Here is a 119,966-nt window from a genome sequence, read left to right as displayed (position 1 = left end):
CCAAAGAAAATACAATCGTTGGTCAGCAGTTCTGCAAGGAAAGTGTGTAAAAGGCTCTCGCCGAATCTCCCCTTATGTCACAGGTGCATGGGAAACCCCCGGTTTCTGAGGTCAAAGAGACTTTGGGGGGGGGATCACCAAATAAAAATGACGTTTTTGAGCTTTTAAGGAAAATCGGAGAATCAGAGAATCGGCAAAAACGGCACTGCCAACATGGGTTGCAATACTGTACATCCGGATTTTCCCGGACATCTGGCCGATTTCCACCCGGACACTGCTTCCCACTACAATATTCCGTGTATGTCGGGAAAATTCCTGACGTATGGCAACGCCGCCTAAACAAAGCCCTGCTGCGCTTCCGGTCACTTTGGGGCTTCCTCTCCTTTCACTGAAGTCCTCTTCAGGCTACGGGGATAGTATCCTTACGAGCCACAATGACTCTCCAGCTCCCTCCCACCATTTCTTGGTTTGAATCTATTTATTAATTTCCTGGCAGCCTATGTGTATGCAATCGTGCGAAGTGCCTGTCTTTCTTGTTCCTCTCTTTCTTCCTTTGACCAGCCATGGAGGCAGGCGTGCCTCCGCTTGCTCCAGCTTTAAATACATAGATGTCTGAAGCTGGCTATACAGTGGTACCTCGGGTTACATACGCTTCAGGTTACATACGCTTCAGGTTACATACTCTGCTAACCCAGAAATAGTACCTCGGGTTAAGAACTTTGCTTCAGGATGAGAACAGAAATCGTGCTCCGGCGGCGCAGCGGCAGCAGGAGGCCCCATTAGCTAAAGTGGCGCTTCAGATTAAGAGCAGTTTCAGGTTAAGAACGGACCTCCAGAACGAATTGAGTACTTAACCCGAGGTACCACTGTACTGAAAATCTAAGTATTTTGCCTTCTTAGATTTTACTGCGCCTTTGCTGGAAACCAATGCAAGGCCATAAGTAAGAAAATTATATTTTAAGCTTACTTTCCAGTCTGTTGCCTGATTCTTTGTTAAGCTGTTCAAGGGCCTTCTCAGCAGCCCGAGGCAACACATTATCTCTCTCTCACACACACCCGGTATATATTTGTTGTTGCAACATTCCTGTGAGGTACGGAGCTACAGTACTATTGTGCTCCTTGCACAAGGAGAAAATGGACACACATTCTGTTTGCTTCTCAAAGAGTCTCTCCATTACTTCTAGAAACAGAACTCAGTTTTTGCAATCACTTACTGATTTAAATTTATTTATTAAAAGACTTCTCACTTAAAATGTATCAAAGCAGTGTACAATGACAAAATTACAGTAGAATTACATCAAACTGCATAAATACACAATAAAACAATGAGCAGAGGACAATTAAGCCAGCGTTAATGGCTGGTAGATATTTGCATCAATAAAAAATGTTTTAAACTGTCGGTGGAAACGTAACGCTGAATGTGCCTGCTGTATTTCTGAGGAGAGGCTACTCCATAGCACTGGTACAACTGTAGAGAATGGCCTCTTCCTGGTTGTCACCAGATGGACCAATGCAGGTCATGGCACCACTAGGAGGGGTTCCCCTGAATATCTTAATGAACAGACAGGATCATATGGAAGGAGGCGCTCTGTCAGATAACTGGGTCCCAAGTTGTTTAGGGTCATATAAGTCCATAAGAAAACCTTGAACTGGGCTCAGTAGTCCATTGCCATCCCTTGCAGCATCTTCAAGAGAGGTGGTTAGAAGCCACATTCGGCACCAGTTACAACTTCCTAAGAACAGACCCACAAAGAGCACATAACATTAATCCAAACTTGTGGTTACCAGTGCATGGGTCACTGCAACCAACTTATTTCAATCTAGTTGTAGTTACGGTGTACCACTGGAAGCAGAAAAGGTGGCCTCCAGTGACATTGATGTTTCCAGGAGCACCTTCAAACTTCACACACGTTCTTTCAGGGAGAATGCAATGCATTCAGAATAGGCAGCCCATCTAATTCCTGGAACTACTCACCCACAGGGTCTGCCTTGTTGGAATTCAGCTTCTGTTCTGTTGTTACCCTGCACTGTGAAGGGACTGCAGGTGGCAGCCCCCCACTTCCTCCACTCCAAACCTTCCTGTGTCAAATGGGAAGTTCTGAAGGGGGGTTGTTAAAAGTGTTTCACTGAGTGCAGCTAGAATCCTCCCCACATTCAAGAATCTTGATAGCACAGGATTTCTGAACGAATGCCTGAATCTGAAGACCTGTCAGTATGGGGTATCCTCCGAACACCAGAAGAATGATGGCTTCATTCCATCATTGCTCGGAATTGCTGTGTATACTTCGACAGCCCATCAGCTTGATTCTGAAGTTCCTTCATTGCCTCGGGGCTTGGATATTGCATTGCAGCATTTTTCGTTGCAACTGCCAAGTTCTTTAGCAAACCACAAAAGTTGCTGCTGCCATGCAATATCTCGTTTCGATCGGCCTTCTGAAGGGCTTCCTGACATAAGGCATCCACCAACTTTTGGCCCACCATAATTATCATTTTGCTGTTGGCTATGAAAACTTCAGGAGCCAGATCGTTGCTAAGACTTTTGTGGAAGACACCAATAGCCTTCTGGACAGCACCAAAATACAGTCTGCAGAGATCAGAGAGGACCATCTTTTTGGTTGAATCCTCCTTGCCCACAACATTATGCCTCATCATAGGTGGAGAATCCTAGAGAGGGAAAAACAAGAACAAGAACTATTACTGAGAGCTATCAACATTCATCTTCTTGGTTGAATCCTCCTTGCCCACAACATTATGCCTCATCATAGGTGGAGGAGACTGACAGGAGATATGATAAACCATCTTCCAATATCTTAAGGGCTGTCACATGGAGGAGGGAACATGCTTGTTTTCTCCTGCTCTGGAGGGTAGGACTCGAACCAATGGCTTCAAGTTGCAAGAAAGGAGATTCCGACTAAACATATGGAAAAGCTATCTGACAGTAAGAGCTGTTCAGCAGTGGAACAGACTGCCATGAGAAGTGGTCGTCTCCTTCCTTGGAGGCTTTTAAACAGAGGTTGGGTGGACATCTGTAATGGATGATTTAGCTGAGATTCCTGCATTGCAGGGGTTGGACTAGATGACCCTTGGGTTCACTTCCAACTCTATGATTCCCCAGCCTGGTACCTTCCAGATGTTGTTGGTCTCCAACTCCCATCAGTCCCAATGAGCATGGCAAATGGTCAGGGATGGTGGGAGTTGTAGTCAAAGACAAATTGGAGCACATCAACCTGGGGAAGACTGAGTGTAGTTTTTTTGTAAGGCATTCCATCACATCAGAAGTAAAGGTTATTTACTAATACCAGAATACTCAGAAATACTACAGTTAGGGACACAGAAACCTGCCTTATGCTGTATCAGACATTTAGCCCAGCTAGGTCTACTATGACTGGTTGGACTCGATGGCCCTTGTGGTCTCTTCCAACTCTATGATTCTATGAAAAGCTCTCCAAGGAATCAGGCGGAAGTCACCTGTTACCAAATTCTTTCCTCTAGCGAAGTCGGGGATTGAACTAGGGCGGTAACTCAATTTATGGAATGTTATTCAATTAATTGCATATGTTACCTGTCAATTAATTAATTAGAGAATAAAATCTGCATAAATCTGCACATGAGAAAACGGTGTTTTAAGATTATGTGTGCATGTGTCAGTCATCATCTTTAAAGAGACATTCCACTTTCTTTCACACAGGAGGGAATGTTTCTTGGTACATCGGGTTTTTAATAACAATACATTTGGGAGCAGGGAATATGCTGCATGATTAACTGTGGAAAACTGTTTTAGTTGGTCAAAACGTTTTTTACTAAACTAATCTGTTAACAGATCTATCACCTAAATGTTCCAGTCATAATTTCAATGGAACAAAGGTGTGATTAGAAGGATTATATACCACAGTGGGGAACCTCCAGTAAAAGGAGACATTTTTAAAAGCCTAACTGTGGCGTGGGAGTGCTGAAAAAAAATCTGAACCAGATTAATAATTTTAGATCTTTACTGCAAATAATAATTTTACCTTTATTTTTAACTTGACATTCTTCCTCTCCACCTTGCTAGATGAAAGAGATGGTTGTGTCTGTCCCGGTCCTGGTGATTTCTGCAAAGGGTGGGGGTGGGGGGAGAAAGATGTATGTATTATATTTAACGTAGATGGCCATAATCCTTAAAAAGGATTTTGGGGGAAAGACTACACGCTGTATGATCATGCATCATTGGAAATCCTGTCCAAATGCCCTCTGAGGTCTAAGCTTTATAAAAAAAATGTTTAAATTTTTTTTATCAGAAGCTGACTTATAATGAGACAGAACATTGTTCCATCTTGTTCAGTATTGTCTACACTGATTGGCAGCAGCTCTCCAGGGTTTTAGGCAGGAGTCCCTCCTCGCCCTACCGGGAGATGCTAGGGATCAAACTTGGTACCTTCTGCATGCAGGTAAGATGATCAACCTCTTAGCTACGGGTAAAGACACATAGACATTTATTATTCCACCTAGCTTCCATTGTCACTACATTTCTTCTAGTATTTTACCCTTTCTGTTTATTCTATTTTTGTGATTTTCAATATGGTCTTTTGTTGTATGTTAGCTGCCTCAATAATCTTGGACTGAAAGGCATATTAATTTATTAATTAAAGTTCGTACGTTCAAAATTGGAGTGGTAGGTATTCTAGTTTAATTAATCTAGAATGAAAGGCATGATATTGTGCATGTATATCAAAGCCCTACTGACCTGTTGCTGAATATAATCACAAACTTCAGTGATGGCAACTTTTGCTTTCTCCAGACATGGGCTATTTTCTTTTGGCTTATCTAAAATATGTCTTAAAAGAGAATCTACCCGCTGTTCAGCTCCGGGCTTAATTATTTCATGCTCTGCACCAACTCTCCATTCCTTGCCTTCTTTCTCTTTGCAGTTCTTTCTGAAAAGTAGCTTCCCGTTAGCTATGATGATAGATGCAAATCTCTTGATGTCATCTGGAATGGTGCGAGCAATCATAACAAACCGATCCAGATCGTCCGGGTTGTTCTGAGGCTTCTCAATGACTAGAACATCAAGCGACCATTTGCAGTTATTCAAGGCCTCTCTCGTTTCCACCAGCATCTGAAATGAGTCCGTGAGGATATTCAGCTGCTTTTTAATTCTCGCATGAAGTTTACTGTCTGAGGACCGAGCAGAGTTTCCTTCAATGGCTCTAGCAAAGTCCAAGAATTCTCCCAACGAGACCCTTATGTGGTCAACCGCCCGGTGGATTTCCTCAAGGTTTCCCTCCAGGTGTTCTTGGTACCTCCATCTGCTGCTCACAAAGATCATGAGACTTGCAATTGAACTGGACACGCTATGCTGGAGCTTAGTCAGTGTTTCTATGGCAAACTCAAGTTCCATTGTTGCTTCTTTAGCGGGTTCTTCTGATGAAGAAGAAGGGGCAGATGAGGATGTTGCAGATGAACAGGACTCAGTAGAAGAGCTTGACCATGTTGATATGGTGCTGGTTCTGCTGTCCACACTGGAAACAGACAAACGGTCTTGGTCTCGTTTGCTATCTGTGTAATGTGGTAGAGGGAAAACATATGTGTGGTCTCCAGAATTAGGACTCTGTGTGTTTTCTTTCTTTTGAGACAAAACGACAGGCTTTCCTCTTGGTATATCATAGACAGTCTGTTGATGGCTCTCCTTTTCATTCATGGAGGACAGAGCACCCAAAGGAACATCATAGTTACCATTCTGACGCTGCACTAAGGCTTCATGTGTGGATGGTATGTCATACAGAGGAATTTCTGGAAGAGTTAGTTTCCTTTGTACAGGTGGAACATCATATACTTCTGAAGTTACCAGTTTGACTTCATTATTTGTTGGCAGGATTTTCTGCGTACCAGAATCGAGCCTCGTTGGTGGTATATCATAAAACGCATGTATATTTGGCGAACGGTTCTGAAGAGCTGAGTTTAACCCTGCTTTTTCGGGTGACACAGGTATATCATAGATCCATTCTGATTTCCGAAGGTTTGGCAAAGTATTGTAAGGACCCGGATGCTTTCCTTGAGGCCCTCTTTCTATAATGTCACGTTCTCTTGAAAGTGGTGTGGGAATGACATACACCTGGAAACAGCAAAATGCATGCTATTACAATTGCAATTCTATTCCACTTCTGCAAACTCAAAGCAGTGTACAAAAGATAAAAAACAGAATCCCATGCTAGCAATTTTTAAACCAAATGAAACAATACAAACATAACAAAAACTCAAAAAATGCACTAGGCTCAGACACACACACCCCGATGCTGCTTGTAGCGTTGTTCAGCCAAGTGTCAGGGATTGGGCAGGGGAGGAATGATGGAGACCACCTCCCCAGCCTGACCCTTCCAGGGAGGGTCAGCAAGAGGAAGACAGTTTAGATTTACAACAGAGGTCACAGCTCAGAGGCAGATGAGGGGGAAAGTGGGAGAGGAGGAAGAAGGACCAGTGGGGCGGCAGCTGACAGACACAATGCCTTTAGAAGGCGTTGCAGACATCCCCCTCCCAGAACCTGGCGAGCCTTGAAAGGAGGAGAGCAAAGAGCTCAAATACATAGGGCACGTAACAGCACCAGTAGGAGAGATGATGAGATTGACAAATGAGGAAGTGGGGGAGCGGAGGGTGGAGATTCACATAGGCGCCGACTCCATGGGGCTTGAGGGGGCTCAGCCCCCCCAATAATCTCGGGCGCCGCCGCCGTCCCCCGCCTCCTCCCCACCTGCTCCCTCGCCAGCCAGCCAGCCGCGCGCCCTAGCCGGAGAGCCCCGGCCGTCCCCCGCGAGATTAGGGAATCCCCGGGGGCGGGGGCTCCTGCCTCTAGCCCCAGGTTTCCCGCATATCAGCTGTTCCGGAGCTGATAAATAGGCAGCAGCACGCTCTCCCCTATTCGCTCACGAGGGGGCGGCGCCACTTTATTTGCATATTCATGAGCTTATTTGCATATTCATGAGCTTATTTACATTTCACGAGCTTTCCCGGGCCCCCCCCAATATTTTTTATAAGTCCGCGTCCCTGGAGATTCACTCGGGACAACGCCATGATCCAAGAAACTGGGTTCTATAGCCTGTCTCTGTAAATACTGAATAAAAAGCAGATGGTAAGAACCGTTCCTTGTCTTTGTACATTCCTGGGCTAGGAGTCGCTGGCAGCAGCTTGACACCAAGGAAGCCCAAGATGGCCACCAACAGGGGAGAGGCTCCATCCAGTGCCTCCTCAGATCTGCAAGCCAACATTGGAGGTAGTAGCCAACCTCTTGTTCTCCCTTCAACCTCCAGCAACTGACCTGAAGGACCTGGGTTTTGTAGAAGTCACACGCCAGTTCAGCCCATCCACAACCAGGTCCCCATGATAAGAGCAGCATGACTGACAGAGAATGACAAAGCTTCATGATCCACACAACAAAGTACGCTGCACTTACATTTTCTAAGGAAGATTCTTGCAGTGTGTGAGTTCGTGGCTTTTCTGGGCTCAGCGGGATATCGTAAAGCTGCTGTGCTGTTCCCAGGTAGCATTCTTTGGAGGGGAATAGTTTGGAACCCTTTCTGGAAGAGGGTGGTGTGGCAAGACCCTAGTTAAATGGTTAAAAAGAAATTAATCTGTATGCTTTACCAACAGCGCTGGAGGAATCATTGTATACATTTATTTCAATGCATGCACAGAAGTTCTTTGGATTTGGTTGTTACGAGTCTCCCTAAGTCTCCCCAAATTGAAAGACGTAGAGAGAGAAAAGAACAGGAGTAGTCCTTATGCCATTTTCTGTAACTCTGTGAATGCAACTGTGTAATAGTTAGAAGAGGTTTTAATGTCAGGGATCAGGCCTGGTATTACCATACTGAAGCATCAGTCTTCTGCGGAGGGCCCAGAACTGATGCCTGTCCTGGCATCACTTTAACATTGCCATACACTGCACCGGAATGTTGTGGGATGTTAAAATGGTACCTAGGGATGCGGGTGGCGCTGTGGGTTAAACCACAGAGCCTAGGACTTGCCGATCAGAAGCTCGGCGGTTCGAATCCCCGTGACGGGGTGAGCTCCCGTTGCTCGGTCCCTGCTCCGGCCAACCTAGCAGTTCGAAAGCACATCAAAGTGCAAGTAGATAAATAGGTACCGCTCTGGCGGGAAGGTAAACGGCGTTTCCGTGCGCTGCTCTCACTCGCCAGAAGTGGCTTAGTCATGCTGGCCACATGACCCGGAAGCTGTACGCCGGCTCCCTCGGCCAATAAAGCGAGATGAGCGCCACAACCTCAGAGTCGGCCACGACTGGACCTAATGGTCAGGGGTCCCTTTACCTTTTACCTTTAAAATGGTACCTGCCTCATGAGGAGTGCTGCTGTTGGGTAAGACAGTGGGACAAGGGCTATGGCGTAGAAAAAGGCATATCAGGGAAAACCATGCTAAGCATGTTGTCAGTCCTGGTGCCAACCTATCAGGGACTCCCAGGAAGTAGGGGCTGGGATCTAGCCAAGTGTTTTGTTTATGTCTCACAGTCAGAAAAGAATAGGCCCCCACTATTGGAAAGTAGTAGGGAGACTCTCAATTGGCCAAGCCTGGTATGAACAGCAGGGGTTTGGCCTTCTGTTTGGTATACCTTAGGCGCCATTGGCTGTTCCTGCTTCCCAGTCACTGACCTCCACAATCTAGATTGTGCATAGCCCAGACTAACACTAACGTCTCAGTGTTTAATTTTTTTTTAAATTAGTGTCTGCAAATGTGACATGAAGGCTGTCAACATCAACCCTTCCATGTGGGAATCCCTTGCAGACCACTGCAGTGCCTGGAGACAGGCAGTCAGGTCACGTATCCATAGCAGTGACAGGAGGAGGAATGACTACTGGGAGTTGCACAGAGAAGAAAGGCCAGGGTGCATCTGCAGCAGCACAGCTGGATGCCTTCATCTGCCCCAGCTGCAACAAAACATGTCTATCCCATATCGGTTTCTACAGCCACAGCAGGCGCCACAACCTTCCAACAGTTTGACTTCACCCGCAGCGGCTTACTCCTCCATTGTCCCCAGAAACAGAAGGCTGCCAACAACAACACTAGCACTTTTGACTGCAAAGACAAATGTGCAAACATATAAAACCCCAGCGAGCGGCTTGGCAGGAATTTCACTGGTGGAGTTAGAGGGATCTGCATGGCTCCTGGTCATTTCTGTACTGTCAAAAAAAATCTGATTGCATTATAATGGCACAATGAAAAAGAACGAGCACTAGATGGCAGAGTGGCTTAATAAACGTATTTCCGGAGATCTGAATTAAAATATGGATCTACTCAATGCTGTGGCATAGCAAGGAATGCTCAGCCTCTACAAAGAGAAGTCGACTTTAAAAGAAAAGCTTGTCTGAAAATAAGGCAGGGAAAGGAGAGCATGTTATCTGACCCCTGTGTTGTCACAGGCACTAACTAGCTGCTTGGTCTTCAGCTGGTAGATCTCCACACACTACTGGGCCGTGAAACATTTCCCCCCAGTTGTGTTTTTTTTAGAAGGATAGCTGGCAATGATGTTTAACTGACTGACTGTTGTTACCTGATAGCCATATCAATGAAGGCAGAGGGCCTCACCTGTGTGAATACATGATGCTGCGGCGATGGGACGTCATATATATCACTTTTTTTCTCCATTGATGATGCCCAGGTTGCTCTGGGAAGAGTGTAGAGGTGCTGGGAAGAAAACAATGAAGAAATTGAAAAGAGGTTACAGGATCTGTGAACATTTTATAAAGATCAGTAGCTATTGTCAGTCTATTTTTGAGCTGGCCCAGGAGCATGTGAGCAGCCAGTGCATATGTTTTAGCAGAAGCGTCGCATGCTGCCAGCCACCTGCTCCACCAGCAATCTAGCTGCTGCATTCTGCACTTGCTGGAGGTTCCAGACCACGTCCAAGGCCAGCCCTGACTAAAGCTCAATGCAGTACTCTAGTCCTGAGATTACTAATGCATGGACTATGAAGCTGGTAAAAAGGCACTCCTGGCCACAGAGGTGTCCACGGAATGAGATTGTTCTTTGAACAATGATTTCCCATTTTGGTCATTTTTGTCTGGTGGGTTTCTATAAGACAAGACAAGACAAGACAGACAGTACTACACTACACTACACTACACTACACTGCACTGCACTGCACTGCACTGCACTGTACTATAATCACTGATTAGTAAACAATGATCTGTGCCACCAAGCTGCTTATTGGAGGGGGTAGTACATAAGGCATCCAAGATTAAAATCTAGTGAAGAGAAGCCAGGAGAAGTCCTGCTATTTTCTCCAAACATGTCAGGGAACTGCCATTGGAACAGGGGCGGGAAACAGAGGGGCAGTTGTGTTATAGGGAGCCTCCGGAAATCTTGCGAAGCAGTTCCTCTTCCAGTGATGAGGAATGCCCCACCTCCAGTGGGGAAGAGGTAAAAGGACCAGAGGATGCTGCAGGGAGCCTCAGCACCGCTTCTGGCCAAGCCGGCTAGGAGAGAAGCACGCTCCTTACGTCGCCCACCCTGTGCAGAAGTCTAAAGCGCAAAGAGGGAAGGAAAAGGCTGTGAGTAACGAGACTGTTATGTTGGGAGAGGTCCAGGGAACAACCACTCCCAGATTCTGCTAGCGATTGAGGCAGACATGAACTTGTGGCTCTGCACTGTAAATAGTTTGCACCAAAATTAATCCTGTAAAAGAAAGGTCTGAGTCCTGCCTGGTTACTCACGAGCAACCACCACTGCCAGATGGCTGTAAAGACAGGAGAAACTGTAAAGACAGGAGTGCTATAAACCCTAGAGGGGAGGACAGGCGAGGTAAGCCCAGTCCCTCTAAGATCCCCACTCAGCCGCCATGTTTACTCCTATAGAAAAATCTGGTCAGTTGGAATAGAACAGTAATAATGTATGTCTTTTGGGAAAGCTATTCTCTCACCCAGAGTTTTACATCAGAAACATATTGAGATGGCCTGGGAATCCGATTCAGAGGCTGAACCTGAGGAATCCCAGCCTGCACAGGAGTCTCCGCGTCCAGGGCCGGCTGAGCTGGGGCAGGGGCTTGAACCTGAAGGGCGCTCACCTGTGCCGGATCCTCAGGAGCAGACACCAGCTGAATCCGCTCTGGCTCTGGAGGTGATCAAGGACCCATTGCCTGCAGGTGCTCCTCTCCCAGCCCTGTCAGGGGAAGGTGAGGTTGCCTCTGGGTCCAGTAACCCTCCAGTCTCTCCGGAGCTGCAGAGGCTCAGGGCAGAGAGGCGAAGGGAACTAAGTTCTCGCAGGAGGAGTGCTTGCCTTAAGGCCAGGGGAGGCGAGTCACCTGTGGGCCTGGGCCTCCCTATGCCTTGGGGCAGATAAAGGCCAGTCAGCCCAGTCCCAGGTTGCGGGAGCAACGTCGTTGGTAACCTGTTCTTGCCAGGACCCTGTCCTGCTCTTCCAGAATAAAAAAATTCCTTCCAGTAGCACCTTAAAGACCAACTAAGTTAGTTCTTGGTATGAGCTTTCGTGTGCATGCACACTTCTTCAGATACACACTATCTGAAGAAGTGTGCATGCACACAAAAGCTCATACCAAGAACTAACTTAGTTGGTCTTTAACGTGCTACTGGAAGGAATTTTTTTATTTTGACTATGGCAGACCAACACGGCTACCTATCTGTAACTGCTCTTCCAGAGTTCCTGACCATGCCCTGCTCCTTGGACCCCACTTCGCCCTTGACGGACAGCCTCCATACCTTTGACCTAGGACCAGACTCAGACCATGCCACACGCCCCCCCCCCCCGGGACCAGCACACATATCAATGTTAGCGACCACACTGCCGAGATGTTGCGACCGTGAACCACTATAATTCTATTAAAACACTTCACACTAAAGTGCTATTAAAATGAGAACCAAATAAAAGAGACTGCCCCATTTCCTTTATGCTCTAGTTTAAAAGAGTCTGATCAGAGCATTGCTGCATCTGCTGCCACCAGGTAAGCTCACCAGGTGAGCCCACCAATGCAGGTGAAGGCCCAGAGAGCACTTCGCCCCCTCAAACCTGGAGCCAGCTTTGACAAGAATAGACACAGATAGGAACATAGGCAGCTGCCTTACATTGAGTCAGAACATGAATCCATCTAGCTCAGTATTGATGGAGTCTGGCGGCAATTTTCCAGGGTTTCAGAAAGTGGATATTCCTAGCCTTACCTGAAGGTGCCAGGGACTGAATCTGGAACCTTCTGCATGGAAAGCAGATGTTGCGTCACTCCCTTGAAGGTGCTTACAAGCAAAACCCTGGCATGTGTTTCATCAGAGAGATGTTGGAAAGTATGACCATTCCAGAGAAAAACCACTCAAACTTCTGAGTTGCTAGCGGCAAGGAAACCTGCCTTGTAAACGCAGTGCGTCTACCTATTCTGAAGCAGTTCATACCCTCCCCACACCACCCAATTTTGTCAACAGATTGCAACACTGGAACACCAAGTGTGTCACCCCAGGAAGTTTCCAGGCGAGGTTAGAAGTATTACAACACGAAAAAGATCAGAAAGGCTGTGAAACGGAAGGGAGGTCCCTTCCCAGGGCCACTGGCAACACTCCATGGGCAGGTCGCCTCTAAAAGGCATGTTTTCAGCTGCCCCAGAAGCCTACCAAAGACTTCCTAGGAAAGTATTGATTCAGGGGCAAAGCAAGCTCCATCCCCTGAGATGGAAATGTTGTGATAGACAGCCAAAGGGTGCAAGAGGTTGACGGAGGAGAACCATAAGTTACAGGGAACCGGCGAAAAACTAAATGTGAGCAATCGACCACATTTCAAACCGCATTTTTAAAAGGAAAGGCCAGCACCCAGCTATCAGGATCCAGTTTACAATATCCTGAGCAACTGGTTGGAATAGCGGGCTGTATCCAATGGTGCTGGGCACCGGATTTTCATTGATTCTTCCCACCATGTGCAGCCCCCTGTGCCCCCCCCCCCAATCCAAGGATTATGGCACAGAGAGCTGCAATTGTCAGGGAGGACTGGTGAGAATGGGATGCCTTGTCCTGTACTGATAGAATCATTTCCACTAGTTCAGAGCTACCACTGGGTACAACCCACAGTCAGTATATTTTCCTCTATAGCTGCATCCGGGGGTGCGGGGAGAGAATCCAATGGTTAGAGTCATGATTTAAAAACCAACCCAATAACTTTGAATCTTCTGGACCTGAAAAATTATCAGCAATCCTGCCTAATCTAGCATTCTTGGACATGGATATCAAGGGTGTTGTGGCAGTGTGTGTGCTTCTACGTACAAACTTAAGCATGTGGAAGGGGTGGGACTGCACCCCACTGGCTATGCCCCATTGCACCAGCCCCACCTCTCAATGTCCTTTGAATGGGACATGTGGGAAAGGAGCATCTGTTCAACTGGGGGGTGGGTCATGATCACACCGAGTGCCTACCTACATGCTCCTTTCAACTCAAGGTGCTATGTAGTGAAGTTCTCACCCTGGGCCAGCAGGGGGATACTGTAGATAATTTTCACTCAGGTCCACATATGCAAATAAGGGATTGAAAGTGACGCTCAGTGATTGGATAGTTACAGAAAGTGGTTACTGTTGCGTTGTAGTGGAGTGCTATATAAGCAGGCTGGCTGAACCCTTCAGTTCAGTTCAGTTCTGTTCTGGCCTGTGAATAACCAAGAGCTGTTTGAAGAATCGCTGTGTCGTCTGATATGTTCACCCACAACATAACACAACCTATGGATGGCAGCATCACTGTGATTATACTGAATGTTGAGGCTCCTTCTTCAGTCATTTAGTACACTCATGCAGAAGGCTATACCCTCACTGTCGTGTGTGAATTGACTCCTGTTTTTAGGGAAAGTGTTGCTGGAATAGTGGAGATTTCCACTATAGAAGCTTAAAGATTAGGGCGTACGCAAGTGAGTCTTCCTCAGACAGATTCTGTATTAAGAGTCTCAAGCAGAATGGCAAAGGTTTTGGCCGGCTGCTTGGGGAACAGCTGATCACCCGCCAGCTGTCTCCCTGCAATTTGGACTACCCTGTTTCTATTCCTGCACCCAGCTGGGGCCATTCACCCTCCACGTTCTTTAAGTGTGTGTGTGCTGGTGTGTGTTGTGTTGAATTGCTGCGGCACATTTGTCCTTTGTAGCGACAACTGTGATGCAGGGTACGACGTAATCCCAGAGAACTTCCAGTGCTCAAGATTGTGGGTTTTTTTAGCTACCTGTTTCAAAGAACTCATAAAGGGTTAGGTGAGACAGTTTCAGTTACTTGCTCTTTTTCAGCATTTAAAGACGTTTAGGAAGATGAAGCATGGATGCGGGTGGCGCTGTGGGTTAATCCACAGAGCCTAGGACTTGCCGATCAGAAGGTCGGCAGTTCGAAACCCCGCGACAGGGTGAGCTCCCGTTGCTCGGTCCCTGCTCCTGCCAACCTAGCAGTTCGAAAGCACATCAAAGTGCAAGTAGATAAATAGGTACCGCTCCGGCGGGAAGGTAAACGGCGTTTCCGTGCGCTGCTCTGGCTCGCCAGAAGCGGCTTAATCATGCTGGCCACATGACCCGGAAGCTGTACGCTGGCTCCCTCGGCCAATAAAGCGAGATGAGTGCCACAACCCCAGAGTCGGTCACGACTGGACCTAACGGTCAGGGGTCCCTTTACCTTTACCTAGGAAGATGAAGAACTGCTAAACTCAATCAGGCTAAGTTGCATCTACTTTGCCAGTGTGTCTCCAGTTGGGGTCAGCCAAATGCCTCTGGGAAAGTTGAGGTATCAGTGGGCCAAAGAAGGCATATGCTTATGAAGTGGCAAGCAGCAATCCATCTTGTTTTTACTTAACTACCAATTAGCTTGCAGGTGCAATTCAAAGTGCTGGGTTTTGACCATGAAAGCCTTATACAACTCAAGGCCGCAATGCCTCAAGGACCTCTCCCTATATGAACCAGTCTGGACCCTGCAGTCTTCATGAGAGACCCTTTTCTGTGTGCCCTACCTGAGGGGGATGCAGAGAACCTGCCTTTTCTCTGTAACGCTCCTCTGTAATGCTCTTTCCAGGGAGATGTGCCTGGAAAGGTTGGACTTGTCTTTAACAATACATTGCTAGATGAGTGTTTTATGCATTTTGTTCATGGTTTTATTTTTTGGTTTTAAATTGCTTTTATGTGTTGCATTTCACTTTATAAAGCAACTAATAAATGTTATTATAATAACAATGATGATTCATATTTATATTTTTTTTTGGGGGGGTTGTAGCTCTCTGGGAGGAATAGGGGGTCTCCTAACAACTCTAGCAGTTTCCAGAATTCTTTGGGGGGAGGAAGCCATGACTTCTTAAGGTGGTACAATACTGCTTTCAATGTACAGTGGTACCTCAGGTTAAGAACTTAATTCGTTCCGGAGGTCCGTTCTTAATGGCCGCTGAAGCACAATTTCTGTTCTCATCCTGAAGCAAAGTTCTTAACCTAAAGCACTATTTCTGGGTTAGCGGAGTCTGTAACCTGAAGTGTATGTAACCTGAAGCGTATGTAACCTGAGGTACCACTGTATAGTGTAGTGGGGGCTTGTACCTAAGGGCTTCCAGCTATTCTTCCAGAATTTCTGAGATACTCAGGAGGCCTGGGGCAAAGTCTCCTCCTTTCAGGGTGGGAGAGAAGCCTTGACATGTCATCAAAAGTCATCTTCAGGTTAATGAAGGAGTTGCTTCTGTAGCCTGGTAATCTCACCACCAACCATCCCCTGAGTCCTTCTGCTTTTCCCTTCAGAAGAAAATGACCGAAACCTGGACTTATGATAACAACTACATAGGAAACTGTTTCATGCAGATTCAGAGACTATCGGTCCATCTGTCTTAGTACCGTCTACACCAGGATTGGGGAACTCTTCTAGGAAACCTTCCAGGGGCCACATGTCGGAGGTGGGCAGGGCCACCCATAGCAGTGGGTGGAGCAATGTATGTAAATTTAACCACACATCCCTCTGTGTTCTCCAACCAGGAAGGCAAGAAGCATTACCAGAGTTCAAAGATACATTCTAGTCAGGCAAAAGCCAAAGGAGTGTTGCCTGTGGAGAAGGGGTTTAGCTGAGGAGGAGGTATGGTCTGGGGAGAGCCCAAGGGCCAGACAGATGACTGAATTCAGCCCTTTGTTCACCATTGCTGTTCTACCTTGGGCTTTAGGTGGGGATTTCTCTTTGTCCTATCTGGAGATGCCAGGGGTTGAACTTGGAAACTTCGGCATACAAAGCAGATGCTGTGCCACCGAGCTACGGCCCGTCCCTTGCCAGAACAGAGTCCCATTAACACCTCCATATATCCCTGCCCTAGTTAAATTGTACCTATGTCCACCTAGGCCAGGAGAAGGGCCGTAGCCCAGCAGTAGAATCTGTTTTGCATGCACATAATCCAAGCTGGTGTTGTGGGTTAAACCACAGAGCCTAGGACTTGTCGATCAGAAGGTCGGTGGTTCGAATCCCCACGACGGGGTGAGCTCCCGTTGCTCGGTCCCTGCTCCTGCCAACCTAGCAGTTCGAAAGCACGTCAAAGTGCAAGTAGATAAATAGGTACCACTCTGGCGGGAAGATAAACGGCGTTTCCGTGCACTGCTCTGGTTCGCCAGAAGCGGCTTAGTCATGCTGGCCACATGACCCGGAAGCTGTACGCCGGCTCCCTTGGCCAATAAAGCGAGATGAGCGCCGCAATCCCAGAGTTGGTCACGACTTTGCAAGAGCTCCTCTACCAGCAGCAGGCAGGAGATGGTCTACTGAAAATCAGGATTAAAGATTACAGTAGTTTTGCTGAGCTTTAAGAGATAGAAGACAGGATGCAACAGAGGGAGAGAAACAGAAACACTATGGAAAAGGGGGTGGGAAGTCAGGGGGGGGAAGCTTTTATTATGTATTGAAATGTATGTGTGGAATTTTGGAAAACTTAATAAAAAACTTCAGAATGTGTGTGTTTAAGGGGAGGGGGAGGCAGAGAGAAGCTGGGTGAGACAAAACAAAACACCACATTATATTGTGGGTCACCATCAGTGCCTGTTTGCTCCCCACTTTCCTCTTTTAGGGTTTGCTTGCCTTTTTACCTGGTCCGATGAACTTTGGGTCTTTTCACTGAGCAGTATAGCCGCCATCGCTGGCACTTGGTAAACTTCTGGTGTCAGCGGGTAAGGAGCAGAGGAAGGAGGAGGAGGCATAATCCAGCCGTCCATTTTTTCATAGATGGGTAGTGGCACAGGAGGCCTACGCCCGGAAGGAACCTGGTAGACAGTCCGTGGCATGGTTGGCGGTCCTGGGGAGCCAGGCTGGATGGAGAGAGGAGCCTGTAAAGTGGTCAGGAGCTGGAGGCGATTTGCAGGCGCCATGCCTTGCTTTCCATGAAGCGAACATTTCCACCAACCCTCGCTCCCGAGGAGATTCTGATCAAGAACCGTCAGGATGTCTCCCCGGCGGAAGGCGAGCTCATCTGGACACTCTGCTTTGTTGTCGTACAACGCTTTTGCCAAGGTGTTCTGGAAATAATAACAATATAATAATAATTTATTATTTATACCCCGCACATCTGTCTGGGCTTCCCCAGCCACCCTGGGCGGCTTCCAACAACATATTATAATAGCGTAACACATCAAACAGGGACGCGGGTGGTGCTGTGGGTAAAACCTCAGTGCCTAGGACTTGTCGATCGTATGGTCGGCGGTTTGAATCCCCGCGGCGGGGTGAGCTCCCGTCTTTCGGTCCCAGCTCCTGCCCACCTAGCAGTTCGAAAGCACCCCTAAGTGCAAGTAGATAAATAGGTACCGCTTTATAGCAGGAAGGTAAACGGCGTTTCCGTGTGCTGCGCTGGTGCTGGCTCACCAGAGCAGCTTCGTCACGCTGGCCACGTGACCCGGAAGTGTCTCCGGACAGCGCTGGCTCCCAGCCTCTTAAGTGAGATGAACGCACAACCCTAGAGTCGGAAACGACTGGCCCATACGGGCAGGGGTACCTTTAATACATCAAACATTAAAAGCTTCCCCAAACAGGGCTGCCTTCAGATGTCTTCTAAAAGTCTGGTAGTTGTTGTTCTCTTTCACATCTGGTGGGAGGGTGGGCAGGTGCCACCACCGAGAAGGCCCTCTGCCTGGTTCCCTGTAACTTGGCTTCTCGCAGTGAGGGTACCACCAGAAGGCCCTCAGCACTGGACCTCAGCATCTGGGTAGAACGATGGGGGTGGAGACGCTCCTTCAGATATACTGGACCGAGGCTGTTTAGGGCTTTAAAGGTCAGCACCAACACTTTGAATTGTGCTCGGAAACTTACTGGGAGCCAATGTAGGTCTTTCAAGACCGGTGTTATGTGGTCTCGGTGGCCGCTCCCAGTCACCAGTCTAGCTGCCGCATTCTGAATTAGTTGTAGTTTCCGGGTCACCTTCAAAGGTAGCCCCACGTAGAGAACATTGCAGTAGTCCAGGCGGGAGATAACCAGAGCATGCACCACCCTCATGAGGCAGTCAGTGGGCAGGTAGGGTCTCAGTCAGCCTACCAGATGGAGCTGGTAAACAGCTGCCCTGGACACAGAATTGACCTCCATGGACAGCTGTGAGTCCAAAATGACTCCCAGGCTGCGCACCTGGTCCTTCAGGGGCACAGCTACCCAATTCAGGACCAGGGAGTCCTCCACACCCACCCGCCTCCTGTCCCCCAAAATCAGTACTTCTGTCTTATCAAGATTCACCCTCAATCTGTTAGCCACCATCCATCCTCCAACTGCCTCCAGACACTCACACAGGATCTTCACCGCCTTCACTGGTTCTGATTTGAAAGAGAGGTAGAGCTGGGTATCATCCGCATATTGATGAATACCCAGCCCCAGAAAGAGGCTAGGCATAAGGCAATGATCAAGACTACGGGCAAGGGCTCAGATGATGAATCCATATGAAAGCATATGTCATTTTATTTATCTTATTTGCAGTCCGCCCTTCACTGTATGGTCCAAATGTGGGAAGACATGGCATGGAAACATTATACAGGCAACAACCGTTTTACACTTGTCCAAAATGTGTGCCACCGTGCATCGATGCCACCCTGAAATTGGCAGGATGGCGGTGTAACAGGATGGGGCAAGGTGGGTTTATGCATGCTCTGCCGATGTGCATGGGGGTCAGGAATACAACCCCACACAAAACAGCCGTTGCCTATACAACAAAAATAACAGTGCTAGAAAATATCACGTTAATAAAATACATTGAATCAGCAACATATAGAAGCAGGCGATAAATAATCATCTAAGAATGGCTTAAAAATCACAGCCCACACCCTCAAGGTCTGGTTAAAGAAGAGCATCTCCAGTTGCTTAGGAGAGGTTAATAATGTTTGTGCTCAACATTCCTTGGTAGGGGCTCCTGACTAGGCATTTAGCTATGCAAAATTGAATGTTATCTGTTCTGTTCTGTTTCCCCTTTGTTTTTGTTTAAACCAATTCATGAACCAGGAACTTACACATCAACTACTAATAACAGGCCACATGTTTTAGATATTATTGCAAATTTATTGTTCTATTTTTGACATGAGAAGACTTGGTCTATTTATTTGTATCATTTATACTTCCTATGATCCTTATTTATGAAAACCCAAGAAAAAACAACAAGACCATGCCTTAGTGGGGATGTCATTCCAGAGGCAGGGAGCCACCACAAAGAAGACCCACCTACATATTCCCTGCACACAGAAAATTAGGTGTCAGGGATATGAACTCTAGCTAAATGTTTTATCTTTCATGCCAGTTTTATCTGTCATGCCATTTGTAGTTCTCAGCCATGTGAAAATGTGCAGGCAAAATCTGGAAAGACCCTCCAATTCCCCATTCTGGACCTAACGTTTCAATCTAGCTTTGCAACAAGTGCTCTTAAAGCATATCACGTTTTCACAATTGAACCTACATTGTGCCCAAGAAGAGGACGAGCAACTGGGACTTCCTGAATCTCACCACACCTACTATCTGCAAACAAGACTGTAGTAAGAGCTCTTTTGCCACAGAACCCTTTGGCCGCTTGTGCAAGCGATAAACCATGGGATGCAGTGTGATGTGATGCCTCAGTCGGTTCCTCCACCTCTGTGTTTCTTCATTCTCCCTCACCCCTGGGAACCTCTGTGCAAACAGTATCAACTCAAAACCACTGATGACATGACAGCAGGAGAAGCACTGGATATTGGTAGGATGCCTTTCCTAGCTACTGCCAACTACAGCACTGATATTATAGGGTTTTTTGTGTGGGTCAGGCTCCCAGGAAAGAGGAACAAGCTGTTGGAAACAAGATAAAGTGAATGCACGACATGCAGGATGCAAGAGTTGAGTAACACCATGCATAGTTGGGCAACTGCTATCGAGGAGTGCTAACTTCCAGGTGTAGCCTTCTGTGCAATGCAGAAAGTGCTGAAATAAGCCAAAGTACAAACAGTTCCACACTATCTGAACAAAACAGGTATGTCTTACCAGGAGACAGGAATTCTCACTCCACTGGGCAGGGGATGGAAGACCCTTTTCAGCCTGAAGGCCCTTGTATGGGGCTTCCATACATTCCCTTTTATGGAACTTTCTGGGAGCTACATATCAGCTGTTGCTTGGGCCAGACACTGGAGCAATAGACACGACTCTTACCTTTGGACAATAGGCTACATCAAACCCTCCAAGTGTCCCTGTTTTCCCTATTTTCCAGGGACATCCCTGATTTAGAGAAGTCTAATTTGATCCCAGAACATCCCACTTTTCCTTAGGACATCCCTATTTTCACTGGAGAAAGATTGGAGGGTATGGAATTATCTGACTCCCGAGCTGTCTGAAGGCAATCCTGTATGTATAGAAAAGGTTTTTTTAAAAAATGTTTAATGTTTTATTATGTTTTTATATATGTTGGAAGCTGCCAAAAGTGGCTGGGGCAACCCAGTAAGATGTGTGGGGTATAAATAGTGAAATTATCATTATGGAATGGGACGTCCCTGTTTTTGTTGGAGAAATGTTGGAGGGTATGCAAAGCAGAGACATCACCTTGCCAACAAAGATCCGTATAAAGTTATGATTTTCCCAGTAGTGATGTATGGAAGTGAGAGCTGGACTATAAAGAAGGCTGATTGCCAAAGAATTGATGCTTTTGAATTATGGTGCTGGAGGAGACTCTTGAGAGTCCCATGGGCTGCAAGAAAATCAAACTGATCCATTCTTAAGGAAATCAGCCCTGAGTGCTCACTGGAAAGACAGATCGTGAAGCTGAGGCTCCAGTACTTTGGCCACCTCAGGAGAAGAGAAGACTCCCTGGAAAAGACCCTGATGTTGGGAAAGATGGAGGGCACAAGGAGAAGGGGACGACAGAGGACGAGATGGTTAGACAGTGTTCTCGAAGCTACCAGCGTGAGTTTGACCGAACTGCGGGAGGCAGTGGAAGACAGGAGTGCCTGGCGTGCTCTGATCCATGGGGTCACGAAGAGTCGGACACAACTAAACGACTAAACAACAACAACATGCTACATTCAAGCCATGCAAAAGCCAGAGGTTTAATCACACTCTCTCATCCTTCCTCCGCCCATGCAAGCAACAGGCATGCTCACATTCCAGCCAGGCCAAAGCCCTTATGGCGAGGGTGTGGAGCAGGGATGGTGGCGAATATAGCCTGCAGAGAGGGGGTTGGGGAGAGGGCCGAGGGCCGGACAGAAGACCTGGAGGGGTCATCTGAGGTTCTCTCCCGCTGACATAGTGCTACAGACACTTATTTGGGACGGAAGGCAGTGTAAGGCAGTGAGTGCTAACAATTTCCTGCACTGTCTGTTTCTAAGCAAAATGTTTGCCCCACAATGTCATTTCTCTACTCCTCCTGTGTTTCAAAGAGGAAGGATGCACCTGCCAAGCCCCACCTGCAGGTGAAATCTAGCATTTCACAAGACCACAATGTCCTTCATGTTTGACAGATAAATCTTCTGCAAAATCATTCACCCCTTAGCCATTATCTCACTCCTCTTATTCATCTATCAGCTTTAAAGGTAAAAGGACCCCTGACCATTAGGTCCAGTCGTGACCGACTCTGGGGTTGCGGCGCTCATCTTGTTCGATTGGCCGAGGGAGCCAGCGTACAGCTTCCGGGTCATGTGGCCAGCATGACTAATCTGCTTCTGGCGAACCAGAGCAGCGCACGGAAACGCCGTTTACCTTCCCGCTGGAGCGCTACCTATTTATCTACTTGCACTTTGACGTCCTTTCGAACTGCTAGGTTGGTAGGAGCTATCAGCTTTATTTCCCCTCTAAACAGATCTGGTTGTGCATATGGCAGGCCATACAGTGGTACCTCAGGTTAAGTACTTAATTCGTTCCGGAGGTCCGTTCTTAACCTGAAACTGTTCTTAACCTGAAGCACCCCTTTAGCTAATGAGGCGTCCTGCTGCTGCCGCGCCGCCGGAGCACGATTTCTGTTCTCATCCTGAAGCAAAGTTCTTAACCCGAGGTACTATTTCTGGGTTAGCGGAGTCTGTAACCTGAAGCATATGTAACCTGAAGCGTATGTAACCTGAGGTACCACTGTATCACCAAATTTGATTGCCCCGCTGTAAATCCTGCTTCACTCTGACCTGGGAATGATGAAGTTGCCAGGGTCAGATTTTCTTTCTTTCTGATTTCCCCCTGGTCTTAAGTTCATGAACATTTACCAGCATTTAACTGCAAGTTTATCCTAATTAATGTGTTTGCCATTTTCCTTAATATAATGAATTTCACTAACACATGCACAATGTGCACATTTTTTTAAAAAAAGATTTTATTAAAATGTTCCTCTTGGGTAGCAATAGAACATGCAGAGTCTCTGTTTTCAAGTCACAAAAACATTTGAACAAATTGTTGGTTTTGGTTGGAAAACTTCAAAATTTCAAAGGAAAGCTGTGTTTCAGTCTGTGAATTGTTTTGGGAAGTGGGAATTAGGTAGGTTTGCAGTAATGGATGCAGATCCAAATCTCTCCCCTATCCCTACTCACATCTGGACACCCTAGTCGTGGCTGCTCTAATCCATAAACAGCATGGCCGCAGTGAAACCAGAACAGAACGTAAGAGCAGGAATACGATCTCCATGTGCAGAAAGTAAGAATCCCACTGTGGGAAGAGGGAAACGAAAAGGTGAAAAGGACAGCCCAAGGTGAAGCAGTTACAGGCCTGAACATCTTCCCTGTGTCCACCACCAAAACAAAGAATGTTTAGTGGCCCAAAATCTCAGCTGAGCCAAGTGATCTGAGGAACCAATAGCAGCCTGGCTGGCTCTAGGTAGCTGTTGTTCTAGACTTGGCTCTTTGCTCAAGACAATTTTTCTGATTGAGTAGCCACACACAGGTTCCTCTGCGTCCATCAGCCTATCTTGTGTCTTGGCTCCATTCAGTCCCAACCTGCCTCTTCCAGAACCTCGTCCCCACCCCATCCTCAAGCAACATCCGTCAAGAACTTCCAGAGTTGGGAGCCCTGCTCTGCCTGGGCTAGAACTAGATCCCAGCAATGAAACATGTCTGTTTTCGGCCAAGGTCTGACACTTATTTACCAGAATAGACATTACAGAGTAGTCATCCACACCCACAGTACCTTGACACGCTCTGCTGCTTTAAGCCTGTCTCATGATGCTACGATAGAGTGGGGCTGGGAGGAAGTTGCTTAATGCAACAGGGGACAGCAAAGTCCCGGGGGAGGCAGGTTTCACTTCACTCCCCCATATGATCCTATTCATGTAAACAGCAGAACTGGCCACCCCTATTTTATGTGCTTACAGGACAGGTGCATATATAAAATACATGTGACTGCGCCATCACGTCTCGTTTATTCCTGAGGTCTTTGGAGAGCTTGATGCTTTCCTCTCAGATTACGAAGTTACCTGTGAGTCATACAAAGTGGGGAGAACCGCTGAAGACCTCGTCCCTTTTGTTCACCCCCTGTGACTGCTGTGTTGAGCATCAGTAGTTAATGTGATGCCGTCTGGATGTTTTAAGACTACAACTCCCGTGTTATGTACTGAGTTGAATAGGATCCAAAATGCAGCAGTGTGATTGGTCCTAGAATAATAGGATCCAGAATGCAGCAGTCTGATTGCTGCACCCAATCCAACCCCAGGTGGAAGTAAATCCGCAACCTGATTGGCCTACAGGAGAATCCTGGAATTAGCCAATCATGTGGGGCCCAGTGTGTAAATAATGTATATAAAGCAGACATTCTGGGGGAGCTGCCATTCCTCCTCACCACTATGAGCTGAATAAAGAGCATGAAATCCACTCTCGACTCTGAGTATATTTCACCCCATCATCCATGGCTGGCTGGGTTGATGGGCCCAAGAACATATGCAGGTACAACATTGGCTATCCCTGGTGTGGAAGATACTGGAGGTGCATAGGTGCCAGCTTTCTGGGGCCTTGGGTGCCCGAGCACCCACCAAATTATGCAACAAAGATGCCCCAGGCACCCACAAATTTCTGTGCCAGGGCCATGCACGCTGCATGGCACCCACGGCCCCAGGCATCCACAATCACAGGGCCAAGCTGGCACTCCTGAGTGCTACTGGCATCTCTTGGACATTGCTTGTGATGCAATTGGTGACAAGCAACACAAATCCTCTCCCCGGATGGGATTCACCTAACAAGCCCCATCAGCATGAGCCCTGTGCAAGGACTTCCACTTCTGCAAAGGGGCTCCCCCCCCACACTTCTTCATGTCCCCTGAAACTGGTTTGGTGGGTGATCAGGAGAACCCCCGAAACAGTATGCAGCAGGAGGAGAGGGGGATTTTTCCACATGGAAAACTGCAATACTTGCACAGACAGAACATTCTTCGCCATCATCATCACCTGTTAAATTTGTTAGTTGCTTTATCTAGCCCAGGCAACCCAAAGCAATTTACAACCAACCATAGTGTGATGCTGAATATCACCTGCCATTTCTCTTTGTACTCAGTAGGATAGCAGGATTAGCCCTGCTGCAACCTGGACAGGAATGCAGTATATTGTGCCTGTTAAACTGGGCAACATTTTCTTTTTGGCATAGAACAAATTAATCAGGTTCCCAAGGCTCAGAGAAGTCAACAGGCCAGGCAAGGTGAGATAATGTTGTAGCTCCTCAGCGTTCCTGTGATAGTAAAGCACATCAAGCAATCAATGCTACTGGGGAAGGCAAACACTGGACACATGTAAACACAAGGCACCAGCAAAGTGCAGGTTTATTGCACAGCAACTGCTGGGCAAGAGCAGTCTATCTGAGCAATCATGACTTACAGTTGTCCACAACTACTCTTAACCCCTCCCCAGCACTGTTTCCTGGAGAGGTGGGAACTGGGAACACACTCTGGATGTCAAAAAGATCAGATGTAGCCCTGTTTTGAGGGCCAGCGTTGATCCTGGAGCCAGGGCATGGTACGGCTGGGGTGGGAGCGTGGCGAATTCCAGAGCTTCCACAGCAAAACAGGAGGTAAACCGCAGGCACTCCTCACTGTGCCAATTTCACCCAGGGCTGCGAAGAATTTCTCACCCAAATTGCAAGTCCCAGGCACAGTGCACGAGGAACACAAGGCTCATATTTTTATCCACAACATTTGCTGAAAAGAAACAGCTGCTCTGGGGCATCAGGGGGAAGGCATGCGCTTGCCAGCTCAGAGGATGAAAGCAACCTGTTGTTGATAACATCGGTTTCTTTCGCAGTGATGGCCTGGGAACAATGGATGTCTTTTAATGCCTGACTTGGCAGCGCTGTGCTTTGCCGACTGCCCAGACAGCTGTCATAGACAGGCGGGAGCAGTCCTGCTTACCTTGTGTAGCAAAGGGCTTCAAACCAACCCGTTTCTTCTTTCAGTTATTACACCCCAACATTCTGTTCTATTTTGGCAATTAAAAAGGAATTCTTGATCTAGCCAAGTGCCACATCGCGCGTCTCTCCAGACAAAGCCTATGTACGTTCGTATCCCACCCATGGGGATTTAACTTTAACGCAGCATCAAAAAATGTGTGATGCAACAGGGGAAGTTGTGCACTAGGCTGGATGGCTTCATAAAATGATTAGACAAGTTCATGGAGAGCATAAACTCCCCACTCTCATCATACTAGAACCCAGGGCGATTCAGTGAATCTGCAGCATGCTAGACCAGCGGCTGGCAGATGAGGAGAAGCACCAGCGAGAAGGAAGGAAGGAAGGGAGGGAGGGAGGAAGGGAGGGAGGGACAAGGTTAGGGAGAGGAGGTCACTCCTTCCCCCTTCTCCCTGTTGTCGTTCGCGCTCCTCATCAACTGCACCAACAGTGACTCAGCCTCCATTTTGGGCTGGCCATCCACCTCCCTCTCATGCCCAATGGTGTCAAGGAAGGGAGGAGATACTCCTGCACTTGGGAAGGATAATACAGCAGTGGCAAGGACAGTGACAGTGCCAACCAACCAACTGGACCCATCCTCTGCCCTGCCCATGCAAACTCACTCTCTCACTTTCCACTGCACCCACTCTCTGCCTGTGCAGCTTTGAGGATGAGCTCTAATATGGGGGGAAAGGAGTCCAAATGGGACACTTTAGTCCAAAAAACGGGACAATCCCATTTTTCTAGGGATGGGTGGCAACCCTACCTCTGCCTACAGCCTGCTTCTAGCTTCTAGCTCTCTCACAGAAAACTCTCGCCTTTGTCCTTCTAACTACCAAGAGCCAGGGAGCTTCCCTCTGGCACAGAGCAGCTTCCTTTGCTTCCATAACGACAACATACTTAGGAGGCCATTACCAAGAAGCTGGTCTGGGACTTCCAACAATTGAATCCTTACTGGGTCTAGTAATTAGGAGGCACTCAGGTATTACCCCCCCCCCCAACACACAACTCACAACTATTGGGATTGGGATAGGGCAAAGCCTGGTGTTTTGCTATTTTCTTTTCACCTGTACAGTGGTACTTCTAGTTATGAACTTAATTCGTTCCGGAGGTCTGTTCTTAACCTGAAACTATTCTTAACTAGAGGCGTGCTTTCGCTAATGGGGCCTCTTGCTGCTGCGCCGCCGGCACACGATTTCCATTCTCATCCTGGGGCAAAGTTCTCAACTTGAGGTAACCCTTCTAGGCTAGTGGAGTTTGTAACCTGAAGCATTTGTAACCCGAGGTGTTTGTAACTCAAGGTGCCACTGTATTACTATAGAACAGGGGTGGGCAGCCAGTGACTCTCCATATGGTCCATACATCCCCATCTTTGGCCATGTTGGCTGGGCCTGAGGATAGGCAAAGAGGCAGCAGAATATCAGTGTCATTTCAAGGCTTGGAGGGAGGGCTGCAGCAGCTTTTCTTGCAGCTCCTGAGCGCATTTAGAAGAAGCAAGCAAAAATAAGGCTAGCAAAAGCAGTTTTCTTCTGCTCAACAATGCATTGAGCCACAGCTTCAAGTGACCCGTCCAATTCCAAAGAGGAAGTCTGTGATGAAATTATTTAAAAACAAATAAATTGCCCTAAATCAGCATAGTTCCAAGGCAGCATGCAGATAGCTCAAGAAAGAGAGAAAGAATAAATAACAGAATTTAGCCCACTATTCAGACTCAAAGCCTGCAATGCAAGATTTTTAGATTATTTCAAATCAATAAAGCATAGGCTGACCTGACCACTTAGCCATCACCCAAAAAAGAGGAAGTGCATCACCAAAAGAGAAAAGAGGGGAAATAATTTGCTTTAATTCTGGGTTCCAAGTTCAGCATCAATGAATCTTGTTCCTCTCCTTTTTTATAATATTTTTATTCATTTTCAAATACAAGTTTATATAGCCAATACCAAAATTTATCACATAACCTTCTTCTTTTTTTACTTCTCCCAGCTTCTCTGCCAATCTTCCGTATTGTTTATTTATTCACACATTTTCTAACTTTAATATTGCCTTTAAAATATAACCTCCCCAATCTTATTCCCTTTTTTACAATATTCCTCATATTTTCACAGAAAACCTACAAGTGTTGTCTGTTCATCACGTATACTTTTCAGATAATCTGTAAATTTCCCCCAGTCCTTGGTGAACTTCTAGTCTCGCAAATATTGAATCCTCCCCGTTAATTTATCCAGTTCTGCAAAGTCAATTTCAATCTCAATTAATCTTAGTGAGAAACCACATTTTGAATACCTCTAAGAGGCTCATCCTAAGAGAACACAAATGACCCAAAGGTCTTAAAACGAGGGTTTTGAGAGTGACAAATTCAAATCTGCTATTATTTTTGTGATTGGATAACATTTAGCTTGGTAAGTCTATGTGTGGTGAAGAAGCACACATACTGCTTTTGGAAAACCAAAGAATTTTAATTTTACCATCTGAAAATGTCAGGTGATGATGATGATGATGATGATGATGATAGATGTTTTAATGTGCTGTAAACTGCGGGTGGCGCTGTGGGTTAAACCACAAAGCCTAGGACTTGCCGATCAGAAGGTCAGCGGTTCGAATCCCCGCGACGGAGTGAGCTCCCGTTGCTCGGTTCCTGCTCCTGCCCACCTAGCAGTTCAAAAGTACGTCAAAGTGCAAGTAGATAAATAGGTACCTCTCTGGCGGGAAGGTAAATGGCATTTCCGTGCACTGCTCTGGTTCACCAGAAGTGGCTTAGTCATGCTGGCTACATGACCCGGAAGCTGTACACCGGCTCCCTTGGCCAATATAGCGAGATGAGTGCCACAACCCAAGAGTCGGCCACGACTGGACCTAATGGTCAGGGGTCCCTTTACCTTTACTAATCTGAACTGAGATGTTTTTCTTAAAAATATAAAGTGGTATAGAAATGAAATGAACAATCAATCAATCAAGGGTCCAGAAGCCCATCATAAAAGCTAGGAGGAGGATCATGGTACGCTTAGCAAATGCCTTAATATGAGGCAAGCTGAAAGTCAAACATATACAATCAATAGGCATTAACTTTCTGCTTCAGGGATACTCCCTCCAAAAAATGCTGCCGCAAGATAAGTGGACAAGATAACATCACCCAAACCCCCTGCATTTCCAAATACAGAAGCCAACCAGAATGGCAGCTGAATCTTACATTGACCCTGATGATGAAAAAAACATTCTCCCCATATCTAAGGGCAGCAAAATACTTTAGCTTGAGAAGATACAGGGCAGCCTTTCTGGAACACAAAGCTCTGTCCTCCAACCTGATGCCATGCCTATCCATTCTGCAGCACCTGACTCTTGAAGCAACAGCCTCACTCTACCCAATGGCAGGACCAGGCCTGCATAATAAACTACTGATGCAATGACTATATAACATTGATTCAACGCTTGCATGGGATCAGTCTTTCTGTGTAGCAGCACCTAGGTGCTGGAACTCACCGCACATTGATAATCGGCAGGCACCTTTGCTATATTGTTTTTGGCACATCCTAAAAAATTTTAAAATGCTTACAAAAGCCTACCCAGAAATGTAATTTACACATGTAATATTATCTGCTGATTATATTTTAAAAATCAACTTATTTTTATTGTTTGGATTCATAGGTGTTTTTAGTAAATATTTTATAAAGTTCTATGCAAACTGCTTAGAGGTTTTTGGTGATTTGGCGGTATCTAAATCCTGTTGACTCTTGAGAGTCCCATGGACTGCAAGAAGAACAAACCTATCCATTCTTAAGGAAATCAGCCCTGAGTGCTCACTGGAAGGACACATCCTGAAGCTGAGGCTCCAAAACTTTGGCCACCTCATGAGAAGAGAAGACTCCCTGGAAAAGACCCTGATGTTGGGAAAGTTTGAGGGCACAAGGAGAAGGGGGCGACAGAGGATGAGATGGTTGGACAGTGTTATCCAAGCTACCAACAAGGAACTTGATGGCCCTTGTGGTCTATTCCAACTCTATGATTCTAACATGAGTTTGACCAAACTGTGGGAGGCAGTGGAAGACAGGAGTGTCTGGCGTGCTCTGGTCCATGGGGTCACAAAGAGTCAGACACGACTAAACACAAATCCTGTTGAATTAAGAAAATGGTCGTGTATAGACACTCTTGAAGAAGACTTACTTCAGTGTCCCTTCCAAGTCTATTTGAGTCTATCTGAGCATTCTGCATTTCCCCTTAGAGTCACACTTCCCATCTGCTTTGAGAAGGTACTATCTTGTGAAAACACAACTTCCTTCTCGTTGCTTGAGGGTTCTGTATATTTTTAGTACCCGCTACTAGCTAGGCAAAATTTTTACCCGTTTTGTCAACTCGTCAACTTTGCTTGCAGGGCAAAGGAGAAGAGGATTTGAAAACGAAATGCAATGCAATGCAGCAATGAAGCCCCACTTCAGGGGGCCCTTTGGGGGCCCAGGAGCACATTTGGAAATCATTAAGAAACTATTGTAGGCAACGCAGAATGACCCTTTCACAGAAGGAAAACTGGCAGCACTCAGGACCTTGAAAAATAGGCAGAGCACCTTAACATGCACTTAAAGCAGTACCATGCCACTTCAAACAGAATCCTGGGAACTGTAGTTTGTTAAGGGTGCTGAAAGCTGTTAGGAGATCCCTTACAGAGCTACGATTCCCAGCTCGGGCCCATATCTCCTTTTTGTCTTAATTCAACTTCGTCTAAGGATATTACTCAGTGAGTCAAATCCTGCTTTTTAAGTTCTCCTTAATGTTTGTCTTTTCCTTCTCTTAGTTTAGAACTCAGTGCCATTATTATTTAAAAGTATTCTTTCATTTTCCTTTCTTTTTTCAGTACCTGCACATTTAACCTCATATCCAAAAGTTTTAACAGGTAAGAGCAGTGGCGTAGCGTTGGTTGTCAGCACCCGGGGCAAGGCAAGTAATTTGCGCCCCCTAACCCGTGGATTTGCGCCCCCTAACCCGTTGATTTGCGCCCCCTAACCCTAACCCCCAGATGTTGCGCCCAGTGCGGCCGGCCCCCCCTGCACCCCCCACGCTACGCCACTGGGTAAGAGTCTTCCTCCCCTTTCTTTAGAGCTCTTGCCTGCAAGGGCATCCTTACAGGATCATTTTCCTGTGAGTAAGAAGTTGCTGAAGTCCTGTGGCGTTTTTTGTAATTCTCATTTATTACCAAATATACAAGTCAAGCGGGTGAAAAACAAGCAGGCAAAACACAGGTAAACCTGGTGGCCACTTACACATTGCCAAATAAGAGAAGATGGGAGGACACATACTTGCATATTTGCTCCCTGTCCCCCCTGGGCGGACTTTGATAATCTTTCATAATATAGTGCCCTGTGTGAGGCCAAAATTTGGCACCCCCAAGTGGATCTTCTCAACTATGGATTTTCTCGGTTTCACACCTGCTTGGCTTGGTGTCCTGTGTAGGGGAACCGCCCACACTGCCCTAAATCCGGCACTGTCCCCCCTCTTCAGATCAAACCTGAATTTCAGCTCTAGACACAGAGGTCTGACCCCTTGAGCTAGCCTTTCCACCTCAAAGGCTGCTGGAAAGATGGCCCCAGAGCCAAGCCAGCCACAGCACCAAGCATTGCTTGGCATATTCAGAGAGCGCCCCTTGGCCGCGGTTATCCACGGGACTTCTTTGAGGTCTTGTTGTGCCGACCATGGCAACCGCACTTGCAGGAAAAGGAAATGAATGCATTTCACACCAGCCAGAGGAAGGCCTGCCCTTTCAGCTCTGCCTCTGCTCTGGAGCATCTTCCACTTTGTCATGTTATTTCCCCCCCCCCCCCGCCTCTCATTTCCCTTTTCGACCTGGTTCAGCGGCAGTGACTCATGTAGCATGATGCCAGCTCAGGAGGACTGAAAGAATGAGAAATTGGGCTCTTGTTCTGCAAACCCAGCCACACCAACATTTATAGCATGTTCACAGTCATGGGATCCTGGGAACTGCAGTTTGTTAAAGGTGCCAAAAGCTGTTCAGAGACCCTTCAGATTAAAGCTGCAGCACCCAGATTCTTTTGGGGGAAGCCACGGCTCTTCAAGTGATATAGGTAAAGGTAAAGGGACCCCTGACTATTAGGTCCAGTCGTGGCCAACTCTGGGGTTGCGGCACTCATCTCGCTTTATTGGCTGAGAGAGCCGGCATACAGCTTCTGGGTCATGTGGCCAGCATGACTAAGCCGCTTCTGGCGAACGGCAGTGCACTTCTGGCAGTGCACGGAAACACCATTTACCTTCCCGCCAGAGCAGTACCTATTTATCTACTTGCACTTTAACGTGCTTTCGAACTGCTAGGTTGGCAGGAGCAGGGACCAAGCAACAGGAGCTCACCCCGTCACGGGGATTCGAACCGCCGACCTTCTGATCGGCAAGTCCTAGGCTCTGTGGTTTAACCCACAGTGCCACCCACGTCCCTCAAGTGTTATAAGAGTACTTTAAAAGTGTTGGTGCTGACCTTTAAAGCCCTAAACGGCCTCGGTCCAGTATACCTGAAGGAGCGTCTCCACCCCCATCATTCTGCCCGGACGCTGAGGTCCAGCGCCGAGGGCCTTCTGGCGGTTCCCTCATTGCGAGAAGCAAAGCTACAGGGAACCAGGCAGAGGGCCTTCTCGGTAGTGGCGCCCGCCCTGTGGAACACCCTTCCAGCAGATGTCAAGGCGATAAACAACTACCTGACATTCAGGAGACATCTTAAGGCAGCCCTGTTCAGGGAAGTTTTTAACGTGTGATATTTTATTGTATTTTTGGTTTTTATGGAAGCCGCCCAGAGTGGCTGGGGAGGCCCAGCCAGATGGGCGGGGTATAAATAATAAATTATTATTATTATTATTATTATTATGATGTGGATGTGACCTATATTACCGTTTTGGCTGCAGTATGGCAAGTGCTATTAAAATACTTGCTTGGTTTTAAAAACCTTAGACCAGGGGTGGGGAAGCCATACCTCTTTGGATATTCTTGGACTGCAGCTCCCATCAGCCGCAATCAGCATGATCAGTGGTGAGGGATGATGGGAGTTGAAGTCCTGCAGCACCTAGAAGGCAATGAGTCCCTCTAACCCTGCCATGGACAATACTATCTGCTGCTCTGGAGTCAGGACTACAGTATAGTGGTCCTTTACATATCCACAGAAAGACAGTGCTGGAGAGTAATTGGTGGGTGTTGAACTTCTTTCAGCCTTTTAAAAGCTTTAGCAGTTCCTGTGCCAACCAGCAAAATGAGCCTCAAATATATTCCTACTACGGGGTGGATATCATAACCACATATTCAAGATCTGGCCCCTCCTGTCCTCTGAACCTCCTAACAGATTTTGTTTTTCATGTAAGAGCCCAACCATCCCTATGACCACTGAGATATATCCCTGGGACAATGGGAGAAGTGACAGTTCCATGTTGAAATCAGCAAGAACTTTATTCCGAACCAGAAACTGACTTTGAAAGGAGGTTATCTGCTAGAATATCAACTTGACCAGTGGTGTGTTTTTAAAGAGTTATTTAAATTTCTAATGTGCCTTAACAAGAGCTATTTTGTTGTTGTTGTTGTTGTTGTTGTTGTTGTAATCCATCTGCCTCAAGAGACAATGGAATGCACCTCCTGAGGTGAAGTCAAATTGCTGGAGTATCACAACGCCTGCTGTGGCTGCAGAGGCTGGTAACTCATAACTAATTTAGGGCTCAATATTCAAGAAGGCAGGTGTGATTCAATGATGAAAAAGGATCTCGGGTGCCACTGTTGTCTGTAGTTGCTGATGAACACTGGTGACAGCTTCAAGAATGGAGCTGCACCAAAATTCCACATGTATTTTGCCATTTGGCGGATTTATTACATTTAAAACCAGCGTTTTTAAATGTATTTATCAAATTTTGTTGGGGATCTCTGATACTTAGCAACACTTGGCCCAAAGACTCTTGACATCCTTTAAATCAGGCATAGGCAAACTCCGCCCCTCCAGATGTTTGGGACTACAATTCCCATCATCCCTAGCTAACAGGACCAGTGGTCAGGGATGATGGGAATTGTAGTCCCAAACATCTGGAGGGCCAGAGTTTGCCTATGCCTGCTTTAAATGAATGATTCTAACTTCCCAGATTCAAGCAATCTCATTCCTTCTAACATAAACAATGAATTTTTTGCCTCTGTGGAACATTTCCAGGTTCTGCCTTATATTTGCTATGGATTGATGGGAGCTCTTTCTACCTGCTGATAAAGCCTGGAGAATTGTTGTTTTCCTGGAATCCAATAACTGGCTCCTCCAACTCAATCAATTGTTGCAAGCTGAGTAGTTTATTTTATTCCTTCCCGGCGTTAATTCCTACTAAACTGTTGCTTTGCCTGCCTGCCTGCCTTCAGGCCATGCAAGAATTTGCCTTGCACCATGTCAGACCATTACCTCATCTAATCTTCAAGGCTTCAGGTCCGTCCCTGTGTCATTTCCTAATCCAAACCTACCTGGAGCTTCCCACATTTCAAACATATACATAGATCACCTGTATGACCAGTTAAATTTATCAGAGCAAGCCTGGAGCCATGGAGAGAGGCTGCCAATCAAAATAGACACCATTGGAGTGGATGGATCAATGATTCAAAAAAAATTCAGCACCATACAGGTAGAGGAAGGCAAGCTGAGAAAGGCAGCATAAGGCTGATTTACATGTACATATATGCATGTGTATCAATTGAAATCTTATCATTAAATGAGTTATCACTTGATGTTGCACATGAGCAATCTGTGGGAAAGCATTGTACTTGAAGCAGTTGGGAAAGGGCTGTAGCTCAGTGGTAGAGCATCTCCCCAACCCATGACATCCCCAGGTAGGGCTGGGAGAGAGCCCTGTCTCAAATTCTGGAGTCTCACTGCCAATCAGCATAGATGGACCAATCAGTGAGCTAGATGGACCAATAGCTTGACTCGGTATATTGTCCCATGTTCCAGTCTCACACCTTCAGAGCATATTCAGGCTCTATTCAGGCATTCCACTTAAGGGTTAAATCAACACATGATGGGGTAGAGCATGGGTAGGCAAACTAAGGCCGGGGTGTGTGTGGATCTGGCCCAATCGCCTTCTAAATCCGGCCTGCGGACAGTCCAGGAATCAGCGTGTTTTTACATGAGTAGAACGTGTGTTTTTATTTAAAATGCACCTCTGGGTTATTTGTGGGGTATAGGAATCTGTTCATCCCCCCCCAAAAAAAATATAGTCCGGCCCCCCAAAAAGTCTGAGGGACAGTGGACCGGCCCCCTGCTGAAAAAGTTTGCTGACCCCTGCGGTAGAGGGACTGTTCCCAGCAGACCCAGGCCCATGTTCCACCCCAGAGTGACCCCTCCCTCTGGCCCAAAAGCTTTTTATACCAACAACTCCCATAAAAATGGTCTACAAGCAACCAGGTTTGTCATCCACCAAGTCCTGCCAATTTGTGCTCAACCACAATCATCCTCAGAACAATGGCACTGTGATGATTACCTACACACCTGTACAGCTAGGGTGGCAAATTTTCCCATCCTTGGCGGGCCAGATCCAGCACCCCCAACAAGGCACTCTGATGGGTAGATGGGTTCGGCCACCTGTCAACACTGGTTGACCCATATTTCCTTTGCAGTGTGACCTGAATTCAAGCAAGATCCCTGCCAATTAATTCTCCAATACAACTCCAATCAGCTACACTCCATAGTGTGACAACATACTCACAACTGACTTGGAGCAGTTAGCTCCTGCTCCCAAAGACCTTTCCTCTACCGAAGATAACATGAATTGCACTGCCACCCGGAATCCTTGGGAAGAAGCATTTGGGGATTCCACCAGGACTGTGACAAGAAGATTGTCTCACCTCTTATATATCCCATTGATCACTTGTGCTCTAGAGATGAGGGTCTCCTGCAGACACCATGTTATCAAGAGTTTCATTCTGCACAGTGTAGGAATTGTCCTTTAGTGTTATGACATCTGCCCTCTGGAATTCCTTCCTGTTAAATATTAGACATTTCTGTTGCCTTTTCTGCACCTACCGAAGACCGTCCCACTTTCAACAAGCCTTTTAAACTGAGATCTTTCCCAGTCTGCATCTGTATTGGAATTGTATTGGAGTATGGATGTTTTCACTGTTGTTGTTTGCCACCCTGGGTTCCACCCTGGGAGGATGGGCAGGATATAGATTTTACAAATAACAGTAAGGATAAAGATGACTGAGATCATCTTCAAAGGCCCTTCCCTGAATACCTCTGCCTTATACGTGATCAAAGATAAGGTCTTTTTATTCATCTCCCATCTTTTGGAACAATCATCCCTGAGAAGCTTGCCTTGAACTAGGTGAAGACATTGCATTCTAACATGCCTTTTAATGTGTTATTTAAATTTATTTTGCTACTCATATGTTTTCCTCAGAGCTATGTTTTATCTATTATTTGAATACTACATGCTTGTTTGCTGTTAAAAATATGTACTGATATCTCTCAGGTGTCCTGGAAGTAGAATTGCTGAAGGACATGGTATAATCTTTTAAAACAACTGCGTAATTTCTACTCCACTATCAACCTGAATTAGACAAATCTATGTAGCAGGTTCACTTTCTGGACACCCCATTAGAATTATGCAATGGCTTGTAGAACTGCTACCTTATGCCTGATTTAAAAATGCTGCTCACCAGCAATAGGCCACCTAGCAGAAACCCAGAAGTCAGTGAGAGAACATTTCAGTCTTCTAGGCTAGTCTCCCCTCAAATTCACCACACTATTTGTTTGTTTGCTTTTGGTCATTTATGTCCCACCTAATCGCTGAAGTTTCTAACTACTAATACAACAAAAGACTTTGAAGGAAAGCTCAGTATTCAACTGCCATGTCGATTAAGGTCAATTTGGCCTTAATCTAGATTGCGGGCCTCTTTCCCACAACATGTCCTTATTAAATTACCACAGCATAGCTAGAAAGATGGCATTATCTTGAGCGATTATCACATCACCAGCATCATATTGCATTACTGTATTATCACCATGCCTCCTGTGGTGAATGGGTTGACCCATTCTTGTCTTGTATACATTTGGGCATTCCATAAAAATGCCACAGATCTAATGCTTCTCTTTGTAATTCATGACTCTAGTATTTACAACCCCCTGACACCATTTTTCTGCATCAAAGTATGGATATTAGTTTAGCAAGGATAACCCTTCAGCATCTGACACACTGGGTTTTGTAGTCCACAAAAGCTTATTCTACAATAAATATGTTAGGTTCACATCCATACCATAACACATGGTTTTCTCCAAAGAATCTTGGGAACTGTAATTTACTCCTCACAGAACTACAATTTCCAGCACCCTTCAGTTCCCAGGATTCCTTGGGGGAAGATATGCGTGTTAAACTTGTTTTAAATGATGGTATAGTTGTGACCTGAGACTTTTAGGTGCCACAAATTATTCATTGATTTGCTGCAACATAGCTACTCCTCTGGAGTGGACAGAAGTTGCTGTTTAAGCTGCTCAGCTATGAGCAAATAAACACAAAGTCCTTGCTGAGATTCCCAGACAAGTCAAACTGAAACAGCACTCTGAACTGCCATCACTTTATGTTTGACAAGACCCATTTAAAGGCAGACTGGCACGTCACAGTTTTAAAAGTTTGCAATTAAAAAGCTGTGTTGGAATACTGTAGACCTGTAAATATTTGCTCCACCCCCTCCCCCCTTTCCACTTTATGGCAGCAAACTTATGCATTCTTCCTTGCCAGTAAATCCCGTAGAATAAAATTATAAAGAAGACTTGCAGCATCTTAAATTTATTATGGTATATGTTTTCATGGACTAAAGTCCACTTCATCAAATATATGAAGCACTGCCCTAAGTTGGCAAGTACAGTGGTACCTCAGGTTACAGATGCTTCAGGTTACAGACTCCGCTAACCCAGAAATAGTACCTCGGGTTAAGAACTTTGCTTCAGGATGAGGAGGCCCCATTAGCTAAAGTTCAGGTTAAGAACAGTTTCAGGTTTAAAATGGACCTCCAGAACGAATGAAGTTCTTAACTGAGGTACCACTGTACGTATACAGATGGGTGCCAAGAGAGAAAATATGTAGACCATGAAGTCAGAGGGAAATGAAATGCAAAAAAGAAAAAAGAAAAAAGACAATAGATTGTCATTCTAATAAATTCACTATCTAAAGCAGTGGTTCCTAAACTTTTTTGGGGTCACAGTCCCCTTTGAGAATCTGATGCAAGCCTAGATCCTCTCTCCAGAACAATGGAGACAACATTTTGCACACAACATTTTGCATACAATTTATCTTGTTGCATGGAGGTGGGGTCAGAAAGTTTTTGTGCATCAGTGAAGACAATACTAAGCTAGGGGGACCAGTGGTCTGGCTCAATACAAGGCATCTTCCTGTACTCATTCTTTGCAACAACTAATCAATACGCTGCAAGCAGTAGCCGGTCCACCCAGCAAATGGTCTATGTGAAAGAAAGACCATATTGGGGCCACTTTGGACAGATTCAGGACCGCAGTTCACTGGTAGAGCACCTGCCTTGAATTCAGAAGTTCTAGCCTCAGTGTCTCCAGGTAAAGTTGGGAAAAGCTGTTCCCAGAAATCGCGGAGAGCTGCTAGAAGTCAGAGGAGACGGTGGTGAGCTAGATGGACCAGTATTCTGATGATGCTGTACAAAGCAGTTTCCTATCTTCCTCCCAAGCAGTTACAAGTAGCCTTTCTCAAAATAAAGGGTGGGTGGGTTAGGCATTTCTGATGTTCAGAAATGCATTTCAACTCATCTAAAAGATTATCAAAGTAAAATGGAGAAACTGAACACCCACAATCAGTACAGCGTATCTTTTCTACAAGAGGGCAAGGGCATTCAAAGAGCGGTTGTCTCCCCCAAACAATCACACACAAACCTCCTCTCCGTTCTCGCATATATCAGCTTCTCTTTTCAGAAATCAAAGCTGCAACCCTCAGAACCTTTACTAGAGAGGAAGCCTCACTGAGGTCTGTGGAATTTACACCTGAGTAAGCATGTTCGTTTATGGACTGAATCGTAGGGGAAGGGTGAGGGCAGAGATGCATGATTTTAAAGTACCGGCATTCACCAATGACATGAAAAACAATGACAGCATCTACAGAGGAGATGCCCCCAAAGTGTAGATACACCATATGAAATAATTTCATTTTAAAAATAAACCAAATCTTCAAATAAATGCCGCTTAGAAACAACAATGCCCCATCCCCATGAAAACAGAACAGAGCTCAAGGAAACGTCCGCTACACTCACGTTGACTTTCATTTTGCTGTTTTCAGCTGGGAGCCTCTACTCGTCCATCATCCAAATCGCACCCTCCGGATAGACTCTCTTATTCCTGTCTCTCTTTTTTTCTCTTGTCAAAAGGGGGCAAACAATCAAGCTGGTCTGCAGCACGGCAAGGTTTCCTTGCAGACCTTTTGTGCAGCCTCCTTGCATGGGGAAGTAGCTTTCGAGTGAAGCGAGCAGCCCTCGGGGATGAAAGGCGAGGAGCTAATCGCGCAGCAAATTCCCTTCCAGCGCAGCAATTGGCTTGTAGTTATCTCCATGCAAATGAGGACATCCCATCTCCCACCCCTGAGGATTTTGGTGCCTCTAGTGTCAAGGGGGTAAAGGAAGGAGGTGAAATAAAAGCCCAAACAGGGAGTGTTCTTGTTCTTAGATCTCCAACACTTTAGAAACAGCACATCACTGACTATAATGCAAAAAATAAAAAAATGTCTGGGCAGGGCAGATTTTGAGGATGTTTTCCCAGCAGGCTTGCAAGAACCCAGCTGATGTTTCAAGGTTCGGTCTTGGGCGATGGTGGCGGCTTTGAATTATCCCTGCTCACTCCACCGAGGCTGTCCTGCCTCAGTGAACCCCCTTCAAACTACAAAAACAAAGGCTTCGTAATGGCATCGCTTTAGAGGCACACACAGAGAAGGAGAATCGCGAAGAACAAAGCACATTAGCCCCACGAAAATGAAATACTTTCACTGGGGCCCGGCTATTCAAATTGACCATCTGGTCTTCTTGGCTAGAATCTGCTGCTTAATCACTTTTTAACATGCACCGGTTCTGTGCAATGATCCCCCCGCCCACCGCCCCCGGTTCCTTTTACTCATCATCACCCCTTTCCCTTTGTCTTTTGAATTAGACCTTCCTCTTTTCAGAGAAACAATATTTCTGAGAATAAAATGCACACACACACTAGCAAATATTCGATTTACGGTGTCAATATGGCACTACCTTTAACTCAAGACAGGCTTAGGGGAACCTCCAGGTTTACAGAAGTACAGTGGTACCTCGGGTTACAGGCGCTTCAGGTTACAGACTCCGCTAACCCAGAAATAGTACCTTGGGTTAAGAACTTTGCTTCAGGATGAGAACAGAAATCGGGGGGGCGGCGGCGGCGCAGCGGCAGCAGGAGGCCCCATTAGCCAAAGTGGTACCTCAGGTCAAAAACAGTTTCAGGTTAAGAACAGACCTCCAGAGCGAATTAAGTTCTTAACCCGAGGTACCACTGTATGCAAAATCTTTTGGGGAGGGGGCAGAACCCTCAAAGAGGGAAATTCCCTGAAACAGTCCAATGGGGACTCAGCGGCCACAGAAGACTGACCGATTCTTGAGACCCCTGCCCCACAGAAAACCCATGTTAGAAGAGAGCATAGTTCACTGGCTGGAACTGTGACCATGAGCAACCACTACAAAGAGAATTTCTTCAACAGTTTTTCTTAGGCCAGTGTACAAGGACAAATGCAGTTGTGTTTATTTCTGCCCTGTTCGTTTCTGAACATATTGACAATAAAATAATAATTTAGATTTCCTCATTGCATCCTACCAGACTTACAGTGCAATCGTATATATGTCTACTCAGAGGTAAACCACTTTCATATGTGTGCGTATTGGAAGGATACAAATTAATTTTATACATGCTTAGTCAAAAGTTCCATTGAGTCCAATATAGTTTATTCCCAGGAAAGTGTGCATTGGGTTTCAACCTCACACTTACATGGGAGTAAGTTGCAGTGTAGAACTTACTTCTGAGTAGTCATCAATAGGCTTGACTCTCTTAAATTCCATCACATTGTTCTCTGCTGACCTACCTTTGCAAATCTGCTATGTCCAATATTTCTATCCATAGTTGTTACCAATAACTGTTGCCCCTTCCTATATCATCATCAGCCATCAAAGCTTTCGTTTTGCAAACTTCTGTGTATGTCACAAAATATATATTTCAAGAAAAAGGATCCAAAATAATATTCTTCACAAGGCACTGGTGGGGAACAATGAACAAATGTTCCTGGAAAAAGGGAATTTCTAAGGCCACAGACAATCAGTACAAAGCATGAGAGAAGGGATTCAAGTTACAAAGTGAAGTTCGTTCTCATGACAGTCTTTCTGCAAATAACCCACACACAGGAAAAAGACACACAATATTTTCGCTTTGCTTCATCTTCCTGTGGTTCCTATTTTAGACAGATGACAGGAGGAACAGCCTGACTTGTTAGCTGCAGGCGTCTTTTAAAAAACTTCGCCCATCAGGTGCTTGACTTCCAGAATGGGACAACATAACAGTCACATATTTTAAAAGAGCATTTTTCTTGATAGACGACACTGGAAATGCCACCAGGAGCTGGGGGACATACTGGTTCCAGCCCAAACAATTTATATACAGCACAGTTGCAATCTACACAAGTCTCTTGGTGGAGGCTAGGGGATGGGCAGGAGAAAAATTCTACTAACAAAATTACAAGTTTGTGTGCTCTGAGGGAAGTCCCAGAGAGTTCCAATAAAGCAAGGATCACTTAGCGGGTAACTAGAGGGATCAATGGGATGCGGGTGGCGCTGTGGGTTAAACCACAAAGCCTAGGACTTGCCGATCAGAAGGTTGGCGGTTCGAATCCCCGCGATCGGGTGAGCTGCCATTGCTCGGTCTCTGCTCTTGCCAACCTAGCAGTTCGAAAGCACATCCAAGTGCACGTAGATAAATAGGTACCGCTCTTGCGGGAGGGTAAACGGCTTATCCGTGTGCTGCTCTGGTTCGCCAGAAGCGGCTTAGTCATGCTGGCCTCATGACCCGGAAGCTGTACGCTGGCTCCCTCGGCCAATAAAGCGAGATGAGCACCGCAACCCCAGAGTCCGCCACGACTGGACCTAATGGTCAGGGGTCCCTTTACCTTTTAGAGGGATCAATGTCTCTCCACAACTATTCCACTGGGCCCAAATGAGGACTTGGTAAGACCTCTCTGAATCCAGCTGTGTCAGGAAATTTCTAGGCAACCTCCAATATTCCATTCTCGGCCAAAATGCTTGAGCATGTGACAGCATCTCCACTCTAGGTCTTTCTGTGTGGTTCATCTAGAGCCATTTCAACAGGGCCAGCCCACCCTTGAGGCAGTCACCTCAGGCAGCAGATTGGGGAACAGTTGGGAGAGGTGGCAGATATGGGTCCATGCTACTCACCACGCCCTTGGCTTGTCACCCACCTCCTTCTCTGCCTGCTGCAGGTGGTGGTGCCTTCAGTGTGGCAGCTTTGATGGGCTTTGGGAAAGGTAGCTTCAGGGGGCAGTGCCATTTTCTGTTTCGCCTCAAGTAGCAAAACGTCCTGGGCCAGCTGTGCATTTCAATTTGGTTTCAGGCCCACTGATATGACTGAGGCAGCTTTGGTCCGCTTAGTAGGTAGTTTATGCTGGGAGCAAGATGGGGGGGGGTGTTGCCATGTTGGTCCTCTTACCAGCTTTTAATACCATCAGCCGTGGTATACTTCTGGTTCTCATGGCTGGGATGGGACTAAGTGGCACTGGTTTGTGGTGGTTCCAGTCCTTCCTGGAAGACTAGTTTCAGAAGGTCATGCTGGGAGACTCATGTTTGGTGCTTCAGCTATTTGCCCACGGTGTGGGTGGCCAATCGCATACTGTCAGTTGCTGATTTTACAGTTACCACATATCAAATGCAGGAATGAACAGGGATGCTTAAAAAATTCCCTGGAAGTACCGTATTTTTCGCTCTATAAGACGCACCAGACCACAAGACGCACCTAGTTTTTGGAGGAGGAAAACAAGAAAAAAAATATTCTGAATCTCAGAAGCCAGAACAGCAAGAGAGATTGCTGTGCAGTGAAAGCAGCAATCCCTCTTGCTGTTCTGGCTTCTGGGATAGCTGCACAGCCTGCATTCGCTCCATAAGACGCACACACATTTCCCCTTACTTTTTAGGAGGGAAAAAGTGAGTCTTATAGAGCAAAAAATACGGTAAATAACAAGGGTAGTAGAAGCACCTCAATGACCTAGCTCCTTTATTTATGAGTTGTAAAAATTACTGAAATAACAAATTACAAGGATTTTGAATACTGTACCAAAAAGCCCTATTTAAGTGCTTAACAACCCAATTCAAATACTCACAAGTAATTCCCATTAAATTCCCTGGGTCTCACTCTGATGTATGAGTGCAAAAGACAGTACCCAATTATTATTTTCTCGCAGCAGGCCTCAGACTACTGCAAAGCAACCTCATTCATATCTGTAGACAAGACAAAGAATGGGTGATCAATCAAGAAAGGCACCCAGCCAATTCCCACATGCGCAATAAAATCCCCACCCCTTCTGGCCAATTCACCTCCAATAGGTTGATGTTTCAAGGTCTGAATCCCATTCAAGATTTCTCTCTTAGTGCAGAAGCCACAGCACCCAAATTAGTAAATTGGTACCAAGTGTGCTGAATTTGTTATTTTTTTTTGGCAAGATCTATACCTCAAGCAATTGGAAAACAAGTGGTGACCTTGGAATTCTCACTGTCTTATGTGGGATTTATTTTACATTATTGGTTTCCTGGTCCTAGTTCCTTTTTTGACAGAGAGCTGTGGGAATACCCTAAATAGTTTATAAAATTATAAAATATGACTTATAATACCCCATATCATATATTCTCCACTACTGGAAAGCTCTCCCCTTCAAGATTCTTTGGGACAAAATGTATTCCCCCCCCCCCCACGAAGCACTTTAATGAGCAATGACCCCAGTCCTTAGGCAGCCCAAAATAAACATTGGGTCACCTCAAATGACACCACCAGGGGAAAGCCCCCCCCCCATGACATGTCATCAGAGTTGAGTCCGGCCCACTGCTTTCGGCTTGTGCAAGTCACTGTCAACTAGAGCAACTTTGCAAGAAACGTCACTATTTCACAGGTCAAATGAAATGTTTTGTTTACCTTGGACATACAAGAGATGCGGGTGGCGCTATGGGTTAAACCACAGAGCCTAGGATTTGCCGATCAGAAGGTCGGTGGTTCGAATCCCCGTGACGGGGTGAGCTCCCGTTGCTTGGTCCCTGCTCCTGCCAATCTAGCAGTTCGAAAGCACATCAAAGTGCAAGTAGATAAATACTGCGGGAAGGTAAACGGTGTTTCCGTGCGCTGCTCTGGTTCAGCAGAAGTGGCTTAGTCATGCTGGCCACATGACATGGAAGCTGTACACCGGCTCCCTCGGCCAATAAAGCGAGATGAGCGCCACAACCCCAGAGTTGGTCACGACTGGACCTAATGGTCAGGGGTCCCTTTACCTATATGGTCTAGCTTGTTTGTTTTCAAATGAGTCATCATAATGATCATCTTCAAATAGATATTCACCATCCTCTGAACTGAAGTCTTGGCTTACCACAGTTGGGGTGTTTGCACATATCAGTGCACTTGAGGCCTTGTTTCATACACCCACATCATGGTCCTTCACACTTTGTAGGCTAGTAGACTGAGACTGGCCTCAGATGCTGGCAGATTCTTCTCCCCATGGGGAACCAACTGCTCACTTCCATCTCTGCCTTCCAACTTCCAGCTCCTGCAAGTGGACTTGCTGTTCTTGGGTCCTGCTCTGAACACCTTCTCCATATCACGGCCGAATACTTTGCACGTTGAGCAGGTTTCACAAAAGTATTTTCTTCTTCTTTGGCAATCACTTGTAGCCGAGTAAGATTGTCTTCCATATACACGGTTTTAACAATGAGTCCGTGACTGTGAAGGCCAATTCTGGATCCACACGTTCCACAGTGGGGACAGGTTTTGGGGCAGGAGTTGATCACAGTGAGGGTTTGCCAAGCGTGCCTTCCTCTTAGCTCACTACTCACTTTCGTCCTGAGTTCGAGCATCTTCAAAGTCCATGACACATTTAGTAGAGGCTGCTCTCCAAATGGAGCACGTGCAGGCCAGTGTTTCCCGGTTGTTGGTGTTCATACTACATTTTTAAAGATTTGCCTTGAGAGTGTCTTTGAACTTCTTTTGTTACAGGGAACCATGCAGAGGGCCTTCTTGGTAGTGGCGCCCTCCCTGTGGAATGCCCTCCCACCAGATGTCACAAGAGAACAACAACTACCAGACTTTTAGAAGACATCTGAAGGCAGTCCTCTTTAGGGAAGCTTTTAATGTTTGATGTATCACAGTATTTTAATATTTTTTTGGAAGCCGCCCAGAGTGGCTGGGGAAGCCCAGCCAGATGGGCGGGGTATAAATTTTTTATTATTATTATTATTATTATTATTATTATTATTATTATTATTATTATTATTATTATTATTATTATTATTATTTGCTGACCACCAGCATTACGCTTACCATTTTTAAGTTCGAAATAGAGTAGTTGCTTTGGAAGACGATAATCAGGCATCCGAACATGACCAGTCCAACCAAGTTGATGTTGAAGAATCATTGCTTTGACACTGGCGATCTTTGCTTCTTCCAGTACAAAACAGTATCCGTATGGCAGCAGTTGGTACCTCTCCTTACTTGCTCCAGGCACAGAGCAGAGCACCCATGCCTGCTGGCACCTCCCACTAGTGCATGGATGGTATCATTGGACTTACATATGAAACACCACTCATGCCTGAACGTTTTTATTATTTTTACCCTATTCCATTTATATTCCACCTTCTTCTCCAAGCTCAAGGCAGCATACATGGTTCTTGCCTCCTTATTTAATTTGCACAAGCCTGTGCGGGTAGGTTAGGCTGAGAGGCAGTGAGTGGCCCAAGGTCACCCAGTGAGCTTCATGGCTGAGTGGGATTTGAACCCTGGTCTCCCAGGGCCTAGTCCAACCCTAATCACTACACCACACTGGCTCTATGTTGGAAATAAAGGGAATGACAACATAAGAAAGCCAAGGTGTTCTGTCTTGAACGGGTGGGTTTTATTTTAAAGCTTCAACTCCCCCTTAATCTCATTCTTGGATTTACTTCTCCCCAGGACTCATCCTTGCTTTGTCCCCTTGCTACTGGGCACATCTGGTTAAGCCAGGCTGATAGGAGAGCAAGCAGGAGGAGAGAAAGAGGGACCAGCTGCTGACTTTTCTAATTTATATGCAGGAGATACAGCAAGGATCACACGGGGAGCTGTCACCTAGGGCAGCCTCCTTTCCGCATAAAATACCTAGAATTTAGCAACCATTTCAGACCCCTGTATACTCCTTTTCTCTTCACTCACTTTCTTACCACCATCTATTGTGTACTGTAGGCTATGCCAGTTTGTCCAAGCTTCTCAATACATTGGGTCCTGCTGACACTTGAGAAAAGCTTTTAACATAATTAAGATTTCAACGGATGCCATCTGCTTATTTGAATGGCAGGCACCATCATATCCCAGTAAAAATACATTGTGTATCTGAGGAAACAGCTGTATAGGAGACTTAGTTCATTATTTATTGTGCTTCCCTTTATATGCCTATCCTAGAAAGAAATTACCTTATTTTGTGTCGCAATGTAGTGGGTGGGCAATTCAGGACATAATGATCTGTCTGCTGTCTGATGAACACAAGTATATGTCCTATTAAGTTGCTTTATTTGCAATTGCAACGAAGAAAATCCAAGTGAGAATTCTGAACCCAAGTGGCCTACAAAGGTGACTTGTTATCTGGAGAAAGCTAAAATGAACAGCAACCCTAAGAAGTCTTGAGGTTGATTTTGCCAAGTCGAGGCAATGCAACTGAAAGTTATCTAAAATGAATCTCCGGATGAAAACAATATTACAATAAAAAACCCTTTTATACACTGCTAGGCGTATAATCAGTAGCTTAATGAAAATGCTGCTCTCCTTTTAAACTGGACATGCTGGCTGACATTTTCCTAGAGAAAATGAATCTTAGTAATCTAAAAGTTGGGATCCAAGACTGCTTTGAAATTGAGAACTATCAAGGAAGACATCTAAAACAGAGCACAAGCTAAATGAGATGTGTAAAAAGCAACATGGGTTTTGGTTTTTTGTATCATTTCTGCAGTGCAACAAAGGTTTCACTTCTTCTTAGGAGTAAAACTATTTTGGTGCTTTAAAGTAGTTAGCCAAAAGAGCCTAAAAAGCAAAACTTGAGAAGGCTAAGAAGCTGAACGCTAGAGCAGCATATGCAGTACTTCACTGTCTATTTAAACGGTTATAATGTAACACACAGCATTATACAGTGGTGCCTCGCAAGACGAAAAGAATCCGTTCCGCGATTCTCGTTGTCTAGCGGTTTTTTCGTCTTGCGAAGCAAGCCCATTGATTAGCGCTACAGCGGTCTAGCGGCTTTCCCTGATCAGCTGTTAAGCGGGTTTTTCAGCGGAACAGCTGATAGGCGGCTTAGGAAAAGGGGGGGAGCGAAAAAAACCCGCGGGGACGCGCAAGATTTTTTCGTCTTGCGAAGCAACCCCATAGGGAAATTCGTTTTGCGAAGCGCCTGCAAAACGGAAAACCCTTTCGTCTAGCGGGTTTTCCGTCTTGCGAGGCGTTCGTCTTGCGGGGCACCACTATAAATGAGAAAATGAGCCAATGTCACTTACCATGTGTTCCTTAGACATGTATTACAAAAAATATATATTTAATTCAATCTGTGGTTAAGCAGGAATGTCTCTGGCCAATCTCTGATAGGCATTAATAACAACTAAGTAACATCTCATCTCCCATGCTATTCTCATAAAGCTTTCATGTGGAAATTAGCTCTACACTTCACAAGTGTGTACGGAGAAGAGATTGTCATAACGAAGGAACTAATAATGGAGAAAATATTACCATCAGGGACTTCTTAGGGATCACTCCCAGATTGTTTGATATGTCCTTTAGAGACCCAACAAAAACTGGACTATGACACTACAAAACTTTACCTAACAAATGTATCTGGATCCAAGAACATCATACGAACCTGCTGGACAGACCAATGGTCCCAGGTAAACCAGATCCTTTTCTCACAGTGGCCAAACAGATGCCACACTTCCCTCTCCTGCAGTCTTCCACAACTGGTACTCAGATGAGTATTGTGCCCAAAACCATGGAGGCAAAGCACAGCCATCATTGTCACTGATAGCCTCTACCTCCATGAGTTCGTCTAATCCTCTTTTAAAGCCAGTACACTGCTTCCAGTACACACGAATTCCATATTCTGACTATGCACTGTGTGAAAGTTTTGATGTAACTTTAAACAGATTGGCTAAATGAATGTTCCAGTGATTTCTAGGTACATAGAGCTCTATGCTTTAGAAGAACTGATCACAGAGGTGACCAAAAGAGGGATTACAATTCTACAGTAAATAGCTCTCAGGACATAGTGGCTTTATGGTAATATATGGTGTGATACTTGGAAGACAAGTGTCTAGTTCTGGGTGTCGCACCTCAAAAATGACACTTCCAAGGGGCTGGAGCATCATATCTATGAGGAAAAGTTAGTTTGAAGCTTTTCAGTTAGAAAAATGTTAAAGGCCGGACACCACATAATAGAGGTCTGTTCAAATTATGCATGGTGTGGACAAAGTTAATATAGAGGTTTCCTCCCTCTTATTTGAAGCTAAGGCTATCTAATTAAGCTTAATGGTGAGAAATTGAGGACAACAAAATAAACATTTGTTTTCACAGTACATAGTTAAAACACAGAATTCATTACAAGATTCAGTGATTTCCACCAAACTAGGTGGCTTCAAAAGTAGGGTAATAGCTAATTATGAGAAAAATTAGATACACCTTTCTAAGAATGAGTTTAATAAGAGAACTTTTAAGTATCTACATCATCTACAAATAAGAAAAAAAGGCCACCAGATAACTGGAAAAAAAGCACACACAACATACAGCAATACATGTACATCAAATGAAATAGAGCGAAGAGAGTTAAGGGGTTTAAAAAAACAGGAGGCCAAGCTTTGCTACCGAATATGGGCAACCTGTCCTGCCAAACATGTACAATTAGGTGAGGAAAAATATTTTCAGCTATCTTGGCTGTTTTCAACTATGGACCCAACTTTAAAAACTGTTCTTTCACAGTAGGGATTGATGTTATTTCTAGAGCAGAGAACTCAATCCAAATACATAAATTCAGAAATGGTAAAAGCAAAATTTTTAAAAAGAAAAAAGGCATAAAATTCAGACAACTTTTTTGCAGTTGCAGCTTCAGTCCGTGGTTGACCTTCGGTACCAAAATCGAGCTCTATAGTCATCACTGCAAGTCATGAAGCCAGGGTTGGTAGGAGAGTGGACAATGCAACGAACTATACTGTTATGCCCCAAGGAAAGAAGATTCCTTCGTTCAGCTGTTCGTGAATCCCAGCAGCAGAGGCTAATGGTCCTTTCATCAGGAAGCAGCACATAGTCTTCTGTGTGGTTGAAGACAGCTTGTGTCCTATGAACTTGGCGTCCACTCAAACCAGCTCCTGCAGGTATTGAAACATAAATATTCAGTATCAAAATAAATATTAAAGGAAACCGGCAGATCCTGCTATCCAAATGCTCATCATACCAAAATTCACTTATTCAAACACGAGAAATTAGTATCCAGACCTCCCTATGTACACCACAGATTCAGATGTGTGTGTAAAACTGTAAACATATAGCAGCCTTAAACAAGCCTTATTCTTTTGTGTTTTGCTGGTCTGTGGCAGCCATTTCGCTAGAAACCATGGGAGGGAGAGGTGAAAGGAGGCCGTATCAGACAAATAATGGAGCATTTATCCTTCCTTGATTGCCTTTTGCAAGGTTTCAGAGGGTTTTCCTGGGGTTTTTTCATAATTTTGAGGTTTAAATTCCTTGATTAGGCATGCATTAGAAACTTTCCCATAGGAAATCAATGGAAAGTGTTGACTTTATATGCAAACACTTGCCTAACAAATGATTTCCTGAGAATGCCTTGTGTTCGGATAGCAGGACCTGTGTATAATGTATATTTGACTGGCAATGGGTGAAATGAACATCAGCAAATATCAGAAAAAAGACAATAAAATATTCAAATATTCCTCTAAGAATCAACAGAATATTTATTAGTAAATTCAGCAAGAGGTTTCATAAAATAAACATCCTTTGCTTGCCTTTAGAAAAGCCTGCACAAAGTGACACAGATCTTTTGAGTCTTCCACAGCTCTAGTTCTACGTAGAAAAGTACTCTATTCCCAATTAATGGGAGTAGGATAATCAGGGCTGACTCAAAAGTAGGGGAATACACCTAAAAGTATTAGGCCATTTAGGAGTTTAAAACTTTGAATTGCAGCTGGAAGCTATAAGGCAGCACAGTTGATTAGTGCCCATGTTTCCCCTATTCTATTTGTAACAGAAAACAATTTGCAACATTTTGCAGAACTGAAGCTTCTGAATGCTCTTAAAAGAGCAACCCATGTAGAGCGCATTGCAGTAATCAAACATGGAGGCTGAAGAAAAAAGGATTGCTGGTTGCTAAGGAAACAGTTGACAGAGCAGATGATGCCAAGTGGCAGCATACTCTCTGGACCTCAACTGATACCTGATTATCTCTTTCCAGAAGGGTTACTGAGTTAATCTGTTGCAGCAGAAGTGAAGTCTTGTGGCATATTAAAGACTAACAAATCAATATGGAATATTCTTATTCTTATTTTGCCTACCAAAATTTATGCCACAAGATTTGTTTGTTTTATGTATAACTCTTCTCAGACTTTCCACTGATTATTAAAGAGGGATAGATCACATCCATCGGTAGACACATCCCTCCTTTCCAAAACTCAGGGAATATTAGCCACTACCCCTCAAGCTTGTCTGGATTCAGTTTTCAGACTATGTGTTCTCTTCCAATTAACCAAAGGAACAATAACCATTACTGAGGCCACTCAATTAAATGAATAAGAAAAAATAGAAGGGTACCACCATCCTGATCACGCCTCATTCCAAGAGTTATGTATGAGCTTGTTAATGGCCTCTTTTGTTGGCATTTGTCTGTCTTGGAAGACAATGGAGTGCACATCCTGGGATGAAGTCAAACCGCTGTATTAGCAGCGCTGAAGTGACCTCCCTGGGGCAAAAGCCTGGGCATTGTGTATGGAGGTTTTGAGCTGGCCATATGACAAGACCCCTCTCTTGGTCTTGCTGATAGGCCAAAGGTAAACAGAGCAATACATTTGGTACCAGCTTGGTTGCAGGAGTTGCCGGGAGGCACACAAGGCACCATCCAACTGTCTTACAGACTCCACTCTGATTTGTGTAGGGCTTACACATTAGACTTATTTTATCCCAATGATATTCCACAAGGGTGAAGAGGGTCAGGATCACAGTTTTCTTTCTCCTATAGGAACTATCTTCCTAGGTTGATGAGTCCCAACAGCCTCTTACAAGTACAGTATTAAACAATTGCAGAGATAGAATGGAATCGTGGCACTCTACAAGCCAGCTTCTACAGTGTTAACACAAACTTCCCTATCTGCAATCTCAAAATTTACATCCACAAACAAGTCGAGGCCGGACCACTACATTTACAAAGCCCCAAAGGGAACAAGATTTTATTATCTGTAATCTCAAAGGTAAATGAGATATCTAATAGGAACAACTCTAGTGTTACTTCCTTGCCCATGTTAAGAAATGATTGGCTACCAGGGCTATTATGGGAGTCTTTGTCCTGAGCCCATGCTGAAAGCCAGACAGAACAGAGTTTAAGAAAACTGTTTCTTATTCATCCCAGAAAGCAGACAGTAATGGTGCAAGTGTCAATTCAATCACCTTCCCAGTTTAAAGGCAAAAATGTAGGAATAACCAGTTCCTATTAGGATTCGGATAGCAAGAAAGATTTTTTAAGAGAACCTATGGTCATCTCGTTGTAAGAGGTAATTTTCCTCAAGTGCAATGAGCTTTAAAAATAACATTTTTTAAAAAACTGATCCAGCTCATCCACCTTTAACAGAAGAATCACATCAGCCTTTTCCATGCGGTTTTCAGCAAGTATGCTGAGCAAGGACTTAGATTACCGTATTTTTCGCACCATAGGGCGCACCGGACCATAGGGCACGCCTAGTTTTTAGACGGGGAAATCAATAAAAAAAAATCTCCCCCCCAGCCCCAAACAGCAGCGTACAGGCTGCGCACAACCTCCCCCAGCCGGGAGAGGCTGCGTGGAGCTAAGGAAGCCATAGCCCCATGCAGCCTCTCCCTGCCGGAGGGGTTGCGCGCGGCTATGGCACAAGCCTGCATTCGCTCCATAGGACACACACACATTTCCCCTCAATTTTTGGAGGGGAAAAACTGTGTCCAATGGAGCGAAAAATATGGTATATGAAGTTCACAGAATATCATGGAAGAGGAATAAACTGGCCGAAAGTAATCCGAGCATTTGTGGCAAGAGGTTGCCAACGATGATTCCAGTTGAGCTTCTGCTCTGTGGCACCATTACAGGTTCAATTTTATATTTAGCATGCCACAGCAGTCTGTGCATGTTTCCTTCTCTGGGCAGGATAATCCATGTCAGGACCTCTTATACCAACTTGAACAGCTGTATAACAAGTTGTCGTACAGCAATAGCTGAGGAAAGTATTCTTTGGCACCACTACTGCATAAAACTTCACTCTGATTATGGCTGCACATCTTTTGCCAACTGTGCTTCTCAGTGCCTTATACCAGAGAGAGCAATAGGTCAACCTGTCATTCCAGAAAGGAATAAGGTAACTAACTGCAGCTATAGATGACCACCAATAAATCCTCCTAGAAAGAATTCTAAAAACCAACAAGATGCAACAGTATCTGATAGGCACATCTTAATGGTTTTTCACCTGTGTCATTACTAGGTAATGATTTATCCATAACCAAACCCAATAAATCTGAGAAGTTTAGACTAGAACAGCAGCTACTGCATTGACTTCACTATGATCACTGAAAGGATATGAGGCGAAATTAGGGCGAAATTACTGGTTAGATTAAATTACTTTATAAGGAAGTTTTAGCCTTCGACATTACTTTATAAGGAACCAATTCTTGCCCAATTAAACATCTGAATAGTTTACATTAAACAATACTTTCATGGTGTAATCCTATGGCCCCTGTAATACAGACCTCTCTCGTCATGTGGCTAGAGGTAATCTCTGGACAGAGTTGGAGTTTCCAAGCATCATGGCTGCTCCACTGGCTGACTAGGAGCATGCTGGGGCAGTTGAGGGCACACAGGATCCCAAGCTTCCCTCATTTCCCCAAAATATCTCAAAAAGGAGCCAGAAACTACACCAGCCTGAGACCTTGCATAGCTTCTTCCCTTTGGAGGAAATGGAAGGGAATCAAGAACAGTCACAATTTCCTCCCACTGCAAGCAGTCACAGCTTGGAAATTGCATTAAGTATGGTGCAGATTTCTCCTTCACCTTTTCTAGTAAAATTTCTGTTAGTATAATGACACATTATATATAAATTTCTTTAAAAAATAATAATAGTATACTAGTCCCCCCATCTAACCCCCCCCCCAATGGCCGAAGTAAAGAACTTTGTTAGTCAAATCTCAGCTATAGAATGTAGGGCAAGGAGAACAAGATTACACTTTTAATTCTCAAAATTCAATGTGAAACTGAAAAACTAAAAGGAAGCTAGAAGATAATTGTTACACCCTTGGAAAGAAAGCTAAAACCAACACTAACGGCATATACAGACACATCTAAAGAAAATATATATTTTACTTTCGGGGGTTCAGGCTGAGTCCAGCTTCTATCACCCCCATCTTTCCACTACAAACAATATACTTTGCTTTCAAGCTGATTGCTAATTAAGCTTCACTTTTGGTCCTCATCCTGCATTTTCAGATAAATTTGTTGTTTTTTTGACTATTGAAAATACTGCTTGAAGGTTTATACATACATAAGCTACTTTGGCATCTTATCTAACCTCCCCCCCCCCCCCAAGTTGAAAAACTGCTCTTGAGAGAAGAGGTGGATTTGCAAAGTCACAGGTTCTAGCCAATCAGCACTGTATAAACCACCTTTCCCTACAAATTGACAGACCTGGATTTCCCTGAACTCAATACTGGAAAGATTGTATACCTGACCAAAATGTGCCAAGTGACATTCATAGCAGCCCAACCACAGTGAAGAGACCAAGGTGCAGGTTTGTAAGAGTAAATGTTAGAAGGAGGAGATTTCAGCAGGGAACAGAAAAAAATGCCAAAAGATTGATCCCTTAGCTAGTTAAATGCGCCAAAAGATTCTGTTAGCAAAAGAAAATATGGTGCTTGAATGTTCAAAGCACAGGAGAAGTTTAATTACAATAAAAATATTTTGTTTTTACAAAGGCTTTTCCATCTAAGAGAATTGCATTAATGTAGATCAGGGATGTCCAACAGGTCGATCGCAATCTACTGGTAGATCCCCATGAGGTTTTGGTAGATTGCGGTCGATCTCTGGCTCTCTTTCCTTAGCGTTGCTAAAACTGACTCCTGCCACGCCCCCACGCCCCGCCCTCCATTGTTGTATGATCTCTGGAAGGGAAGACGAAGCCTTCTCTGTGCTGCTGTTTTGATCCACAGCGATCTTTTTGTGAGTGACTTTACCCCTTTGTCCCTTGCCTTCAACACCCCCCAAATGGAACTCCCCCCAAATCTTTTCTTCTCCCTAAAAAAAGTTCAACAACTTTCAGCTGAACCCCCCCCTCAAACAGGGTTCCCTTCCTCAGAAAAGCTCAACAGCTTTGAACTGAACCCCACAAAAACAGAGGTAGATCACTGCCAGTTTTTAATTATGAAAGTAGATTGCAGTCTCTTGAGACTTGGCCACTCCTGATGTAGATGATATTTGAGTGTCTTATGCCTCCTATGATTATTGCATTTCACAATGGTCACCATCAAAATTGGGCAGGGAAAAAGGTACCACAGTTTGGTAATCCCTGCTCTAGGTAAATGTACATCTGGGTTGGATCCAATCAAGTCACCCTTAGGGCAGATTCAATGAAATCAATAGACATGATTACCTGATGTCCACCAATTTCAATGGGTCTACCTTTGAGCATGACTTGAAATAAACACATTGAAATTATTCAGACATCAGTTACTCAAGTCCATTGATTTCACTGGGTGTGCTTTGAGTTCAAGTTAGTTGGCCACTACCCTCTGGATCCCATCTAAGGAATATTCCACTTTTTTCTTTACAACTTTTCAAAGAGGGTTAGACTAAGAAAGTGATTCTCTCAGAAATCTTCATTGTTGAGTGGCAATTTGAAATCAAGTCTTGCCAACCAAGAACCATTTATATCACACTATTCTGGAATTTAGATTAAGTTATTAGATTCGATTAGAAACCTTTTATAGTTCAAGGACGACATTCCCTTAAGGGCAAAAGGCTGGGAACCACAAGTTAGTGGTAGATGGAACCAGAGGCAAAAGTGGGCAGGTTGAAGGATGTGACACTTATCTTTGTATAGCAAAATATATCCCAGACACACAGCTGTCAGAGGTTTCTACACACCCACCCACCACCCCTACCTCTCCATCCAGACCATGGAGATGCAATATCACAGTTCAAAGACTCTTTGCAGTCAGACAAAAGCCAAGAAGGGGGCAGTTGAAGGTTATGGCCTAAGAAGAGTCCCCTAGAGCAGCCAGGAGGACAACATTCAGCCCCCAAGTCTGAGGTTCCATACTCCTGTTTTAAATTAAGCCTTCAGGCATTTCAATAATATTTTATCGTTTAAAGTTTAACATTATGTAAGAAAAACAGATTTTCAGGTGAATACAAACATGTTGTGTTTTCTACTGTTTATAAAGAGGTTGCAACCCAGCACTATCCAATCACTGCTGTAAGCTACATACGGAATTGTGACAGACTTCCACACTATCAGAAGTACTACACTTTCTCTACATGTACATCTTGCTATGTTCTGCCAACACAAGTGGACATGAGATACCTATGGTGCACAGCATTCAGCCATTATTACTTGTCCATTCATATATATTTTTTTAAAAAAACCTCATTAAAAAAAACCTTACCATTATGGTGTCATGCTTTTTTCATTTAAAAGAGCTAGCTGGAAAGGAGTTTTGTACTAATTAACAAGATAAAATTACCACCCCCTCAAGAAAAACAAATGAGATCATACAATGGTACCCATCATTAAAGCCGATGTGTGCTGAATTGCAATTGGTTCGCTTTCCCAGTAAGTCACAGCCCACATAAACCCCTAGCTTTAAAATAAAAAGATGGAAGAATGGCATGAAAGGAAACCTCTTTGCAGAGATTGTGCTGCTCTTCTGGTCTTTGTGGTCTGAGAAAAGGTGCAAAAACCGCAGGGAAAATAACTGGTTTGGATGACTGAGTGAATGCCCACTACAGGAAAGTAAATGAAGCATGTAAGCTTCACACTCAAGGCCTCGTGTAGCAGCACCCTAGAGGTTAAGGGAAGCACTACTCACTACTTCCACAGCAACAAGCCAAGCTAGACAGGAATTTGAAGGCTGGCATCAGCAGAAAATTGTGGTTTTGAATATTCATTTCTGAAGACCGTAATGTGAAAATTAGTTAGAATGGGTATGTTTCTCAAGACAACTCTAAGCAAAATTGCTAATGGAGCAATGAGCCAGTCTGGCCTGGCTCTGTAGTTTCAGAGTTGACTGGATTCCAGAATACTCTGCTCTGTTGATGACCTTGCTAACTAATGGAACAGGAGGTGGATGTCAACCTCTTAAACAGTTGCTTCCAAGGGTCATCTTCACTACTTCGTTGGCACAAGTCACAACTTTACATTGGGCTCAAAGGAGATGAAGTGAAGTGCAAGATGATTAAGAGTGTTAGGTGGTATTTTACTTGCAACAAAGCTGACAGATCTTGGTACAGAAGATCTGCTAAAGCCTGTGGCAAGTAATTCCTCCCCGCTGGCCATAATACCTACAGAATATCATCCAAAGCTATTTCTGGTGATGAGGGAACATGGGCTGCCTCTACTTTGAGAAAGATACATCTAGTGCCTGTTTTGAAGACTGAGTATCTAATACACAAACTTAAGAGTCTTCAGGGATGTAAGGGCCTTATGACTTGTCCAACAAAACTGGGAGAAGCTGGGTTTCCTTGCTGGGCAGTATTTTTCTCCCATCTAGACAGGGCAGTGCCTGCCATTGTTTCGTTCCTATTTAAACGGTGGGCGGGAGTATGTTGGACATAGCTTTGATAAACTTTTGGAAAGGTTACTGAGAGTCTTTGCTCTACAGCTCCTGGCATACCTGGATATCAAGCGTTTTGAGGCTGGCCTTGTGAGCCTGAAGATTTTTACCTGAAAACTGGGAAAGGTAGGTTGAGTTTTGAGGTGTTTCTGTTTTTATCAGATCAAGACCTAGCAACTGTCACGTATTCATAACCTTGAGGCTAGACTACTGTGATGCGCTCTATGTGGGACTGCTCTTAATGAATGCCTGGAAGAGTCAAATATTTCACAGTAAATTTGTTTAGATGAGCTCTCATTGCCAGGGATAAGCATGAGCAGGGCACTTTTATATTATTTTTAGTTTCAAATTTATTTTGTTGTACTGGGGCAGGGTAGAAATGGAAATTAATCTAATTATGGCAGAACTGGTTAAATACTATTCATAGTTACACAGGTCTGACTCACCCCAAGAAAAAGAGTTCTTTCTTTCTAACGTCCAGATTCCTAAAATTTCAGATGAGGAAAAGAATAAGTTGAACCAACTAGTTGCAGTAAAGAAAGTAAGAGAGACCATTAGTCAATTTATGAGTAGCAAGACTGTTATCAGGATATTACAAAAGGTTTGCTGGGATCTTAGCAGACACTGATGTATCTTTAATCCAAACAGCTGTCTCTGTCTTGAAAAGTGCCACTAAAGAAACTTTACCTCCAAGAGGGCAAGGACTTGTTTGCGATCTATTATCACATATATTTAAAGAGATCTCAATTCTCCAAGTGCTGGTATTTATGTAGCCAAAATAGTATCACATACACAAGCAGGAGATTATCAGCAGGCTCAAAAAACTTCGAAGTTTGCAGAGTACAAAAACCTTAAATACTAGGCGGGGAAGTACAAAAACCTTAAATCCTAGGCGAGGACCACCCCCTCAAAAACACCCAGTCCAATGCTAAAATATTTTATTGCAGATCCCACCTGTACCACATTTTCTCTGTCTTCTAAATCTCAGCTATCCACCTTTATTTCCACGTTGGCAGAAAAGGAATCTGTTCAAACCTAAAATACATTATTTATGATATAAAAAAAATTATTCCCAGTTGTAAATGAAAAAAAAAATGTTATATCTGAAAGAGTATTCATCTTGTCTTTTAGGGAAGGAGTAAAAGTTTTCAAATGAATGAGTAGAACCCCCCCCCTTCCTTGGGATTTAGGTTGAGCTCTATCTTTGACATCACTACAAATATTTAATGATAAATCTGTCTCTACAATTTTGGTGGATGGAAGTTAATGGAAGCCATATATTAGATAGTTCTACGTGAAAAGGATACTTCAGTTTTACTGTCACAGATGTTTTTGTAGGGATATCGCGGAGTGGGGAGTGTGCTCCCTCCGGACCCCACTCCCCAATATCCCTACAGTTTTAACTGTATTTATGGAAACACGAGGATTGCAGGAACAGACCAGAATTTGCAATGTCCGAGATGCCATATCAGAGATGACTTGCAGTTTCAAAATACTGCATTTTTATAAAATGAACCCTCTATTTTATCAAGTCCTTCATGATCATACTGTTATCGACGTAGTACCCATTTCCAAAAATGGTCAGAGGCCTCCAAGAAGCTTTCCAACATGGCGCAGAAGCATTTCCCTATCTCTTTTCCATGACCGGTATTCTAATGTTTACTAGTTCTGGACTTCCAAATTTCTATTTAGCTATTGCAGCAAATAATAATTGATAAACCTAAGCTTCATGTATTTGTCCTTTTGAAACTATCTTAGTACCACCATGTCTTGTGGTAGCCGATTCCTGAAGCTAATACCACTTTGGTGATACTGCCAGCATGAATTAGGTGTGGTAATCCACACACTTTTGTTGCTGGTGCTGGTGGTGTTCATGAAAGGTGGAAGTGATATCCCTTTAAAATAATTATCACAGGCAACGAGAAGAATATAATAAACTAAACATCGGAGATATAATTTACAAGTTTCCTTTTAAGTTGACAGTCCTCCTTTTTGTGGAGTACTCTTTAAAATAATATAATTGGGAGCAGAATTAAACTACGTCTGTTGTAGTACATGGGCTATTGCTAACATATAGTTAAAAAAACTCCCCACCAAAAATGGTTATCACCTACTACTGGGCAGGGCAAAACAAATTGGGGTAGTTTAAAAGGTTAGAAACTGGACATGAGTCACTGTTATTAAGAAAGAAAAATACTGAAGAAAACCCGTTTTCTCCTAGAAGTATAGGAGGCCGTGAAGTATATTAATATTTATCATACAACATGTTGGGTAGGAGAAGAGATTTCATGCCCGAACTTAATGGCAGAACTGAGAGAATAACAGACCAGCAACCCAGCTCTAGACAATGACTTAAACAATGACTTAGACATAGCAGTGAAACAGTCAACTAAATTGGTTGCAATCTCCAAAACAGAAAACAGAGAATTAGTATTACAAGGCTTTGGTACATCCTTCTTTTTCTTTCTCTCTCTTACAAAAACTACACTGACACACAACACACTTGATGTAATCTTAAAGAAGGGGTGGCTAACGTATGGCCTTCCAGATGATGCTGGGCTGCAACTCTAGGTCATGCTGCCTCAGGTTGATGGGAGTTGGAGTTCAACATTGGGAAGCCACAGGTTAGTACCCTTGTCTTAAATGCCAAACTCTTACTCCAGTGTAATGTAGCAAGGCTTTAGTTCTCAGTATCTATACAAACTATTTATGTTCATTAGCCAGTACACCAATTTTGAGACAAGTATTCTCAAGAGCCTTTAAACTTACTGACACTTATCTACTTCCTGGATTGCCTATAAGGAAATTAATTTCAATGCTTCTAATAGGGATAGACATGTGAAAATACACCACCCAGAATTCAACGTGGAATTATCTATGGTAAAAGTTATTGCAAAGCCTGACATTTTGATATATAGAGACATATTTAAAGTCCCATGAATTAGATTCTAATAAATGATGCCTATGTAGAAAAAATATTTACAGTGGTGCCTTGCAAGACGAAATTAATTCATTCCGCGAGTTTTTTCGTCTAGCGAATTTTTCGTCTTGCGAAGCACGGTGTCGGAAAAGTTTTGGAAAAGCTTCAAAAATACCAAAAACCTCAAAAAAGGCTACCACACCGTGTTCTATGAGTTGCTCCTCGAAGTCAAGTCGCAACTGTATTAACGGTGTTAAGAAAAAGGAAACAAACTTGCAAGACGTTTTCGTCTTGCGAAGCAAGCCCATAGGGAAATTTGTCTTGCGAAGCAGCTCAAAAACCGCAAAACCCTTTCGTCTAGCGAGTTTTTCGTCTTGTGAGGCACCACTGTATTCCAAAAATCTCAAAGACACTAATAACATAAAATGTCTGAAAGCATTATTAAAGCATGCGCCATTCACATGAACCAAAACAGCTGTTGCTCACAGCATACAAGAGCAACAGAAAATCATCTCTCAGAAAGAAACCCAGTAGTGCACTAGTTGTATTGGTAGAGTCCATCTAGTGAGAAAATAACCAACCACAAATGTTAAATCAAGGTAATGTACTGCTTTCCAACTACAGCTGAGGATGCATACTATGCCCCCCCCCCCACAGTGCCCTTATTTCTTTGTAAAGACTGTATTTAAGACTGGAGAAAGAGCCCTGCTAGATCAGGCCATCTAGTACAGTATTCTGTACAGTATTCTGTTCTCACTGTGGCCAACCAGATGCCCATGGGAAGTCTGCAAGCAAGAGCCTAGTGCAACAGCTCTCTCCTCACTTGCGATTCCAGCAATTGACATTCAGAGGCAGAGTGTCTTTGACAGCGGATGTATGCCAAGACTTGACTGCACCCTGCTGGTTTAGCATGTTAGAAACTTGAAAATGTGTATTACAAAATATGCCTCTACAGAAAAGGAGCTCTTCCAGAGAAGTTAATTCATACAATTTCCTGATTTCTGAGGGAGCTGTTACTGCAGTAGCATCTCAAACTGGAAGTATTAGAGAAAGCATTGAGCAGAAAATTGCAAGCTTACATGTTGATGTAGTTTGTTTCCAGCTCAGCAAGATAGAAAAAAGAAGCAACATCATTTGTATATCAAGCAGTATTAGTAGGAAACGAATCAATGTGTGAAACCCAAGGATTTCTCTTAAATAAACCCCCGTGATTTAAAGTAAGAATTGTGCAAACACACAAGTATGATTTTGGACATGACTGCAGAATTTACCTGATTTTCTCCTAGGTCATGAGGATATCATGAAGTTATTTCCTTATGAGCAATAATCAACTATTTGTTCAAAATTTCAAGGGAAAAAGTCTGGATTTATATGCCACTGTTGCAGACTTTGTACAGAACTTTCAATTTACATTTTCCCTCATGATACACCCAGGAAGGCCATTACATTTAACTAGATGTAATGGAGGATGGGATCATGGCTAAGAGTACATGAGAGAAATATATACTTATTTATGATATTGGTCAACATCTACTCACCTGTATATTTGACTAGTGTTCTCCCTGTAGAGATCTCCCACAGTTTAGCTACAGAGTCTTTTCCACTAGACAGAATATACTTTGAATTCTTGGAGAAAATGGCAGAACAGACTTCAGCCCCATCGTGCGCTTTTTCAAAAGTAGTGATACAACGATTTGAAACGCCATCCCACAATTTGATGCATCCGTCTTTGCTGCCCGTTACATACATGTTAGCACTTGCATTGTAATTAACTGAGCATATGGCATCAGTGTGCTGATCTTGAGGATTGCAAGATACAAAGCACTGGAAAGTATTGACATCATACAGTCGCAGGGTAGGATGCTGGGTACCGACAAGAATGAAGTCTCCAGAAGGATGGAAAGAGATAGAACGCAGCATTTCTGCTTCCTGTTTAGTTGGAAAATAGGCAGTTAACATTAAAAGGCATCTTCCCAGTGCACTGATCCACCTAAACACCAAACTTGTGTTGGCTACTGTATAAAATATACATCAACATTGCTATTTAAAGAAGCCAGGCAGGACTCATGGCACAGCAGAACAGATTTTTCTAAACAAAGTGTGGGAAAGCAGGTCCTCATAAAAGAGGTGAGATTATTATTTATCAGGAAAAAGGTTCTGAAGGGAGTTGTGTCCGAGTCACACCATTTCAAGATCAGTATCACCTACTTTGTAGATCCCCAGAGACCACTCTCATTTTCCTTTAAGTTGGATTCATGCTCTGTCTGAATCAATTGGTAAAACTAAGCTACTGTTAGGGAAGAGAAGTATTTAGTTATGCTTAAAGAAGTCACAAACTACTTCAGATCTACTGTAATCTACCCTATGCATTTCGCCCCTTCTCTAGCAGATTGGATGATCATGGTGTTCCATGTTAATTTCTTCTCGAGAGATTGAACAGAGGAGCCACTTAAACCTTCCCCTAGGAATTTTCTAGCTATATCGCCCTTCCCAAGGGGGGAAATATAGGGGAAAGAACCCTAAAAACAACTTGGGGTGTTGGTGGTAATTTTATTTATTTGCTACAATTATTTACATCCTACCTTGCAGAATACAAATCCTTCCCAGGCATTCGACATTTAAAATCACACACATTATCCCCATATAAAATGTTTTTGAAAGGGGGGGGGGAATTAAGCAGTCCTGTATTCTACTTCTCTGTTCTTCCACTCAACTGCAGCAGCTGATACTGATTTTCAGTTTTTAAAAAGCCAGGGGAAGAATGAATGAAAACCATTTCATAGATAGTTTGGCCCCTCAATTAAAGTTAGGAGGAGTCTGAATGGCAATGTCCAAAGTATGTTTTACCAGGATGGTCTTAATCCTAAGAACACTTGTACACACCATTTAATAACATCAACAAGGCTTCAAAAGTCATGCTTTTCTAGTTATTTTTGTTATTCCTTATAAAGTTTTGATTTAAGTGTCTAACCTGGATATATTTGAAGGCTCTTTTGGCAGATGGTTTTGAGTAGTCAAACAATTTAAGTGTGTAATCCCTTGAACCAGAGGCAAGGATTTGTTCTGTTGGATGGAAAGCTAAGCATGTCACCTCATCCACGTGATCATAGAGAGTTCTAATAACAGGGTGGTTCTCCATGTTCTGCTGAGCTGTTTCATTCATCATGACCTGAAGAATACATTGCAAAACACAGCACAGTAAGCACAGAATTTTCGCTGCAGGCATAAAGACACAAATGCTGTCTATTGCACATCTGATGGTGTTCCCTTCATAGCGGACACAGTGGATCTGCATCTTCCCACAACTGTTTATGCAGGATGTTTAAAGTGTGAAACAATCTCTCGTATATGTCCAAATAACTCTCTTTACTGGGTCATTAACAGCCCATCTTACAAATTAAAAAAGGAACTCGAGAGATCAGGACTATTCCAAACTTTGCAAGTCCATGGCTATGCTAGCACTAAATTCAGTCACCAATACCCTTTCCCCTGCAGCTTCCTGTACCCCACAAAACTCTACAAAATGTGTGTGTGTGTGTGAGAGAGAGAGAGAGAGAGAGAGAGATGTGTGGGTGCTGTAGGGAGAGGGGGGAAATAATAAAAATTGCCTCCTTTTCTTCTGATGCAGTTCTTTAAACACAGGTACTCTGCTCAGAATCCTAGCTGCTGCATTCTGCACTAGCTGAAGCTTCTGAACAAAGTCCAAAGGCAGACCCATATAAACCACATTAATCTAATTATGAGGTTAACAATGTGTGGATCATGGTGGCCAGGCTATCATTGTCTCGGAAAAGGTGAAGTTGACATACCAACTGAAGTTGGTAGTAGGCTCTCTATGCCTACCTAGGCCTCTAATGCCAGTATCTGTATACCTGTGCCTTAAAGTGAATTCAAGCAACCCAGTTCCTGGACTCAGGAACCTTCCACCCACAGGCTTTTTGTGTTATCAGAGGAGGCTCAGTTTACTGATCCTCATCCAGCCCATGATGGCGTCCAGGCTTCTCCCAACTGAGACTGCTCCCAACAGCTTCATATGACTAGTAAATAGCACTGGCACCCCACAGCTTAACTGGCAGAGTGATGAGATGCTGTCATTCAAAGCTACTCTCTGAAAACAGCCCCACAAATAGAAGCATGACCAGTTTCTTTTGGCAGATAATTCCCAGAGGACCCTAAAGCTGCAAAAGGAAAATGCAAACATTTATTGATTCATTACTATTTGAGCATTTACCTCAATTGGCATAGCACTCTTTGCTAACATTCTCTCTGTATCAAGTATTTTGATTGAAGCATCAGCTGATCCTGTAGCTATTAACTGTCCATCTCTGCTGTATGTAGCTACACGACATGGTCCTTTGTGCGATGTGACATAACAGGTCTCATATTCAGAAGCTTCTGGGGACATGGTCTGCACATCTGCATCAAATTCCAAGTCAATCCCTGTGCCAGGAGCTACTGTATCAGAGCGCCCAATTGCATACTGAACTGCACTATCATCATTTTCCATTCCTGGAAGAAAAGAAATTACAAAAGCTCATTTTCCAAAAGTAAGAAGCCCCAAACTTTATAAACAGGAAAAAACCTGTTATGACAATAGTTCTTAAACCTAATCCATTGGTATTTTGAATGCTTATCAAGCTGTGAGTCCTAGAAGACCTGTTCCCTGCCTTATAGGCCTTTCGCACCTGGTCTAGAAGGGTGGGGACCTGTCTGACCCCAGCTACAAAAGCTGAGGCTGCTAAATACGATTCTTGGACTGGGGTGTTGTTTAAGGTTTTTATAACTTAACTGGAAGCATAAGAAAACATCAGAAAATTTGTGGAAAGTAAACTGGCACAATAATTCATATCGCAAACAACCATTTTTACTCTATATGAGATGTTCACCTGTTTAAAAGAAAGTCTTCCTAAAAAACCCACAAGGTGAAATGCAATTATTCACAACTGTGCCTCTCTAGTTTAGTGTACCTGGCACCCACACAAGTAGATGAGCAGCAACTGATCTTTGCTCCAAAGCGTAAAATGGAGAGATAGCAGATTGGTGGGAAGCTAAGGTGTAGCTTGGTTGCAAATTCACTGGAAAGATAGGGAAGCTGACCAAGTTTATACACAAATAGCTGCAACAGAGCCATCATGTACATGTCTTTGCTGCTTTACATCCTATTCCAAGCAGGATCACAGAATATAATGGCTCATTCTACATATTTCTCTAGTAAGTACTGATCTGGGACAACTATCAGTGCTATTTGCTAACTATCGTTTTAGAAGACTTAAGTGACTGCAGATAACATTAATGGCTTAAATATCCAGAGACAAAAGAAGTATTTTGATTACTGATGTTTTGACATGCCATCTAAAACAACAGTCTTAACAGAACTCATAGTGCATACCTGACCTTAAACACAGCATATTAAATTTGTTTCAACATCACAACTTACCCAGTTTAATAAGATGCAATAGTTGTTCAGAGGGTGCACATACAGACTGTGGTTTTACCTCATTTATCAGACCGTTAGCAATGTTGATATATCCATCATAAAGCAACTGACTAATAATGAGTCTGTAAAGTTGTTGCCTGTCTTTCAGGCTTACTTTTGGTCTATACATTGTGAGTAAGGGCTGTCTTCCAGAAGTCTGAAACGAAGAAGGAAAAAATAACTACATACATGTACAGGAAGAAGGCATTTATGATTAATTTTATTTTTGAAAGCATTTGTAACCTTCTTTCTTCTTTTTTTAGTAAAATGCCCAAGGTTGCTTTCACAGCAGAAATAAATAAAGCAACCAAGGACAAAAATATATTAAGTAATATAACCTAATAGTTCCCACAATTTTTCTCCCACGGGCCACCTGAAAATTGCCGAGGGTTTGGGTAGATCCCTCCTGCAGCCTTTTCCCCGCGCCGAAATCCGTATTTCCCACCTCCCACAACACCGAGCCTATCGTGACAAAGGCTGCGGGGCTGGGCGGCTCTTCCATTAAAGGGAAAGCGGCGGGTAACCTGGCGTTCTCCACGTGCAAGAAACGGCCACGGCGAAGAGCTGGCGAAACCGCCGGGCCCGGAAAGCGACACTTGATTCTTACCAGCCCGTCTTTCGGCCTGGGTCGATCTGCGCTCAAAATGGCTGCCGGGGGCCCGACGACGTCGGCGGACGACTGCGGCGGCAAAGGCAGCGGGAGCGGAGCCTGCGGAGGGGCTGGCAGCAACCTGGACCGAGGGCCGCTGCGTCGAACAGGCTGCTGCATCGAACCTCCGCACATCGATTGAAGCCGCAGCTGGGAGGAGAAAAGGAGCGCAAGCAAGGGTCACGTGTGCGCATGCGCCAACAGTAAAACCACGTCTTTTCGAAATGCGACGTGAAGATGGCTAGTGGGAAGGAATTTGGCATGCCAAGTTATCTCTAAATAAAGAAATTCCTTCCAGTAGCACCTTAAAGACCAACTAAGTTAGTTCTTGGTATGAGCTTTCGTGTGCATGCACACTTCTTCAGATTTCTTTATTTTGACTATGGCAGACCAACACTGCTACCTATCTGTAACAAGTTTTCTCTATCACTGTAGTTCCCTCTTGGGGGCAAATGTTTTACAGTACAGTACAGTATTCTTAAATTTTTGGCTACTGTAAAACGATCAAGGCACAGGAGCCTTGCCACACACAAAAAAGGATACTTAGTTGAAAATCCAAGTTACATGGATCAGCATCATGGGTGTAGCCTAGAGAGGGGCAGGTGCCCCCCCATCAATAAACATCAATACAAACCTGAGGTTCTGCCCCTCCTAACAAAAGCCTGCCCCCCCCCAACAAAATCCCTGGCCATGCCCATAATCACTATATTAAAAAATGTGCAGTGTGGTAGATATTTCATTCACAAACAAGGAGCTAGGATTTTATTCTAGGGACAGTAAATTCTGCTAAGCCTGATTCATAATTTTGTCACTTCCAGTACACTGCTGTGCATTTACTCAGATCTAAGCCCTACCCACAATGCGGCTTACTCCTAGGTAAGCACGTACTGTACAGGATTGCAGCCTTAAGCACCGATATCCTGAAAATGTGTGTACACAACTTCTTATTAATATAAGGTCTTTAGGAATTTCCAAAAGTTTTAACAAAAATGTTGAGAATGGGCCTGATTATTTGACCTCTTGGGTTCTTTTTTTCTGGCTAAAAATTGGATAATATACAGTATACTGACTTTAAAAGTCCCAAACTCTTCCCTGACCAGTTCTTCATATCTAGAGGTGCACAACCATTCTAAAAGGCAGGAATCAGATGATTGAGCTTCCTATTGAATGCCATGCAGCTCAGATGGTGAAATATGGGGTCTCCTCTTAAATCAGGCACCCCCAAACTTGGCCCTCCAGATGTTTAGGGACTACAACTCCCATAATCCCTAGCAGGACCAGTGGTTAGGGTTGATGGGAATTGTAGTCCCAAAACATCTGGAGGGCCGAGTTTGGGAATGCCTGTCTTAAATAAAGCATTTACCTCGTAATCTCACAACCAGTTCCTAGGCAGTTACCCAGAGGTAAACCCCACTTGAGTTTAATAGGACTTATTTTAAAAATGAGTAGAGTTGCAATTGTGCAGCCTGATCCGTTGCATGTTTACTCAGGGTGTCCCACTGAGTTCAAGGGAGTTTATTCCCAAATAAGTGTACAGTGGATTGCAATCTTAGACAAGTGGTGCATAAGTAAATGGGCACTGTTCAGTGACAAAAGATAGGAAGAATGACCTTGGGCATGTTTGCTTTGACAGTCTACATCGCAACAGGCCCAAATACCTCATGCCCCCAATCTTATCAAACAATTCTACTCACATCAGCTTCAAGAAATGACAGTCGCATTGGTCGTGGTTCATTGGTAGGCAAGCCCATGTTACTCATGCCCCATGGAAACTGCCGCCTATCACATGGTGGCGTGATACGACGACTTGTCATTTTTTCTCACAACTGTATATCCTTCACACTACCTCTTCAATCCTCTCACTTGTCCTCAAGAATTAAGTTATATGCAGATGACCTTCAACCTGAGAAGCACACATTAATCTGATGTCTGCCCTGGTCCTCAAAGGTCAGTCTCATAATCCTGTCATGGTAGCTTTTCAAAAGACATGGACAGAGGAGTGGGCTTCTCCTCAAATCCACACTCACATCTGTCAACAGCTGCCTGCTTGAGAGGCAAAATGTCCATCATACAGAACTGAGCATTATGGGAAATCTAGTCTGGTGCAATGCTGTTTCACATTTGTCAACAGAAAGTCCATCCCGTGGCAAGTTGCTTTTTTTTTTACTTAGTAGCCTGATACCTGAACTGATAGACCACCATGGCTCTGATAAAATGTGGTCAAAGTTGTCTTCAGACAAACACTTTTTTGATGCTACAGACTGAAAAACTAAGAATACCAGAATCATTGGTCTTCACCCACCCAGTGCCACCTATTCCTGTTGGGCCCATAGGTTTAAAAAACAATCTGATGCCCTCCACCTGAAAGAAAACCGCTCAGCATCTCTTCAAAAACAAAACAAAACACTGGTGTGAATCTGACCTTTGCATTCTTTGTGGGCAAACACTACCACTTACTGGAGGTCACCAATGGACCAGAGGGCTGTGGCCCTCTTTGGCTGGGCAGCCCTGCTGCTCCTGAGAGTTTGCAGCAAGCTAGCTCATTTCAGAATGGCCATTCACACGGTCTTTCAAATTCGGCGTGGTGAACTCTTGGTTTTAGGGAGAGTCACCCCTCATGCAAAATGGCATGCCCCACTGTGTTTTCCCCCTTTGCAGCCAAGGTGCAGAGCCGCACTTCTGCTGGCCTGTCACGTTTTCCCCTTAAAATATGTCACAGTTTCTCTGTGGACACTCAAGCGAGTTTCATTGTCACAAAAAACCAGCCCTGCAGTGTTGGCAGCTGCCCTCACAGGAGCCGCCTCACTCAAGTCTTTCAAAGTGGGGGGGGGGGGGTTCGGCCCCAAAGTGTAGAGACTGGGGGCAGGAATAGACCCAACTCTCAGTCTTAGTCTGAGTCCGTCACACTATAATGAGGCGGTGGATACGAGACACTGTAGGGGCTGCGCCACTTGCGCAAGGGAAAAGAGCAATGGGCCCTGTGCGACGGGTTTACGCAACCAGCGTACCGCGAGCCTACTAAAAGAGTGCTCGCGCGCTACGCTGAGAGCGTATCCTGCTTAGCCAAGCGCTCTCTCTCTCTCTCACACAACAACAGACACCAGCAGGAGAAGAGCAGCCTTGCGAAACCCCGCCCCGCTCAGTGTCGCTTCCTCTGCACACGGGCAAATGATCGCAAGCCGCGAGGGCAGCGGCTCCCCCTCAAAGGCGACAGTTAGAAGCCCGCGAATGGGCGGAGCGGTGGTTGCGAAGACCAGCGAATCAGCGAGCGGTAGCCTCGTCGACAACAGGGTGAGCTCGGCCAATAGGAGCGCGGCGGCGGTTTAAAGAGCGTTGCTGAGTAGGCGGGCGAAGGTTTGAATTCAAATAGCTCCGGAGGCTGTTGGAGGAACGCGGAGGGTAGGCGGCCGAGGCCTCTGGAGTGCCCAGGAGTCGTGAGGTATTCGGCCTGCCTGCGTCTGGTTTCGGGGTGTCGTTAAGGAACGTGGTTACGAGCTGTGAGCTGTGGCGCTCGTGAGTAAAGGGGGAAGGCGCATCCCAGAGAGCCGTAGCGCTTCTGGTAAAAATTGTGAGCTCATAAATGGCTTGAATGGCTCTGGGGTGGGATAGGTGCCCAGCACGAAGGAAACTTCTAGAAAGCCCCGTTTCTTCTGCGTAGAATGAGAGAGGGAGTGAGGAGGCCTCAGTGCTTGGCTGCATGCACCGTATACACTGAAAGCACGTCTTTTCCCCTTCCCCAAGATTCCTGGGAACTGATTTGTTAAGGGCGCTGGGAATTGTAGCTCTGGGAGATGTAAACTGCAGCTCCCAGGTTTTTTGGGGAGTGGGGTGCAATGTACTTAAAAACCGTAGTTTGAAGCAGTGTTTTTTCCCCTAGAAAGAGGTGCCGGTACTTCATACCCATGAGTACCCTCTGAAAAAAAACACTGGTTTGGAAGGTACCCCAAGCATCAACTGTAATCTTCAATTTTCGTTTGCTACATGTTACAAGGTTGAGTTTCATTAGAACAAAGAAACAAGGTTGTGTGGCATACTCTTCAAAAGAATAAAGGGGCTTATAAGATGTACTGTATGGGGATAACACTATGTAAAGAGGCCCAAGGACTGCCATGAAGCTGTAGGTTTTCCAAATGTTTGAGCATATTTTTCAACTTGCCCTACTCCTAGGAAAAAACAAAGCTGCACTTCACTCTCAAGATACATGCATATCATAGAATCATAGAGTTGGAAGAGACCACAAGGGCCATCGAGTCCAACCCCCAGTCCTAGTAGGCAGAGATCCTTCTAGTTGTGGGGATAACCCAGTTTTATTTACTATTTATAGGTTATTAGTGTTTGCATTACAGTCATACCTCATGTTACGTTTGCTTCATGTTACCTTTCTTCAGGTTGTGTCGCGCAGCAACCTGGAAGTACCAGAAAGGGTTACTTCCGGGTTTCGCCGCATGCGCAGACATGCAAAATGACATGCGCAGAAGCGGCGAATCATAACCCGCGCATGCGCAGACGCGCCACGGCGGGTTGCGTTCTTTTCATGTTGCGAACGGGCCTCCGAAATGGATCCCGTTCGCAACCAGAGGTATTTCAGTAAAAAAGTTATTTTCTTCCTTTCTCACATCCATAAAACACAACCCCATCATTTCTGCTGGATAAGCAGAAACAAACCAGCTACACTTTGACTCATTTACCTACTTGGGCTTCACCCTCTGGGACAACCCGCATATTGTAATAGCCAATAATCCACCTCTGTGGAAAGCATTAAGAATTTCTTCCAAATCAAGTTTATCAGTATACCATAGCTTGTTTGCTCCTTCAGATCTTAAAACGGAAAAGCCTTCTGGGCAGTGATAAAATCTTCAGGCATTTCCAAATATCGGGTAGTATGAGCTGCATCAGGGAATTCTAGTGTGTCATTATTTGCTTCTATTAAGCTGCCTAAATATTATCAAGAAGTGGGATTAATGTTTTGGGAGCCTCACTGCTTTGACAGGCATAGAATTGTATATTTTATCAAATATGTCAAGCTCACTGGTTTTAGAATCATTGGCGCCTAGATTATAGAAGTGAGAGCTTTAAATAACTTGGATTTCATGTTTTACACAAGTTGAATAACTGAATTTCATTTTCTCCAGGCAGTAATGGACAAAGCTTGTAAAGAGAATTTGAATGCCAATTCAGCTCATAATGGCAAGGTAAAGTGCTCTTCAGATACTGAGCATTGTAAATCTTGGCTTTGTTAATCAGAGCTACAGTTCTTACTGGATTATTTCTGTATGTGACCAAAACTGATATTTGATAGTGCTGGAGTGAATAATTAACATGTGGAGCAATGTTCCCCATCTATTTAAGGCCAAGTCTAGATGAATGCTTGCATAAATGCAATTTTCTTTTATGTCCGGACTTGGGACTCGGCTATGTAGCTGCAAATGAAATGTTTTAAATGTGTTGTAAAGTGCAGTATACAAATGTGACACTAGATGGCGAGAGTGAGCTATGCCAGATTCAATGTATTTTTCAAAACTTTTTTTTTTTTTTTAAAGCATTTTCAGAGTTTTTATGTGTTTAGATTCCACCTTGGGAAGCTATGGTTTTTTCTCATTGGTCAGTTCAGACAAACCAGGATGCAAGATCTCTTAGCTTGCTATGCGTGATATTTTCTGTTGTTGTTTTTTAAAAATCAGGCAGCTATTGTGGATGGTGCAAGACGGGTTCCTGTGACCCAGAACCCGACACCTGGAATTGAAGTCCAACAGCAGCGTGTTCTGACTCCTTTAAATGTTGCTCAGCGGGTGCCTATTCAGCCTCAGGCACAGAAACCTACTGTTGCCAGTGCAAAACGTTCCAAACAGTTAACTCAGCATCAACCAACACTTCTTGTTCAACCAACATCTAGGAGTGTAGGTCCAAGTAAAGCCACTGAAACGTCTCGGCAGCCCTCTGTTTCTGGTAAATAGTGCTGTTCAAATGTGTCCACCTCTGTAACAAATGTGTTGGTTGCTATTCTGTATAAAGTTCATACTAAAATGGTTATAAAGTCAAGAAAGCCAGAAAAAACCAAATTATTGAGTAGCAACCAAAAAACCAAATTATTGAGTAGCAACTTAGGCTTGGGTGCTAACAAGGTATCTGAACAGAAGGGTTCCTTCTGTTCATGGATGACACTGAGATGATGATTAATATTTGTTATCTGCCTTTCACTTTAAGGTCCCAAGGTGGGTTACATTTAAAAATAATATAATGCAACAAAACAGTCCCACCACAAAATGATATGCCATATATACATAACAAACCAGATATATACTGTCAAAGGTCAAAAAGGGGTATGCCTTCAGTGTGCACCTAAAGCTGTAAAGAGATACTGCCTGATGCACCCCTATAGACAATCAGCTCCCTGCATTTCCAAAGGCGGTGGCACCATATAAGATGAGCTTCTTTTGCAAATTGTCATGTCCTAATTGGCACATAAATGCTCTTGAAGGTATTTGGGACCCAAATCATGTAAAGCATTAATATCAAGGCAAGTACCTTGAATTAGGCCCAGAAAATTAGGTCTCTTTGATAGGAACCAAGAATTCAATTGTAATATATACAGGCAACTCCTGTTTTGTGTACATGCAGGCCGTTTTCAAATCTAGAAATGGGGGTGGGGTAGGCTTATGTGCCCTCTGCCGACATGCACTATGACCCGGAACATAACCGCTGTCCAAAACGAGGGTTGTCTGTATTACATTTTGCACTGGGGCCTTATTCTCAGTTCCTAGAATGCCCAGCTGGCAGCTAATATGTGGATGTCTCATACAAAATAACCCTTTCACTTGTATAATTGATCCAGGGAAGGCCAATTCTCAGTTCCTAGAATGCCCAAATGGCTCCAGAGAGAAGCAAGAAATTGTTGAATGTCTCCTTGTGTTCAATAGCTGGAGTGTAATACGAACAGGAACCTGCTCTTGGGGCAGGGCTGTCTTTAGCATATGTGCCGCCAGGGTATAAAGATCTGCCCAGTGCCTCCAAATTTAGCTTAGCCCCCAAACTGACCCATCTCTTAGGGGAAAGAAGGGAGAGACGTTTGCATCGCAGCCACAGGAGGCGCCTCCAGATGGCTCCTTCCTTCCATGCCTTGGCTCTGCCTCTGGTGAAGACTCTTCTTCCTTCTTCCCAGAAGAACCACTATATTTAACGTGCTGGAAATTAACCTCTCTCCCCCACACACCCCACCTTAAATCCCGGGAAGCCGGACGGCGTTGCCTTGCCACCCACCTTTGCTGCTGGCACCCTCATCGCTCTGGTTAAACTCAGAGGAAATTGAAATCGAACTTGGTCTCTTCCTTGTCCAGGCTGATCATGGCTTGGGAGGCAGACGCAGATCAAGCAAGCAGTTTCCCCACAGGAAACGGGAGATGGTGCGCACTCTTGACTCCTTCCCTTGGAAGTTCTTAAGCAGAGCAAACCTGGATGGCTTGAGCTGAGATTCCTCGTGGTCAGCGGCCCCCTTGACATGACTAATCTCACGCCGCCTGCCTACCGCTAGCGCAAGATCAGTAGTGTCAAAGGTGCCACTGACTTTGGTGCCGCATAGCAGCACCCCTAAGTAAAGATGGCCTTGCCTTGGGGTACTTCCCAATAGAAGCTTAGGCTCCAATTCATTGAGATGGTGGCATGGAGTGTTACTTAGTCAGTGGTGTAAATGACCTAGATACACTCTGCAGAAAGCATCTGCAGTCATTTGTATTGCAGGTGGGAGGACTTGGAAACAGATTGTGAGCTTGCCAAAGGCCCCTTATTGGTCTTGAGCTAGGAGCTTTTGTGTGAGCTTCACCAGCTTCTGGGGGGCAAGTAAGTAAGGAAGTAAGATTGCTACCCAAGCTGCTTATATTCAGAATATTGATTGGTCTGCATGGTTTTCAGGTGAAGATAAATAGTTTTTTTATTTATTTTGTGTGCTGGATATAAAGCACAAAGTTTACTTTCTGAGAGGGACATTTTAAAACACAAATTGCTAGAGAGCATTGTCGCTTCATAAAGTCTGAGCTTAAGAGTATTGAACTTTTCTACATGCAGGAAAAAAAGCTGAACCAGGTGTATCAAATCAGAAGAAAGAGGCAAAAGGGGCGTCAAATTCAAACAGTGAGACCAAAAAGTAAGTTGTATACTTCATTTACTTCCATACATTATTTTTTTGTAGGAAGATGAAATACAAATCCATTGTTATTCATGATTACTTCTTTTTGCAGCTTTTGGCAAATCTCTTATAATTACATAGTAAAAGATTATTTTTTTTTACTCTAAATTGATTTCTAAGCTTGCTTCCTTTTCCCAGTCTTACTGATGGTCTCTCAGATAATTAAAATGGGATGCTTTGAGCAAATGTACAACATTTTAGTAAAATATCCTTTAAAAAGAATTAAAAGCTGGATATATTTTCATATAACCTCTAATCGCTTCAGCTTATTGGTCTTCATCAAAGTTTATGTTGTGTTTGAAGTGCATTCTGAAATGCACAGTTGTACTCAAGTCTGGATTGCATCCAGTGCCAGCATGAGCACAAGATTTCATTGGCAAGTAGAATCCCTCCTCTTTGCTGTGGCTTTTTACCCCCCCTGCCTTAAAGCCTCTTCTGGGGGTTGGGGGGGATGCTTGTGAAAGGTCAGGAACATGAGGAGTGAGGAATTGGGCATGGGAGGAGCTTCACACACAAGCTGCCCTATCTGACACCCCAGGACTTTCTTGAGGATCCCCTAATCCCCATATTCCTTTCAGGGTGCAGAGTATTTCCCTTGTGCAAGCATCTTTTCTATGACTTTGGATACAGCTGTATGGAGTTGAATGTAGGAATACAGGGATTTATAGGCCTATTAGACTAACCTCTGTTGGTTAAACTGGTAAGAAAGTAAAGGCAGAGTGCAGATAAATCATAGAAGACGGAGGTGTGATTAATCCACACTTCAGTTGTTGAGAAAAGTCCTGTCTCAGAAACCAATATGCTAATTTGAACTAGCAGTAATTCCAGACTTAGTAAAGAAGGGGAAATGCATGCTGACTAACCCTGCATTCTTGCAAAACACAGATGGTGATTTCAAACAGCCTCAACTGCAAGATGTCAAAGATGAAAACTGCAGGAAGACGGAAATGTGATTTGTGAAATATGATTGCATTATCACCATTTGACTTTAAATCTTAACCAGTGCACTTAAATTTCAGTTTTGTCTTTCATGCACAGGCCAAGACGCAAGAGTGATTTATATTGCATATTTTAAATCTTGGAACTGAGTGTTTGAAATGGTGTTTGACACAATAATGGCGTAGATGCTCTTGTCTCATTTTGCTTACCATATTGGAGAAATGTACAGTAAAATGGTTAAATTAGATATGCCCTGAAGGACAGAAAATAAACCTACCCACTCTGAATAATTATAGAATTGTGGGGTTGGAAGGGATCCTGAGGATAATCTATTCTAACCCCCCTGCAAAGCAGAAATTGCAGCTGTCCCATATGGGTATCTAACCTGAAATCTTGACGTTGTCAGCACCACACTCAGAACCTGGTAAGATTTGAGGAACTTGGTCATGGAGCCTAGCTTGATGAAAATGTCAGCTGGGTATAGTGGCATAGATAAAGCCACACTGATGTGAATGAAGTTGTTGGTTTTCAGAAAGAAAAAAAATTGGGGAGTTGGGGATACATGGACAAAGACTCATACAACTTTGAATGCTGTAAAAAGTGGGTAGATAAACACTAGAGCTAGGATGGGGCTTTAAGTGCAATTCATAGTAGTAATACCTAATTCATAATTTATATGATTTCTTACCTGTCCAGTACTTAGGGCTGGTTACAACAATTTAAAAATACAATATTAAAATCAGTTTAAAACAAATTAGAAGAATTTGGGGTGGGTTCAAAAAAATATTTACAGTGGTACCTTCGGTTACAAACTTAATTCCTTCTGGAGGTCTGTTCTTAACCTGAAATTGTTCTCAACCTGAGGCACACTTTCACTAAATGGTCCTCCTGCTGCTGCTGTACCACCAGCGCACAATTTCCATTCTCATCCTGGGGCAAGGTTTGCAACCTGGAGTAACTACTTCGGGTTAGCGGAGTTTGTAACCCAAAGCGTTTGTAATCAGAGGTACCACGGTATCTTAGATCTCAAAGGCTGGGGTAAAGAGGTGTGTTGTTGGCATCCAACAAGAGCTGCATAAGAAAGCTCCCAGATGCACCTCTGTGGAGAGGGAGTTCCACAGCTTAAGGGCTGTGACAGAATGTCTTTTCCCAGGTACTTTTGAGGATGATGGAGCTAGCAATAGGGCTCTTTCTGCCACTCTTAAGACCTGGGAGAATCTGTAAGGAGAGAAGTGGTCTTTCAGATATTTGGGTCCTAACTTGAGTACTATTGTGAATACCTTGAATTGAGCCTGGAACCAACAGGCAAAATGAATGGTCTTGTTTTAAAACATGGGTTATAAGAGCCAAATGGAACTGCAGTCAGTCATGTGACTGTTTCTGAGTTGTCTTCAATAGTGTATTGTGTGAAGTACACTGTATGAAGTTACTCATGGAATTCATTTCCAGAATTGGTAGTTTAGAAATACTCAAGTAAATAAAATCTAATCAACCTGTGTTGGAAAGGAATGTTGGACTTAGATAAGCCCTTGGTCTGATTTAGTAAAGCTCTTAGATTGTGGTATAATCTGAATATGAGGAAGGTGGGCTTTGTCAATATACTTCCACAAACAAAGTGCTTGCACAATACAGAGGTGAGCAAAAATACTGGAAACAAAACAAACTTTTGCATGTTATATTACTGAATGCCTTGTAATTGCCAGCAAGTTTACTATTTTGGGACAGGACCATATGCATGCAAGTAACTTCTCACTTCAGAGAGGCAGCTGTATTACCTTGCAGCAACCTAAATAATAGCTTTGTTTTGTAGAAAACAGTGGTCTCTTGATGACTTTGAAATTGGTCGTCCTCTGGGAAAAGGAAAATTTGGAAATGTATATCTGGCTCGTGAAAAGGAGAGCAAATTCATCTTGGCGCTGAAGGTCTTATTTAAAACACAGCTGGAAAAAGCAGGTGTTGAACATCAACTGCGGCGAGAAGTAGAAATACAGTCTCATCTTCGGTAAGATTGATTTTAAATGGCCGTTTTGAATGGGTTTCTATGTTTGCTATCTTAAGCAGATTTTTATTTTTAGAAGCATTCCACATTTGTGTTTGTGTGTGTGTACACACACATACACACACACACAATGCTATATCAAAACTCAATCCAGCTTACAAGAATATATAATAAAAGCAAGTAGAAATTTAGAGGCAATCAACTATTATGGAAAGACGTTTTCTTAATTGCATGCATATGCCTGGCAGCACAGAAAAGTTTTAAGCGGGTGTTAAAAGGTTGAAACAGGTGCCTGCTGAATCTCTATTGGCAGAATTTTTCATAGGACTAGGCTGATGACACTAAAGGGTCTATTTCATGCTGATGTCAAATGAACTTTATCCTACTCAGGGAATGACCAATGACACTCCTGTCGTTGCTCCCAGTGATCAAACTCTGATTTAGGCAGCCCCTAAGGTATCCTGAATATAAGTTCTTCAGGTCTGTGTAAATAAAAGGACATTGAGCCAAGCTCAGCAGATAGGCACCCAGTGTAGATGTTTTATAAAATGGTGTCACATTTTATTTGCAGCATTCCCCCATTAGCAACCTGCCACATTCTATGTGCAGCCCCACATAGAGTACACTGCAGTAGTCCAGCATCAAAGTTACTAACACTTGGGCGACACTGGTCAGACTATCCTCATCCAAGAATGGCCATAGGTGGCAAACCAGACAAAGCTGGTAAAGCACACTCCTAGCCACAGCTGCTCTAACTAACTTGGTGGTGGTTACAGAATTTCTCAAATGATACTTTTATTTATTTAGCAAATTGTAGGCAGACTGAGGGAGGCATTGAGAATTATGTTCACGTCATTTACAAATGAAGCCATCATTATTAAAGATGCATATACTTACTTGTAGGCATCCAAATATTCTCCGACTTTATGGCTACTTCCATGATGCAACAAGAGTCTACCTAATCCTGGAACATGCACCACGTGGAGAAGTGTATAAAGAACTCCAAAGGCTTACTAAATTTGATGAGGAACGGACTGCTAATGTATGTTGACATTGTGAGGATATTTTTTTCAGAACTCTGTATGTGACCACATTTGAAGCTAAAACTGCACTTTTAGGACCAAACTCTTCCTTATAGAAGGGCATGAAAGAGTAGATTCTTCTTTCACTGACTTGAGCCAGGGTTATACTAAACAGCTTTGTTTCGCTCGTCCAAAAGTGGGAAACAATATCAGTATAAATGGTAGAGTAAGGTATGTTTCCTCAGTTTTGTGGAGTTGAGAAGTTCATAGTTTTTCCAGTAAAAAAGGTAAAGGACCCCTGACAGTTAAGTCCAGTCGCAGACGACTCTGGGGTTGCGGCGCTCATTTGCTTTACAGGCCGAGGGAGCTGGTGTTTGTCCGCAGACAGTTTTTCTGGGTCATATGGTCAGCATGACTAAGCTGCTTCTGGCGCAACGGAACACCTAAACCAGAGCAGCGCACGGAAACATCATTTACCTTCCTGCCGGAGTGGTACCTATTTATCTACTTGCACTTTTGGGCGTGCTTTCGAACTGCTAGGTTGGCTTTTCCAGTAACGAATATCCCAAAATAGGACGGGAGGAATTTCACTGGAATAAATAGGACATTTTTATGTGTCAGTATTTGGCAAGGCTACAAGGCGGGTTGCTTGATACAGGACAATGCTTGGCGTGCATGCAGATGAAGCCTATGGAGTTGTTGGAGCAAGATTGGGTGGGGCAGGAGTGTCTATTATTTTACTGGCCTGAATATAAGCGTCACTTTCCCCCCAAATTCCGACTGTGAAAAGTTAGTGCTGCTTATATTCACAACCTTACAGTATGCAGCCAGGAGTGCAGGGCAAAAAACACCAGGAGTGTGGCAAAGTGGCACCCGCTCTGTGCGTAGTCCCCCATCCTCTTCCCCAAGACTGGGGAAGGGAGAGAGCAAGGAAGGGGAAAGGCCGTCGACAACGCAGCTTGCCCCCCCCCCCCCAGTATTCAGCCAGGAGCAGTGAGGAATAGAGCGGCTTATAGTCGGGTATTTTTTCCTCTCTCTCTCCCCCTCTAATTTTAAAGGTGTGGCTTATATTAGGGTGTGGCTTATATTTTGGCCAATACGGTATTAAAAGTAGCTTCTTATGAGGAAGAAGCTATGTTGAGGGCTATACTAATCCAGTTTAGCGTCTAATGTTTTGAGTTCTTCGTACTTGGCTGTGGAAAAGAGAGTCTTGAATTAGGTGTGTCTAAAGTTTTTTGTCCTGTATTAAGGACTTGTTTGCATCAGTGATGCAGCATGTTATTGATACACTGAGAAACATTTTCTAGTTTGAACTTCTTATATTTGTAATCTTCATTTGTTCTACAGTATATCACTGAACTGGCAGATGCGTTATCATATTGCCACTCGAAAAGAGTAATTCATAGAGACATAAAACCTGAAAACCTGCTGCTGGGATCGAATGGAGAGCTAAAGATTGCTGACTTTGGATGGTCTGTGCATGCTCCATCCTCTAGGTAAGGGAATCATAGAAGTGTAGAGCTGGAAGGGACCAGAGGATAATCTAGACCCCACCCACTACAATGCAGGAATCTTCCGCCCAATGTGGGGCTCAAATCCACAATCCTGAGATTAATCTGAGTCTCATGCTTTACTGACCTGCGTTTCTGAGAGCTGAAGAAGCTGGTACTATGGAGACAGACAACAGAATCAGAACTTGGCTAAGAGGAAATTGTTTTGTTTCTGTAGGCAGTAAGCTTTGTGAAAAAAAGTTAGCATTAGTCTCAGATTATAAGAATTGAGTTTAGGGAAACTACTGTTAGTTGAGAATGTTACTTAGATTACAAGGGTATCAAGCATCCCTAGAAGGGATGCTCTTGTTCAGGTTGACCATCAGCCATGTCTTCCTCCAGTATACTGTATACTACTATTCATGGACAAAGTGCTTTAGAAAGTGTTAAATCATGAATGGAGATCTAGATGAGTGCATGGGGAAATATCTTAATAGTTGTGTGTGGCAACCTTCAGTTGTTAGTCTGTGCATCATTTTTGTTTCCTAGGAGGTCGACTCTGTGTGGTACCCTTGACTACTTACCACCTGAAATGATTGAAGGGAGAACACACGATGAAAAAGTTGATCTATGGAGTCTTGGTGTCTTGTGTTACGAATTCCTAGTAGGAAAGCCTCCTTTTGAGGCAGACACATACCAGGAAACATACAGAGCCATTTCAAAGGTAAGTTGAATTATAACACTGCTTGATTTAGAATCTGAGCATTTCATGGTATAGGAATTAACTCTCAACTAGCTGTTATGGAACTTGTACTTTCCAGGTTTGGGGCCTAATATCATTGACTTTAGTTCAGGAGTTTTCAATTAAAGAACTAGAATTTCTGATTTTTAAATGTGTTGTCTTAGTATCTTTTTGTATTCTGGTAAATCCAGGTTGTCCTTCCCAACAGGTTCAGTTGCAAGATTTTAGGTGCAATCCTCTGGCACACTTACCTGCTCAATTTGCGTTTCCCATTTGCAGTCCACTGTGGAAAAGCAGCCTAGGACAGACAGGCTTGAACAATTTCTCTGAGCTAGTTCAAAAATAGAAGTATGGAATAACACTAGTTAAATAGAACTCACAGTGACGCAGAGACTGCTAAGCAAAAAGGCAAGAGAAAAACCATGATTACTAATGTATAGTGGGGGGGGGGGGAGAGTCTAATGGTTATACTTAATAGTTCATGCATCTTGAATGCATGCTTTCATAGAAACATGTCTAATGATGACTATTTCTTTGGTTTAAAGGTAGAGTACAAATTTCCTCCATTTGTAACAGAGGGTGCTCAGAATCTGATTTCAAAGCTGCTGAAGCACAATCCATTCCACAGGCTGCCACTGGAGGAGGTGCTCAAACATCCATGGATTATTGCAAGCTCTACAAAAACTCCCAAGTATAAAGTTGCTGAAACTACCACCGCTAAGAATATCCAGTCATAGCATGTAGTTCCCAGGAACAAAGTAGTTCCGATGAGATCTGTGGTAATCCAGCCAATATAGGCTGGTTGGACTCAAAAGGCAGAGCTTATCGCATTGTAAGCTCTGATCATGAACCTTGCAAATCAGGTCATAAAGCAGTTTGTCAATATCTAACTTACTTGAAGTCCTCTTTGCACATGCCACTCTGAGGCATAGCTGGTTGAGGATCGTCTCATGTTCATGGCTGGCATTTCCCTTTTGGCCCCTTTTTGATAGCATCATGAAACTGAGCCATGGATTCTTGTGCAATATGAAGCAGCATGTCCTCACAAGATAACATTCAAAACACATGTGCAATGAATGGAATCCACCTTTGAGTGTAACTGTATTGTTTAGTTGTTCTTTTTCCTTTAAGTTTTAAATAAAGATTTTTATAACAAGACTACTAAGCACCCACACATTCTGATTGGTGTATCTGCCAATAATACAACTATGCTTACTGGCTAGCAAAGATCCATTACAAAATGCAATCTGACACTGATTCTGCGTACCTTATGTGAAGTTGCCTTTGATACTTAAATCTGTTCTGGATTTTTTACATCTGCCTATGCCAGGGCAGGGAACCTTTCTGGCCTAACAGGCCAGATCCTTATTGGTTCCCAGCCCCATGGGCTGATCCACCTGTCAATCACCTGGCATTCTCCCCTAGGAACTCGCTTGTAAGTTAACCCAGTTGTATCTCTACGTATCCCACATCTGACATCACATGTGTGGGGCAGGTGGGCATTTGGGGAAACTGGCTTCATGCCAAATTGGGAATAGTGCTGGGCCTGCAAGGTGGATTTTCCCCATTCCTGACTTAACAGTAACTTGAAGAATACTGCTTAAATGTCCAGGTGAAATAAATACACGAGTTGAACTAGTCTTGGAAATCAAGACAGAACTAGTGTTCTTGATTTTTAAACCATATTAGAGGGGGAAGAGAGAGACTTCTGTAAAGCTACAGGGTTAAGCATCTTAAGTGGTGCAAATAATAAAACTTATTGTTGGTATTATTTGAATATGGTTTCATAACTTAAATTTACAGTGGTTCCTCAGGTTACAAAAGCTTTGGGTTACAAACTGCTAACCAGGAAGTGGTTGCTCCAGGTTAAGAACTTTGCCCCAGGATAAAAATGGAAATTGTGCGCCAGCGGGAGGCCCCATTAGCAAAAGCACACCTCAGGTTAAGAACTGTTTCAGGTTAAGAATGGCCCTCTGGAACGAATTAAGTTCTTAGCCCGAAGTACCACTGTAATTGGAAGTGATTTGGATTTATTTCTGCAAGGACTTAAATTTGGGGATGAACTTGTTAACTGATTTTTAGCCTAAATTTTAAAATATTAAAGAGGCAGATGCATTGCAGAAATGAAGGCATTTGATTTTTTTTATTGTCATTAGCAACAAGTTTCATATCTCACTGAGGCATTCCTACAATGCCGTGTGCAAGAATGTGAGGCTATTATAAAAGGTATGAGTTGAAACATTTGTGGGTCCTGTGTCTGGTTTGTTTCATATGGGCCTGGAAAACAACAAATGATTATGGCAATTCTTGCTCGGTTTCTGTAGTGTTTGGGTCCACTAACATTTGTTTGGGCCTGCCAACAAATCTGACTTCTCAGTGCCTCAACTGCTGTAGATTAGCAGTATATCCAGGACAGACAAAAGCAGTTCCTCATGCAGCACAGAACTAATCATGGATTTTGCTACCATAAAATGTGATGGCTGTTAAAAGGGTGACAAATTGATGGAGGATAAATTTACCATTGACTATTACTAGTGATGGCAATATAGAATCTTACACTTGGTCAAGTGGGAGAACACCTGAGAAAGAGAAGTACCCGATACAAATACAATCAAACCCATTTCATCAAAGGCAATACAATTATTGGTAACAGTCGCCTCACCTGAAGAGTATACCAGTTCAGCATTCCTTCCAGTCCTTCCCTTTAAATAGGGTGATCCACTGCCCCTTACCCTAGTCTTTTTCAGTTGACAGGCAACATTATGTGGCTACTGCCTAGGCCCAGTTTTATTGACCTTCAGATTTTTAAAAAGTGTTCTTGTATTTCTAAAAACCCTGGGATTCCTCCAGGCGTGACGATACCTCATTACCTAGCAGCCCATTCCAGCCTACATGTTGGCACTAAACACTAGAGTTTGCTATTAGAATTATAGTCCTCAGACATCTTAAATCAGGGGTCTCCAAGCTTTCTTTGCCTCGGGCCGGTGTCTCCAGCAACGATTGCACAGAGGGCGAGGGAGCGCGCACCCGCACGTGTGCACAAATGCTATTTCCGGTGCACATACGGGTCGGAGGAGGCCTGTGTGCATGCACACAAGCTATTTCTGGTGCTGCTCCGACCCGGAAGTGGGTCCCCGTGGGCTGCATAAACGAGTCCCTCAGGCCTTATCTGGCCCCCAGACTGTAGGTTGGCCCCTGTCATAAATTTTCCATCCTTGCATGTGTCTGCGCACACCTGTGTATATATACACACATTTGTGGATTAAAACCCACTTTGTTAGATGTATGCCATCTCCTATTTGCATTTATGTGTGAATGCATATGTGTTTATATGTATATGTATACATGCACCCACCAATGGATATGTCATGCATTTAATGAGATGAGGTTTTAGTCCACAAAGCTTATACCAGAAAGCTTATACAGATATCTGTATATGGAGAGGAACCAAAGTTCAACTGTATCAGTATATGCTTTTCTTGCAGAAGGTTTCAAGATCAACACCTGGCAACTCCAGTTAAAAGCAGCTAGAAAGTGAGGTAAAAGACTTCTGTCTTAGAGGCACTGCTGGTCCAAACAGACAATACTGGGCAATGGCCTAAGTTACTATAATAAGGCAGTTTCCTATCTTCCTAGAAGTACCCATATAATTGCTATTGGAACATCTGCCTCTCTGGGCTGGCACAGGACTTGAGGAAGAAACATAGGTAATCAGTATTTGTGAAGTAGTTTATCAGGAAAAAACACTTCCCCTCCCTCCACCATGAATATACAATGCAAAGGTGGTATTACAGGAATCTGCACAGGCACCACCAGGGTGCAGCAATTTAAAAACATTTTATATTTTATATAAAATGTTTTCCTCCAGTGATTTAATCATGGATTTGGAGTCGGAGGTTTGAAGAAACCTATCTTCCGAAAATATCGCACAAGTAATGGCACAGAGACTAAGGTGATGCTGATGCGGACTGGAGCAAACAGTTTGTGGATAGCGTAGGCCAAAAGAAAAGTACTCGTCCCAGCGGCCAACTTGGATTGCACAAGAGCGTCATCAAATCCCAACTTGGAGAGGATGGCAGTCATGTCTACTCCACTAAAAGGGGGTGAAAACAAACCACAACTTAGCTTAGTAACATTACAAAAACAAGCATGGATTTTCCAAAGTGTTATATTTTTCACTACTGCAAGATTTCATGATGGGCATCACTTTAGATCAGGGATGGGCAGACTTTAGATGTGTCATATCAACTCCAAGGTCCATCAGTTGGAGTCACTACAAAGTGGTGGCTTAGGAGCTGGACCCAATTTGCATGCTTCTCTTCACATACAAGTTGGCCAGTACAACTATTACAAAGACCTGATCAAAGTAATACTTTACAGGTGAGGAACATGTAAAGGGGCTGATCAACAAATCTACCTCTTAAGGAGGCTTAGATGGCTTTAAAATGACAACTATATGGAGATTCTCTGCATGGGGGAGGGGAATCGATGGGTATGCATAATATCCAAAAAGCAGTGGGTTATAGCCAATGCAGGTCTTACTTAGAGTAGACCCACTGAAAATGAGCATAACTAACTTAGGTTCATTAATTTAAGTGGTTCCACTCTGGGTAAAGGTTAGCGGGACACAGCCTAGTGTCTCTTGAATGCCAAACGCTGGGGACAAACTACAAGAAATGGGCATCTTAATTCCATGCTAAAAAACTTCTACAGGGATCTTGCTGGCTGTTGTTGGAAACCAAATGCTGGACTGGATGGATCTCTCTTTGATCCAGCAAATCAATTTTTATATCCAACAGCCATAAATATTTATCCCATGTTATATGTAACATTGTATCAAGTCATTGCCACACCAAACCCAATTACAAATAGTATGGGAAACATACCTTGACACGGCTAGATAGAACATTCCTAGAGACATCAAAGAAATCCCAACATGGAATACAACTCCCACAGCTCCATATTCCTTAAAAACTTTCTTCAGCTGCTGGGATTTGTTAGGTTTCTTTCCATTCTCCTGGCTAGGATCTGCATGGTCGTTTCCTGCCGTTTCACTAGTCTCCTATGTATAGTGGGGGGAATGGGTGCTCATTAAAATATGTTTCTAGAGTGATTGAGCATTTCACTAAAAATAAAAGTGCAAAGTTTAGTTCATAGAGTGCTCTGTTCAAATGCTACAATATAGTCTGTGTGCACCATAGTTTTCCTATTTCTTACCTGCATCGTTCATATGTATTATATTGTATTTTTATGCTGTGAACCACCCTGGGATCTGCAGATGAAGGGCAGTATACAAATTTTAAAAATTACAATGGTGATGCTCATCATGCCTATTCAGTGCTTGGAATGAACTACTTCAGTTGAACAAAATTCATTGCACTACACCTGAAAGTAGTTCCCTTAATTACCAGGTGGATTAATCTGGGAGGTAGAACATGGAATGATTTCTAGTTCATCTTCACAGCCAATCCCCCGCCCCCCAAAAAGGAGGCCCAGACTCTTTCTTTTAAATTGAGAAAAAGAAAGGGAAAGAAAGCTAAGTCACTTGGACAAAGTTAGAAAGCAAAGTGTGGAGACAATGTTCTGAGGCTTATCAGGCAGATATGGAGCTGTTGTTGCTTCTAAGGATGCTTAGTCAATTAATATGGCTAAGCAATTAGAAGGAAGAAAAAAGAGGCTTTTCGTGTATCTTCCTTGCTGAAAATATCTGCTCTCTTCCAAAAGGAGTATCTTGAAGGAAGAACTACAACAACAAAGAAAATGTTGCATTGTGCCTTTAACAGCTGTGTAGCTGCCACAAATTACAAATACAGTGGTACCTCAGGTTAAGTACTTAATTCGTTCTGGAGGTCCATACTTACCGTATTTTTCGCCCTATAAGATACACTTTTTCCCCTCCAAAAATGTAGGGGAAAGTTCCCACAGGGCTCCCTAGGCTGCGGATAGCAGCCTGCTTGCCTGGAGCACGGGATGCGCTGAAGCAGTGCGCCCCGCGCTTCGGGCAGATATCCACAGCTGGGGGGGGGGGAATAATTCCCCCCTTTATTTCCCCCCAAAAAACTGGGTGCGTCCTATGGGCCGGTGCGTCCTATAGGGCAAAAATTACGGTAACCTGAAACTGTTCTTAACCTGAAGCACCAGTTTAGCTAATGGGGCCTCCTGCTGCCGCCGCGCCGCCAGATCATGATTTCTGTTCTCATCCTGAAACAAAGTTCTTAACCTGAAGCACTATTTCTGGGTTAGCGGAGTCTGTAACCTGAAGCGTATGTAACCTGAAGCATATGTAACCACTGTAAGGTAAACCTAGTATGGAAATACATTTATGAGGAAAACTTCACCTGTTGATATTCTGTCTGTCAGACACTTTACTACTTATGTGTGCCCCCTGGCTTCCATTTGGACCCTATATTTCAGCTTGTAACATTCTGAACACTCTTTTTATTTTGCCAAGGATAAACTTTTTATGAACTTGAACTAAATTATTTTGTAAAAGGACAAATGAACTAGTACCTTTTTGGACGGGATAAAGTTGAACTAGTTTCTTTTTTTTCAATGGAACTTTTCAAGCAATGTTTATACTACATCTGTTTTCAAACAATGTGTATAATAAGCTGCTATAAGTTACTGATAGCTTGCTGCTTCAGAACAACCACCTTCTTATCCCAGTGAAGGGTACCTACTGCAGAGTACTACACATATTTGTTGATGCTCAAAAGATACTATAATGCTCTTTGAAAAATAGTCATAACTAGGTACCACACTGTATTTTGATGTGAACATGCAATGAGTAAAAGGCTGTGAAAGATGGTCAGTTGTCCAAGGAGGACACACTGTGAATGTGTAGCTGTACAGTCTTCTTAATGCTGCAAAACTGATGGTCATTCCCATACTACAACTGGGAACATGAAGCTGAGAGATGGTGACATGCTTCTAATGAGAGAAAGAAATGATTGTGGATAAAGTACATAGGGAATTGGCCCAGACTCACTGTGTGTTCTTCAACAAATCACCCTCTTTCAGTTCTAATAACCGGTCTATGAAATGCATGACCTTTTTACAGGGGTGTTGTAAAACACCCACAAGAATATGGCAGCAGACCACCATTTGGAAGAAAAGAGCACATTCTTCACATACATTTCTGAACTATCCAACCCAGCAAGATGAACCAATGGCCTGACATTTTTGCCTATGCTCCAAGGCCACAGAATGTGTGCTTTGCAAAAAGAAGATCCAATCTTCAATTAAAAGGATCTTAAGTAGCAACACTGGGAAAGACCTCTGTCCAAACTTTGGAAGGCCTCTGTGCATGAACAGAGAGTTTAAAGACCCTTGTTCTATGTACCTGACTCTGTGTAAGGCAACTCGATCACAAACTGAAAACCACAGTATTTCTAAGTCTTCAACCCTACTATTACAAGTGAGAAGCACATGGGTCAGATGTCAGAGAGACTCCAGTGGCACAATGGGTCAGTCAGTGCATCTGGCTGTCAATCAGAAGGTTGGTGGTTTGAGCCCCCCCCCCCCCGCTCCAGGGACAACTGTGGGCAGGATTCCTGCATTTGCAGGGGTTAGACTTGATGACCACTGGGGTCCCTTCTAACGCTGCAATTCGATGATTCTAAGCTACAGAATCTGAATCTATCTTGATTATGGCATAGTAACTTTCAGTTCCAGCTTCAGCTGGTTCTGCTGACATGTGCAAATCCTAGGAGTACTGTACTGCTGCAGGCAAAGCAGAAAGCTATTTAGAGACTTGAAATAATTCATCCCGGTATAAAGACCAGCATTTTCAGCTCCTGTGATGTTGTGCAATATGCACGTTTGCAACAAAATACTGTAAACTCAGGAAAGGGACCCCGGGGGGAATTGCTGGCAATTGCTTGCTGACAATATGCTTTGCTAGGCTGGTGAAACGACTGCAACTAATAAAAGCAGATCTGGAAGAAGAGATTCCAGAGGGGAAGCTCTGTTAGTACTGCAGTGAAAACAGCAAAGGCTGTGGCACCTTAGAGGCTTAACATTTACCGCAAACCAGTTACAAATCTGTGAGCCTTAAAATGGCGCTACAGGTTCGGTGTGTTTGTTTGTTTTGCTGGAAGAACAGGTTTAGAACTCCCAGATTCCAGGGGGAGGACATGAGCAAATTCCCAAGCCTCTCCATTGCATAAGCAATTTGCGGGGAGGAGAAGTGGAGCCGAGAGAACAAATCCTGCCCTTTTTTTAATGGGAGAGAAGGTGGTGGAAATATGGGAAGAAACAATTCACCGGGAGCCAGGAAAAAAAGGAAATGTAGTAGACCTTGGACACCCAGAGTGGATCGCTCCCACACCCTCCCAAACGGTGCAGGGAAAGAGATTATTTTGAGTAGATGGAAGAGGGGTCCTTTTAAAAGGCTGACAAGGGGATTGTTTTTGCGACCCAGCTGGGACTCCAGGGACCACACCACCTCTGGGTTATGTACAGCATTCTAGGTGCTTCTGACAGCTCACCCTACAGGTCCACTGCACACTAAGCAGAGAGTCCTGGATCACAGTGGCCTGGTCCTCATGTCTCAGGCTGTTAAATACACGAACAGCAAAATAAAATCAAAACACTTCTGCCTTAAAACAGCAAGACATAAACGATCCCATACAACCCAAATTTTCCTGAAACGAACTGGTGACATCTGCCAGGAAGGCCTGTAGGCCAGAGTGCAGAGGCATAGCTTTGGCACTTGATGAAACTGAAGAGAGCTAATGGACCTCCAGTGGCAGAGAGTTCCACAGGGAGGGTGCCACAACTGAGAAGGCTCTCTAAGGTTCCCCTCTGACGATCTCAATGGTCAGGCTGGAACATATTGGAGAGGCACTTTTTGAAGTATTTGGGCTGTGATATATTTTGGGATAGATGAGGGGTGGGAAAATCTTTTTTTTCCAGACAGAGGCCACATTTCAAACTGATACAAATGTCAGTGGTTGGTGAGACCAGAGGCAAAAGTGGTACAGTAACCAGCTTCTACGCACACACCTATGTCTTCCACCCAGGCAATCAAGAAGCATTATCAGAATTCAAGGACACTTTCCAGCCAGGAAAAAAACCCCTCTGGAAGGGTATGAAATAGGGCTGATGGGTGTCTGGTTGAGGAGGGGATGCAGCCTGGGGAGCCAAGGGCCAGATAGAGGGTTGCATTTGACCCCACCGCAGCCCGGCCTTGAGGTTCCCTATCCCTCTACTAGATTGACCAATGGCCTGACTCAGATTCATAGAGTTGAGTCATCTGGGCCAATCCCTTGCAATGCAGGTGTCAGGAGTGCGTGCAGGAGCCAGGCCTTGTGACCAACAGGACTTTGCAGGACTGGGGCCTTCCTAAGTTTGTTCTGAAGAGGCAAGGCGCAGCCTCACAGGTGTGGCCGACTGGTAACTCACAGCATCTGGTGGCAAGAGCTGGGAAGGGATATAAGGTCAGCATTTCCCTTCGGCTCTTTGCCACAGCAACACATTCCTGCCTTGCTGCGTGTGGCTTCTTGCTTCCTGATCCTGATCCTTGAACCTCAGCTTCTTGACTCCCTGCTTGATCCTCGGACCCTTGACTTTGTGACTCCCGGCTCTCTGACCCTCTGACTCTAGGCTTCTGGACCCCCCTTCCTGCTCCCACCCCGCCATCTTGCCCCTGGTCCTGACGTCCCCTGCCGGGACTTCGATCGCCCATGAACCGGACCGTGACAGCAGGAATATGCAGCTGTCCCTTACGGGGATCAAACCTGCAACCTTGGCGTTATCGGCAACACACTCTAGCTGAATTTAAGGCAGCTTCCTATCTTCTGAGGCACTTGGTGAATGTCTTTGGTGAGCTTCTGGGCTACGTTCGGCTTGGTGGATCACTTGCAAGGCGACAACAGCTTTGCATGGGCAGGCCATGTTCCCTCCTCCCTTCTGACAGCTTCTGAGCACCCTAGCTTTTTATGCATTTGGTTAGCAACAAAACCCTAGCCAAGAGAACTGGAGAAAGGCTAACTTGTTTTGATTTGGAATAGTAATTTAAAAAATAAATACCAAAGGAAACAGCACACACAAACAAAGGAGACTGGGATAGTTTGCAGACGCTTAAAACAGTCACGAGAGGCATGAAGCGAGAGAAAATGCTTTTCCATTTGACAATGAGACTGGCTGTGGCTGCGCCCGACTGGGACACGATTTGGCTTTTGCTCAACAGGGAGCGAAGCTTGAAGAAAATCAATACAATGTTGTGCATTTTGTTTTGGGGCCTTTGTTCTGTGTGTGCTCGTTGGCTGCTGTTTGGATGACTGGCAGCCGGGCCAGAGGGAGGAGGAAGCCAGAAGAAAGAGCTCTTACTTCACCCTCTCCTCGTATTATCTCCCCAAACCATGCCTCGTCTTTCTGGTAGGCGTTTTGCAACTCCCCGGGCATGTACAGATTACATTTCTCTTGCTGTTGAGGTTACCTTTGAATGAAGGATAACAGAGGCAACACTAGCTCAATGGCTACTCGTTATGATAGCTGCGCTCCATCTCCATTGTTGGAGGCAGTAGAATTATAGAGTTGGAAGGGACCCAAGGGTCATCTAGTCCAACCCCCTGAAATGCAGGAATCTCAACTAAAGCATCCATGACACATGGCCATCCAATCTCTGCTTAGAAACCTCCAAGGAAGGAGAGTCCACCACCTTCCGAGGGAGTCCATTCCACTGTCGAACAGCTATTATTGTCGGGAGGTTCTTCGTGATGTTTAGTCGGAATCTCCTTTCTTGCAACTTGAAGCCATGAGTTCGAGTCCTGCCCTCCAAAGCAAAAGGAAGCAAGCTTGCTCCATCTTTGAATATGCCTTTGACTACCAGTCGCTGGGAACTGTTAAGTGGGGAAAGTCCCGTGGCCCTCAAGTCCTGTTTGTGGGCATCCCGTAGACACCTGTGGTTGGCCTGGCCACTGTGAGAACAAGAACACAGGAAGTTGCCTTACACCAAGACAGGCCATTGGTCCATGTAGCTTAGTACTGTCTTCAGTGACCGGCAGCAAGTCTCCAGGACTATTCCCAGCCTTTGAGTTTGAACTTTTTTTGGTATTGGACCAGACTGTTATTATTAATGTTTGATGTTTTATTATGTTTATTATTAATGTTTGATGTTTTATTAAGTTTTTATATGTGTCAGAAACTGCCCAGAGTGGCTTGGGCAACCCAGCCATATGGGCAGGGCATAAATTAATAAAATTAATAAATTATTATTAATTAATAATAATAATAGATGGATGTGGGTGGCGCTGTGGGTTAAACTCACCCGCGACGGAGTGAGCTCCTGTTGCTTGGCCCCTGCTCCTGCCAACCTAGCAGTTCGAAAGCACCTCAAAGTGCAAGTAGATAAATAGGTACCGCTCCGGCGGGAAGGTAAATGGCATTTCCGTGCGCTGCTCTGGTTCGCCAGAAGCGGCTTAGTCATGCTGGCCACATGACCTGGAAGCTGTACGCCGGCTCCCTCGGCCAATAAAGCGAGATGAGCGCACAAACCCAGAGTCAGCCATGACTGGACCTAATGGTCAGGGGTCCCTTTACCTTTACTACTACAGTGGTGCCTCGCAAGACGAAATTAATTCGTTCCGCAAGTTTTTTCTTCTTGCGAGTTTTTCGTCTTGCGATGCACGGTTTCCCATAGGAATGCATTGAAAATCAATTAATGCGTTCCTATGGAAACCGCCTTCAGACCAGGTCCGGGGACAGTCTGTCCCCCGACCTCTTCTGAAGGCTGGGGGGGGCAAGGGCTTTTCTTCCCACCCCCAGCATTTTAAAAAACCCCGGGACAGCGGAGGACTTCTCCTGGACCTCTTCTGAAGGCGGGCGGGGGGTGAAAGTCTTTGCTCCCCACCGCCTGCCTTCCAAAGCCGTCCGGGACAGCGGAGAAACGTGCTGCCTTTCTCCGCTCTCCCGGGAAGGCAGGCAGGGGGGAGCAAAGACTTTCGCCCCCCGTCCGCCTTCAGAAGAGGTCCAGGACCTCTCCTGAAGGCGGGTGGGGGGCGAAAGTCTTTGCTCCCCCCCGCCTGCGTTCAAAAGCCGTCCGCGATAGCGGGAAGCGCTTCCCTGCTATCCCGGACTGCTTTTAAAATGCTGGCGGTGGGGAGCAAAGCCTTTCGGCCCCCGCCGGCCTTCCTGGACCTCTTCTGAAGGCCGGAGGGGGGGAATGGCTTTGCTCCCCACCACCAGCATTTAAAAGAGGTCCCCGGAGATTTCCCTATGGGCTTTCGTCTTGCGAAGCAAGCCCATAGGGAAATTCGTCTTGCGAAGCGCCTCCAAAACAGAAAACCCTTTCGTCTTGCGGGTTTTCCGTCTTGCGAGGCATTCATCTTGCGGGGCACCACTGTACTACTACTACTAATAATAATAATGTGAGAGCTTCTGCATGAAAAGCAGATGCTTCCAGGGAGCTACAACCCTGTCCCAGGATCCTGGACTAGACGGACCTTAGGTCTGATCCAGGAGGACTCTCCTTATGGTTCCGCATGTGGATATCTGGCAAACTGGATCTTAGAGCCTCTTTTTCAAAATGAGCCGTTGCTCTCCCTTTCACTACCTTCAGTCCTTTGTTAGCCCTATGCCATTCTGTTCACCCCTGCCGTGTCCACCTAACCCAAAATGCAAACCCGCCATGCCCACATCTATTTTTCGTATATCGTTTTGGCACATTGAACTTGCTCGACGATACCTAGAAGATACGCCCTCCTGAAAGTGCCGTGACCCCTGCTGCCTAACCTGCAAGCTAATCTTGCTTACAGGGCGGCGGCCCTTAATAGGTCGATCAACTGAAGCTTTTGATTTAATTGGTAGAAGCCAGTTTTACATAGCGGGGATGAGGATGAAAAACTGGCTGATTTAATAGGAGGGTATTTTGGTGTGTTGCTGTAACATGTAATAAAAAAAGGGAAATATCAAGTTCACCCAAACAATGCTTGGCAACTTTTGTGTATTATATTGAAAAAATTGTAATATGTATATTCCTTTAAAAGAAAGAAAATCAATGAACAGCAGAATCCCATATACATCCTCTCACAGATAAGTCCTATTCAGTTTAATGTGCTTACTTGGTATAGGGTAGCAGCCTAGACTGATCTTTCTTCGTTGGCACCTCTTAAGTGTTATGTTTTGTTTTGGGGCAAGGGGCTGGCTTAAAAATGTGATGTTGAGGAAAAGGCTTATGATACCCAAAAAAATTAAATGTGAATTTGAACGGGAGAATTTTTCTTCCTCTGCAAAAATCCCCCCTGCTCACCCCCCAAAAATATGCCATTTGAAACTTTGCTAATCTCATGTTGCCCCCTAAAAACACTTCCATGGTAATATTAGAAAATGTTAAGAGAGGCAAAGGCCATACAATGGGTGCAAATGAAGTGTTTCAACCCAACCAAGAAAAGGGCATATGGATAAAAGCCTGGAAGCCTGTAGGTGGTCTAAAAAAATAGGGAGAGAAAGGAACTTTTGTCAAGGACCTGAAATGATGGGAACTGGCAGCGATTCAGCTCCCCATCACTATGCGACTCTTCTTCCAACACTTCTGCTCAAAATGGCATCAAGTGCCTCCAGCTGAAAAAAGCAGGGCAGCAATTTAAGAGGGACAATGAGCCTTACAGCTCCTTTTGATTTCTGTCAATAATGAACACAAGGGGTGGCTCAGGGCTAGGGTCATCAGCTCTAGAAAAATACATATATCATGCCAGGCAAGTTTCCAAGGATCGTTAAGTGCAGCTCTAGAAAAGGATGTTCGATTGCAACATTTAAACTGAGCCGTTCCAGCACAAAACAAATACAGTGGTACCTCGGGTTACATACGCTTCAGGTTACAGACTCCGCTAACTCAGAAATAGTGCTTCAGGTTAAGAACTTTGCATCAGGATGAGAACAGAAATCGTGCTCCGGTAGCGCAGCAGCAGCAGGAGGCCCCATTAGCTAAAGTGGTGCTTTAGGTTAAGAACAGTTTCAGGTTCAGAACAGACCTCCGGAACGAATTAAGTACTTAACCCGAGGTACCACTGTATAAACAAATGCATCAGAAAATGAATTAAGAAATATCCTCAAAAAGGATGCTGCAGGGTTGGAAAAGGTTCAGAGAAGGGCAACCAAAATGAGAAATGGGGATGGAACGACTCCCCTATGAAGAAAGGGTTAGTTTAGAGAAGGGTTTTCCAAATTTGGGTCCCCAGCTGTTTTTGGACTACCACTCCCATCATCCCTAGCTGTCAGGAATGATGGGAACTGTAGTCTAGAAACAGCTGGAGGCCCAAGTTTGGGAAACCCTGGTTTAGAAAAAAGGTGACATGATAGAAGTTTATAAAATTATACATGGTATGGAGAAAATGGATAGATACCCCCCCCCCTTTTCCCAAAATGCTAGAACTGAAAGGACATCCAATGAAGTGGAATTTTGGAAGATTCGTGCCACATAAAAGAAAACACTTACTTCATGCAGCTCACAGTAAAACTACGGAACTTGCTCCCACCAATTTGGATATTTTTAACAGAGGACTGAACATGGAGGACAAGCTACTAGCCCTGTTAGCAGTGTTCTGCCTCTACTGTTGGAGGCACTATGTTTCTGTTGCTGAATATCACAGGTGGGCAGAGTGCTGTTGCATCCATGTCCAGCATCCAGGCTTCCCAAAGGTATCTGGTCAGCCCCTGTGAGAAAAGGATGCTGTGCTAGGTGAGATTATTTCTGCTGGTAGGAAAAATAAGGCCACCGCCATCTAGAAATCATCAGCTGGCAGCTTCTCCCTGCAAAACAGTGCTGCCCAGATTCTGCCTAGTCGGCTTCATGCGCATATAGTGGCATCAGGGAGAGAAAATGTTCACATACTGCCACACACGCACATGCACTTCACACACAACTAATCTGAGAAATACATTTCATATGAAGAAAAAATAAGATCGCTCTCTTTTGCACAACTGACCTAATGTCAACACGTGCGATAACTTGCAGCAGATGTCTCTACAACTCTCTGTCCCCAGGTTTAATTCAGTGCTGAATACTTTTTAAGTCTTTAAACAAGGCTGAGAGTTGGTGACTGACCCAAGATCACTCAGTGAACTTATAGCTGAGTGTAGATTTGAACCCTGGCCTCCCAGGCCGTTCAGCTCTCACTGTGCCATGCTAAAATTTTGGAAGGTGCCATAGATTGGTAAGTGTGATATGATTAACATTGCAAATCTAGAAAAACCCCAAGTCACATCAAAATCAGTGGCAGCTACAACACAGTCGAGACCATATAACACCGGTCCTGAAAGATCTTCATTGGCTTCCAGTACGTTTCTGAGCACAATTCAGAGTGTTGGTGCTGACCTTTAAAGCCCTAAATGGCCTCGGCTCAGTATACCTGAAGGAGCATCTCCACCCCCATCGTTCAGCCGGGACACTGAGGTCCAGCACCGAGGACCTTCTGGCGGTTCCCTCACTGCGAGAAGTGAGGTTACAGGGAACCAGGCAGAGGGCCTTCTCGGTAGTGGCACCCGCCCTGTGGAATACCCTCCCATCAGATGTCAAGGAAATAAACAACTATCTGATTTTAGAAGACATCTGAAAGCAGCTCTGTTTAGGGAAGTATTTAATGTTTAATGTTTGATGTTTTATTGTGTTTTTAATATTCTGTTGGGAACCACCCAGAGTGGCTGGGGAGGCCCAGCCAGACGGGTGGGGTATAAGTAATATTATTATTATTTATTATTATTATTATTATTATTATTATTATTATTATTATTATGTCATATCCTATCATATACGCATAATGCTGGTGCTGAGGGACTCAGCACTTGGTAGCTACCAATTAGCTACCAAATCAAAGTACCAATAAAAGGTAATGATTCTTGGATGACCAAATAGGGTAAAGGGTGAGTGATGACCAGCCAGGCAATTGCTCCTCCTCCCTAGATGAACCATAATCCCCAAATCCCCCCCCCCACTTTTTTAAAGTAAGTGTCTAACATTGCAAAACCTCTCTTAAAAAAAATATCCTGTAGACGTCCATGTAATGATTCTGGATTAATGAAGCCAGTGCTCAATGACATAATTTTACATGGCACCTGGCCATTGTTATTTAACTTTTAGCACCAATGGTTTCCAGATGCTGTACAGAAGCAGAGCAACAGAGTGAAAGGAAGCAGCTGAATGATAAGAACAGACTGATACAACAGGACAGGCATATATATAGGCAACAGAGAGGCAAAGAGCACAGAAGCCCTAACTATTTAGGGCTGAGATATCTTCCCTTCCTCTCATACAACCGGAGAAGTCTCCTCTCTGCTCCCATGACTTTTGGAAGTTCAATTATTAGTAATGGCATTCAGGCTTTGGGTCTCCCCACCCCACAATATCTACTTTGCCTCATCAATGGCATTTTGTCACCATGCAAAAAAAAAAAAAATGTTTCACAAGCTCTTCAGCTGGATATTGTTTTCAGATATCACCACCATCAAATTTGTATTTTGATGCTGCCACCACAGCCTTGCTTGATCCATTTTTTAAAATAAAGTGCATTATATGCTGTTTTTAACATGTTAGTTGAAAGCCGCCTCAGGCTTTGCTCTGCAATGGGAAGGCAGGAGATATACAAGTAATAACATTAATACGCAAGTAATACAGATAACAAAAATAAGAGAGACAAGTGCTGGTTCTGATGGATATGAAGAAATAACGGAGCTAGTACAGCAGAGAGCAGTCACCAGGGTGAACTGTCAGCGCAAGTCAAAGTTTTGCTATTAAGCACCTGGCCTGTTGCAAGCCTCAGCCTCTCTCATGCCTTAAGGAATGTTGTGCAAGAGGCCTGTGCAATGCCTGGACTTCCTGATGTTGCTAGACTCCAACTCCCATCAGCCCCAGCCAGAAGGGGCAATGGCCGGGGACCATGGGAGTAGCAGTCTGAATGTCCACAGACTGCCCACCCCACTGTACTGGGTTAACAATATATGCAGTACTTCTATGGAGATTCTTAGTGCCTTTATGAATCAGAGGGCAGGCCTACATGCCCAGTGTCATTTCCCAGCCATCAAATCCGGCAACAGTACTGCAAATATTAGTATTGTCATCGTTATTAATTAAATGCATACAGGGCCGGATTTAGGTTTGATGGGGCCCTAAGCTACTGAAGGTAATGGGGCCCTTTATATGTCCAGCTGTCCTTTGTCAACAACAAATTGTCGCTGGTTTTTAGTGTTGAATATATGCTATATGGTAATTTATGAACCTAATAGGTATCTGCAGCCATTTGCACATAACAAAATATGTATTTTGTCAAAGTAATTGTTGATAAGTCCATGCAGAATGCAAAGTCCATGCAGAATGTAGAAATGAGCAAACCAGTCATATTTTAGGGAGCAGCCTAGCAGGCAGGGCCCATCACTTACATCATAGGAGCCTACACAACACAAAACACTGTTGCTGTATGTCGGTTTTATTTTATTTGATCTTATATTTTGGAAACGTACATCCAGTTTTTTCCTTCAATTTTTTTGCGGTCCCCCCAAGAGTGGGGCCCTAAGCTATAGCTTATTTAGCTTATATGTAAATCTGGCACTGAATGGATATATCGCCCTTCATCCAAAGTTCACAAGGCGGTTTTACAGCAGAAAAAGACAAAATGGCAGAATACTTAACGTCAAACAAAACCAATAACCCGCTCCCACAAGCACATTTAAAAGGCCGGAGGGCCAGGTTATAGAGGCGCCTAAATATATGTAGTGAAGGCTGCAGGTGAGAGCATTCACTGGGGAGAGCATTCCACAAATGGGGAGCCACCGCAGAAAAGGCCCTGCAGAGAGAGAGAGAGAGAGAGAGAGAGAGAGAGAGAGAGAGAGATGTGCCTAGGCCTTAAACCAGGCCTCTGCTGGTCTTGGATCCTAGGAACGGACACTCTGCCCGTGCTCAGTGGAACTCTTGGCCACGTTTGCGGGGACCCTATTTAAATGCTGTTTCTCCCGCGTTTTAACCACCCACAGCGCGCGAGGTGGCTGCTGACTCACCCACCTTCCTGGACCCGAGGCCGCCGCCGCCGCTGCCTCTTCCGCCGCCCCCGACCGCATGCAGGGTGATCTCGGAGAGCAGCTGGCGGGGGCCCTCCGCCTCCCCTTCTGCCTGCGGGAGAGGATATGTCAGCAGCAGCAGCAACGGGTCGCCCTCTCTTCCGCGGCGCAGATCAGCCCCGACGGCCGGGATCCAGAAGCGCCCGGGGCTTGGCTGCTCCTGCAGCAGGAGCAGCAGCGCTTCCCGCAGGAGCCTCCGGTGCGTCCTGCGCGGCGCCCGCTTCTCGACTCCCGGGCTGGGCTGCACCTGGCCGATCGGGAGGCTGCTGGTTACCGCTTCCCCGGAGGCGGCGCTCCTGCTGCAGACCTGCAGCAGCCCGCCGGGGCAGAGCGCGTGCAGAGCGCACGGCCGGCCTAGCCGGAGCATGGCCGCGGAGGGGCTGCGCCGGCTTCCCACGGCTGGCAGCCCAAGCGGCCGACGGATCCCGGCGAAGGGAGGCGGCTGATCAGGCCCGGAGAGAGCGCGCAAAACAGCCACCCCCTGCCTTGCCAGGCAGCCTCCTCCTTAAAGGGACAGCGCCCCGCCTGTCCTGGGCAGGGCAAGGGAGCTTTGATTACATACAGCAGATGTACCGCTCAGGCTTGCGCCTTCTTCCTCCAAAAAAACTTTCGCCTCTCCGCAGGGAGCGCTTGCAAATCGCCGGGGGTCTCTGTCGGGGGACAGTCAACGAATCTCTCCCCCACCACCACCTTTTGGTAGCAATTGCGATGCGCCGCCCTAATTCGCCGCACGATTTCCCCATGTATTTCCAAACGCTTCTTTCGGTTCTTATTTATACTGCATTCTATCGTGTTTACCATAAAACTCTGCGCGGTGAATTGAAAGAAGCGATTAAAAATGTAATTAAAAATCAATATTTAATGCAGTCTTCGACCATAAATCCGCAGAGCAGCTGCTCTAGTCAAACTATCTCTGGCAGGGAATGGCTAATTAATTAATTAATGCCCTGCCTTTTTCCTTGATGGGACTCATCCTATAAAATCTGTCTAAAACATACAAATAATTACAATAAAACAGCTGTACAATAGTATCAAAAGTATTCAAAGCTGGCAAGAAGCACTCATAGTCACCAAGGCTGCTTGTCTGGTGTTTCAGAGGGAGTGCAGTAGAGTAGAATAATTCACTTATCCTGTAGCCTTCCCTTCAAGCCTTCAAAATGAAGGTCATACATCAGGGTGACCAAGGCTGATTTAGCCCCCAAGCTAGGCTGGAACCCAGATTGGAATGGGCCTAGATAATCCATATCCCCCCCCAAAGGCTTGCAGTTGTGCCCCCATGACCCTCTCAACTCCCTTGCTCAAAAAGGGGGTGTTGTTGCTGGGCTAAAACCAGCTCCTGTCTGGATTTTTTCAAGTGTGTTTTCAGGAGGTACCTAAAATAGATTGCCTTGTGGGTCACGGAGGGAAGGAGAAAAGGGTATTCCAAACTACAGGAGCAACCAGAAAATACTTACAAGCGACTCCCCTACAGTAATCTGAACATGGAGGTCTATAAATGGCACAGGTGCAAAGCTTATCCACTTATTTCCATTTGTCTAGTGTTGGATGCCATGAGTGGATCAGTGGGAATGAGATCAGTTTACAACAAAACTATTGCTATTTTCTTTTTTGTTGTTTGAAAAGATTCCCATTAACTAAATAAGCAAAATTGCTTGGTGCATTCTTAAAAAATGCAGATCTGGGAATTACACATAAGAGAGGGCAGAGAGGGCCTTTGTAAACTTTGACTTGAAAGGGATTTCTGTTTCAGTATGCGTAGGTCCCAAGCCAGCAGGGCTGATGTTTGGCATTCTCTCATCAAAAAGGGTCCTTTTGATCTCTAATTCTCCACCCTTCCTTAGGCACATTGTTTTGTTGTGTCTATAGTGCTGTAGACTTCCAGGCCATAACCTAAACAAGAGTTTTTCTGTCTGGGAAGCCATGCAAATTTGGAGCGAAAGAGAATTGCAGGGATCGGCCCAAGATGATACAGTGCCGAAGCAGCGTTGTAGGAGCATGGGCCGGATGTGTGTGGACTGGAGACGGAATATTCCAGATAAAATTGCACGGCAGAACAGATGGGTCTTGAGAAGAGCATCTTCAAGGGGGCTTTGCATTCCTTCGCTGACAGCTGGTTCTCAGAAATTTTATGAGCTGGTCCTTATGATCAAGGCTTTAGGCATTGTGTAGAAAGAGATGTATAGGACTGACGGGCTCAGCTCCAGGACCTGGAAGGCTGTGTGACATTTCTAAGGCATGCTGGAGCCTTGTCCCCTCAACAGCACTCACCATCATTTCAATCCCCAGCATACCTGGGCATTTGCTGGGACCCACATGCCAACCAAGTCCCATGGGGCTGACGCCTTGCCTTGCTCTCCTGGGACACCCCACAACTTACACCCCATGATGACACTGCTGCTACTGCTGCATCCAGAAGCCTCACCTGGCTAGGAATTGAGCTGAACTCCAGTCCCATAATAGCAAAGCCACACCAAATCCCGGAGATCCAATCATATCTCTCTGCCAACATGTCTAGTTTTGTCCCAGAGTTTCCCGTCGTGGGGATTCGAACCACCGACCTTCTGATCGGCAAGCCCTAGGCTCTGTGGTTTAACCCAGGGCACCACCTGCGTACAAAGTTTGCAGCACCCCACTTGCCCAAATGGATCAACCTCCACTGGCTCCACGAGCAGGAATCACAGAATCATAGAACTGCAGTGTTGGAAGGGACACTGGGGGTCATCTAGTCCAACCCCTTGTCATGCAGGAATATTTTGCCCAATGTGGGGCTTGAACCCACAACCCTGAGATTAAGAATCTCATGCTCTACCGACTGAGCTATCCCAGGAGATTTGATTCATCTGAACTCCTCCTCACTCATATCACCTATAATATTCATGTGCACTTTATTTTCTTGCATTTATATCCCAAGGAGCAAAAGGTGGCATGCATGGCTATTTTCATTTTATAACTACCCTGTGAGGTAGACTCTTGAGAGTCCCATGGACTGCAAGAAGATCCAACCTATCCATTCTTAAGGAACTGAGTGCTCACTGGAAGGACAGATCCTGAAGCTGAGGCTCCAATACTTTGGCCACCTCATGAGAAGAGAAGACTCCCTGGAAAAGACCCTGATGTTGGGAAAGATGGCGGGCACAAGGAGAAGGGGACGAAAGAGGGCAAGATGGTTGGACACTGTTCTTGAAGCTACTAACATGAGTCTGACCAAACCGCGGGAGGCAGTGGAAGACAGGAGTGCCTGGCGTGCTCTGGTCCATGGGGTCACGAAGAGTCGGACACAACTAAATGACTAAACAACAACAACAACGAGGTAAGTTAGGATAAGGAGCAGTAGCTGGCCCAAGGTCAGCTTGTCTCCTCGGTCCTGGTCCGACACTGTAAGCACTTTGCCACATCAGCTCTCCATTGTGTTTTACATATTCTGATATAACACTGTTTCCAGGTAGTCTTTCACAGAGGAAAAAAATATGCTGTGGTGACACTGGCCTTCTGTGTGCAGGGACAATTTCTGCTGATGACAACATCTGTTGGGTTTGCCTAAGAAGTGCTATCTAAACCCACCACATTGGAGCCGGTGAGCCTGTTGCTCAGATAATGAGCATGTATGTTGTACAGTTCCCTTTTGTGGTTGGCGAGAGGAGGGCAAGACTCTGCTAAGCCTGCTTTGAAACAAAAAATGAGAGCAGGAAAAAACACCTGCATCACGCTACATTTTCATCTTATTGTATTTATAAATGACCCTTCCTTGAACAGAGCAAAGGGCTGTGTGCGACAAAGGATTAAGGAACGAAACAAATACAAAACGAAAGCATTCATTATGTAACCGTAATTTAAAAACACAACCCACACATTGCTGTTCAGGGAAACTATTACCACCTCAGAATGAAAGGGTTAGGAAAATAGAAACCGTTCTAGGTGGCATCTAAACCCCAACCACAAAGGAGACATGCAACTCTGGGGGGAGATCATTCCAGAGTCAAGGTCCCCCAACACAGAGAAGGCCATTTTATGAGTCCTCTCACCACAGATTCTCGTGCGGACTATGAACAGAGTCCAATCTTAAGGATGGAGTCGGCTGGTGTTGGATGAGGCTGTATTGCAGATATTGCTGAGCAGAACGAAGGATTGCTCCTTTGGGCAGAAGGATGGGAGCCACTGTGGTGTAGTGGTTAAATTGTTGGACTAAGACCTGGGAGAGTTGGGTTCAAATCCCCACTCAGACATGAAACTCACTGGGTGTCCTTGGACCAGTCACTGTCTCTCAGGGTTGTTGCGAGGACAGAATGGGGAAGGGGAGAACCGTGTGTGCCACCTTGAACTACTTGGGGATATGACTGGCGGAAATGACTGGCAGAATCCGAGACCAGGGAGAAGAGTTGGTGGAAGAAGATTGGAGGAAATTTAAAACTTATTTGCAGAAGTACTGTAAAATTTTTGAATGCTGATGACATTGAGATGAATTGCAGGGGCTCTGGCAACAAGGTAAAATGTAAGATTGGATTAACAATAGATAAACTAATAGGACAAGAATTTGCTGAATTAATTATTAAAAGGGATACAAGAACGGGAGACGTGAGGAAGTCAGGAAAATAAGTTAACTAAAGATGAAATTAAGAAAGAGGGAATTTTTGTTTCCTTTTTCTTTTTCTATATGTGTTTTTCTCTTTTTTTTCTTTTTTCGTGTTTAAAGTGTGTATTTTTGTACTTTGTAACTTTGTATTTTCTCTGTCTTTGTATTCTTCTGAACTTTTTTATTGTTAAAACTTAATAAAATTCTGATAAAAAAATGTAATAAATAAATGAATAAATAAATAAATAAATACGGTAACTTAAACAAATAAATACTTCAGGCAATTGTGCTAATTCCTCCAATGTCACAATTTCTGCTTCTGCTTCTTTGCATATTTTAGGGGCCCAGTGTTTCATGGTGGTACGAGGGAGCCATTTTAAAAGAAGGGATCCTTCCCAACCCTGTAGGTATTATTATACCCAAACTACATATGTAGGAAATGCAAAAAAGTAAAAGCCTAACAGTGATTGTAAAACTCTACCCATTTGAAACGTTATCACCACAAAAAAGCCAGTATTATGAGGTCTTTACAAACCACCTTAAAGTTATCTGGTTTAAGTTTCATCCGAAGTCTTCTGCATGCTTGGAAAAGTGAAACAGCAAGCTGTACTGGTTCTTGTGTAACATCTATAGACGCCTTAACTTGGAATCATTATCCCAGGACACCGGCGAGAAAGCCATACCAATATGAAGCACAGCATGCGGCTTTTAACTACTAAATGCTGCAGCTCAGCCCATTCATATTTAATCTCTGTTCAGCTTTTATGCTGCTCCTTTGCGTTCAGAGTCTCTCCACGGACGTTGTAAAGTATTTACCAGGCTTAGTGCTACAGGTCCCAGAGGGAAACATGGAATGCAAATTACAGACCTGAAGGTGAATGTACTAGCTGCTGAATATTCATGAAGGCAAACATGATCCTCTGGTTCCCAGGGCGATTATCTTCAGTGAAAATACGTTACTCCAGCTCTTCCGAAAGGTTTGGAAACTGAGGGCATATTTTCAGGACCCTCTGTGTAGCTGCAAGGTAGCTATTGGGCTCCTTGAACACAATGCCCACCCTTCAATAGATGGATGATAAACCAGTAGGTGCTGCAGGCCAGGCTCAAACATTTGCAGCTTAAGGGCTGGTGCACTTTGCCATTAGGTTATTTATTTGAGTCGTGCGGAGAAGTTTGATTCGTGCAGAATTACTCACTGAAACTGGCAACTGCACCAGACAGCAGATGCGGCCTCTTCTTCTCTGTTGCATTTTCAGAAAAGGAACTGTGCTAAAGTATGAATTTCCCAGACATAGCTGGAACACAGCAGTTGGAAACAGTGTCCTGGTCAGAAATCGCAACTGGTTTTCCTGGTGGCAACCATTGTTGGAAGTACAGTGGTACCTCAGATTGAGTACTTACTTCGTTCCGGAGGTCCGGTCTTAACCTGAAACTGTTCTTAGCCTGAAGCACCACCTTAGCTAATGGGGCCTCCGGATGCCCCCGCGCCGCCGGAGCACGATTTCTGTTCTCATCCTGAAGCAAAGTTCTTAACCCGAGGTACTATTTCTGGAGTCTGTAACCTGAAGCGTATGTAACCTGAAGTGTATGTAATCCGAGGTACCATTGTATAGATTTTGGCGAATTTCCTTAAAAAGAGCTCAAAAACAACTTTTTTTTTTAAAAGATCTTGCAACATTTGTGTCTGGACTTTCCCTTTTTGAAATATGGCAGCCTAGTGAACAGGCACAAATCATTTCAATGGTAGGCTCCAACTCCAAGGAAATGCACCATAGTGTTATTCTTCCTCAAGATGTATCACCTTCTCTTCCAGATTGAGCTTGGAGGAAATAGGTCTATCTCATTTCAGCACTAGCCATCAATGCACAGTACTGAAATGCTGTAATGGTGACGTCACCAACCAGGCTTCCACATTTGCCGAGCTACAATGTGTTTTAACCATCCATCCTCCTTCACTAACAACTCTGGGAATTGTAGTTTTGTGAAGGAAATAGAAGTCCCCCGAAAACTCTCAGCACTCCACAGATCTTGGGATGCTTTTGGGGAAGCCACGACTGTTTAAAGTGGTATGATTCTGCTTTAAATATATAGTGCAGATGAGTCTTAACTCTTTTAGGCACATTTAATAGGTGAGAGCCACCTAGTGATAAGAGTTTGCATGAGCTTTCACTAATGCAGGACGGAAGGATCTTAGAATTTTTATCTTATTTCTTCTGTCCATCCACCCATTATTTGTGATCTTAGATTATTTGTTTTCTTGCTACCAGCCGCTGGGAGTAAATGCATTATTTTAATTCAAATCATCTGTTGCCAAATACAAAACATCTCCTGGAGACTCACACCATATTATGATTATTATATTTATATCAGGCTTCCTCAAACTCGGCCCTCCAGATGTTTTTGGCCTACAACTCCCATGATGCCTAGGTAGCAGGACCAGTGGTCAGGGATGATGGGAATTGTAGTCTCAAAACATCTGGAGGGCCGAGTCTGAGAAAGCCTCCCCCCCGCCCCCCTTGGCGGCTTAGAGCTAAATCAGAAACAGCTAAAAACAGAGAAAAACAATACTTAAAAACACACGCACAATTAAACAGAACATATATCTCAATAGGTACAGCAGGGACTCTTAATCTCAGGGTCGTGGGTTTGAGTTCTACACTGGGTGAAAGATTCTTCCATTGCAGAAGGTTAAAGACCCATGTGGTCGCTTCAAACTTGACAATTCTTATATGTGTGTGTGTGTGTGTTCTATAATTAAAACATTGAGATCATTACAATAAAAACACAACAGCAGCAGCCGTTTCCTTAAAAAACAATCTGTTCCCCCAAGCCTGTTGGAACAAGAAATATACACAATTAAAAAATGAAGTTTAATAGTACTTGCCCTCCCAATAACATAGAGCTGACTCCAGTTAAGTCAAACCAGCTTCCGATTGTGCAAATAGTGTCTTCTTCCTCTCCTCTCCCTTCACGGCTCCTTCACTGCCTCCAAATCTGGAGAACCTCCCAACACATATAAATAATATAAATAACATAATAATAATAATAATAATAATAATAGAATAAGACGTTCCTACTTTCGTCAGGGAAATGTTAGAGGCGTTTGCTGCTGTGGCACTCCATGGATCAGTTGCTCAGCTGGTCTACTAAGCTTTCCCCTTAATACTCCCTCCAAATACAGCATGTGATCCCACCTAGGTGAATACAACCCACCAGCAATCTAGGGCGGTCTGCCAGGGACCTCATAGACCTCCTCTGTTATGTACTGAAGTTCTCACCCTGGGCCAGCAGGGGGATACTGTAGATAGTTATGCAAATAAGGCATCGAAAGTGACGTTCAGTGATTGAATAGTTTTAGAAAGTTGTTACAATTATGTGTACTGGAGCTCTATATAAGCAGGCTGGCTGAACCCTTCAGCTCAGTTCTGTTCTGGCCTCTGAATAAACAAGAGCTGTTTGAAGAATCACTGTGTCGTCTGATATGTTCACCCACAACTTAACATCCTCTTTTTGCTGCCTGACTATAACTGTAAAAATGGAACAGGCAGGCCACACTCCATAGCTGGCAAGTGGTTTTCTGCTTCACGGGTCACAGGTTTTGCAGGCTTGCTCCAGGCCCTGGGGTGAGTGGCTTTTGTTTGCCCCATATTAATTCAATCTGGAATGAAAGGGAGACATCTTGCCTTCCATTGCTGCTTTGCTCTGCAGCTGGAGCCTGGCGCTCAGAAGCAAACTCTCCACTTGCTGGCACGGCAGTAAGACATCTGGGGACCGATTACCGCAAAACAAACACTTTCTTATGCTCAGGCCTCTTCCAGTCTCTGTAGTGAGATCTTTGTTGAAGCAGCAGTAAACAACCTCTCGCTACAGAGAGAGTTCAGATTAGCTGGTGTAGGTGGCTGATTAGGAATTCTATTTAGCCAATTAATCTACATTTGCAGAAAGCTCAAATCATGCTTGCTTATTTCCCCCCTCAAATCATGCTTGCTTATTTTCCCCCTCTAAGAGCCAGTGACTTTGTGAGCATCCGACTTAAAGCCATGCCGGAAGAAAAGGGCAGGGCTCATTGGTGCTCTGACAATCCTGTCTCTCCTTTGATTTGCGATGGGAGCACTTCGGTGGATCAGCGGCTTGCAGCTTAGCCCAATATGTTATGGGCACGGGGAGGGTTTCTTCCACTGGGTGCCCTCTGCTTCGGAATGATTAGATGGCAGGAATGATCAGCGCAGACTTCTGAGTGGCCAGAAGAGGCCAGCAAGAGCTGCTTCACACATTACAAAATGGCCACTCAAACAAGGGTGTAGGAAGGGGGGGTGCGGGGAGTGCGTCTGCCCCGGGTGTCATCCTTGAGGGGGGGGGTGACAAAATGGCACTCCGCTGGGGGTGGCACTTACCCTGCAGCGCGTCTCTCCTGGGAGTGACGCGGTGGCTTGGGGCCCCGCGTTGCCCGAAACGGCAGCTTGACGCTTGCGCCCACCAAGCTGACTCTTTGGGCAGCTTGTGCCCCCGTGTGCAGATCGCCATGGAATGCTGTGGTGCCCCCCTGGGTGGAGCGCTGCAGACCCCAGTTTGCAGATCACCGGCATGGCCCTGTGTGCGGATCGCCCCGCACCCACCACTACAGGTGCCAAAGCAGCTAGCTATGCCCCTGCACCCGAAAACCATGCGTTGCAACAATTCCATATGGCAATTGCACTCTTGGGCACGGGAGGCTGGTCCTTTGGGGCGAATGGGGTGCTTGTTTCCCAAACAACCTTAGTCTGTCCTCCACCACCCTCCAATTGCCTGCTTTCTTACGGGATGGGGGTGTGGGGGGGTGTGGCACCACCTGTCCCATACTCTCCAACATGCTGCAGAGGGGAAACCTGAGTCTTTTTTGGAGCTGGGCTCTTGCTGGAACCAGGTGACTCGCGCAAGAGCACCCTCCCCCAAAACAGATTTCTTTGGGGGCTGCTCTCTCAGGGGAGCCAAAGCAGGACACTCCAGCATCAAATCAGAAGCCAGGATGGCTTCTGTAATTCTGGGATGTCCACAGTTGAGGGGGTACGTGACCAACTCCCTCACTTTAGTTCCAGAGTTGCTTTTGCCGAACTCGTGGGAAGAGGATGGAGAGAAAAGTAGGATTGGTTGACTCTGCTTGCTTTTGGCTCTGCCTCTGTCTACTGTTGGCTTTCTGCCCTATTAGTCTCAAAGAGCCACAGCCACCACTGGCCATGAGTTTTTTTTGTGTGTGTTTTCACTTGCTGAAAGACTTAAGGGCTTAGCCACACTGACCTTTTGTCCTGCTCCTTGCATGCACTGCTCACACTTAAAATCTCTGTGTCCCAGCATTTTGTGTTTTGTTTTTTTCCCCCGGATCTTTCCCTGTGAAAACCCTGTTTAGTGCTCAGTTGCAGCAAACATCCATTTGGGTTTTTCGTGGATTGAGCTTTTGAGCTTTTAAGCACGGACCATGTCTGGAAACAGCAGGGGAAAGCTAAGTGCAGATAAGCCCCAACACAAATTGTTACTTCTCAGATTCCATCTGCACTACACAATCAAAACAGAATCTTACCACTTGAAACAGTCATGGGTTCCTCCCCAAGAATCCTGGGAACTGTAGTTTTGACAAGAGTTTCGAGATCCCTATTCTCTTCACAGAGCTCCAGTTCTCAGAATGGCTTAACAGTTGACCCCCCCTTTCTAGGAACTCTGAGAACATAGCTCTGTGACTTTCTCTGGATACAATCACACACCAGGTTTTAAGAAAACAAGAAAGCTAATCTTTATTATTGGAAATCCATGTTGGTAGGAAAGTTCCCCAGATCTATCATGCTATAATGGAGACACAATGATCTATGCTTGCCCTCATGGCTGATCTCATGGGAGAAACATGAAGAAGGAAGAAGGAAAGGAAATATGGCGTGAGGTCAGCAACCCTAGGAGTATCAGCCTAGCGTTGAAGGAAGATCAACAGAGGTCAGGGCAAGATGGGCAGTCTAGGAAGCTTGGAGGTTCCTCTCTCTTATTCCCTTTCTCATAAAGATATACAGTGGTACCTCTGGATGTGAACGGGATCCGTTCCAGAGCCCTGTTCGCAACTTGAAGTGAACGCAACCCGCGTCCATGCGTCTGTGCATGTGTGGGTCGTGATTTGCCGCTTCCACGTTTGTGTGTGATGTCATTTTGAGCACATGCGCAAGTGGCGAAACCCGGAAGTAATGCGCTCCGTTACTTCCAGGTCGCCGCGGAGTGCAACCCGAAAATGCTTAACCTGAAGCTACATCAACCCGAGGTATGACTGTATCACTCCACAGTGCAAGCTGCGCTGCACCTCAGACAATTCCTGCAAAATGCACCAAGCTCAGCAACTGTGCACTCACGTAGGGCTCAGCTCATCCAGGCTTCCTTTTGTGCTGTGTTTATGGGTTGCCATATGTCCGGAATTTCCCGGACATAGCCAGAATATGGCAGTCAGTAACAGTGACCAGGCAGAAATTGCTGAGGTGTCTGGGAAAACCCATATGTATGGCAGCCTATGTGTCTATATTTTTTGCGAATTTCCTTAAAAAAAAGCTCAAAAACCTCTTTTTTTGAGATCTTGAAAAAAAAAAGCCTAACAACTTTTGTGTCTGGATTTTCACTTTTTCAAATATGGCAACCCTATTTGAATGTGCCATGTACGAGCACTTTTTGTGTGTGTCCTGTCACTTTCGTGGCAGAAACCCACTCTTTGCAGCTAAATCAAAGCAAACAGCAACCCACAGAAAACCCAAATGGCTGTTTGTTCCGATTCAGTGTTAAAGAGTGGGATTTTGTTGGGAAAGCGCTTGGGGGGGGGAAAGAAAAAGTGCTCTGACACAGCGCTTTAAAATGCAGACCTGTGCCTAAAAAGCATGAGGTGAAAGGTAACTGTGCCTGATCCCCCAAGAGAAATAGAGTAGTTGCACCTGTCCTTTGTTTACAACAACCGTGAGGGTGGGTATGGGTCCTGCTATTCAATGAAATGTGGACATGGTCAGGTTGAGCCAGCACAAACAGGAACTGAGCAAGAAGAACAAACAGTCTCACCAGGGCCCTGTGGGGCAGTTGTTGGGAAAGCCCGATGGAGCTAGTCTTAAAATCATAATGATTTCAAGCTGCCACAGAGGGGGCTTATTTGGGCTGTGATCAGATGCGGGGACGGACAGACCACCCTTCTTGTTTGCCTTTTTGCAATGAAACTATTGAGCTATTTGGCTCTTAGAGGGAACCACTAGAGATACTTGTGTGTTGCAAAGGATACTTAGTGGCTTTAGGGACGTGGGTGGCACTGTGGTCTAAACCACCGAGCCTCTTGGGCTTGCTGATCGGAAGGTCGGCGGTTCGAATCCCCATGATGGGGTGAGCTCCTGTTGCTCTGTCCCAGGTCCTGTCAACCTAGCAGTTCGAAAGCACGCCAGTGCAAGTAGATAAATACAGTGGTGCCTTGCAAGATGAAAATAATCCGTTCCGCGAGTCTCTTCGTCTAGCGGTTTTTTCGTCTTGCGAAGCAACCCTATTAGCGGCTTAGCGGATTAGCGCTATTAGCGGTTTAGCGGCTATTAAAGGCTCAGCGGCTAAAAGGCTATTAGCCGCTTAGCGGCTTAGAAAAAGGGGTGGGGGAAGCAAGCCCATAGGGAAATTCGTCTTGCGAAGCACATCGAAAAACGGAAAACCCTTTCGTCTAGCGGGTTTTTCGTCTTGCGAGGCATTCGTCTTGCGGGGCACCACTGTATGTACCACTGTGGCGGGAAGGTAAACAGCATTTCCATGTGCTCTGGCTTCCATCATGGTGTCCCATTGTGCCAGAAGCTGTTTAGGTATGCTGGCCACATGACCTGGAAAGCTGTCTGTGGACAAAGGGCGGCTCCCTCGGCCTAAAAGTAAGATGAGCGCCACAACGCCACAGTTGCCTTTGCCTGGACTTAACCATCCAGGGGTCCATTTCCTTTTCTACCTTACTTAGTCACTTCAAAAGGGTAGGATTTAAATCAGTAAAAAGGCATGGGAAGGAAAGCGTCAAGCCCATTACCTGAGCAGCAATACCGTCCTAATTCTTATATCCTCCCCCTCCCATTGCAGCTGCCGGAAACATGGGAAAATAACCTATTAATGGATTTCTGCAGCAACTTTGGCTCTAACTCAGCCTGAAATACCAATCAGAATCTGATTACAAACAGGTTCCTAAGGTAAGGCTAAAACCCTCCCAAAGTCTTGAAACGACTGAGCCCGCTAATTAACAATCTACGTCTTTGCCTCCTACACAGTAGGAGAAACCTCCCCACCTTTCAATCAAAGAGCTAACGCTTCGGAAAAACGAAGGAGACTAATTTAAGGAATAACTTGTATTTACTTCAAACTCCCCAGGCGACATATGATTCAAGAAGCAATTGTGCAAGTAAGAAACATATGGTGCCATCTTGTATGTCAGAGTAGTATAATTTGGAATAATTCAATAGGAAATATTAAATGACAGGAAGGGGGGGGAGAAGACAGCACTCAATAGGCTTAATTCTTCCTCTTGGTATGGTGACCCAATGAACATAGAAACCTAGGAAGCTGCTATAGCCGTTGGCCCATCTAATTCAGTACTGTCAACACTGACTGGTAGAAACTCTCTAAGGTTTCAGGCAGGGAGTCTCTCCCAGACTTATCAGGAGATACCAGGGATTCAATTTAGGAACTTCAGATGCTCTACCACTGGATTACAAGTGGGGCCTGAGGAGGAAGGGGGCAAGATAAGGCTTCCGCACCAGTATTATTATTATTATTATTATTATTATTATTATTATTATTATTTGTATACTGCCCTTCAATCATAAATCTCAAGGCAGTTCACAACAGAAAAAAACAGTAATAATAATAATTGCATGACAAGCTGCCCCTGCTGAAATTGCCTCTTCTAAACAACTGTCTTGCCAAATGCAAGGTGGTTCTTTTAAAATGAGATTCAGAAGTAATACAAAACACAAGTGAGTGAGAAGATTAAAAGGTTTTAACTCTAAACAGCAAGCAATATATATATATACCAAGCAAGCACTTCAATCTGCCACTTGGAAGCCCTCAAGAAGTAGCAAAGTGACTCCCCCAGGTAGCCTCAGTTTACACAGCCCCGTGGCCGATCAATTCCATACACAAGCTTCTCAAAAAACTCTGCCCACAACCATCCAATTTATAGTTAGCTAGCCTGTGTTGCTTGCCCGACTGGCTACATGCACATCATTCATTACTGGCTAAGTGCAGATTATTCATTAGGCACCCTCTCCTAATGCCTCACTTTCTCAATCCAATGTCCAACATCAAAGAAGGTACCTAGCACTATCACTTCCTCCCAACTGATTAGGACACAAAAGGCTGTTCTTCATGCCATCAAATAACTTAACAAGAGACAAGAAGGCAGGGGGTGGGGGTGAGGGACAGAGGCAGGAAGGGGAACCATGTCACACCACTAACTCCTCAAAGTAAAATTTATCTTCTGGATAGATTGCCCATACAACAACTAGCAAAGGTGCAGGAGCCCTGACCTCATTTTCACCTGGCTGTTCCATCTCTTGAAGAGTACCACTGACATATTGCGGTGGAGGATAGGAGAGAATTAAAGAGGCCAGAGACTGGCAGAACTGAACTAATAAAGGGCACATCCATACTGTCATTTAATGGATATATACCCACCTCCTGGCAAATAGAAGGGGAAGAAATGGAGGCAGTGAGAGATTTTACTTTCTTGGGTTCCATGATCACTGCAGATAGTGACAGCAGCCACGAAATTAAAAGACACGTGCTTCTTGGGAGAAAAGCGATGACAATAAAGAAGACCATAAAGAAGGCTGATCGCTGAAGAATTAATGCTTTTGAATTATGGTGATGGAGGAGACTCTTGAGAGTCCCATGGACTGCAAGAAGATCAAACCTATCCATTCTGAAGGAAATCAGCCCTGAGTGCTCACTGGAAGGACAGATCCTGAAGCTGAGGCTCCAATACTTTGGCCACCTCATGAGAAGAGGAGACTCCCTGGAAAAGACCTTGATATTGGGAAAGATGGAGGGCACAAGGAGAAGGGGACGACAGAGGATGAGATGGTTGGACAGTGTTCTCGAAGCTTCCAACATGAGTGTGACCAAACTGCAGGAGGCAGTGGAAGACAGGAGTGCCTGGCGTGCTCTGGTCCATGGGGCCACGAAGAGTCGGACATGACTAAACAACCATACAACAACCCACATTAATTATCCATTGCCTGTATGACATTGACCTCTAAATCACTGCCTTCCCACACTTTTCCCTCAGTCGGTCTAGATTTTCTTGGACCAGGGATATGCCAAAAAACAGGAGAGTATGAGCAGGGGTGTCGTGTCAAGTTTCACTGCCTGAGGGGAGAACAGGAAGGTACCATCCCACCACAGCCTCCCTTATCTGGGTCGTGCAACAGCACCCTCAAAGCAGCATTGGCAACAGGAGGGTCCAGTGAGATTTCACGAGATCTCTGCAGGGCCCTTCCTCTTGGCATTCCACCACCTGAGGCAGCTGCCTCAGTCTGTCCCATGGGCTGGCCAGGCCTGGGTAGGAGAGAATCTGGATTGTGGGAGGGGGAAGTGTGGGAAAGCTGTGATTTAGAGGACAATGAAATATGGATCACTGATAATTAACTGTAAGACATATATTCTTTTCCTGTGATTTTGGCAGTCATGCCAGAAAACAATTATTTGAGGCCCTAAAATTGAATAGACAGATTTTTACACAACCAACTGTTCAGGACCTGCTGGCGGACAGCGATGACCAAATTACTTTAATAGCGGCTGAATTTTTAAATGCTGTCCATGAAGAGAGAATGGGCCATGATAAAGAGACTTAGTGGTTTTTAGTGGTAGGTGATGTTGCTGTGTTGTATTATATTATCTATGTACATCGATTTATTTCCTGGAGTTAAGAATAGGTCTGGGATAAATTGTGTTCACTGAGCCCGTATTTTATACAGTCTGTATATGATGTCTGTTTGTTAATGTGTGGTGTGCTATGCCTAATAAAGGATTTTGAATTGATAATTAACTGTAAGAGAGATGTTTTTTTAGCTAATGTGGGGGGTGGGGGGACAAAGAGAATATTATTCTTCAAATTTAATCCTCTTGCATCCTGCTGAGCCGGGAGAGATGATGGGAAAGGGTAGATGGTCTGGTTAAAATATACACAGGAAAGGGGGAAATAGAAAACCTGTCCCAGCAGTGCTACACAGCATATGTTCAGATGGCTTTTTGACTGATGAAAGCTAATGAAAAATTGATAGGGTACTTCTGGGCCCCTTGGAAGGATGCCTGATGGAAATGCAAATGACCGCGATGCCTATAAATCTGTAGGTGTTGTTGGCTACAGAGCCTGTTTAGAACAGCAAGTTCTGAGCTGCATCCAACATCCCTTCCTGATGATGTGACCCCCCCCACCCCGGTTGCACTGAGAGCTGATCACACAGCAGCATAGATTTCAAAGAGACCCAACAGCCTGCTTCAACGGCTCCTGCCAAGCGAAACAAGGCTGGTGACTATCAAATGGATGGCCTTGGCTATGAGACAGCATCCCCAGAGAGGCTCACCTGGCCCCTTCTTCTCCTTACATTAAATAAAAATAAATCAAGAAATACAAACATTGAAATATGATCAATGCAAAATAAAACATAAAAGCAATATGTAAACAGCAGCAGTAGCAAATGAAAGGTACTTTTTGAGGGTTAGGGTTCAGTATGCCTGCTAAACAGTGATAATATTGAGGCATCCTGTGTTTGCATCTTTAGGATTTTGTCCCAGTTTTCTTTGGGGGGGGGAATAAGAAAAAAACCCTATTGTGGAATATTTTCACAAATTTAGTCAAGGTGAGTGAGATGTTTTTGAAAGTGATGTTTCGCAAGAATGCTGTTACGGCCATCTGTTGCTGCAGCAGAGATCTTTGATCCATAATGCAGAAGCAGTGATTTATTCATTATTTAATCCATCTCTATCCACGCTTTTCTTCAACAGAGCACAGGGCAGCAGACCCACAGGGTTCCCAGCTAGTGATGTCAGAGACATCTGATGAAAACAAGCAACGGGAGCTGAAATTCCCAAGGTTTGCTTATTCGTCTCGTGTCTGGAATGGAAATCAATGCTATGAATCTGTCAGGTCTGTGCTGCCGCCGCAAATGATGAACTAATTATTACACTCCCCTACCTGCATTTAATTTCATTTCATTTGCTTTGAAATGAATGGGGTAGAATAACGTAATGACATTGTAACATACGTAACAGCAGACAGCAAGGTGAGTAACACAGTTTATGGCAGAAGACAAACTGCAGCAGAACGGAAATAGTGGTACATGTGGTGAATACGGGAAGAAATGGAAAACAGTGCTTTCTGACATCCCTGAGGCTGCAGTCCTACAACCAGAATTTGGGGAGCAAGCCCCACTAGTTCCCCATCTCTGCTGTAATGTTTATGGCAGATCCATTCCCTGTCCCAGTCCGGGATTTTTGAATGCTCTGGGCTAATAATCAGAGACTAATCCACTCCAGGATTTTGCAGCAAGGGGAATTCTGGAAGGAAGGGGAATTCTGCAAGAAAAGAAACTCTTTAAAAAAATCTACTACGCAAAGTCTGGCTCCAGATTCTTATTTCTAAGAGTCCCTGGATTCTGAACGCAGCAGTCTCCGGCTCCCATCGGCTCCAGTAAATGGTCAGGGATAATGGCAGTGGTAGTTTTAGGGGATTACGGTTTATGCCCAAATGCACCAAAGTGATGAAAGCTTTAACACTTCATTAATGGTCCCCCCCGAGTTTCATCCTTCAGCTTTGATCGGTAATAACCCAGTGCCAGTGGCCAGTAATTAGCTAGCCCCAACACCTCCCTCGATAGAAAATAAATGTATTATTAAGTGCACGCTTTGGTTCTTCCTAAATGTGAGTGAAGCCAGGGTCGGCAGATTTAATTCACACCTATATCTGCAGTTCTTACTGGAGTGAAGGTTAATTGAAATGGGCCTCTTCAAATTATTTAATGCCGACGCATAGGCGCCGACTCCATGGGGCTTGAGGGGGCTTGAGCCCCCTCAAAAATTTTTTTGGGGGGGCTCAGCCCCCCCAATAATCTCGGGCGCCGCCGCCGTCCCCCGCCTCCTCCCCACCTGCTCCCTCGCCAGCCAGCCAGCCGCGCGCCCTAGCCGGAGAGCCCCGGCCGTCCCCAGCGAGATTAGGGAATCCCCGGGGGCGGGGGCTCTTGCCTCTAGCCCCAGGTTTCCCGCATATCAGCTGTTCCGGAGCTGATAAATAGGCAGCAGCACGCTCTCTCCTATTCGCTCATGAGGGGGCGGCGCCACTTTATTTGCATATTCATGAGCTTATTTGCATATTCATGAGCTTATTTACATTTCGCGAGCTTTCCCGGGCCCCCCCAATATTTTTTATAAGTCCGCGTCCCTGTGCCGACGTGAAGTCTCATCGTCTCTCCCGCTTTCCAAAGGTGAGGCAAGTGTGCTGTTCACTTGGCAGCCAGAGGGTGGCAGTGCAGACTCTTGGATAGTCCCTAGCTAGGTTTGCAGGCTGGAGAATTACCGTACCTGGGAGCATCTTTGCTCAGTTCTTAACACTGGGATTGGAGAAGGCAATCTATTCTGCGCTGTGTTAATGCACTATGGGATGTCCACGGGGTGCATGCAAACATGGAAGTGCTGCCTAAGTAACAGGGCGCCTATTGTTCTGATTACCCTTCCAACTTCTCCAGGGCTGCAATCCTGCTAGGTGGGGTCAGGGTTAGGGGAGGCGTGCCCCATTTCATTTCTTATGGGGAAATGGGAATGTGCCCCTCCCCGCCCCTTCACTGCCCCCCCAGCCCCTTGTTGCCACTCTTACTGGTATTGCACGACGGTGCCGGTGTAACAGTGGCTGTGGCGCCGGCTTCCATTGAGTGTCAGGTGTGCGTGCAGGAGCCAGGTCCTGTGGCCAGTAGGGCTTCGCAGGACTGGGGTCTTCCTAAGTTTGTTCTGAAGAGGCAAGGTGGGGCTGCACAGGTGAGGCCATTTGGTAACTCACAACACCTGGTGGCAAGAGCTGGGAAGGGATATAAGGTCAGCATTTCCCTTCGGTTCTTTGCCACAGCAACACGTTTCTTGCCTTGCTGCGTTTGGCTCCTTGATCCCTTGCTTCTTGATCCTTGGACCTTTGACTTTGTGACTCCTTGCTTCCTGACCCTCGGACACTTGGTTTCCTGACTCCTGGCTTCTGGACTCCTGTTCCTGCTCCCATCCCGCCATCTTGCCCCCGGTCCCAACGTCACCAGCCAGAACTTCAATCACCCATGAACCAGACCGTGACAGTGAGATCTTGCCAGAAACTGTTGCCTCTGCTGGTGAGGCTTCTCCACTGGAAGTGGGGTGGGGGGTGGAGGCGATGCAAGTGCCCTCTCTTGGACTTCCACTGCTCGAGGCAAGCGCCTCACCTTGCCTCATCAGTGGGCCGGGCCTGGGTAGGGGGTTTCCGTGGGTTGCAGCTGACAATCATACCCTCCAACATTTCTCCGATGAAAATAAAGGTAAAGTTAAGTCCTGACAGTTAAGTCCAGTCGCAGACGACTCTGGGGTTGCTTTACTCGCTTTACTGGCCAAGGGAGCCGACGCTTGTCTGCAGACAGTATTCCGGGTCATGTGGCCAGCATGACTAAGCCACTTCTGGCAAAACCAGAGCAGTGCACGGGAATGCCATTTACCTTCCCGCCGGAGCGGCACCTACCATATTTTTCGCTCCATAAGACGCACCTTTTCCCTCCTAAAAAGTAAGGGGAAATGTGTGTGCGTCTTATGGAGCAAATGCAGGTGGGAGGCTCTGCTCAGAGCTCCCTTTAAAGAGCCGTGTGGGGCCTGTGTGCAGATTTTGCTGGCTTTTCCCCGAGGAGGGAGAAGCGACTGACATGGTATTTATCTACTTGCGCTTTGACGTGCTTTCGAGCTGCTAGGTTGGTAGGAGCTGGGACCCAACAATGGGAGCTCACCCCATCATGGGATTCCAACTGCCAACCTTCTGATCGGCAAGCCCAAGAGGCTCAGTGGTTTAGACCACAGCACCACCCGTGTCCCTCCGATGAAAATAAGGATGTACTATTCCACCACCACCATCATTTTACTATTTATACCCCACCCATCTGACTGGGTTTCCCCAGCCACTCTGAGCGGCTTCCAACATATTTAAAAGCATAATAGAACATGAAACATTAAAAAACTTCCCTGTCCAGGGCTGCCTCTAGATGTCTTCTAAAGGTTGTATCTCCTTGGCTGGGGGGGGGGGGTTACTTCCAATATTTCTCTAATTAAAATAGGGACATCCTAAGGGAACATCCTATTCACAATACAATAAAACCATATACAAATAATTTCCTATATGAAATCACCTAAACATTTGCATGCATAAAACAAATTGAAAACCATTACATATATAAAAGTAATTAAAGCGATGGTGTTTCCTAAAACAGTTTCAGATCCTGTACAGATACTGAGAGGGTTTAAATGCTGATGCCCACCTCTTAATAGGAGTTGAAAGGTACATATTCGAACCACATCTGCAGCAGTTATGTGGGCTTGCCTGTTTGCTATGGAAACCAATTCAAGGTAATAGTGGCTTAACCTTTAAAGCCTTGGATGGCCTGGGACTTTCATGCCTTAAGGGCTACATATGCTTCCCTGAATGATTCAGCAGGTTGTACTGTCTGTTCCATTTTGGTGGCAGGTTTAGACGTCGGCAATCAAGAGCTGAGCATTCTGAGTGATTGTCCCTAAATACAGCTTCCTTTCTGAAGAGGTTAGGAGAGATGCAACTTCGTTATCTTGCTGGGGGAGAGGTTGCAAGCCCTGCCTTTTCTGTTCTGGATTTTGATGAAGAAATCAGTTTTTGTGTGTGGCTGCTTTCATCTGTAGTGGCATGTTGTTGATGCTGCTTTTTTTGTCCTCCTAAATGTATTTTTCTTTTATTTGACGCAAGTTGCTTTGAACTGCTGGAACAGCAGCCTAGGAAAAGTTAACTCAATAAATGTACAAAACAGGAACATACAAACAACAGGATACAAATCTGATGTTTAATGGAAATGGATTCTCTTGAGAGATGCACAACTGCTCGGGTTGGTCTTGTTGGTTGGCAGCTGTCTGGCTCAGGAGACAATGACAGAATGCACCTTTGGGGGTGAAATCAAACCATTGGAGAGTTACATACCAATATGGGAGAGACATATTTTGTTGCAGCTGGGGCAGATGAAGGTGTTTGGTTGTGTTGATCCAGCTGTACTATGGCGTTTCTTCTTTCTTTGCTCCTTCCAGTTGCCCTTCCTCCTCCAGGGTACTGCCCATTCTCATTATGGTGGTGGTATCTCAGTTTCTGTCCATTAGGCAAGAATGAGATTAAAAATGGAGTAAGGGGAAGCCAGCAGAGGGTGGCTGGGTGGCAGAGGGCTAATCCACACTTACCTTTATCCTGCCCTTTCCAGGCACTGCCTGAGACTGAAAGCTCCTTGTCTGAGTATCTTTGTTTGTTTTCGTTTTTGCTCCTGAGCTTTCCCAGTGAAAACCTGCTCTTTAAAGCTCAACCGGAACAAATGTCAATCTGCTGGAAATCCGAATTGATGGAAGTCACCTTCTGACACCACCTCCAGCTGTGAAGGAGCTGCTTTTTCATCACTGTATTTTCAGAAGTCATTTTGGGCACCAGAAAAAACACCCCATGTGGTGCACAGATGAGTTTAAACAAATAACTGTGCAATTAAATGGAAAGGGCTGATCACACAGGTCTTTTGCCTAGCTAATTCTACAGAGAACTCCCTCCCTGACTTGTCCA

The 119,966-nt window shown here is 44.7% G+C and overlaps 4 protein-coding genes and 1 long non-coding RNA gene across 11 annotated transcripts; 2 read left to right on the top strand and 3 right to left on the bottom strand.

Moving 5' to 3' along the window:
* Positions 1-1,245: 1,245 nt before the first annotated feature.
* On the bottom strand, positions 1,246-41,052 carry CASS4 (Cas scaffold protein family member 4). Of its 3 annotated transcripts, none has more exons than XM_082225959.1 (7): positions 40,861-41,052; positions 17,027-17,452; positions 9,568-9,666; positions 7,424-7,573; positions 4,724-6,091; positions 4,011-4,091; positions 1,246-2,664 (listed from the first exon to the last, which is right to left on the bottom strand). In XM_082225959.1, exons 1-7 carry the CDS (start codon positions 40,894-40,896, stop codon positions 2,251-2,253), a joined length of 2,574 nt encoding a protein of 857 aa, XP_082082085.1. In that variant the 5' UTR covers positions 40,897-41,052; the 3' UTR covers positions 1,246-2,250. The 3 variants fall into 3 exon arrangements, with proteins under 3 accessions (XP_082082085.1, XP_082082086.1, XP_082082087.1); XM_082225960.1 differs by lacking the exon at positions 40,861-41,052 and adding an exon at positions 39,026-39,332; XM_082225961.1 differs by lacking the exons at positions 17,027-17,452; positions 40,861-41,052 and adding an exon at positions 12,153-12,336.
* Positions 41,053-48,720: 7,668 nt separating this feature from the next.
* On the bottom strand, positions 48,721-68,769 carry CSTF1 (cleavage stimulation factor subunit 1). Of its 2 annotated transcripts, none has more exons than XM_082226131.1 (7): positions 68,604-68,769; positions 66,105-66,296; positions 65,459-65,654; positions 64,253-64,530; positions 62,993-63,190; positions 61,560-61,950; positions 48,721-49,402 (listed from the first exon to the last, which is right to left on the bottom strand). In XM_082226131.1, exons 2-7 carry the CDS (start codon positions 66,279-66,281, stop codon positions 49,143-49,145), a joined length of 1,500 nt encoding a protein of 499 aa, XP_082082257.1. In that variant the 5' UTR covers positions 66,282-66,296; positions 68,604-68,769; the 3' UTR covers positions 48,721-49,142. The 2 variants fall into 2 exon arrangements, with proteins under 2 accessions (XP_082082257.1, XP_082082256.1); XM_082226130.1 differs by lacking the exon at positions 68,604-68,769 and adding an exon at positions 67,841-68,501.
* A 721-nt stretch (positions 68,770-69,490) lies between these two features.
* Positions 69,491-81,676, top strand: AURKA (aurora kinase A). 4 transcript variants are annotated; one of them, XM_082226292.1, is made up of 9 exons: positions 69,491-69,585; positions 71,279-71,338; positions 71,828-72,092; positions 74,205-74,283; positions 77,075-77,266; positions 78,167-78,305; positions 79,633-79,781; positions 80,325-80,499; positions 81,063-81,676. In XM_082226292.1, the coding sequence occupies exons 2-9, from the start codon at positions 71,285-71,287 to the stop codon at positions 81,252-81,254; spliced, it is 1,245 nt and encodes a 414-aa protein (XP_082082418.1). In that variant the 5' UTR covers positions 69,491-69,585; positions 71,279-71,284; the 3' UTR covers positions 81,255-81,676. The 4 variants fall into 4 exon arrangements, with proteins under 4 accessions (XP_082082418.1, XP_082082416.1, XP_082082417.1 ...); XM_082226290.1 differs by having other exon boundaries at positions 69,525-69,705; XM_082226291.1 differs by having other exon boundaries at positions 69,525-69,714.
* A 2,552-nt stretch (positions 81,677-84,228) lies between these two features.
* FAM210B (family with sequence similarity 210 member B) lies at positions 84,229-99,024 on the bottom strand. Its single transcript, XM_082226478.1, has 3 exons — positions 98,510-99,024; positions 85,404-85,579; positions 84,229-84,610 (listed from the first exon to the last, which is right to left on the bottom strand). The coding sequence occupies exons 1-3, from the start codon at positions 98,930-98,932 to the stop codon at positions 84,394-84,396; spliced, it is 816 nt and encodes a 271-aa protein (XP_082082604.1). The 5' UTR covers positions 98,933-99,024; the 3' UTR covers positions 84,229-84,393.
* A 103-nt stretch (positions 99,025-99,127) lies between these two features.
* Positions 99,128-116,124, top strand: LOC309534421. The gene is made up of 3 exons (XR_014220705.1): positions 99,128-99,308; positions 111,218-111,324; positions 115,139-116,124. It is a non-coding gene; the product is annotated as an uncharacterized lncRNA (long non-coding RNA).
* The last annotated feature ends 3,842 nt before the right edge of the window (positions 116,125-119,966 follow it).

This window comes from Podarcis vaucheri (genome assembly GCF_965113315.1).
Source record: "Podarcis vaucheri genome assembly, chromosome: 6".
NCBI lineage: Eukaryota > Metazoa > Chordata > Lepidosauria > Squamata > Lacertidae > Podarcis > Podarcis vaucheri.
The sequence above is the reverse complement of the archived record's forward strand: the minus strand, read 5'-3'. Positions and strand labels throughout refer to the sequence as shown.

Coding starts and splice junctions, on each gene's coding strand:
- CASS4 (XM_082225959.1), bottom strand. CDS start 40,896: ATGGATAGAAATATTGGACATAGCAGATTTGCAAAG. Junction 17,453..40,860: donor GACATAGCAGATTTGCAAAG/GTAGGTCAGCAG, acceptor TATTATTTCCAG/AACACCTTGGCAAAAGCGTT. Junction 9,667..17,026: donor CCCAAAGTTCATCGGACCAG/GTAAAAAGGCAA, acceptor TTTTCTTCCCAG/CACCTCTACACTCTTCCCAG.
- CSTF1 (XM_082226130.1), bottom strand. CDS start 67,960: ATGACAAGTCGTCGTATCACGCCACCATGTGATAGGCGGCAGTTTCCA. Junction 61,951..62,992: donor GAGCCTTCAAATATATCCAG/GTTAGACACTTA, acceptor CCAACTAAACAG/GAAGCAGAAATGCTGCGTTC. Junction 49,403..61,559: donor AACACTAGTCAAATATACAG/GTGAGTAGATGT, acceptor CAATACCTGCAG/GAGCTGGTTTGAGTGGACGC.
- AURKA (XM_082226292.1), top strand. CDS start 71,285: ATGGACAAAGCTTGTAAAGAGAATTTGAATGCCAATTCAGCTCATAAT. Junction 71,339..71,827: donor ATTCAGCTCATAATGGCAAG/GTAAAGTGCTCT, acceptor TTTAAAAATCAG/GCAGCTATTGTGGATGGTGC. Junction 72,093..74,204: donor TCGGCAGCCCTCTGTTTCTG/GTAAATAGTGCT, acceptor TTCTACATGCAG/GAAAAAAAGCTGAACCAGGT.
- FAM210B (XM_082226478.1), bottom strand. CDS start 98,932: ATGCTCCGGCTAGGCCGGCCGTGCGCTCTGCACGCGCTCTGCCCCGGC. Junction 85,580..98,509: donor GCGGCCTCGGGTCCAGGAAG/GTGGGTGAGTCA, acceptor CACTATACATAG/GAGACTAGTGAAACGGCAGG. Junction 84,611..85,403: donor TTCTATCTAGCCGTGTCAAG/GTATGTTTCCCA, acceptor ACCCCCTTTTAG/TGGAGTAGACATGACTGCCA.